This window comes from Vicugna pacos, chromosome 11, assembly GCF_048564905.1.
Source record: "Vicugna pacos chromosome 11, VicPac4, whole genome shotgun sequence".
Lineage (NCBI taxonomy): Eukaryota > Metazoa > Chordata > Mammalia > Artiodactyla > Camelidae > Vicugna > Vicugna pacos.
Genome location: NC_132997.1, coordinates 33,446,738 through 33,565,684, shown reverse-complemented (window position 1 = coordinate 33,565,684; position 118,947 = coordinate 33,446,738). Strand labels below are relative to the sequence as shown.

General features: G+C 36.1%; 2 protein-coding genes across 7 annotated transcripts; one reads left to right on the top strand and one right to left on the bottom strand.

Moving 5' to 3' along the window:
• Positions 1–21,486: 21,486 nt before the first annotated feature.
• On the bottom strand, positions 21,487–51,599 carry ZNF25 (zinc finger protein 25). 6 transcript variants are annotated; one of them, XM_072971082.1, is made up of 7 exons: positions 51,370–51,471; positions 49,424–49,529; positions 49,196–49,311; positions 27,384–27,510; positions 26,988–27,083; positions 25,220–25,283; positions 21,487–24,726 (listed from the first exon to the last, which is right to left on the bottom strand). In XM_072971082.1, exons 3-7 carry the CDS (start codon positions 49,208–49,210, stop codon positions 23,676–23,678), a joined length of 1,353 nt encoding a protein of 450 aa, XP_072827183.1. In that variant the 5' UTR covers positions 49,211–49,311; positions 49,424–49,529; positions 51,370–51,471; the 3' UTR covers positions 21,487–23,675. The 6 variants fall into 6 exon arrangements, with proteins under 6 accessions (XP_072827183.1, XP_072827180.1, XP_072827182.1 ...); XM_072971079.1 differs by lacking the exon at positions 49,424–49,529 and having other exon boundaries at positions 51,370–51,505; XM_072971081.1 differs by lacking the exon at positions 49,424–49,529 and having other exon boundaries at positions 50,813–51,492.
• Positions 51,073–118,566, top strand: LOC102543860 (uncharacterized). Its single transcript, XM_072971073.1, has 7 exons — positions 51,073–51,174; positions 56,424–56,509; positions 78,901–78,981; positions 80,106–80,241; positions 96,405–96,549; positions 96,825–96,920; positions 116,173–118,566. The coding sequence occupies exons 4-7, from the start codon at positions 80,227–80,229 to the stop codon at positions 118,263–118,265; spliced, it is 2,349 nt and encodes a 782-aa protein (XP_072827174.1). The 5' UTR covers positions 51,073–51,174; positions 56,424–56,509; positions 78,901–78,981; positions 80,106–80,226; the 3' UTR covers positions 118,266–118,566.
• The last annotated feature ends 381 nt before the right edge of the window (positions 118,567–118,947 follow it).

The window sequence follows — 118,947 nt, the reverse complement described above, 5'->3', positions numbered from 1 at the left end:
TTCTACTGAATCTTTGCAAATCCCATAGTTCCAAAGAACTTTTTCCCCATGTTTTCTAAATGTTTTAAATATATGTTTAGATGTATGATCTATTTTGAGTACATTTTTGTATATGGTGTATGTTAAGAGTCAAGATTTGTATTATTCAATTTGAATATTCAACCGTTTCAACTCCGTTTGTTGAAAAGACTACCATTTCCCCATTGAATTACCTTGGCACCTTTGAAAGAATGGATTATTTGTATTTGTGTGTGTGTGTGTGTGTGTGGTAGGGAGTCTGCCTATGGACCCTTTATTCTTTCCACTGACCTATATATCTTCTTTACATTGTTTGTATTCCCTTATCTTTATAGTAAATTTTTAATGAAATTGTATAAATTCTCCACCTTTGTTCTGTTTCAGAATTGTTTTGGCTATTCTAAGTTCTTTGAATTTTCACATACATTTTAGGATGGACTTGTCAGTTTCTGAAAAGAAACAAAGACTGCTTTAATATTGTTTTAGAGTTTTATTGACTCTGTAAGTCAGGTTGGGGGAAATTGGCATCTCAATAATATTGACTCTCTTAATCCATGAATGTGATACATCTCTCCATTCAGTTGCTCTCTGTTGGTGAAGAGGGAAGTCTTAACCTGTGGAGGCAAGGAGGTTTCCTGGACCAGGTGTTTGGGTTTGCTAAGTCTCTCAGTGGGGGAGCGGAGCGCTTCCCCAGGCTGCCTGGGGTTTCAGGCTTGCCTGCAATTGTCAAAAAGACTCCCTTTTAATCTGGGGAGAGGAATGAGCCTACCAGGACCACCTTCTGTTGCTAGGTGGAGGGCTGGGAAACACTTGAGTCTGGATGGCATTTTTCCGTTGAGTGGAGGGACGTAAGATGACATGCTGCAGTGTTACTCCTCCAGTCCTGGGCTCACAAACCAGTCTGCTGCCACTTTAACACTTTACAGTTCACGCATGTTATTTCAGACAAAGAGTTTTGCAGGGAGGAGCAGGGAGAAATGGCTGTTCACCATATTGTCTAGACCAATAGTTTGCTTTTGTTTTTTATTTATCTCATCTATTCTTTTGCCCTCTTTTCGTGACACCTTTTGGAATGTGTATTTTCCATACTCTATTTTATTAGCACTATTTTGGTTTATTAACTGTACCTTTTTTTAAAATTATCATGTAGGTGTTTCTTTTAAATTTATAGTAGTATTCTTTAATTTGTTAAGTCTATTTTCAAGTAAGAGTAGGCCGTTTAACATGTAAAGTACACAAGAGAATACTTAAATTTCTCCTCTCCTGTTCACTGTTTTTGTCATGCATTCCATTTCTTTGTTATCAGTCTGACAAATATACTCTTGTGCTTGAGAAGTATTTTATATTTGTCTCCTTATTTACCATTTTTTCTTATTTCCCATTTTTGGTGTTCTTTATTACTTTGTATGTATACAGATTTTCATCTCAGATCATTTTCTTTTTGCCTAGGAGAACTTCATTTAACATTTCTTGTAATGCAGTACTAACGGCAATGAATTTCCACAGTGTTTTTTGTTCGTTTATTTGTTTGGAGGGAAGTTATTTTGCCTTTTTGTGAAGGCTATTTTAGCTGGATGTAGAATGGTATGGTGGTAGTTTGTTTTCTTCCAAGACTGGAGATATGTCATTTCGTTGTCTTTTGGCTCGGATAGTTTGTGATAAGAGGTCTGAGCAAATTTTTATCTTTGTTCCTCTGTACATGTTGTGTATTTTTTTCTTAGGCTCCTTTAAACTTCTTTTGCTCATAACTTTTTCAGGAAATTGATTATAATGTGCCTTGGTGTGGTTTTCTTTCTTTGCATTTATCATGCTTAGATTTCTTTGAACATCTTGGCTTGTAGTTTTCATTAATATTGGAATTCATTTGCCTATTATTTAAAAAATATTTTCCTGTTTCTCTTTTCTCTTCTTCTAAGACTTTAGTTACACACATTTTAGAGTAGTAAGTATTGTGTCATAGACACTGAGCCTTCATTTTATTTTATTTTTAAAGTCTTTTCTGTTCCTGTATACCCCACAGTTATTTCCCATTATTAATATTTTATATTAATGTAGTACATTTGTTACAATTAGTCAGTATTGACACATCATTGTTAACTGAGTTGATATTTTAATATGTAGCCCTCATACATTGCTGATGGGAAAGTAAAATGGTGCAGGTGCTGTGGAAAAGTTTGGCAGTTCCTAGCAATTCCACCCCTAGTTATAAGCAAATGTTATGTGTAATACATATGTTCATCACAACATTATTCATAGTAGTCAAAACATAGAAACAACCCAAATGTCCATGAACTGATGGATGGATAAACAAAATATGGTAACCATACAATGGAATATTATTCAGCCATTAAAAAGGATGACGTATTCTTACATGCAACAACAAGGGTAAACTTTGAAGGTGAAAGAAACTGGACACAAAAGGCCTTTATGTAGCTTCATTCCAAATGCCATCCATCACCTTAGGCAGCATCAGTCTGTAAGTATTTTTGACAGATGTCCCCCCAGGAAGCAGCTTTAGCACTGGACCAGTTTTGAATTAGCTGAAATAAATAAGGCTTTTGAGGTCTGCTTTCAGACAGGTTAGACAAATAAACTGTAATTTATTTGTGAATGAGGTCTCTTGTGATTCTTCTAATATTGGAAATGTGAGCTGTCATTTTGACATTGTTCCTGAGTTGGAGAATGGGGACTGGGATGAGGGCAAGTTAGAATGTCCTAAAGTTTCACTGTTCTTACCCAAATCAGCCATTTTCCTTGAATTCACCCTCACTGAGTCACTTGCAAGGCTTTGATTAAATTCCAGATTTCATAAAGTTGATTCTGACAGTTCTTGCCCGTATTTTTGTTGCTCATAGAGAATATTATGAGTAGTTGCATGCCAGCAGTCTAGGTAAATGGGGAAATCAATGGACACACACAATAACCAAAACTGACTCAAGAAGAAATAGAGAATCTGAATAAATCTATAACTACTAAGGAGATTGAGTCAGTAATTAAAAGCCTCCCAACAAAGAAAACCCCAAGATCAGATGGCTTCACTGGTGAAGTCTACCAGTTTAGATGAAAAAAAAAAAAGACTATTTGAAAAAAAAAAGAACTGTGAAAATAGTAAGTTTTGGGGACAATGTAGAGAAATTGGAATGCTGGTGCATTGCTGATTGGAATGTAAAATAATGCAGCTGTTTTGGAAACCAATACTACATTTCCTCAAAAAATTAAATGATTAGTACCATAGTGTTCATCTATTTCATTTCTAGGTATACCCAAGAGAACTGAAAGCAGGGACTCAGACACTTGCACATCACTGATCATAGCAACAGCATTGACAACAGCCAAATGGATACAACCCATTGACAGATAAACATAAACAAAATGGGGTATATACATACAACAGGATATTCAGACTTCAAGGAACAACATTCTGACACATGCTACAGTATGGATAAATGTTGAAAACATTAAGCTAAGTGAAATAAACCAGACACAAAAGGGCAGATATTGTATGATACTACGTATATAAAAGTACCTAAAATAGGCAAATTCATAGACAGAAAATAGAATAAAAGTTCCCAGAAGATGGAGGCATGAGGGAATTAGGAGTTAAAGGGTTTATGTTTGGGGATGATGAAAAGTTCTGAAAATTAATATTTGTGATGGTTGCACAACACTGTGATTGTACTTAAAGCCACTGACTTGTACAGTTAAAAATGGTTAAAATGGTAAATTTTATGATATGTGTGTTTTACTATAATTTAAAAAAAAATCCAGTCAGAACAACACAGAGAAAATAGACTGGATAGAGTGATGCCAAGGCCTGTGGGACAAAAACAAAAGATTTATCATTTGTATAATTGGAGTCCCATATGAAGAGGAATATAGACTTGAAAAAATATTTGAAGAAGTAATTGAAAATTTCTCAAATCTGGCAGAAAACGGAAATTACAAATTCATTAAGTAGTAAACCATAAAAGGATAAGTGAATAGAAATCCATGGAAAGGCACATCCTTACCAACCTTATAAAAACTAATGAGGAAAAAAAAGCTATCAAAAGAAGGTAGAGAAAAACTATTATCTATAGAAAGTACCAATGCAAATGACAAGAGATTTTTCACCTGAAACTTTGGAGGCTAAAAGTATGTGGCAAAAAAAAAAATTGTTCAAGTGATTAAAGTACATAATTGTCAACTGCAAATTCTATATCTATTGAAAAGATGCTTTTGGAATGACGGAGAAATATTTTCTCTGATAAAGGAAAACAATTTGTTGCAAGGTGACCTACCTTCAAACAATGGCTAAAGGAGGTTATTCAAGGAAATGATAACAGAAGGACATTCAGAAAGAAACATGGAAATGGGTAAAAGTTTGAATAAGTATAACAGACTATCCTCATATGTTTCTTAAATCATGTTTCATATTCAAAGCAAAAAAGACATCTAATGTGGTGCTCAATATAGAGAGTGAAAATTCTGAGGACAATTATATTTCAAAAGTGGAGCCTGCAAAGAACATACACAGTACAGTTGTCCATTAGTGTCAAAGGGATTGGTTCCAGGAACCCTCACAGATACCACACTCTGGATGCTCAAATCCCTTATATAAAATAGCCTAATGCAATGAATATTGGTTGAATCTGCTGATACAAAACCTATGGATACAGAGGGTCTGCCATAATTCTCTACACTTCATTTGAAGTAATGAAACTGCTACCCACAGATACATATGAGCAAACACTAAGAAAATGGTACAAAAAATATACTCAGTGTTAATTTTGCAAATGTTAGCTCTCAAGATCTATTCTGAGGTGCATCCTTTAGAGTTATTCTGAGAGATATTAAATACCTTAGAGGTATTAAACACTGTTGTCCCCAGTGGCACTTAATTAATAATACTTCCCCTCCTTTGCTGTCAGATTCTCTCCATTCCCTCTGTTTTCCCAAGATGAGCTCCAAAATAAACTGCCTGCAGCTAATTCCTTGCCTCAGCCTCTGATTCTGTGGGAACCCAAAGTAGTACTGTTGGTGCCAAAAGTGACCCTAGAAGTAAGAATTTCAGTTTTGGAATCTAGAACTAGATCATTTATTAATCAGAGAGCAATGAAGGCCACATTGCTCATGGTAAGTGGTATGAGGATGATCCTTGTTACACTGTAGTATCACATTTAAAGCAATTCTCGTATGTAGTCTATTGGGATGAGGAAGGGTAGACTTGCCTTCTGCAAGCTCTATCTCTTGAACGGGATGGGACGATGGTATGTTTATGAGCTGTGGAGTTGCTGGCCTTTCTGCCTTAGAAGCCTTGAAGATAGGTTCAAGTTAGCTAACTATAAACACAGAACACACAGTGAAGGATAGTAGGCCTCTGTAAAAGCATTCAAAAGATCTTTTATCCTGAGATTACCAAGTCCGGTAAATCATGCACAATTTTTAACTGCGGAATAAGCAGTATTGCAAAGATAATTACAACAGTACAGGATTTACAGACTTCTTGTGCAAAATTCAGGAGTCTCATAAAGGAATGGAAAATTGAGACCTAGAGTGGGAAATTTGCAGCAATACACTTGAGTCTTTTGAATCCAGAGCCTCTGTTAAACCCTTCGGGCTAGCAGAAGCTGTTTCTCTTTGAGAGACTGGGACACTCTGCCACTTCCTAGAGACTGTGCAAATACCTAACATGAGGCAAGTGCCTTTCAGGATGACGATTGGTCTTCTCAAAATCTAACCTACATCTCCTCATTGCCTCTGTTAGCATTTAATGTAGTTACTGATATGATGGATTTAGTCCTACGTTTTGTTTCTACTTGACCCCTCTTTCCCCCTGATTTCTTGCCTTTTTCCTGTTGAATTTGAATATTTTAAAATTCCATTTTAATTTCTCTATTAGCTTTTTAGCTCTATCTCTTTGCATTATGTATATAATAGTTCCTTTGGCAATGATAACATACATCTTCAACTTTTCACCATCTATTTAGAGTTAATGACATACCATTTCACGTAAAATGTAGAAATCTTGCAAGCATAGAAGTCCATCTCCACCTCCCTGGCATTGTTCTTTTTGCTATAGTTGTCACATGTACATTATAAACTCTAGACAGGAGGTGATTTTTGATGTCTGGTTCTTATGAACTGAATGCTTGTGCCCTGCGGGGAGCCGCTGGTGACGGAGGGCTGCCGAGCACAAAACTTGGGCGTAAAACCCCAAAGTGCAGGGCGCCAGGCTCTGAGATTGAGGCTGCCGAGCACAAAGGTTGGGCCTAAACTCCCACAGTGCGGGGCGCCCGGCTCAAAGGTCAATTGAGTCAGAACAATCTCTGTCCCGCCACACCTTTTACTAAAGAATGCACCAGGTGCGCCTATGCCTGAGGGAATACCCTTGAGCTACTAAGTCACAAAGGACCTTCAGAGGGAGAGATACAATCGGCACACAAATCAGTAATCTTTTTAGAGAACAATCACCTGAGCTAAATATACACGAGTCACGATGTTAGCCTAGAGGAACAATGTTTTAGCTTATCATCTTGGTTCCAGGAACTCTTAATCCTTTACAAGAACTGTAAACAATAATGATGTCTGTAACAATATACAAGTTAATGGTTTTAGTACACGCCTTAAAACAATACCTTTGCCTCCAGGCAGGAATGTATGAGCTAATCGGTTAAAATCATATAAATTGACTGCAAGAAATAAACTCGTCGTCCACTCTTGACCTAGCGTCTTGCGGGCTAGAGTGAGACCCTCTCAACCCCAACTTTTCTTGTCTTGCTGTCTCTTTGTTACGTCTTTCCTTTTCTCAGTCCTGCAGCACAGGTTTCTGGACCTGATCGATTGTCGGCTGGCTCCGACAGTGCCCCCCTACCCCAAATTCATTTGTTGAAACCCTACCCTAAATATGATGGTAATAGCATATGGAGTCTTTGGGAATTAATTAGGATTAGACGAGGTCATGAGGGTGGAGCCCCCTTGGATGGGATTAGTACCCTTTTTAGAGTCACCAGAGAGCTTCCTTCCTTTTCTCTGCTCTCTGCTGCAAGAGGATACAATGACAAGTCAGCAGTTTGTAACCCAGAAGAGGGCTCTCACCAGAACTCCGTGCTGGCACCCTGATCTCAAATTTCCAGCTTCCAGAACAGTGGAGAGACAAATTTCTGTTATGTGTAAGCTACCCAGTATATGATACCCCATATACAGTACTTTTTTGTGCCAACCTGAAATGACTAAGACAATAGTCCAAAATGAAACAGGCTTAGAAGATGAGCTTGAAGGCTCATCTTCACAACAACAAAAAAGCTGAAAAAACTGAAAAATTAACAACTCTTTTTAGATCAAAGTATAGAAGTCACAGGATAGGCACCCAGGAGGAGACGCCCACAGCTGGAGCCAGTGCTGACAGGAACACTCCTGTAATTGAATTGTTGAAGGCTCACTGTAGGATAAGCTGAGAGTTAAATATTCCAAAGGGGGCCCAATTTTTGATGAGTTTTTTCCTCCAGGAACCTGACCAGATTCTCATTGTGATGATTATAGAAAAATCCCCTTGCTTCTGGCAGGGAGAAGGGAAAAGTAACCATTGTGAAATATGCTCTTAACAAGGGCATGCTCTTTCCTCCTGTACCAGGCCTGACGTCAAGAGAAACTGTTACACCAGAGCCTAACTACTGGGAGAGGGAAAATACTTCAGACTTCTGGAGCCTTCCCATTTCACCTAAGGTGGGGCGGGGACAAAAACTGAGACACACTTGTTAAGGTGACTCCACAGGGACACAGGCTCACTAAAAGACTGAGACTGAATGATGGAAAGCTACAGAATGCTTCCTTCCTCTCATACCTTATCACTGTACCAGTTGGCCTCCTGTGTGATAATGAGACGTTATAGCTAAAAGAACTACAAGCATTAGACCTTTTTAAAAAGGCATCTCTGAGAAAACACAAGGACAACAGAGAGGGGAGACAAAACAAGAACACTAAAGAAAATTTTAGCCTCTGATGCACAACTACAATAAACAGTAAATACAGCCTCCCTTCCTAGCCACATAAAATCAAACCTCACACTAAAGGTTTGTTACATCAGTTCTGTTCACCCAATATATCATTTCTGGCTTTTAATTAAAAAACAATGCAAAGCATGCTAAAAAGAAAGAAAGAAAAAAGGCTCAAAAGGCAAAGTGTGCATCAGAACCTGACTCAGATATGGAAGAGTTTTTGGAATTATCAGATCAGGAATTTAAAATAATTACAATGAATATACTAAAAGCTCTGCTGGAAAAAAAGTGGACAGCATGTTAAGAACAGATGGTTAGTGTAAACAGAGGAATGAAAACTATAGGGAAATGCTAGAAATCAAAAACATTCAAATAGGAATGAAGACAGTAGACTAAACACAGCTGAGGAAAGAATCTGTGAGTCTGAAGATTTTCATAGGAAGTTGCCAAGCTGAAAATTAGAAAAAAGAATGAAAAGGAAAAAGGAAAAATATATCCAAGAACTATGGAACAATTACAAAATGTGTAACACACTTTAATGGGACTATCAGGAGAATGAAAGAAAGGAGCAGAAGAAATATTTCAAGTAATACTGGCTGAGAATTTTTTTCAAAATTAATGACAAACAAAGCCACAGATCCAGGGAGCTCAGAGAAAACAAAAAAGAAATACCAAAAAAAAAAAAAATCTACATATAGGTACCTCATATACAAACTACAGAAAAATCAAAGATAAAGAGAAAATCCTGAACAAAGTCAGAGGAAAAATATACCTTACCTATAGAGGAGTAAAGATAAAAATTACATTGCTTCTCTTCAAAAACCATGCAAGTAAGAGGAGAGTGGAGCGAACTATTTAAAAGTTTGGGGAATAAAACTCATCAATCTAGATTTCTGTATACAGTGAAATTGCCCTTCAAAAGTGAAGGAAAAATACTTTTTCAAGTAAACAAAATCAAAGGAGTTTGTCACCCATAAACCTTGCAAAGCATGTTAATAGGATTCCTCAGAAAGAAGGAAAATGTTTTAAGTCAGAAAGTTGGATCTATATAAGCAAAGGAAAATTGTTTTAGAAAGAATAAAGGCCAAACAACATCTTTCACGTTTTTTATTCTTAATTGATCTAACAGATAACAGTTTGTTCAACTTAATACTAGCACAGGTATTCTTGGTGATTATAGCTTGTTTCTAAATGAAACAAATGGCTGCAGTGTCAGGTAACATTTTGCCTATGTTTTCTTCTAAAAAGTTTATTCTTATGTTTAAGTCTTTAAGCCATTTTGATTTTATCGTTGTGTATTTTGTGAGGGAGTGTTCTAACTTCATTGACTTACATGCTGCTGTCCAGTTTTCCCAACACCATTCGCTGAAGAGACTGTTTTTACTCCATTGTATGTTCTTGCCTCCTTTGTCAAAGATTAATTTGTTGTAGTTCTAGGATTATTTGTTCTAGTTCTGTGAAAAATGTCATGGGTACTTTGATAGGGATTGCATTAAATCTGTAGATTGCTTTGGGTAATATGACCATTTAAACTGTATTAATTCTTCTAATCCAAGAATGTGAGATATCTTTCTATTTCTTTAAGTCATCTTTAATTTCTGTTGGTCAATGTTTTGTAGTTTTCTGCATATAAGTCTTTCACCTCCTTGATCAGTTTTATTCCTAAGTATTTAATTTTCTTGAATAGTTTTAAAAGGGATTGTTGACATATTTCACAGAACTAGAACAAATCAGATTAAAATTTATATGGAATCACAAAAGACCCAGAATTGTCAAAGCATTACGGAAGAAAAGAATGAGGCTGGAGGAACAACTCTCCCAGACTTCAGACAATACTTCAGAGCTACAGTAATTAAAACAGCATGGTATTGGTACAAAAACAGACATATGGATCCATGGAACAGAATAGAGGGTCCAGAAATGAACCCACAAACTTTTGGTCAATTAATCTTTGACAGAGGAGGCAAGAACACACAACGGAGTAAAGACACACTCTTCAGCAGATGGTACTGGGAAAACTGGACAGCAGCATCAGTGGAGAGTCTTATGAAGACTAGATGATACATGGAGTCCTGTTACAGATCATTTTCACAGTTAGTTCAGTGGATTCACAGATCCACTTTATTACTCATTTCCCCAATTCCTGTATGTATTCTTGAGATGAATATGGTTGGAAGAACTCTCATATTGGTACTATATCCTGGGAATAAGAGTCATTATGGTAAGAAGAGTCAAGTAGAAGCCTCTGGGGCTGTTCCCTGGCCAAGATTGGTAGAACTCTTGAAAACGTAACAGATTCAGGATTAGTAGTCCTCATTATATTATAATTCATTTTACTGTTTGACCTCTGCAAAAAAAAATAAATTGTAGCAGATGATGGTGTACTGCCATAAACTTAACCAAAATTACCCATTTTAAGAAATTCTCTGGGTGTCATATCTCTACTAGAATAAACATAGTCTCTAGTTTGTAAATCTGGAAAATATGTCTTTTAAGCCTCATTAGTAAAAGAATCACAAAGAGCATTCTGACTGTACATGGGGTGAGTAACAGTACACCTTTACTGTCTTGCTCCAGAGCTATAGATACATACTCTGTCACAGTATAGTCTGCTGGAATCTTGATCATCCTTACATTCTGTAGACTAATAAGCTAGTCCACCATCTTTATGTCATCACGCTAATCAGAACTGGTGAGCAGGAAGAAGGAAATAGTTCAGATGCCTCAGTTAGACACATACACGTCAAAGGATGAGATACAAATCTTATGAAATTTTCGACCCTTGCCACATCACTAAATTCTTTTTAGAAGGCTAATGATCTGGGCAAGGTCAGACATAACTTTAAATGAAAACATTATTGGATTTCTTAACCACCTACAAGGTACAGCAGTTGGTGGACTTCCTGAGAATTAAGAAGCAAAATGTATTGCACTTGGGAAAACTGTTCTGACACATTTATTCTGATAGTTTTGAGTAGAGCTCGCAAGGTAGATGGACCCTGTGGCAGGTAGAGAGTGCAGTGTAAGCTCTCCTGACACTCAGGCCACATAACCTGGCAGATTAAACAGTCCTGGAGTTGTCTATGGTAGGTAACCATACTTTGTTGATTTCTTTGTTAACTGGAGGATTGGAGCTTATATCCCTAGGACTTTGTGGAAAGATACCTTCTGTGTCAGAAGACTTCTTGATATTTAAATACCAGTTCCCAGAGGGCTGCTAGGCCCTAGATGAGATGGAGCATCTTACCAGTAGATAGCAAATAATTGTTAGACTGGAGCTGTCCATTTAGAAGCTGAGTGTTGTCACATTGATTGTCATCCACTGTATGAAATAATTGTACACTCAAGATCAGGCCTGAGCATGGTACATTTCCAAACTAGATGGCTCATACCTTCACGTCACCTACCACTGTATTTTTCTTCAATTTATACCTGTGGCCCCATGGAGGGTTCCCTAAAGCTGGTCCTAGTCATGGATGGGTTGACATATAGGCCCACTTAAGGATAGCCTTAAAGAACAGTACTGGTGAAAAATCATTCCAGTGCACAGAGTTTCTATATTCCTACTTGGTTGTCAGCTTTGTATGGAAGAAGTAATCTGAAGTAATTCATGGACTCTGGGGCCGTAGCAGATGTCTTGCCGTGTTTATCAGATGCCCAAAAGAGCAAGACTGGAAGATCAAAGAGAAGAGTGTTTGAGGAAATGGCATATTGAAAGACTTATGGGTATGAACATAAAGTGTGTGAAAGTTCATTCCTCTAATTGATACTTGCAAGAGCATCTTTCACAGCCAGGCACTGAATAACCAGATAAGCAAGACAACTCATCTAGTGGATGTCAGCCTGGCTCTGTCCTTGGCCACTCTGGTGCTTCTGAAATGGGTCATGAATAGGGTTGTCAGTGGTAATAGGATGCAGGCTGTAGATGGGCCCAGAAATATGGCTCCCTCTTATAAAGGATAGGCTAACTATTGCCACTGCTGAATGTCTGATCTGACAGCAACTTATACAGTCACTGAGTCCTCAGTGTAATACCATGCTTCGGCCTCTCAGGAATGAAATTCTGGGTCATCACACCAAGCAAGCAAGCTGGAACAGTTGATATATTGAACAAGGTTGATCAGAATGTAAGATAGTTTGTATAAGGAAGAGAAAATATATAAATGAAGGCCATGGGTCTAGAATTGCGTCCATGGGAACTGTAGCTTGTTTCACTAACACTAATTATTATGAGTGGTGCAGTTGGCCATCAGTAAGAGTTGGTGACAGAGAGGAACTAACATGGAGCATGAGCAGATTTTAGACATGCAAAGCTTGGATTGCAACAGATCCAATTTTTGCCTCATGTCATAGCCCATCAGCCCACATTTCTTCAGCTTCAGATGTGGAGAACAGTTCCCATGCATGTTGTCTCTGTCACTCCAGGTTTTCACTGCAACTTTATGAATTCCTGCCTGGAGTTTTTTCCGGGGCCATGGAAGCTCATTCAATAGATGTGCAGGGACAGCCCAGAAGCGTGTGATAATGTTGCAATGCAGTGCTCTGCCATTAAGGGATAGGAGTTAGTGGACAAATTCCCAGATTCCTTTCCTTTTGAAGTACAGTTCTGAGATTCATCCTGCATTGCTCCTTGGAGGGCCCCCTATAGGACTGCATTCCAGTTGTCCACACTGGAAAATAATATGTCAGCCTTTTTGGATTGCAGTCCTTCCACTTCTCACTTTCCCTACTTCCTCTTCTTTATTTGAAATGAAAAGGGGCCAATCCTACTTCCATCTCTTGGTTCTTAGATCCATTCTGGCTACTAGGCACAAAGCACAATGTAACAGCCATGGGACAAACGTATATGGGGTAAAGGAGAGCACTCAAATTTTATAGGATATCACTTCCAGCTGGTGACCGTCTTAGTGGGGGCTGCTCTAACAAATTACCATGGACTTGGTGGCTTAAACAACAATTTATTTCTCACAGTTCTGGAGGCTGGGAAGTCTAAGATCAAGATGCTGGCGGATCTGGTGTGTGGCATCTGTCCCAGCTCTTGGTTTGTCTTCTCATTGTATTTTCACATGGTGGACAGCAAAAAGAGAGAGTAAGGTCTCTTGTGTCTCTTCTATCATGAGCCCTCCACCCTCAGTGCATAATTACCTCCCAAAGATCCCATCTCCAAATATCATAACACTGGGGATTAGGGTTTCAACATGTAAATTTGGGATGGATACTTTTTGTCCATAGCAGTGACTTAGCTAAGGTTCGAAGAGATCATTCCAATCTGTTATGAAACCATCTTCCAAGTGATATAGTCATATGCCCATTGATGTACCTCCTTCACCTTGAAATGTGTTCATTGGTTTAAGAAAATGTAAGTGGGGTCCCAGGTCAGTGTATCAGATGTTTTGTGAGCCAGTTCTTCAATAGGGGTACTGGTAGAGGAACTGGTAGAGGAAGAAGAAGTTGATGCCTCAAATACTTATCAGCCCGAAGTGAAATGAACTGCTGTTCCTTCCAGGATGGAAGGGGTCCAATGTAACCAATTTGCTACCAATTGACTAGCTAATTGGACTCCTTGAAGTATGGTACTATGCTGAGAACCCAGGATGGGTTTCTGCTGTTAGCTAGGTCAGACATTTGGCAGCAGTAGTCACTAAATCAGCTTTGGAAGAGGGAGTGCATGTTGTTGGGCCCACGTACAGCCTCCACTTCTGCCACCATTACTATTCCTTTAACAGGCTCATTGTGCAAACTCTGGGGAGGCTGAGGGCACAGGTTTGCTGATACTTATTGGATGAATCATTCTATTGAGCTAGTTGTTTAGTGTCTCTTTTCAGGTGGCAGTAGACACAAAACACAATGAGCCATGTACCTGTGTCCACTCCTATAGGTCACCCAGATCACCTTGTCTCTAATTTTCTAATCTCACTTTTCCTGGACTCCTAGTCAGCAAGGTATTTGCTCCCACTAAGGAATTCATGTGTATTCATACTTTAGACCATGTTTCCTGTAACTAAAGTTGATGACAAGGTTTAGTGCTCAAAGATATGCACACTGAAAGGATGTCCCCTCACCACAGGCAGGCACATACCTCAGGGGGATCGTGGTGCATCAAACAGTTCATTTTTAAACTTTCACTATCATTTTGAGCTAATACGGTCATAAGCTAGGCCTAGTTTTTATCCTCCTCTGTCAGCTGGCCACAGGAAACTTCCACAAGGCCATGTGAGCGAGGGGAGAGGCAACAGTGGTAGGTAACACACAGGTCTGGGCCACCTCTGTGTGTAATTCGCTTGTGCTCTGTGGAAATTTTACACTTCTATCATACAATAAATTGCTGCCCCATCTACAAGGCTTCTTATAAGGCTGGATATATCTGATGGCATCTTTATTTGCATAGTTACTTGCCTTGATCAGACACTGTCTATAGGAGGGCCAGGGGCATTCCAAGAGCTCCTTTGCAAATAGGGAAGTGCTCTTTACTGCAAAATGTTTTGTCTAGCCACAGAAAGCCTAGGGGTTTTCACTGTGACTCTCCTATTGTGGCTCCCAGAGTTTGCACACAGTAGTCTTTATTTAGCAAAAGACATGGGCTCTGTCATATATGGCCTGAATGGTAGGGCAGCATATGCCATAGTCTGGTCCTTTCTGAAGAATCATCGCCTGCTCTAGGGCTTATTGCCTCAAATAGGCAATAAGTTGGTTGGAGCAGTGCTATATTCTGAATGTGTCCCCGTCAAATTCACATGTGATGGTATTGGGAGGTGGAGATCTTGGGGGGTGATCAGGTCGAGGGTGGAGCAAAAAGAGACCCCAGAGAGTTCCCTTGCCCCTTCCACTATGTGAGGACACAGGAGAAAGATGGCAGTCGAGGAGGAAGCAGACCCTTCCCAGGTGTATAATCTGTTCTGCCTTGATTGTGGGTTTCCCAGCCTCCAGAACTGTAAGCAATAGATTTCTGTTGTTTATAAGCTGCCCTGTCTTTGGTATTCTGTCTCAGCAGCCTTAATGGACTAGGCCAGGCAGTACGGTCAAGTGCTACGTGTCAGCTCTAAAATCCAAAGAGGCTTACCTCTCCCCTGTATTTCTTTCTCAGAGTAGGGGCTGCACGTATAGTGATTTGTTCCTTGCCTTGGAGGAGATGTCTCATCACACCCCAGAACACCGTATCTCTACAAGCTTCACAGATGTGGTAGGTCCTTGCCTATATTTTGCATCTATGCCCCACTCTCTTTTGCTCATATTTCTTACCATACTATCTAAGGTTTTTGCCATTTGCTATAGCTAATCTAATGTTATCAAGAGTCTGGATCATGATGTCTCTAGAATTGCATGATAATTAAGGGGATGAAGAAATATATTGTGATGAAGAAAAGGAAAATTAAGATAGCCATGGTGCAAGACAACAAATGTATACTGCTGACCACCCCAAGTGAGGACAGTCTTGGTCCTTTTCAATTAAATAAGTCAAGTGGTATCCTCCCTGGCTACTAACTGTCTCACGATGTTCTATAAGCCACTGTCACAGATCCCTGTGGATTGAGGCCTCCTACTTACCATTGTGGCCCAGTGTCCTTTATAGTATTTATATTCACTTTGCTTTTGACTGTTAGTGCTGCCATGTGGCTTCTGCTGTTTCAAAATTCCATCATCTCCATTGACATTCGTGAGACTAGTTTCATAGCAGCATCTCCTACCATTAATCTTGGTCTACAAAGGACAGTCACCATTAAGCTCATTGGTACCAATGCCCCCCTCACTAGTTCATTCCTTACCATCTGGACCCCAAAAAATGGCTTTTGAGAGTACCAATCCTATGACCCAGCAATCCCATACCTCTTTGTAACTAATGCAGATTTGATTTTAAAACTGTGAAGTAATACTTATTAATATGCTGTGAAACTCTTTCAGTGGATTTGGGTAAAATGTTTTCATATATAAGATTGGAATAGAATATAAAATGGAGTGCACTTTAAGTAGTGGGGGAATTCTTTCCAGAAAAATTTTTAGGATATATGTTTTTTCGATTGTATGTGTATGTACCATATTTTTTCTTGTCTTTAATACTTTTATTGAACATTTATCAACATTGCTCATTCCCTGTACCCCTTCAGTTTTTTCTCAAGTGTAACATCAGTGAGAACCTCCTTGACCACACACTATATGAACACCTCCTCCACCCACCCCCATCAATTCTCTAGCTTTCTTTCCTAGGTTTTCCTCCTAGAACTTATCACAATCCACCATATAACAAGTACCTTACATTTTTACCCCTATCATGTGTTCCCCAACTAGAATAAAACCTCCATGAGGGCATGGAGTTTTCTTTTGTTCACTGCTATAAACTCTATGCCAGGAATAGTGCCTAATACCTTGTAAGTGCTAAAAAGTTGTTGAATATATTACATATACCTTTATGTTTTTATTGTCATTGAAGAAAAGTACTCTGCTTAAGAGTGGACTGAAGTTAAAAAAAATAGAAAAAAACTTATCTAGAGAAACAATCTGTCTAAGACTTATAGAAGTGTTCATATCAATAAGAAGAAGGGTAAAATAGAACAGAATTGATAAGAAAACATTAAATGTATCATGGATAGAAATGGTATTTTTAAATGAAACACAAATTTTTCAGCTGGTATAAATATATTATTCATTTACTGATAGATATGTAAATATTATATAAGTATATATAATTACATTATTGAATATAGCATATAGTCACATGTGATATATTCCCACATGTATCCAAAAGTTCACCTCTTCATTCTTCAGCTATTTGCTGGAATGTCATTTTTCAGTGAGACCTTCCCTGACCACCCTTTTAAAATTGAATGCCCTCTTTATAATACCCTACTGTCTTTTAAAACATAGCGCTGGCCACCTCATCTACTGTATATTTTACTTTTTGGTGTTTCTTAGAGTCTGTTCTCCCCTCAGCCCCTGCCCACCACTACAATACAATCATCAATAGGGTAGAGATGTTTTTATTCACTACTACTTCCTCAGTGCCTCAAATAGTTTCTGATGAATGGTAGGTACTCAATAAAAATGTTCAAATTAATTAATTTAAGTGTTTGTGGATGTGCTGGGTCATGAAGCATAATAAATATTTCTTATGGTGAGTTAAGAGTTTTGAAAAGAATGTTTAAAACACTCTATAAGGAAATTCTTACTCATTTGCAAAAGACATGAGCAAAAATTATATTTCACTATATTAGTGATATATATCATCTTACTATATTTCACATAGTGAAATTATATTTCATGATTTACAATAATGAAAATTTGAAAACTAAATGTTCAACTGAAAATATTGTAGTTTTATAAGGTAGAGTATTATACAATGGTAAAATAATCAACTTAAGCTACACAGATCAGCATGGATAAATCTCAAAACTACAGAATTGAAGAAACATAGCAAGTTTTAGAAGAGCATACATGTTACCAAAACTGATATAAAAATTGCAAAGCAAAACATATATATACTATTTATAGATACAAACATATAGAGTAAAAGTATAAATAAATAGAGAAGACTGATAAAAGACCAGATTTAGAATAGTTGTTGAGGCTGGAAAGAGCTATAGGTCGGGGAATGATTTTGCAAAGACACGCTTGGGCTGAGGTTTTTATAAATTTTTCCTTGTTAACGGGGAGGTCGTCGTGTTATTCTCTATTCTTTTCTGCTTGTATGAAATATTGTATTTTTAAAGTCACCAGTCTTTCTATATCCTAAAAGGGTCTGTAGCTTAGAACCTTGCACCTCCCCTGGACCTAGTGCCTCTTGGGAATTGGACTCGTGGCACTGAGGATAGCAGTCATGGAGCTTTCTAGAAATGGTGGTTCTCTAGCTTCATGTGCCCAGACATTTTGCTCCTAGAAGAGGCAGGGTTGGCCTGAGGTACTAGGATCATCCACCACTTCTGGCTGCTCTCATTCTCTGTTCTGGGGAAATTTTGGCCTATCTTAAGCTCCCCCAAGGAGAATTCTAGGATGAAACAAACAGACGAGCACTCTCTGAAAAGCTGAGGCCAGTCTTGTGACAAACATGTGAGATGGGAAGGTAACAACCTTGCAAGGACCGCCCCCACAGTGTGACAAGAGGCTGAGGGGAAGGGGCAGAATCTCAGGCCACAGGGATGATGAGATAAAGGCACAAGCTGTTGCTGATGATGTTGGAACCTCTGAATTTTTGTCTATGATTCGGGAGTAAATATTCTGTCAAAGAACTGCTTTCACAGAATTTTTTTTTAGCTATTTAGCTTCCTGCATATAAATTTACTCATTCAGAAAGCTGTGCTAAGATATAGGATTTATAGGTGAGGACAAATGGGAAATCACAGATACAGTGGGAACAATGAATCTTATTTTTCTATTTTTTAGGTAAACCGAGTAGTTAGCAGCTAAGAGAGATCAGTCTGGAAAGTCTGTCTCTAGGCAAGCTAGGCAGGACATCCAAGAATATGAGTTAGTTTTGATGGAAACTCTGAAAAAACTTGAGAGTTTAACAACTGAGTACACGCAACAGGTTGTCTCTGTATAATACACGTGAGTGAGTGTCCTTTGATTAGAAATTCCATTAGACTAGATGTATATCATTTCCCTCATTAGAATTTCTCAATTTTCCTCATTTTGGTCAAACCAGTTTTCACCATGAAGCCTTTAGTCTCTTTAACACAGAATCATCATTCAATGTCGGCTGATGTTACTGGCTGTGTAACATTTAAGCACCTGGAAACTGGAGATGTGTTCTCTTTTCTGTGCAATATTCAACATCCGTTTTCTTTCTTAGTATTGCTCTAGCAAGTGAATTTTAGTTTGCAAGACCTGTACAATTTAAGCTGTTTTGTTATTTGTTCCAAGGTCAGAAATAATGGATCCCACATTCTGGTAGTTTTAGCCATGGTTTTATTCTTGTAGCATTCATTTATAATTAAGAATACAAATATAGGAAATTGTCCTTTTTGGTGTGATCTGAAGTCTGACATTGATTAGTGTCTCTTTCAACATACTGAATCTCTTCATTATATAAGTAGAGATGTTTCTGGTAACTTCACTTTTAGAAATGCAGTTTTCACCTCTTGGGCATATGACTGTGTACATGACATTAGATATCTGATAATCTCAATTTGGAATCTCACACGTGAGGGGAAAATTCAAACCAAGTCTCAGATGGTTCAGTTAACAATTTTATGAGAACTTACAGGGATTTTAAGGTATAATCTCATGGTCTTTATCATTAGGAACAGTTGTAGAACTTTAGGCTAGGAAATATTAAACCTTTTTCAAAGCATAGTATATTAATAATTTTTTTAAATTTTTAGTATGTTTTATGATGTTTTGATCTTAAAAAGCTTGCTGGCCAGGGAGAGACTGCCTATCCCACTGCTAGCCAATTCTTAGAGATAGCAAAGGGCTAGAGACAGTCTTGGAGCATGTCTTTCAAATGCAAACCAACCAGTTCCAGCCCCAAGCACCTCCTTAACTAACTCTCGCACCAACCTAATATTTCCCTTGCCCTACATCAGCTGAGGCCTTGCACCTCTCAGCTACACACACCTTTACAGCCCAGAGCTATAATGAAAGAGGGTCCCAAGCCACATATAAACTTTACAGGTAAGGCAAGATCTGGTCACCTGTTGAATCTCTTGGGTAAAATCTTTATTGTTAAAAAAATAAATACATGGATCATCTTCCCCTGCCGTTGGGGTTTATTCTTTGCTATATTAAGTTTCAAGTTCTGGATATAGTTAGGGTGACACCATGCAGTATGAGACAGTCTAATTTAGCCAAGATTGCTTATCTGTCATGGGGACAGATTGTTGTTTTTGGATAAGTCTTTTTCAGAAATCAGATTAAACAATTGTCATTTTAGTATTATTGGTGGCAAAACTTCTAAGGGCTACTTATGCTGCACAACTATTAATGTGAAGGAGGCTAACCACTCAACACCTGAAGCAAAAAGCTTGGTTTATGCTTTTGTTTCCGTTATCTGTTACTGTGTAACAAAACACCTAAAACTTAACAGCTTAAAACAACAATTTATTGTTTCCTTGTAGATAGAGTGGGTAGTTTTTCTGCTCCACTTGGCCTTAGCTTGGAGCCTCTCATTCAGCTAGCATTTAGCTAACGGGACTAGGCTGGAAGGTCTAAAACACCTTCACTCACATGTCTTGACATTGTGGGGTTTCACCCCCCATAGTTTGAGTCTTTTCACAGCTTGATGATCTCAGACTAGTTGAACTTTTTTTTGTATGATGATTTGCTTCAAGAAGGAAAATGGAAGCTGTCACACTTCCTAAAGGGTAGGAAGGCCTGGAACTTCTGCCGGGCCAGTCCAGATACCAGAGGATGGGAAAATGAATCTGCATCTTATGAATAGCATGTGGGAAGGAATGGATATTGTCCATCTTTGACCATCAGATTAACCAAAGGAGGCCCATAGTTGTAAATCAAAGTAAGTAAGAAATGATACAAGGTTTTGGGAAATGGCATATTCAGGGATTGGTGGACTTTGCAAAGCAGGAGTGTTGAGGGACTGACTGCCTGTCTTTCAGGTTGTAAAAGTGTAGTCACTGGAGTGAGGCTGTAGCTAACTGACTGACTTGCTGACTTTCCAGAGCACGGTCAGAGAGAAAGCTGCTGTTCATTGACTTTCAGAAATAGGGAGCTGTCGCAGATTGGCTGATCTTCATAAGCATGTGTACTGATGAGACATTTCCTCCAATTAATTGGTATCAATTCTGATCAACTGTCTCTGATCCAGCAGGTTTGATGGTTACTAATTCATGGTTTGAGGCTATGGCCAAGAAACAGTATCCAGGCTCTCCTGAATTTGGAGACTAGGAACACTTTATTCTTATCAGAGGATTATTTTTTTAAAAGTATTTTCATTAGTACAGGCTTTACCCTTAATAGCAGATTTGCTACAGCTATTGAACTGTCCCCAGAAAGTACTAATTTTTATTTTTGATTGAGAAGTCCAATGTATTTGCTTTCACAACACACTGAAATAAAGATCTATAAAGGGATTAAGTTTCCTCTTAAACCTCCATCAAGATAGTATGCTCACGTCAGAACTGAATAGAACACTGGTATCAATATTTACTGTGGCATATTCAGAAGTTATATAAATATAAAGTATATTTAAGATATATGCAATCACTAAATATCGTAATAGGTGCTCATTAGTTTTAAATATCAGACAAATCAGAAGAAGGCATGACTAGAAAGTTGAACAGCATGAAAGTCATCTTCATTGGGAAGGGGAAATGAGACGGCATGATTATATGAAGTGTGGGCAATAAAATAATTTTACTAGTAATGTAGTAATACTAGTAATAGTAATGTAGCTGGTGGAGGTGAGTACTGTAAGTTTTGTCATTGCATTGCACTAATTAAGTATGATGTAAAGATGTTTTTTATCTTGAGATAGTGAGAAAATTACAAAATGATACAGGAAAAATTGGCCACTGACTTGGAAGAAAATATAGGACTACTGTGGTTAGTGATCAATTAACAATTTAATTTAGACAATGTTTACTTCATACATTTACTGCTATATTTCATCAGGAAATTTGCTTTGATATGACAGAAGGTAAAACACATTTCTTTGGAAAAAAATTCTAATGCTTAGGCTTGTATCCTATAAATATAATGCATATAATAAATATATTGCAAAAATACACCCACCCACAAATTGCTATATGCATCATTTCTAAACAAATACCATATATAAAAGTATCTTGACATTGGTTGTGATGTTTTCAGTTCTGAGAAAAACTTGTAAAGCCCCAGAGAGTAACTAAGTTACGCTCTGTGGGCCATACGGTCTTCTCTGAGGGCTACTGAGCTCTGCTATTGTAATGTGACAGGCAAAACAGAAATAAATGGCCTTTTTTTTGGTGTTCTAATAAAACTTGTATTTATGGATAAATTTGAAAAATCATAGAATTTTCACATGTCACAAGATACAGTTTAAGTTTTTTTTAACCATTTAGAAATTTAAAACCATTCTTAGCTTGCAGTGGGCCAGATCTGAATCACTTGTGGGAAAACGTACAACCAAACCAAACCAAGGCACCACAGCAATAAAGTGGGGGAATGAATGTTGGCAGCCAACCTTTTATTTTTTGCAGCATAATTCAAGAAGTACAAATGAAAATAATGATACTATCTAACAGATAGCTCTTCTTGTGTCTCAGACACTATTCTAAGTGCTTTAAAAGAGTTAACTCATTTACACCTCAAAGCAATCCTAACATATTATTACTATCACTTTTCGTTTATAGAAAAGGAAACTGAGGCACAGAGAGGTAAGTGGAATGCCTCATGCTATAAACTGAGCCTATGCAGAAGGAGTCCAGAGTCCACACTCCTAACTTCCATGTCATGTTGCTTCTACGAAGAAGAAAAAAGTAGTGAAGAACATTTAGGACTCTCATATAAAATACAAATGCAGGTAACACTGCACCTTGCTAAAACATTGACATTGAGACAGATATTTCTTTACATAGCATTATTTTTTCTTAATTGTGTAGTGTTTTCAGCGGTTTTAAAAAAACTCAGGTCTATCCTATAAATAAATGTATCCCTAATGTAAAATTTAGCTGACCATGAGACAGCTGAAAATGTTAAAAAAACATCTTTAGCTTTTTCTGAAGGATTAGTTCAGTAATGTCTACATCCATTTAAAAATGTCAGGAAATAGAAGAAAAAGATACATCATAATTTTAAAAGAATATAACACTTAAATACATATTATATTAACAACAGGAGTCACTGCTGAGACTAACGAGAGATATCTTCATATACACAAAAGTTACTGAACTAAGGTTACATACTACCCTAGGTACGATTATGGATGGGTTCACATGTACAGCAAACACCCACAATTTGTGTCCTGTGGCACACTGACATTCACACAGAAGTCCTGCATATTAAAGGACTCTTCATGTGTGTTTAGTGATGTCACCTAGTTATTCAATTTTTTTGTACTTTTTAAAAAGCTTTATATATTTAGACATTTGCAGGTTTCTTTAAAAGAAAAACCACCACCTTGGAATCACATCTCTGCAACATGACTTCTACTATAAATGTTTCCCTCAGTACAGATTCTCTTAGAATGTTTGTTAAAAAGCTTTCACATATTTAAAATAGCTAGAAAGATTCTGTACTTTGTATCAGCGATCTAACATTCACCAAAACATTTCTTGATAAAGCCTTCCATGTATGTTGCAATCTTTGTGATTATCCCCTCTGAGGGTTCTAGTATGAGTCCATCTGACATAAAAAGATTTCTGAATGCTCATGATACTGACAGGAATTTATCACTCCTGTGAGCTATTGGATGTTTAAATGATGGACACCCTGATAGGAAATTTCCTGACATACATTTTACTTACAGGATTTCTCTTTTGTGTGATTTCTGTGTTGTACAATAAAGTATGACTTCTGAAAGAAAGGTTTCCCTCATGTTTTGCTATTTGTAGTGTTTCTGCCATCTGTGTTGTCTGATGTTTAGTAAAGTCTGATGTATAGGTAACATTTCCTAACATTTATAGAATTTCCCTCTGTGAAGAAACATTGTGGCTGAAATTTTCCTGTATTGACATTCCATAAGATGCCTTATGTGAATTATCTGATTATTCTCAGGAACGAATTCAGACAGAATTTCCCAATTCATACTATTCATTAGCTTTCCCCTTCTGTGTGTGTCTTCTGATGTGCAGTGAGTTTTGATTTCTGGATAAAAGTTTTCCTGCACTCCTGACATTCGTAGGGTTTCTCTCCTGTGTGTTTTCTCTGATGTATGATAAAATGTGACTTCTGAGAGAAGGATTTCCCACAGTCCTTACATTCGTAGGGTTTCTCTCCTGTGTGAGTCCTCTGATGTAATCTGAGGACTGAATTCACAGAGAAAGATTTCCCACATTCGCTACATTCATAGGGCTTCTCCCCTGTGTGCTTCCTCTGATGTTTAGTGAGGTCTGATTTATAGTAGAAGTTTTTTCCACATTTGCTACATTCAAAGGGTTTCTCCCCTGTGTGAGTTCGGTGATGTACTGTTAGGGCTGACTTCTGATAGAAGCATTTCCCACATTCCTTACATTCATAGGGTTTTTCTCCCGTGTGGGTTCTCTGATGAGTTTTGAGGTGAGAATTTCTAGAGAAGAATTTCCCACACTCCTTACATTTATAGGGTTTCTCCCCTGTATGTGTTCTCTGATGTACTGTGAGGTGTGACTTCTGGGAAAAGGATTTCCTACATTCCTTACATTCATAGGGTTTCTCCCCTGTGTGTGTTTTCTGATGCACCATGAGGTATGCCTTAACATAGAAGAACTTCCCACATTCAGTACATTCATAGGGTTTCTCTCCTGTGTGTGTTTTCTGATGTTCCATGAGGTGTGGCTTCTGGTAGAAGGACTTCTCGCACTGATTACATTCATACGGTTTCTCCCCTGCATGGGTTCTCAGATGTCTACTGAGAGATGACAGGTGGTAGAAAGTTTTCTTACATTCTTTACACTCATAGGTTTTCTCTCTGGTTTGAGTTTTCTGTTGCCTCGTGAGGTCTCCATTCCTAGGGGCAGATTTGCCACATTCGCTGGGTTTGTCCTTTGAGTGAGTGTGCTGATGTACTATGAGAGCAGACTTCTGGCAGAAGGACTTTTCACATTCATTACATTTATAGGCTTTCTCTGTGGTATCAGTTTTCTGATGTTTTGTGAGTTCTCCATTCCTAGAGAGAAATTGCCATATTCATTAATGTATAAAGATTTTCTTTTTGGTCTGCTGTATTTTTCAAGTAACTCTGAGAACTGATTTCTAGAGACTTTCTCCCCCGGTGTTCATTAGATTCACAGGGTTTCTCCACTGTGACTATTCTATGTCGACATACATTCTGGTTTAACATTTGGTAGAAGGAACTTCACTTGCATTATATTCACAAGATCTCTCAACTGCCTCAGCTGTTCCCCTCTGTGTGATAAAGCCTCCCTCATTGTGTAAATCAGAAGAATCAAAAATTGTTTCAAAGTTTGATCCTGGTCCTGAATTATGAATAAAGTCTCCATTATGAGAAAGGGTAAACACGTGGATTATGTTCTTTGGAATATGTTTCAGTGTCAGTTTTCTCGTATTTAGTGTTAACTAGTACTCCCCAACTTGTGGTACCCCCATCAGGACCCTTTCTTATAAAGCTTCTAATCTCAAAATTGAATTCTTGAACTTGCCTTGTATTTTCAGCTTGGCTTTCCTGATTTCTTGGTCCTTGATCATGAATATTCCATAGGTCTTCTACAAAAGAATCACAATTTAATACCGTATACATTTTAACACATTATTATGGTCATAGGGTGGATTCTTAGGCTTCAGGCCAATATCCTCAAAGGAAGGAATTCTCAAATGCAAACTTCCTCTATCACATTGGTTGAGAAAAAAAACAAAACACACACTAATAACTGCTATAGCAGAGGGGAAGGGACCTGCTTATAAACCGAAGTACCTACCTCTGAGACTACAAATATGACTTTGAAAACTTGGAGGAGAAAGTTAAGAAAAACAAACAAACAAAGAACAGGGAGCAGAGAACAAAAGATATTCAAAGTGCTGCTGAACAGGAATGTGGGGCTCACAGAGAATGCTGTGACTCCATTAAGGACAATGAACAGTAAAGAGGGTAATAAGAAAAATCAGTAGACAACTGTGTTCACTGGAAATACCACAGGAAAGATTAAACTGGATGAAGGAGCCAAAGCAAAGGTTTTTACCCACTCAAACCTAGTCTACTGTGTCAGGATACCTAGTCGTCAGTAGACAACAAACTACTTCATTCCCTCCTCACCCATTCCACAACAATCCAGACGTCAACACTAACGTGCCTTTCCCAGAACATCCACTTCCTCATGCTTAGAGGGCTAGTCCTGCAGCTTGGGCTCTCACTCTCCAACTAGCTGTCTTAATTTTCGCTGGTTCAGAAGACCCAGAAACACATACGTCCAAAAGGAAAGACTTTAAAAAAGCAGAGTGCAAGCCGTTCTTACAAGAGAATGAATTCCCACTTGTTGCACCAGAGATTTTCAATGCTGACCACCAAATACTGCATCTCCAAAATGGTGTTACCTATGGCTCAACACTAGTCTTATTCTGCTTAAATATCTTAGCTCCCACATCTTTGCTTCGATTTACTACTTGATCTTTAAAGAGTAACTATTCAACATCATTCTAGAAACTTTACCCACCTTCATATTTATTCATCTTTAAATGCTTGAAAGAAAGTGAAAGATTATGAGCAGAGAATTTGGGTTAGAATTTCATGGCATTTGTGCGGAAAACATATGTGCAAGGTTAACCTGGATACTCATGATAAAAGACCTTATGTAGGAAAGACACTTAAGAGAGCAGATGAGATGAAGATTAGCACATGTTTGGAGGCCACAAGGCAGAATAAGATGCAGTAGGCAATAAAGGGCCAGACTAGTTCTTGACAGAAAATTAAGTGTATTTTGCATTAACTTTGAAATAATATAACTGATGAAAGGCATAATGATTTGTAATCTGATTTCAGAGTTTAAAGACAGAACAGGAAATTAAAACTGGTGCTGAAAAAAACTAAGGCATTTTGTTGTTAACAAAAGGAGGAAAATACATTTGAAAAAATTTGTAAGGCAGATATATAAACACTTTAAGATTATAGTTGCACATTTCAATGGCAAGGAGTAACTGGGAATTCTAGACAGAAGACAAAATGAAAATTTAAGTTGAGGGTAGTACACAGAAAGAGAAGTAAATTTATTTTAAAAATGTCATACAAAAGAGGGAATTTAGATGAAGAGAATGAAACTTCGGGGTGTGATTTTTGCTGCCTACATATGCAAATCAAAGGTCCACAATCATTTCCAAAAATACAGGGCATTTGAAAAAGAGATTCCTGAAAAACATATTTCAAAAGGCAGAGGCACCAACCCTCTCAAATAACGTGGGCTATTATTTCTCACTTACCAGGGTAGTTCCGATGTGGAAATTCTACTTCTAATATCCATGGCTCTTTTCCTTGCTTCAACTTGAAGACTGCATTTGGCCTATTCACACGATAACCTATTAACAGAGAAGATAAAGCAAATACTATAAATTGCTTGGAATACAGCAACTCTGAAGGATACGGAAGTGCTGCTTTCGGAGCAGAACAATGAAGTTCTCACGTAAGCTTGGCAAATTTAGATTCTATCAGTGGGGTAGGTGGGGACACCAGTATTTTTCTGGTACCCAAAATGGATTCATCAACTTTGACCCCTAAAACAAAGCCAATATTCAACCCTGCAGGGGTCTTACAAGTTCCAGCAACTGGAAGAGGAAGTGCAAACGGCTGGGAGTGACAGGCGGGGGAGAGCTCCTCACCCACTGAGATGAGGTGGCGGTAGTTCTCCTGCATCACTTCCCTGTACAGGGTCCTCTGAGCAGCATCCAGCAGCTGCCATTCCTCCCGGGTGAATTCCACAGTAATATCCTTGAATGTCACTGGCCCCTGAAACAACATGTTTCTGTTCAAACTGAAGTGATCAGAACAGAGTACCATCAAAAAGACATGTGTAAATTAGCTCTTCATGTGCCAACTATAGGGTTTACTCTATACACTCTAACTCTGTACCCTGTTTTATACACACATAAAGTATTTCTTCAGTATGTATTTACTGAAATACCACTCCATGCCTGGGAGCAACTATTTCTGGAAATGACCTGAAGAGTAGCAGAAAAGATTCCCCACACTAAATACATAAAGAAGGAACTACAATGAGACAGGTAGGAGGGGCAGACACAGTACAGTCAAGACCCATACCCCAAGTAGGTGACCCACAAATGGTAAGATAGTCAAAAGTAGAGGTTCTTCCCAAGGAGTGAGGGGTCTGAGCCCCACATTGGGCTCCCCTGCCTGGGGGTCCTGCACTGGGAAGATGAACCCCCAGAGTATCTGGCCTTGAAGGCCAGTGGGCCTTGCTAACTAGAGAGCCAGAGGGCTGCAGGAAATAGATACTCCACTCTTAAAGGGCGCATGCAAAATCTCACATGCTCCAAGTCACACTGCAGAGGAGGCAGTGATTTGAAAGACTGGCTCAGACCCACTTGCTGATCTTGAAGCACCTCCTGGAGAGGCAGAGGCAGCTGGGACTCCCTCTGGACATAGACACTGGCAGCAGCCATTCTGGGGAGCTCTTTCTACCATGAGGTACTAGTAAGCACCACTTTGGAGTCCTCCTTGTAGCCCATTAGTGCTGGAGGCTTACCTGCCCACCAGTGGGCCAATACCCAGGACACCCCAGGCCATGCAGCCAGCCACCCCGGGTCCCAGTCCAGGCATTCCACCGGCTGTGCAGCCAGCCACAGAGGGACCCAGTCCCTTCCAACAGTGGGCCAGCAGCCTCTGCACGAGGTAGGGCCTGGCTTCCAACAGGGCTGGGGCCAGCCCTGCCTGCAAGTGTCCCCACAACAGTCAGCCCTGAAACAACAGAAGGGCTCGTGCAGCCCATATAGGGGGATCTCCTGGAGCACACAGCTCTGGTGGCCAGAGAGGGGTGTGCTGCCTGGGCCTCATATGACATCTCCTACATAAGATTACTTCTCTATGATTGGGAAATGTAACCAACCTACCTAATGCATAAAAATAAAAACAGAATTAGGCAGAATGAGGATACAGAGGAATGTGTTCCAAATGAAAGAATAAGACAAACCTCAGAGAAAGCTTAGAGAAGTGGAGACAGGCATTCTACCTGATAAAGAGTTAAAAGTCCTAAAGATGCTCACTGAACTCAAGAGAAGAAGGGATGAACAGTGAGAATTTTAACAAAGTATTAGACACACAGAGCTGAAGGATACAATAAGTGAAACAAACAAAAGAGACACTAGAAGGAATCAACAGTAGATTAATGGATCAGTGAACTGGAAGACAGAGTAGTAGAAATCATGCAAGCTGAACAGAAAAAAGAAAAAAGAATTTTAAGACTGAAAATAATTTAAGAAACTTCTGGGACAACATCAAGCATTCACATTATAGGGGTCCCAGAAGGAGAAGAGAGAGAGAGAGGATAGCAGATAATTTATCTGAAGAAACAATAGCTAAAAACTTCCCTAACCTGGGAAAAGAAACATATATCCAGGTCTAGGAAACACAGAGTCCCAAATAAGAGGAACTCAGAAGAGGTCCATACCAAGACACATTATAATTAAAATGGAAAAATTAAAGATACAGAACCTTAAAAGCAGCAAGAGAAAAGCAACTAGTTATGAACAAGGGAATTCCTGTAAGACCAGCAGCTGACTTTTCAGCAGAAATTTTGCAGGACAGAGGGAGTGGCATAAATATTCCAAGTGATGAAAGACAAAAACCTACAAATAAGAATACTCTACCCAGAAAAGCTATCATTCAGATTTGAAGGAGAAATAATGAGCTTTAAAGACAAGCAAAAGCTAAACAAGTTTATCACCACAAAACCAGCCTTACAAGAAATGTTAAAGGGATTTCTCTAAGCAGAGAAGACCGTAACTAGAAATAAGAAAATAAGAAAGAGAAAATATCTTATTGGTAAAGGCAAACATACACTAAAGGTAGTGGATAAACCACTTATAAACCTAACAGGAAGTTTACAAGACAAAAGTAGTAAAATCATCTATATCCCCGATAAGTAGTTAGGGGATACACAAAACAAAAAGATTTAAAATACATAGTCAGAAACATAAAATGTGGACGGGGGAGTAAAAATGCAGGCTTGTTAGAATGTGTTTGAACTTGAGAGATCATCAACTTAAAATAATCATACACACACATGTTCTTGTATATAAACCTCATGGTAACACAAACCAAATAGCTATAATAGATCCATTTTAAAAAAAGAAATCCAAACATAACACTGGAGACAGTCATCAAATCACAAGGGAAGAGAATTAAGAAAAAGAAAGTATACAAAAGAATTACAAAATAATAAGAAAACAATTAATAAAGTGGCAATAATTATATACCTATCAATAATCATGTTAAATGTGAATGGACTAAATGCTCCAATCAAAAAATACAGGGTGGCTGAAAGCCTACAATGGACTCAAGATCTCAACACACACACAGACTGAAAGTGAGGGGATAGAAAAAAGTATTCCATGCAAATGGAAGTAAAAAGAAAGCTGGGTAGCAATACTTACATCACACAAAATAGACTTTAAAACAAAGACTGTAACAATAGACAAAAGAGCACATTACATAATGATAAAGGGATCAATCCAAGGGGATATAACAATGGTAAGTATGTATGCACCCAACATAGGAGCACCTAAATACATAAAGCAAATATTAACAAGCATAAAGGGAGAAGTTGACAGTAACAGTAATAGGAGAGGACTTAAACCCCCTACTTATATTAATGGACAGATCATCCAGACAAGAAATCAATAAGGAAACACTGGCCTTAAAAGATACACTGCAGCAGCCTGACTTAATAAATATATAGCACATTCCATGTGAAAGCAATACACATTATTTACAAGCATACATGCAACATTCTTCAGGACAGATCACATGTGAGGCCACAAAGATGTCTCAATAGTTTTGAGAAGATTGAAATCTTATTAAGCATCTTTTCTTACCACAGAAGTATAAGACTAGAAATCAACTATAAGAAAAAACTGCAAAAAAACACAAATGCCTGGAAGCTAAACAACATGCTATTAAACAACCAATGGCTCACTGACGACATCAAATAGAAAGTTAAAAAAAATACCTGGAGACAAAGGAAAGTGGAAACACAACATGCTAAAATCAATGGGACATAGCAAAAGCAGTTCTAAGAAGGAAATTTATAGTGATACAGGGCTACCTCAAGACACAAGAAAAATCTCAATTTAACCTTACACCTAAAGTGACTATAAAAAACTCTGAAGTTAGTGAAGGGAAGAAATAATAAAGATCAGAGAAGAAACAAATGAAAGAGAGACTTAAAAGACAATAGAAAAGATCAATGAAACTAACAGGTGGTTTATAAATCAACCATACTTCAATAGCAAAAAAAGAAAAAAAGGAAAATGCTAGAATTAAAACACTAAAAGTATAATTTAAGAAAAACAACTAAGAACTGGTTATTTGAAAAGATAACCAAAATTGATAAACCTTTAGCCAGACTCATCAGGAAAAAAAGAGAACCCAAATCAATAAAATTAGAAATGAAGAGAAGTTACAATTGACATCACAAAAATACAAAAGATTTTAAGAGATTACTACAAATAATTATATGCTAATAAAATGAATGACATGGAAGAAATGGATAAATTCCTGGAAACAATCTCCTGAAACTGTATTAGGAAGAAATAGAAAATCTGAACAGACCAATTACCAGTGATGAAATTTGAATTGGTAATTTTAAAAAGCTTCCAACAAACAAAACTCCAGGACCAGATGGCTTCACAGGTAAACTCTACAAAGACATTTAGAGAAGAGTTAACACGTATCCCTCTTGAACTACTGCAAAAAACTGAAGAGGAAGGAATGTTTCTGAACTCATCCTACAAGGCCAGCATCACTCTGATATCAAAACCAGACACCACAGAAAGAAAGAAAGAAAGAAAGAAAGAAAGAAAGAAAGAAAGAAAGAAAGAAAGAAAGAAAGAAAGGAAGGAAGGAAGGAAGGAAGGAAGGAAGGAAGGAAAAGAAAAGAAAAGAAAAGAAAAGAAAAGAAAAGAAGGAAGGAAGGAAGAGAAAGAGAGAGAGAAAGAGAGAGAGAGAGAAAGAGAGAAAGGAAGGAAAGGAAGGAAAGGAAGGAAGGAAAGGAAGGAAAGGAAAGAAGGAAGGAAGGAAAGAAAGAAGGAAAGAAAGAAAATCACAAGCCAATATTACCGATGAATAGAGATGAAAAAATCCTCAACAAAATAGCAAACTGAATTCAACAATACATTAAAAAATTATACACCCCTTGTATGTATCTTTTTGAGTTAATTCTTATTTTGTGGTTGGCTTTATTCCTTTGATAATTATGTAAGTTTAAAAAGCTAAAGCTCTAAATGTTCCTAGAAACAATGAATAGTACATATATGTAAATTAAAAATATATGTGCAGGAAAAAAAACTGATCTATCAAGCCATGAAAGACATGGAAGAAACTTAAAAGATATATTACTAAATGAAAGAACCTAGTCTGAAAAGGCTACAAACTATACGATTCCAACCAAATGACATTCTGGAAAAGGCACAGCTACAGAAACAAGAAAAAGATTGTGGTTTCCAGGGTTTGGGGAGAGGGAGGGAGGGAGGGAGGAATGAACAGATGGATCACAAGGGATTTTTAGGACAATGAAATTATTCTGTATGATACTATAGTGGTGGCTACATGTTGTTATGCGTTTGTCAAAACTCACAGAATGTATAACATCAAGAGTGAACCCTAATGTAAACTAACGACTTTGGTTGATAATAATGTGCCCATGTTGGTTCATCAATTGTACCAAACATGCCACACTGATGAAGGATGTTGAGGGTAGGGGAGTATCTATGTGTAGGTGGGGAGAGCTATGTTCGAACTCTTTGTATTTTCTGCTCAATTCTGTTGTGAACCTGAAACTGCTCCAAAAGAATAAAGTCTATTAGAAAAAAAGACATATGAATAAACCATCAATTTTAGTTAATAATAATATATCAATATCAGTTAATTGTGAAAAATGTACCATACTAATGTAAGATAATAATAGGGAAAACTGGACATGGGGTATTTGGGAATTCTTTGTACTATCTTTGCAACTTTTCTGTTATTCTAAAACTATTCTAAAATAAAATTTATTTTTTAAAAAGCCATTCAAGTAGAGATTTAGAACTATAAAGCAATTTGTTAAATTGTTCTTTGCATAATATTAAATGACTTCACACAGTGAAAAACAAATTATACACCCTAATCAAGTGAGATTTATCACAGGGATGCAAGGATGGTTCAATATCTGCAAATCAATCAATGTGATATGCCACATTAACAAACTGAAGAATAAAAATCATATGATCATTTCAATAGATTAAAAAATTCAACATCCTTTTTACAATTTTTATATCTTTTCTTCCTTCCTTCCTTTCTTTCTCTTTCCTTTTTTCTTTCTTTTAAATGAAGTCCAGTCAGTTACACTGTGTCAGTCTCTGGTGTACAGCACAATACCCTAGTCATGCATATACATGTATATATTTGTTTACATATTTTAAAATTTTTTATTTTTTATTGAAGTGTAGTTGAATTACAATGTTACTTTCAGGTGTACAACAAAGCAAATATATATATATACATATATATACACCACAAAAAGAACATATAATCTTTAGAATAGTCAGAAGAATAGGACTTTAAAATAACCTTTGTAAATTAAAGCACAGTTGACAAAACTGTCTTAAGATAGTTTTAGTATAGCCAATCTAGTTACTGTGTTAAGTTTCAAATTGCAGCTAGTTGATAGAAAAATAACTTTAAATAATGGAATTGAATTCTATGGAAATTCTCTAAGGGGCAGCAGTATAAAATTCTCAGCTATATGTGCCTACAGATATTTGTCACCTTCCCAAAATTTCACAAAATACATTCATGTATGTATACATACATACATACATACATACATATATTTTCAGATTCTTTTCCATTATAGCTTATTACAAGAAACTGAATATAGTTCCCTGTGCTATACAGTAGGTCCTTGTTGTTTATCTTATAAATAATAGTGTATATCTGTTAATTCCAAACTTCTAATTTATCCTTCTCTCTTCTTCCACTTTGGTAACCATAGTTTTTCTATGTTGACGAGTCTACTTCTGGTTTGTAAATAAAATTTATGTCTTTTTTAGATTCTACATATAAGTGATATCATATGATATTTGTCTTTCTGTCTTACTTCACTAAATATGATAATCTTTAGGTCCACCCATGTTGCTACAAATGACATTATTTCATTATTTTTATGGCTGAGTAATATTCCAACACACACACACACACACACACACACACACACACACACACACACACACACACATTCCCCACATTGTCTTTATCCAGCCATCTGTAAATGGACATTTAGGCTATTTCCATGTCTTGGCTATTGTAAATAGTGCTGCTATTAACACTGGGGTGCATGTGTCTTTTCAAATTATAGTTTTCTCCAGATATATGCCCAGGAGTGGGATTGCTGGTAAGTCTATTTTCAGTTTTTAAAGGAATCTCCATATTATCCTCCATAATCACTGCACCAATTCCCACCAACAGTGTAGGAGGGTTCCTTTTTCTCCACAATTTCTCCAGCATTTATTTGTAGACTTTTTAATGTCAGGCATTCTGACTGGTCGTGAGGTGATACCTCATGGTAGTTTTGATTTGCATTTCTTTAATTAGCAGTATTGAGCATCTTTTCATGTGCCTGTTGGTCATCTGGATGTCATTTGTAAATATTTTTTCCCATACTGTAGGTTGTCTTTTCAATTTGTTTACCTTTGCTATGCAAAAGCTTTAAGTTTAATTAGGTCCCATTTGTTTATTTTTGCTTTTATTTCCATTACTCTAGGAGCTGGTTCAAAAAAAATATTGCTGTGATTTATATCAAAGAGTGTTCTGCCTATGTTTTCCTCTAGGAGTTTTATAGTATCCAGTCTTACATTTAGATCTTTAATGCATTTTCAGTTTATTTTTGTATCTGGTGTTAGAGAATGTTCTAATTTCATTCTTTTACATGTAGCTAGCTGTCCAGTTTTCCCAGCACCACTTATTGAAGAGATTATCTGTTCTTTACTGTATATTCTTGCCTCCTTTGTTGTAGACTAATTGACCATAAGTGCATAGACTTCTTTCTGGAATTTCTATCCTGTTCCATTGGTCTGTGTGCCTATTTTTTGTGCTGGTACCATACTGTTTTGATTACTGATGCTTTGTAGTATAGTCTGAAGTCAGGAAGTGAGATTCCCCAGCTCTGTTCTTCTTTCTCAAGACTATTTTGGCTCTTTGTGGGTTTTTTGTGTTTCCATACAAATTTTAAATTTTTTGTTCCAGTTCTGTAAAAAAAAGTCATTGATAATTTGATAGGGATTGCATTAAATCTGTATATTGTCTTGGGTAGTATAGCTATTTTAACAACATTGATTCTTACAATCCAAGAACATGGTGTATATTTCCCTCTTTGTATGTCATCTTCAATTTATTTCATCAGTGTCTCATTGTTTTTGGAGTACAGGTCCTTTGCCTCCTTAGATAGGTTTATTCCTAGGTGTTTTATTCTTTTTGATGGGATGGTACATGAGATTATTTCCTTAATTTCTTTTTCTGGTATTTTGTTGATAAGTGTTTAGATATGCAAATGAGTTTTGTATATTTATTTTGCATCCTGCAACTTTACCAAACTCAGTGATGAACTCTAGTAGTTTTTTGGTTGCATCTTTAGGATTTTCTATGTATAGTATTGTGTCATTTGAACATAGTGACGTTTTAATTCTTCTTTTCCAATTTGGATTCCTTTTATTTCTTTTTCTTCTCTGATTGCTGTGGCTAGGACTTTCAAAACTATGCTGAATAAAAGTGGTGAGGGTGGCCATCCTTTCTGACAACATTCATTTCTGACTAAAACTCCAGCAGAGTGGGTATAGAGGGAACACACCTCAACATAATAAAGGCCATATACAGCAAGTCCACAGCTAACACACTCAATAGTGAAAAACTGAAAGCAATTCCTATAAAATCAGGACCAGACAAAGATATGAACTCTTGCTGTTTTTATTCAACATAGAACTAGTGGCCCTAGCCATAGCAATCAGATAAGAAAAAGAAAGGAAGAGAATTCAAATAAAAAAAAGAAAGTAAAATTGTCCCTGTTGCAGATGACATGATACTATACACAGAAAATTATAAAGACACCACCAAAAAACTTTAAGAACTAATAAATGAATTCAGTAAAGTTATAGAATATAAAATTAATGTACAGAAATCTGTTGTGTTTCTATACACTAACAATGAACTATCAGAAAGAGAAATTTCATTTACTATTGCATCAAAAGGAGTAAAAGGCCTAGGAATAAATCTAACCAAGAAGGTAAAACACTTGCACTCAGAAAAACTAAGACACTGATGAAAGAAACTAAAGATAGCACATAAAAAAATGAAACAGTATTCTATACTCATAAATTGGAAGAATTAATATTGTGTAAGTGACAATACTACCCAAGGCAATGTACAGATTAAATGCAATCTCTATCAAAATACCAAGGGCACATTTTATAGAACTAAAACAAATCATTCTAAAATCTGCATGGAAACACAAAAGACCCCAAACAGACAAAACAATCTTGAGGAAGAACAACAAAGCTGGAGGTATCATGCTCCCTAATGTCAACCCATACTACAGGGCTATTGTAATCAAAATGTATGACACTGGCACAAAAACAGATACATGGAGCAATGGAACAGAAAAGAGCTCAGAAATAAACCTACACTTAAATCGTTAACTAATCTATGACAAAAGAGTCAAGAATATACAATGAGGAAAAGACAACCTCTTCAATAAATGGTGTTGGGAAAACTGGACAGCTACATGCAACAGAATCAAACTGGACTACTTTCTCATACTATACAAAAATAAACTCAAAAATGGATTAAATACCTAAGTGTAAGTCTTAAAACCATAAAACTCCTGGATGAAAACATAGGCAGTATACTCTTTATCATCCATCTTAGCAGTTTTTTTTGGATTTGTTTCCTCAGGTTAAGTGTAACAAAAGCACAAATAAACAAATGAGACTACATCAAACTGAAAAGGTTTTGCACAGCAACGGAAAGTATCAACAAAATGAAAAGGCAGCCTACTGAATGGAGGAGATAACTGCAAACAATATATTCCCAAATAGGTTAATATCTAAAATACACAAAGAACTCATACAACTCTATATCAAATAAACAAACCCAATTTTAAAAATGGGCAGAGAACATGAATAAACAAAGACCTATAGGTGGCCAACAGACAAATGAAACGATGCTCAACATCATTAATCATCAGGGAAATGCAAATCAGAACCATAATGAGGTCACCTCGCACCTGTCATAACAATTATCATCAAAGAGACAACAAAGAACAAGTGTTTGCCAGGATATGGAGAAAAGGGAACTGTTGTGCACTGCTGGTAAACTGAGGTAGCCACTAGAAAAAAAGTATGGAGGTTCCTCAAAATATTAAAAATAGAACTGCCATATGATCTAGGAATTTCACTTCTGGGTAGTTACCCAAAGAAAACAAAAACACTAATTTGAAAACATACATACACTTCAATGCTCATTGCATCATTATTTACAATGGCAAAGATATGGAAGCAACCTGAGTGTTCATGGAGAGATGAACAGATAAAGGAGACAAAGATATAGATATAGACACACATATATATACACACACACAATGGAATCATAGTCTTAAAAAAAGAATGAAATCTTGCCATCTGCAACAACATGGATGGATAGAGTAGTAGCTTAGTGAAATAAGAGAAAGACAAACACTACATAATTTCACTTATATGAGGAATCTAAAAAACAAAGCAAACTTACAAAATGAAGACAAATTCATAGATACAGAGAACGAATGGTTATTTGCCAGAGGGAGGCTGTCTCAGTGGGTGTGGTGGGCAAAATAGGTGAGGGAGATTAAGAGAGACAAACCTCCAGTTAAATAATAAGTAAGTCATGGGATGTAATATACAGCATAAGGAATATGGTCAGTAATACTGTAATAAACTTGTATGGGGTCACAAGGTACTAGACTTATTGTGGTGATCATAATGATTTGCAATGTCAAATCATTATGTAGTACACCTAAAAGTAACAATATTGCACATCAACTATATTTCAATCAGAAAAAAGGTAGCCATAGATGGGGATAGTTATTTGCATTCTTTATTATCAAGTTAGATTTTATTAGGGATCAAACTGACTAATGTAAACTTTAGGAATAAAGAAAATAGAATGGGCAAAGGCATAGATGTATGAAAAAAATGACAATTTAGGAAACTACATATAAGACAGTATGAGAATAGGGTATAGGACCAAGAGTAATTAGAAGGTGATAGTCAAGTCAGGTTACAGAACATGAAGTAAGTCTTAATTTGTCTTTTAAATATATTTTGTATACTCACTAAATTGATATCTGCTTATTAATTTATCATACATTTACATATATTAGCCTATTAAAAACTGACAAGTTTTCATTAATTTTTGTATTTATGTGAAAGAAAAATATGAATAGATATTCTTCTATTTCATACTATTTGGACTTCTCTTATACATCTTTGGAATGTTCATCCCTTTACTTTGTAGATGCAAATAAAAATAATGAGGAGCCACTGAAGAGAGAGATATAAGCAGTTTAGATTAGAAAACTACAATAGAAGAGGCAAATAGCACATCAGAAAGATGTTAGAAAATTAGAATACATATATGAGTGACTTACATTAAAGTGGCAGCAGTGTGGGACAGAAGCATAATAACCTGGTAATTAATTGGAAATTCATCGATAACTACTGGGAGAAAGTGGGAGGCTAACCCCCCAGTGTCTGTATGGTTTGGTAATGGCTATAGCCATAATGCTAATTATTTTCATTCTTTCACTTTTATTGACAGAACTATTTAAGGCTATAAAATTTCCTCCAATCACTGCTTTATTTATATTTCATAGAATCTGAAATGTAGTTTTTTCATTTGAAGAACATCTTGGCTGCATATAAATTCTTGCTTCACACTTTCTTGAGAAAAAATACTCGGTTCTACTACCCTTGTTTTATGTATTTATATGTTGCTTACAAGGATTACATCATCTTAATGTTCTCCCCTTGCCAAGTAATTTAGATATTTTTCCAAGACCCAGAGGACTTTTTCTTTTTTTAACTTTTAAATAAGTCTAGTGATTTTATTAGAACCTCTCTTGGTGTTTCCCACTCTAGGTCAATTCTCTTTGGCACACAGAGCCTTTTCAATATGTAAATTCAGTTTTTCTTTTCTTTATGAGAAGTTTCCTTGGATTATAGTTTTAAGTATTAGTTATCTTCCACTACTTAGTTTTTGTTATTTAGGGATTCTACTTTTTCTTACTCTCTTCCTCATCCTTGTCCAATCTTATTTTCCCCCCACCACCATGGTCTCTTTCCATTCCTCTCCTGTATGCCATTTATTGTACTTTGGCTCATCTTTCTTCCCCCTTAGGTACACTGTAATTTAACCTTTTTATCTGAGATGTTCTCTGCTCTACTATTTCTTTCCTGAGTTAACTCATCTACTAACATTCACTTTTTCCCAATTTCTATCATACATCTTCAATCTCTGGTTTTTAAAGTTCCTTCCTATCTGAAATTACTTAATACTGAAGAGTTGTGTGTTCCTCTACTTTGTGTTTATATGGGGAAAGAATATACCAACTAAAACCCTGTTAATTCACATTTTGTGCTTTCTTCTTATGTTAGTATTATATGGATTTGAGTAGCTTTTTTTGTTCATGAATCAAATGTAGATAAACGTTGATAGAGGGAAGAAATGAAAGGGTTACTCTAGTTCTTAACTCAAAAGCTCTCTCTTCTGTTGGTATAATATTTTCACAGCCTTTAAGAAACTAGCACATTGGGAATGGTTTGTAGATTCTGTGATACTGTATTCTTTTTTTTTAGGTCACCAGATTTCAGTTATTTATTTTCTTACTTGCCTTTACTCCCAAGCAAGCAAGGGATTCCTTCTTTTCCTCTGAGTTATTGCCTTTTCCAAGCTGCCACCGGTGTTCCTGCATACACTTTAAGTCCCTTCTTTTCTACTTCCAGTGCTAGTGCTTGGGTCCCACGGGTTTCAAACCTCTTCCACATCTTTCTCCAGTCAGAGTAAGAGCCTCTGCTTCTGGCAGTATGCCTACTTGATCTTACATTCCTTTAGAGCTATGACATCACCATCTCTTTTCTTCCATCAATCCCCTCCTGACTTACTGCTCTGGAATGAGCTCACAAGCTGTTTCTGCTATTCTGACAATGATCTCCCAACTTACACATAAATTAGTCTCCTGTCTCCTAGCTACTCAGTAGGAGCAGGTTGTGGTGTATGGAGATATTTGTTACCAACTAACATTATTCTCTGGCAACTAGGAAATCAGTAAAACAAGATGGGAAAACAAGAAAACAGTTAAGTTGGGCAAAAGGAGGCAATCAGGTGAATTTATTCATTCTGTGTCTGACACGATTGTGGAACATATAGCTGGAACTGTCCATTCTGGAAGGTATGCATGTAAGTAAATTTCCGTAAATAATATTTTCACATATATTAAAAAATAGGGTTCTAGAAGAGTCCCCCCCAAAGGATATGCAGAAGCAGCAATATTTGAGATGGTAGCAACAGAAACTAGGCCAAGACCACAAAGCCTGATAAAACTTAGTTAAATGTAACAGTAGACCAGGAGAATGTTTAGAAAACCAAAGAAAGAAGAGTGTCACAAATAAAGGCCAGTTCTAGCTCAAAATTCAAATGTAAAAAGTCCAAGTAGAGTAACTATATAAAAGCACAGCAAAGGAGTGAAAGCTGTAATTACTAAACAAGACAACTTGAGACATTTTTGGAAGATAAAGAACTCATAAGGTGAGATAAGAGAAGTCATCTTTTGGATACACATCCTAACAGAGACCTCAGGAAAGCTTCTCTCTGCTCAGAGTTGAAGGGCTACAATTTGACAAGGACAGCAGAGAGACAGGTTTGGCTAGGAAACTGAAATTAAAGTCAAGCTTATATGATTCCTCACTTAAAAAAAAAAAAAGCAAAGATCATCCAGCATAAAGCAAAAGCTGATGAGAAGAGCTCACCACATAAAGAAGAGGAACTAATAAAGGCCACTGAATATGGGCACAAGACAGCAAAAGAGAAAAACACAAAACTGTATTACACAGAGAGATGATTTATTCTTTTGTAATATATATGGGTTTAAAAAAAATAACACTTCTGATGAAGTAATTACAATTACTATTTTCTTACCATATAGCAATATCACATAAGCAATTAACAGGATATGAATAAAACTGGCATGTGACTTCTTGTATATAGAACCAAACACTAAAAGACAAAGAAGGAATACACGTATACTTTTAATGGAAAAAGTTTTGAACCTAAAATTCCATGTCCTGCCAAATTTTAATTCAAGGATTAAGAAAAGAAGTTTTTATTAACATAAGGATTTCAAAAGCATACAAATGATGCACCTATTCTGCACAGCCCTAGAACACACTTCAAAGAAACCAATAAGGAAAAGAACATGGCAAACTAGAAATAATAGCTAACAGATAAAAGAAACTAATGAGAACTTATTTCTGGAATAGCCATAACAGGAAACTATGGAAGTTAAAATGCATTGTTTACAGACACAATGAAAAGGAAAGACTATTCTATATACTAAACAACCACACTGTCCTTCCAAGATACTAAAAAATATGGTAACAAAGTGCTCACATCTTTTCATGGGATACTCATTCAGATACTCATTGAAAGACCATATTTTGGCCAGATGACAAATCTCAAGCTCAAAATAATTGAAATTATTCAAATAAATTCTCTGACTATAGCCAATTTAAATTGAAAATCAGTAACAGAAAGTTACCTGAAAAAGTTACTTGGAAACAACAGCTGAGCATTTGGTTTATGTTATTGGAAAATACCAATGATAAATGTTGGTTCTCACAGATCAAGAAAATTGAAAAAGCTATATCTAGAATGACCAAGAAAACAGAAACTAAAGGTTAACAATGTCAAAAGTGAAAAGGAGGGCAGTTATTACATACCTCATAAACATTAAAAGGATAATAAGGGCACACTCTGAACAATTCTATGCATATAAATTTTATATCTTATGATGAAAGATGAAATGGACCAATTTCTTGAAAGAAACAAACTACCAAAACTCACTCAGGAGAAATACCTAAGCTGAATAGTCCCATATATATTAAATAAACTGGATTTGTAGTTAAAAACCTTTGAACATGAGTGATGTCATAAGAAATGGTGAAGTGGAGAGCTTCAAGAATTGGTCCCTCCAATGAGGCAACCATTAAGGTGGAAAAAACTGACAGAAATCAACGTTTTTCAGAACTCTAGAATCTAAGAAAAAGGTGTGTCTATTTAACATGCCCACATCACTTTGTTTTTGAGCACTTCCTTACTCTCTGATACTACGGAATGCTCTGTGCTTATCTTGTATACCCTTGCCTTAGACCTACAATCAATCAATCACTCCATGGAATTCTGGTTCCTGTTACTGTAGAATGATATTTTAAAACCAAGATCTGTGTGCTAGGTTTGCTACCGAGGTGTCACTGCTTACAGGCCCTCTCAGCAGACAGTAAATATATGTTTGTATATTAACTCATGCACATACACATATCTATAATTATTTCTGTATCTATCATATACACGATACGTTAATACGTATTAAGATAACATATATACATTTGCTTTTCAATAAATGGCACTGTAAAAAATGGGCATCTGTATACAAAAATGAACCTCAGCCAATAAGTTATACTTTATACAAAAATAAACTCAAAATGAATTATAGACCTAAGTATAAAATGTAAAACTACAAAATTTTTTAGAAGATAGGAAAAGTCTTTGTGACTCTGAGATAAGCAAAAACTTTTTAGAGATGACACCAAAAGACACTAAGAAGAAAAATTTGCTTGGAGTTCATCAAATTTTTGTGAAAGACACTTTTTGGTGAGTAAAAAGAATAGCCACAGATAGTGAGGAAAATATTTGAAAATCACAAATCTAACAAAGCACTTGTATCCAGAACATATAAAGAACTCTCAAAAGCATTAAGAAAACAACCAAATTTAAAAATGAACAGAAAATCTGAATAGACACTCACAAAAGAAGATATATGGATAGCAAATAAGCACACCAAAAGATATTTTCAACATCATTAGTCATTAGAAAAATGCAAATTAAAGCAATAATGGCATACCACTGCACACCTATCAGAATGACTTAAAAAAAAAACCCGTGAAATACCAAGTGCTGATAAGAATGGGAAGCAAATGGAACTCTGATACAATGCAGTAAGAATACAGACTACTCAGGAAAAGTTTGGCATTTTCTTATAAAGTTAATTATATATTTACCATGTGACCCAGTAATCACATGCCTAGGTATTTACCCAAGAGAAATGAAAATCTGTGTATACCCAAATATCTGAATGCAAATGTTTGTAACAGCTCTTTTCATAATTGCCAAAAAACCAGAAACCCAAATATTCTGAACTGATGTACAGATAAATAAATGAGCTAGACACATATAACTGAATACTATTTAGCAATAAAAAAGAACTAACTATTGATACATGCAACAGCATGATCAAATCTCAAATGCACCATGCTAAATGAAAGTAGGTAGTCTCAAAAAACCACATACTATATGATTCAATTTATATGACACTGGGGAAAGGCAGAACATTAGGGATGAAGAATAAATTGGTGATTTCTAGGAATTAGTGATGGGGAAACTACACAGAGGGAACCAAGGAAATTTTGAGGTGATTAAACTGTCCCATATCTTGGCTGTGGTGATGATTACATGTCTTATGCATGTGTCAAAAGTCACTGAAATGTACATCCAAAAAGAGTGAATTCTGCTGTAAGTTAAAAAGCAAATAAAATTAAAAATAGAGCACAAACCACTTCACACCCATTAGGTGGCTACGCTCAAAACACACACACACACACACACACAACGAAAAAGAGAAAATCTCAAATATTGGCAAGGATGTGAAGAAACCAGAACCCTTGAGCATTGTCAGTGGGAATGTTAAATGGTGCAGCCACTATGAAATACAGTATAGCAGTTCCTCAAAAAAAATTAAACACAGAATTACCATATGATCCAGAAATTCCACTCCCAGTTATGTATCCAAAAGAATTCAAAGCAAGGACTCAAACAAATATTTGTAAGCCAATGTTCATGATAACAGCTACAAAGTCCAAGCAACCCAGGTGTCCATCAAGAAAGGACTGCATAAAGAAAACGTAGTACATCCACACAATGGAATATTATTCAGCCTCTAAAAGGAAGGAAACCCTGTCATGTGCTACAACATGGATGAACCTTGAAGACACTGTTCTGAATGAAATAAGCCAGGATGAACACTGTATGATTCTACTTATATGAGGTACCTAGAGTAGTCAAATTCACAGAGACAGAAAGTAGAATGGTTTTTCCCAAGGTGTGGGATGAGGGATATTGGGAAGTTAAGTGTTTAATGTGTGGAGTTTCAGTCTGGGATGTTGAAGAGTTATGGAGATAGGTGGCGGTGATGACTGCACAACAATGTGAATGTACTTAATGTCACAGAACTACACACTTAAAATGGCTTACGATGGTAAATTTTTATGTATATTTTACTACAATTAAAAAGTAAATAAGTCAAACTTCAATTTACAAAAAGAAAAATAAAAGCAAAAACAAAATCCCCCTAACACACGAAAAATAGATGTACATAAACATTAAATATTAAACTAAGCACCAGAATTTAAGGGATTAAGATCTAAGAAAAAAGTGAAATTAACTGGAATGAGTCCTACATATCTGCTTAGAATTTTCAGGGAATTTTCAAATTTCATAGCCAGGGCAAAACTATAGAGCAGAAAGCAGTTCAGAGGTAGCATCTCTAGAGTAAGGATAAACAACAAGTTTTGAATAGAATGTAGAGAAGCAAAAGGGAAGTTGATCTCATCTTAATAACGAGAACAAGCCCCTAAACTAGAAAGTTATGTTTTCTAAAAGCAGAGATCCGAGAATCCAAAGGTGAACAAAGGAAAAAATTCAGAAGAGACAAATATTTCAAAAGAGAAAAGAGAATCACAAGTTACAGAAACCAGTCCGACTTTCAACGACTTCTCATGTTTGCCTGTGGGCTTGTGTGATGTATTAGAATTCCTAAGTGCCCCAGTCACAAAGCAAGTCAACAACTTGCCTTTTGATACTACCTGGTGACTGACTGGTGGTTTCATATTCAAGACTCCCCCAAACAGAAGCTTAGTTTCTGTAGGACTTCTTTTATGTTCCATTAAATCTCAAAAGTGGTAAGTTTATTTTAAGTTGGGGAAGCAGTTTCTAGAACCAAACAGAAGGCTGCATAATTTACATAGCTGCTCTGAAATATGAACACGCAACCATTTTTTTTGCCATAGGCCTTTACTAAGTGTGTGGCAACAACCCTCTGAAGGCTGGGAGCAGAGCACCAGGGCGGGGAGAGATGTGTCAGGCGGTGAAATCGCTACAGGGCAGGAACCCCTCAGTTGCCCCAAAAGAAACGCTGGTTGCAAGCTACAAGCACATCAGTGGAGCTTTGGTGGTGTTCATAACTGAAGCCCTGCTGAAGGCAAAGCCTTGACCCTGCTCTCAAATCATCTGAAGCCAGTGGTGAACTGTATCTAGTAACTAAAGCTTGGGGCCAGCTCAACGACATACTGACTGACTTAGCAAACAGAGGAAGGGATGTGCCTTTTTCTGCAGGTATTATGTACTTCAATCTCTACTGTACTTTTATACATAATGTCTAACACACAATAAAGAATTATGAGACATGCAAAGAAGTAGAAAATTTTGATTCATACTAAAGAATGAAGCCTACTGAAGCAGATCCACAGATAACCTAGATGTTGATTAGCAGATAAGGACTTTAAAGTAATTACAATAAAACTTTTAAATGACCTAGTAATAAAAAATTGGAGAATATAAATGAAATGATGGGGAATCTTAGCAGAGAAAGAAAAACAAAAAGAGAAAAACAAGAATTTTTAGAATTGAAAGATACAATGTCAGAAGTGGATTCTGTGGGCTTATGAATGAAGAGAACTAACAGAACAAAAGAAGGAAGCCATGAACTTGGAAAAAGTCATCTCAATAGAAATATCCAAATTAAAAGACCAAACACAAAAAAACCCCAAACTAAATACAGAATCTGAACATTTGGGACAATATATATGTAGTTCAACATAATTGGGATTTTAGAAAGAAAAAAAGAGAGAACAAAGCAAAGAAAATATCTAAAGAATGTCCAAGAATTTTCCAAAATGATAAAAGGCCCATAAAACTCTATTATCCTTCAAAAGGGATAAATGCAAAATAAACTCTACCTACACACATCACAGTCTATTGAAAACTAAACATAAAATGAAAATCTTAAGCACAAACAGAGGAAAAAGACACATTATATTTAGGTGGCTAACAGTAAGATGAAGACTAGCTTCTCAACAGGAACAACAGAAAGCAGAAGACAAAGATATCCTAAAACTACAGAAACAAAGAAAATTCTTGACATAAAGTTCTGTATCTGGCAAAATATCCTTCAAAAACCAAGGTGAAATAAAGACATTTTAAGAAAGGCAGGCCAAGTTAATTTGTCACCATCAGTGCTAAGCGACATGAAATGGTAAAAGTGAGTTGCTTAGGCTGCAGGGAATAGGTATCAGAGAGCATCCCAGACGAGCAGGAAGGAATAAACAGTGCCAAAGCAGATAAGTACATAAACATAGAAGACCATCTTATCTGTACGCAAGCGCGCACACGCGCGCACACACACATTTCTTTTAAAAGATTAATATTGTTTAAAGTAGAAATAACAAATATTTGGGGTTAAAAATATATGTACAAGTGAGATATAAGACAAGGACCACAGGGTGGGAAGGGTGTAAATACAATTATACGTATGAAAGTTTATTACATTATTCACGAATAAATATAGTATTATTTGAAGACACCGTCATGTTACTGGTGCATGTTGTAATCTCTAAACTAAGCAGTAAACAAAATAAAGCAAAAAAAAAAAGTCAATAAAGGAGGTACAATGTAATACTCAAAACACTTGAATTCTTAACCCAAAGGAAGTACAATAAATCTCATTAGGATAAAAAGAAATACACATATAAACATATTAGAATAAAAGATATCTTAAAAAGCAGCTAGCTCAAAACAGATTTATTTCAAAGGTCTGATAAACCAACAGATGAATTTTCAACAGCATCAGTAGTAGAAGACAGTGAATGCTTTTCAATGTTTTAAAAGGAAAGAACTGTCAACCAAGATTTCTATGCACAGTGAAAAATTTCATGAATATTTCGTATAAAGAAAACTAAGAATTTTCCGCCAGCAGACCCTCACTAAAGCAAACAAGCAGAATAAAAACATTAACTGTAAAGAATGTTTTCAAACAGAAGAAATTTATGCCAGTAGAACTAAAGAGATTCGGGAAGGAATAAAAAAAAGAGATCTTCTTCTAATCAGGCCAAATGCCTAAGAACAAACCAAAAATCCAATTATCTGCATAAAATAAACTTTTCCAAGAGTTGGTAGTGATGACTACACTCAAAATTGCTTCAGAAAACAAAAAGGCTCATTAGTCATTTCTGCTGTCCCCGACTGGCCATTCAGAGACCAGTTACAGAGCATAAGGTAAGGAAAACATGCGGCACCCCTGAATGAATCCCGGATCAGGAAATTCCCACATAAAACATACAAATGTGTTCAAGACTGACTGAAGCAAAACTGTAAAATAGGTTAAAGTAGGAGAAAGCTCAAAAAATTTAACTTTATTTCTCCCTCTTTCTAGAGTCTCTCTCCACCATCATGTCCAAAGGTTATGACACTTAATTAGAAACAGATAATGTCCGCACTGAAAATTTATGGTATAGTAGTAATACTTCAAAAGGTGGCTGTGAGGATTATGTTAGACAGCCTATGTCAAGTGCTTAACAAAGGGCTGGGCATTTAATTACTTGCCAAATACACTGTTTCATTTTGAAAAATTAAGTTTAAAAAGCAAAGAAATGGTTACCACAGAATATAGGGTTCCTTTTCTCTGGGAGATGGTGGGATGAGATTAAGGAAGGGCACCTGGGCTTCAAAGGTACAAGTAATTTCTATTGCTTAACCCAGATAGAGGATACACTGGGGTTTACATATCAATGCTCCCTAAATTATACATATACATTATATACATTCCTTTGCTTGCATAAAGTATCATTTTTAAAATTTTTAACGAATCAATACATAAAATCTCTCTAGTTTCAGTGTCCTAAATACTGTTTCTGGAACATGCCTCAGGATGTATGTGTTTGCCATTCCTTTTATGTAGAATGCTCTTTCTCCAGGTATCTACTTGGCTGTCTCTAATCTACTAGACATTCCTCAAATACTACCTTTTAGAGTGGCATTCCGTAACCGACTTATTCCCTGTTCCTTACTTCTACCGCTCTGTCCTCTTAAACAGTTTGAGTTTGCCTCTGAGCACATAAATCAGAAACGTTACTCAAATGTTGACATATTTTATTTAATATTGAAAAAATCGTATTTGTTAATAACCTCTCCAATTTTATCAGAAAAGTCTTTAAGTATTAGATTTTGTCAACTTCACAGTGGTAGACATTCTCATTTTCACTTGAAAGCTGAACTTTTAACACCAGCAACAAATAGTTATTTTCCTTGAGACGACAGGCTCACTTCACTCATTTTTGAGAAAATGTTTGAATACTCTCTGAATAACCATAGTTTGTCCGCCAGTTGCTCTTTCGAGTAAAAATGGTATTCCATGAAAAAAGTGGCTAGGTGCGCTCACAAATCAAACAATTGCACACATGCTTTTCCTCAAGGCAACCAACCATCATACTTCAGTACACAGCAGAAGTGCTTTCTCTGAATTTCCCATTTCATCACACTGAATATTAAAAAGATGTGTACTCAGGGGTCAAGATTTAATAAAATTAATAACTTTTACTGTTTCATCAAGGATATCCTTAAGTAAAGATGGCAATTTTTTACTATGAGTACATTGCAGAGGAAAACAGTGTCACTGGTGTCACTGTCCTGATTCATGCAAAACAGGCGGCAATCTGTTGCTTTTACACCATCAGTGCAAATGTCATCAGTGTGAAAGGCAATCTGCATCTTGGTATTATGTTTTGACGTCACAGACCCATTGAATGGGTCTTGGGGTTCCCAGGGGTTTGCAGACCATACCTTGGAAATGCTGTAGTATTCAAACAGTATTTTCCCTAAGGGTGATTTTTAACTATTTCCACTTCTCTAATTTAATATATGGGCTCTCTTCCATAAAAGTTTCTAAACACACACACACACACACATGCACACACAGTGAAAAAAAAGTAAGAGCTAAAAAAAGACTCACCCGGAATTTGTTCATTTTCTCCTGCTATTGGGAAAGTATAGAAACTATGAAGCCAGAACAGGGAAAGACGGAGGACAGAAGTCATAAGAGACCTTATCTTGCAGCTCAGGAATCACCTGGGAGAAATTTACATACAACATTTTAGTAAAAGATAAACCTCTGGGAAAATGTCCCTTTGAGTCTTGAGAAGGAATAGGAAGGACCGTGATAAGATAAGGGAGTACCCACCTGTCCACTGGTGACTCTGATATAATCTTGATGAAACTGGGACATTTTTGAGTGAACATAAGCATTTCTTTCCTATTGGCTGTTTTGAAAATTATGTGTTCATTTACTAAATACCACAAAAAAGTTGAAAACTTAAATGGCAAATAATATATACCCAAAGTGTGGAACTCTATGCTGGCAAGTGATGTTGAAGAGAAATATCTATTGATATGGAAAAGTTTTCAAGTTACATGTTATAACGATTTATTCTATTATTATAAACCCCACAAGCTTATGAAGTCTTCAGAGCTGTCAAAAATAAGATGTTTCTTCTCCCTAAATTTCAGTTTTTTCAAAATCACTTCTCCAAGAACCTTGTTTTGACTAAAATATGGTATAGTGGACCAGGAGACCAATTCTATGCTAAGCCCTGCTACTAACAAACTTGGTGACTGTCTTAGTTTCAACGCTATTATCTTTAACATGAAAAGGAATTAGGGAATTTCGAACAATCATGTACAATTCTGATTCTATAGGGCTTCAATTCAGCACCACAAATCCAACAGTACCCTGGAATTCACTGTCCTCTCCTAGGGCAAAATTTAATTAGGCTTTGATGAATTCTGACTTGGCCATCTAATCTGTTGACAATGACACAAATCTAACTTCTAAAATAGCTATTCAGCACCATTATCCCAAAACAGGCACTTCATGTACAGAGCAAAAGGTAACTAGATGCCATAATGCCTAGGTCCTTCTCATACACAGAAGAAACCACTTCCAGTGCTGCCCTGATGCTTACAAAATGCCCACTTAATTTGCCGAGATACACCAGCCAATAAGGCATTATGTATGACATCACTTTCATAACATGGAGCACAGATGAAACAGCAGTTTTCTGTTTTAAAAGAGTCTGTCCCGTTTCTTCTCTCTAGAAACTAGTCTCTGGCCTGAATAAGATGCTCAGCTTCTCCAGGAAAACTTAAAATTCAGCGTTTCAACTATGGTTTAAATTTACATGTTTAACAATCGTCTGAGAATAGAAAAGGTTAGAGAACACAGGAAGGGCTTTAATTAACCTTTTACCCAGGAGTTCTGAGGAAGCCTCAAGAATATTTGGAAATAGAATACTACATGGTAAGATTAGGTCCACTCCATTCCGGTGGTGTTCAAGAGACAATACTGCACTAAATACAACTGAAGACTGTGGATTTTAGGGTGGGAAACAGCATGAACTATAGAGCAAAACAAGTGAGAGTTGAATCCCACCTGCTAATTCAAGGCAAGCTAATTTCTCTTTGAACCTTTAGTATTCGTATTTATTAAAATGGAGGTGGTTAATACCGATTCAAGGGATGGTTACGATGATTAAGATGATTAAATGAGCCAATAATGAAAAGAACAGCATACCTTGTAATGATAAAAGCAGCTCACCTTTATTGAGTCCTTAACATGCTTTGTATAAACACTACCCTATTCAATACAAAAAGCGACCCTAACGGTTATTATAATTATACAGATGAGTATCCGAGTCGTACCGAGGTTAACCGGCCCATTTACTGGCGGGCGCTGGAGCAGAGCCCAGGTCCCCCAGGCTTGACAACGCCACGTCTCCCGCAGCCCGCGCCGCCGCCACGCCAGCCCGGACGTGACGGGCTTGGCACCCACGTCACAAGCGGCCGTCCCCTCCGCGCGGCCGTCCCCGCTATGCCCGGCGCCCCGGGCCTCCTGGAGCCGCCCCTCGCGCGCAGGGCGAGAAACGCGGCTTCTTGGTAAGGATCCCGACTGCGGACGACCAGCCTCCCCGCCGGGCCGCCTGCCTGGCTCCCTCCCTAGTCCTCCTCCGCGGCCAGGCCGGCGCTCATAGAGGGGCGGCGGCTTCCAGGTTCTCCGATTCGGCGCAGCCGCGGAGACCCGGCATCCCCCCCGCCCCCAGCCTCGCGCCCGCGGCGAGGCCTGCGACACACCTGCAGGGGCTCAGCCTCGGCTCCCGGCCCGCGCAGGTTCCGGGCCCCGCCCTCTGCGGCGCTGCGCAGACCTGGAGGCTCCTGATCCTCTCCCCCCCTGCGGTGTGAGAGGGCGAAAATGGCGGCGGCGGCCGCGGGAAGGAGCTGGGACTGCTCATGCGCGGCAGGCGCCCGTCGCCCCGCGCGCGGGAGCTCCGCTTCCCGGGAGCCTGCGCTGCGGCAGCCCGGCGGCTGACGTCGTGAAGTTCGGCCTCGTCCGGCGGTCTGAGTGTTTGCTGCTGGCCGGGTCCTTTCGTTGCTCACAGTGGTAGCTGACTAGAACTGGCAATCCTCAGTCTGGGGACTTGAAAACAGAAAACTATCTTGAGTTGGTGCGATGAACAGCGATAGTAATTTAAAGAAAGCGCTTGGAACCAAGTACAGTAGTGCAAAGAATAAGGCCCTGTAACAGCTGACTTTATCTTTGGAATACAAGCTTGCAAAATTATGCAGCTGATACACGAAACATGCAAGGAAGAGAAAACATATAAACTGAAACGGAAGAGGAATCCCACTCATATCACCTTACAAAAGAAAAAGAAAGCTTAATGTTAGGTGCGCACTCGCATGAGATTTTTACTCAAATATTATGCTAATGGTATAAAATATTTTGACTGTTCACTAAGGAATAATACTGAATGTATGCTGATTTCCTGGTCAGCAATTTTATGACATCAGTTTACTCTTGTGCCAACTATTGAGTTTTCACTCAAAGTAATAAAAAAATACTAAATTTTTATAATAGAACTATAGTCAGGCTCCTTATTACAATTCATCCCCGAGGTTTGATAAATGTGCTGTGTTTTATTTAATTGATTTCAAAGTTGTTTTAGTAAGCTGTTACATTCTGTGAAGCCTGCAGCTTGAAGCTGGTAAGAGAGATGAGGGTTCTATAGAATGCCTCATTTAAGTCATGACTATACAGTGGAGAAAAATGCCTGGTTGAGATTCAACCAACAATCTCAAGTAGAATCCAGGATCCTAGCGTCTGTTACAATTTATGTCGGAGTTGAGACGCACAATTCAATTTTAGGCACACAGATAGGTCTGGGCCAAAACCCATGACCCGAACACATGACCCAGAGAAGGACCCTCGTTCCACACTCCTGTCCCTGAACACCAATTACACTCAATTCAGTACTATTTCAAGCTTTGGTCAGTTAAATCTGTGGCAGAGGCGGAGGCTCAGGCTGGACCCAGCAAGTGCGGCATAAAACAGCAGAGCTCAAAGCACATGCTTCCCATCAGGCAACAAAACCAGTTAGCTAGACAAAAACAAGAGAAGAAAGACCTCAAGGTCATGGTGGTCATTCTCTAGATTATTCTGCTCCCAGGATGGAAGTGGCCCCACAGAGGACAGATTAAAACCACTCAACCCCAAATTTGGTTTGGATGTCAAGACACACATGCACCAAGAGAATGTAAAAAGATTTTTTACTCACATCATGGGACTTTCTGGGCAGAGCAGGGTAGCACCCAAGCTGATCCAGAACTTACCTGAGTGATTTGAAAAAGTGTGGGAAGGAGTGGCCTGGTATGTATTGCAGTTAGGGGCTAGGGTTGAGAAAGAGAGCATGCATATGGCTTTTCTTATCAGTTTGCCTGGATGTGGGGCAGAAGAGGAAGGTAAAAGTTGGTTTGAAGACTACCATAGTCAAAATTTAACAATGGTGTCAGACTCTTTATTACAGTGTGGATATACCACCTTTTGTTTATCCAATCCTCAGCTGATGGACATTTGGATTTTTTCCTTTTTCTTTTTTTGGCCACAATGAATAATCCTGCTATGAAATATTGTATATAACTTGTTAAAAGAAAATAGAGACCAGGCTTGAAAATCCCCTGAGCAGACAAAACCAGTTAGGCCACATAAGTAAATCTTAACATAGGTTATTTCTTGTAATGCCTCTGATCATCATAAACAAACTTAAGTCATATTCCTAAAATGGTGTAAAATAATCACTTTTAACTAATATCCTGTTGTCTGGGAAACCCCATTGTAATAATTGTTATAAAGGCATGTAAGGACATGCCTCCGTGCTTCTTGTCACTGTCAGTTTGAAGCCTCCCAGTTCACGGTCTGTTCTTTTGAATATACAAGAAACTTAAAATTTTAGCTTGCTCTGAAACTCTTTGTGTGGATGTATATATGTTTTCCTTTCACTTGGGTAGATACCTGGGGGTGGCACTGCTGAGTCATTTGGTAAATCTATGTTTAACATTTTGAGAAAAATGACAAACTTTTCCAGTGAATATGAACCATTTTACATTCCCTAAAAGTGGTTTTCCCATTTTTATTAATTTTCATTGTATTGTCTTGGCACTTCTGTTGAAAATCAATTGAGCATAAGTAGGACGGCTTGGTTTTTTTCTGGACTTTTAGTTCTATTGCATTGATCTAGATGTCTTCTATTATGCCAGGGCCACACTGTCATGATTGCCATAGCTTTGTTGTAAATATTGGGATTCCCTTGAAATTCGTTTTCAAATTTGCATGGGTATTCTGGGTACGTTGCACTTTCATGTCAATTTCAGAATTGGCTTATAAATTTCCACAAAAAAAAAGGCAGGTGAGATTTTGATAGGATTGCGTTAAATCTGTAGATAATTTGGAGAGTAATATCATCTTAATAATATTGAATCTTCTCATTTATGAATGTGAGCTGTCTTTCCATCTAGTTTTATTTAATTCTTAAAATAATGTTTTCTAAATTTCAGTGTACAAAGTCTTGCATTTCTTTTGTTAAATCTATTCCTAAGTATTTTTTTAATGCTTTTGTGAATGGAATTGTTTTTCAGATTGTTCAGTACTAGTGTATATAGAGAAATATATTTTTTACATATTGACCTTGTGTCCTGCAACCTTGCTCCACTAGTTTAGGTAGTTTTAAACGGATTTCTTAGGATTTTCTATGAATAAGATCACATCACCCACAGATAAAAGTAGTGTTATTTCTCCTTCTCTAATCTGGATGCCTTTTACCTCTCCCTCTTAGCTAATTGCCTTAGCTGATGCTCAGTGTTGAACAATGTTGAACACATTGCTGAACAGTACAATACATTATTGAGATGCTGAGGGAAAGTGGTGAGATTGGATGTTTTGTCTTAATCCTGATCTAAGGTGGAATGGGCTTAATTTTTCACCATTAAATATGGCTCAGATCTTCTACTTCTTCTCAAGTCATTTTCAGTAATTTGTGCCTTTCTAGGACTGTGCATTTCTTCTGATTTATCTAATGTGTTGGTATATAGTTGTTCATATATTCCTTCATAATAATTTTAATTTCTATAATATCGATAGTGATGTCTTCTTTTTGATTCCTGCTCTTGATAATTTGTTTTCCCTCTCTTTTTTTTATGGTCACTGTGGATAAAAATTTATTAGTTCTGTTGATAGTTTCAAAGAATCACTTTAATTTTATTTCCTCTTTATTCTATTTCATTTGTTTCTGCTTTTCATTATTTACTTCCTTCTTCTTGCTTTGGGTGTAATTTGTTCTTCTTTTTCCATCTTTCTAAGGTGAGTGGTTAGGTTGTTGATTTAAGATTATTCTTTTTTAAAAATAGATGTTTACATATATTTACCTCTAAGCACATACTTGTGAATTTCTCAGATTTCTTCTGTTACTGATTTCTAATTCCTTTGTGGTCGGAGAACATTTTTTCTGTGATTTAAATCCTGTAAAATTTATTGAGACTTGTTTTATGGCCTAGTATATTGTCTGTCCTGGAGAATGTTCCCTGTATGCTTGAAAAGTGTGTATTCTGCTGTTGGGAGTATGGTTCTAAAGATGTCTTAGGTCTAGCTAATGTACAGTGTTTAGGTTTTCTATATGACAATTTTCTGCCTAGCTATCCTATCGAATATTGAGACTTGGGTGTTGAAGTATCCAACTCTTACTGTTGAATTATCTCTTTCTCCCTTCAATTCTATCAATTAGCTTCATGTGTTATGAGACGTTTTTGGTCAAGTGTATGTATTTAAAACATTGTTATATCTGTCTGTTGGACTGATCATTAAAATGTTCTCTGTAAGAAACAGTTACACCTTTGTGTTAAAGTCTATTTTATCTGTTATTAGTATAATCACTCTAGCTTTCTTATGATTGCACTTGCACGTTGCGTATTTTCCCATCCTTTTCGGTTCAACCTATTTGTACTTCTGAATCTAAATTTTGTCTCTTGTAGACAGCATAAAGTTTAGGCTTCTTTTTAATCCCATATGACAATTTGCCCATTGCTTGTAATGTTTAATCCATTTCACATTTAATGCTATTGTTGATTTGGTTAGATTTATGCCTGGCATTTTGCTGTTTCCTGCTCCCACCCATATATATCATGCTTTTTTGTTGTTGTTCTCTTGTTTCTCCTTTACTGCCTTCTTTGGTATTAACTGGATATTTTTTACTATACCATTTTATTTTAAAGAGTTTTTAAATAAATTATGGTAGACTAGTTTCTAGACTTACAGAATTATTGTGACTATAATGGAGAGATTCTTGTATAGTCTGCATTAATTTCCTTTATTTTTAACATCTTACATTAGTGTGGTACATTTGTCCAAATTAACAAACCAACATTGATACATTATTATTAACTAAAGTCTCTAGTTTTTCCAATTTCCTCAGTTTTTCTGTAATCTTTTTCTGTTCTATGACCCTTTCTAGGACACTGTGTTACATTAAGTAGTTATGTCTGCTTAGGCTCCTCTTATCTGTGATCATATTAAAAACTCATCACTTCCTAATTAATTTCCTTAAGTTTACCCATATCTGTGCTCTTGAGGCTATTTCTTTTTCTACTTTATCAGTGTGTTGGAAATATTATATAATGATGTACTATTGAACATCTCTTCCCAACTCTGTTCGAATGGTATCATGTTAGTAATTTGAAATTGATCATGACAGGATTATTTATGCCTTGGATATTGGCAACTACAACTCAGGGCTTTTTTTTTTTGAGAGCCTATCATTAAATATTTTATTCTATTGATGCTACATTCCTTCTCTTTTTAGGAACCAACAGGAAGACATTGGCTACCAGGAAGGCACTGGCTACCAGGAAGTCATTTTACCCACTAGTATGCAGAATTTATACTAAGGTAAATCCAGGAGCTATGGAGGAGGCCAGATCTTTTATAACTCATTTCTTTTTCCTTGTGTCTCAGTTACATCTTCACAGGTCTCTATACTTTTTAAAGAAAATAGAAAATGAACAAATCCCATGTGAGTTTCTTTTTAAATTTCCTGTTTTCTTTTGCATTGAATTTTACAAGATTTATAAGATATAACCATTAAAATGTAAATATAGAAACAGATAAATGTCAACTTTGGGGGAAATATGGAGTAGCAGATTAGTAGTAAGGCAAAAGTCGGTGACTCTCAAGTCCTTAATGTTTAAGGTACCGATGCTAAGTTGTACATTTGTTTCTGATAGCGATAGCAGACATTGTTATGGAAAGTGCTTTGAAAATAAGAATAAACCAAACTGATTCTTCATGGGATGTAAAGACTTTCCTGACATAGACGTCTAGAACAGCTTTCTTGCTTATTAGTTATCAAAATGTTGATGTTGTGAACAATGTTCTAATAACAACCTTGAAATAAATGAAGGCTGTTGCCTCTAATGGAAGAGGATGTGGTAGAAACAGAGGGCATATTGCCAGAGCGTAAGTGGTATAAATTATCAAGAGACCATAATACCAGGTCTTAAATGGAGAGCTGCACCATGGTCCAGCTTAAATCCGTGATAAAACCTAGTATTTTGAGGACAGCAGCATGTAAATCAAAGAAGCTAGAACATTCCCTTACACCATACACAAAAATAAACTCAAAATGGATCAAAGACTTAAACATAAGACAAGATACAATAAACTTCCTAGAAGAAAATATAGGCAAAACATTATCTCACATACATCTCAAAAATGTTCTCCTAGGGCAGTCTACCCAAGCAATAGAATTAAAAGCAACAATAAACAAATGGGACCTAATTAAACCTACAAACTTCTGCACAGCAAAGGAAACCATAAGTAAAACAAAAAGACAGCCTACAGAATGGGAGAAAATTTGTGCAAATGAAACCGACAAAGGCTTGATCTCCAGAATATACAGCAGCTCATAAGACATAATAGGAAAAAAACAAACAACCCAATCCAAAAATGGGCCAAAGACCTAAACAAGCAATTTTCCAAGGAAGAAATACAAATGATCAATAGACACATGAATAAATGCTCAATATCACCAATTATCAGAGAAATGCAAATCAAAACTGCAATGAGGTATCACCTCACACCAACCATCATTCAAAAGTCCACAAATGACAAATACTGGAAAGGCTGTGAAGAAAAGGGAACCCTCCTACACTGCTGGTGGGAATGTAGTTTGATGCAGCCACTGTGGAAAACAGAATGGAGATTCCTCAAAAGACTAGGAATAGACTTAGCATATGACCCAGGAATCCCGCTCCTAGGCATATATCTAGAAGGAGCCCTACCTCAAAATGACACCTGCACCCCAATGTTCACAGCAGCACTATTTACAATAGCCAAGACATGGAAACAGCCTAAATGTCCATCAACAGATGACTGGATAAAGAAGAGGTGGTATATTTATACAATTGAATACTATTCAGCCATAAAAACCGACAACATAACGCTATTTGCAGCAACATGGATGTTCCTGGAGAATGTCATTCTAAGTGAAGTAAGCCAGAAATAGAAAAGAAAATACCATATGAGATCACTCATATGTGGAATCTAAACAAAACAAAACAAAACAAAACATAAATACGAAACAGAAACAGATTCATAGACATAGAATACAAACTTGTGGTTGCCAAGAGGGTGGAAGAGTGGGAAGGGACAGACTGGGATTTCAAAATTTGTAGATACTAACAGGGATATGCAGAATAGATAAACAAGATTATACTGTATAGCACAGGGAAGTATACAAGATCTTGTGGTAGCTCACAGTGAAAAAACATGTGACAAGGAATGTATGTATGTTCATCTATAACTGAAAAATTGTGGTTAATCAGAATCTCCTTTCAAATATTAAACTACTTGCTGTTTAGTATAATGACCTCACAGCTGTATATTTCCAACTCTTCCCTCCTGTCCTTTGTGCTTCTATTGCCTCATACATTTTACTTTAACATATGCTCTATGCACACGGTATAGTGCTACTCTATTTGCTTTAGACAGTCAGTAATCCTTTAGAGGATCTCAGTCTAGGGCCCATAGGTGAAATTCAGCTCACTACCTGCTTTTGTAAATCAAGTTTATCGGGAACACAACCACACAATTTTTTAATGTATTGTCAGTGTGTACTTTCACACTATAATGGTAGAGTTGAGTAATTGCTATATGTAATGTATGACCCACAAAGCCCAAAATATTTACTGTCTAGCTCTTTAAAGAAAAAATTTTCTGACCTTTGCTTTAGAGAAAGGAAGGATTAATTTAATTTTTCCCTTATTTATTACATTTCTATCACTTTTCTTTGTGTGTGTGTGTGTAGATTCAATTTTCACTCTGACATTGTATTCCTTTAACATTTCTTGTGCTAGTGAAGAATTCCTTAAATTTTTGTTTTTTTGCAGAAGTAGTTTTTCAATTATTATTGAAGATATTTTTGATAAATATAGAATTCCTGATTGACAGGTATTTTCTTTCAGCACTTTACGTATATCACTTCATTGTGTTCTAGTTTTCATGGCTTCTGGCAAAAATTCTGCTTTAATTGTAATCTTTATTCCTCTTTTGTAATATTTCTTTGTTTACTGGCTACCTTTAAGATGTTCTCTCTTCTTTTTAAGGGAATCTAATATGTTGTGCCTAACCGCACCTAACTGCTGCTTGGTATTTTTGACTTTCTTGGATCTTTGGTTTGTTTCCTATAATTAATTGGGGTAAATTTTGAAATAATGCCATTTGCAGCAACATGGATGGGCCTAGAGATTATCATATTAAGTAAAGTAAGTGAGACAGAGAAAGACAAATATCATGATATCACTTATATGTGGAATCTTAAAAAAATGATACAAATGAACTTATTTATACACCAGAAATATACTCACTGACTTAGAAAACAAACTATGGTTACCAGAGGGAAGAGGGGTGGAGGGGAGGGGTAAATTAGGAGTTTGGGATTAACATATACACACTACTATATATAAAATAGATAAACAGCAAGAACTTACTGTATAGCACAGGAAACCACATTCAATATCTTGTAATGTATGGTGAAGAAGAATATGTATGTTCCTATGTGACTGAAGTATTGTGCTGTACACCAGAAATTGACACAACATTGTAAACTGACTGTACTTCAATAAAAATATATAAAATAAATAAATAAAATTTAAAAAGAATATGTATCTACATGTATAACTGAATCAGTTTGCTGTACACCTGAAACTAATATAACATTGTAAATCAACCATACTTCAATTTTTTAAAAATTGGGATAAATTTTAAGCCACTGTTTCTTATATTATTTCCCCCTAGAAATTGGCCTGACTTTCCTTCCAGTCCAGGGGTTTGAATTAATCTAGTTAGGACTTGGCAGGATTTGAGATGTGTTGTTTGTGTTAGTACCTTCAGTGCAGTATAGGCTTCAAATTTCTGTTAAGATACCTTGTGTTTTAGGATAGGGGTTAGTTTACCAAAGTTATGTCTGTCCTCTGAGTTTTTAGGATTTCTCTTTGTTTTGTGCCTCAGAGAGTCTCTTTGCAGGCTTTTTATTTACCTCCAGTCCCTCTGTCAGCAGTGTTCTATTGGAACGTGTAATTCTAAGCTCATTAGCTTGGTGGTGGAAAGTGGGCACTGTATTCTCTCTTGTTCCAATACAGCCTCGGTCTTGGGGATGCTCTGTGTCCCTGGGTCTCCAAGATGTGGCTTGCTTGGTTTTCTTGCTCCTTCCCTGCTGTAGTTGTAGGCTCAGTGCACAATCCTTCCTTTTACCCAGGAACAGAGTAAATGACCAGTGGCTTTGTGGCAAAAAAGCCTGTGAGAAGGTGCAAGGTCCTTTAATGTCTGTGACCCCCAGGGGTTTCACACTATTGTGCCTGCCCACACTCAGTCTTTGTCAATTAATATGCCACTGATTCTGGTTGAATTTTCTTACCTGTGGTCCAACTGGTGTAGGCAAGAACATACATGTCCCCTTGCCCTGCAGATACTATCTCTTCCGAGGTTTGGGACACTTGGATGCCTTGTGACCTTGGCTTTCCCATAAGTTAGAAAAAAAGTTGTGAATCTGAAGTTACTAGGCCCATTGTCATTGTATGAATGACAGTTATTCTTTTTCTTTCTATATCCTAGGGCAGAAGCTGAAGTCAATCCATGAATTTTCAGTGCCTCCAATATTTTGTTTGTGTCATGTTGCCTCATAATTATAAAGAACATATATCCATCTCATTTAAGGCCTTAAAGCTTTTCCTCGCCAATTAATCATAAACTGTTGATACAGAATAGTTAACTTTTCTTTTCTTTACTGACCCCAGTATACTTTTCACATTTTCTAACATTCCAGTAACACCTTATTTTTGGAGTTTTTGAGTGCATTGTGTTTGTGTAGTACTTAACCTGCTGGAGAACAAGAAGAATGTTTTACTCTTCTTACTATTCCCAACAGCCAGGACATTTCAAGGCACAGGGCATTAATAAATTAAAAGCAGGAATTTAAAAATTATTTTTCTTTTATAAAATCTATTATGAAATAATGTACATAGTAGACATATTATAACATATAAACTCTCCACAGTGAACCTGGTAAGAATTAGTTTCCATATATCTTTTCTGTGCCGCTACAATTCTGATCATTTTAGGCTGACCAGAAACGTATTGTTACAGGGGTCAGTGTCATTCAGGTATGTGTCTGTGGGCTTCATCTGGGAGGAGTGGCTGCACCTGAACCCTGCTCAGAGTGTTACTAAGTCCAAACTTGTTTTCCTCACCACGTGATAGGCCAATAAATTGGGAGACAAGGTGTTGGGGCAAGGAATAGCGACTTTATTCAGAAAGTTGGCAGACCAAGAAGATGGCAGACTAATGTCTTGGAGAACCATCTTACCCAAGTCAGAATTCAGGCTCCTTTTATACTAAAAAGTGGAGGGGGTGTGGTTGGTTGCTGCAAACTTCTTGGTGTCAGAATTCTTTGTTCTTGGAATCCTTTGTTCTTGCAGCTGTCCACGTGGGTGGTCATGGTGCCCCTGTAAAACCTCTAACAAAACAAATGTTATTTTCTGTTCTGCAATTTGTTATCTTTATATAAGTGCAAAAGTGTTAATATCCTTAAAGTTCAGTCTTGAAGATAGGCTGTCCTGTATATTTCAGGCTAAAGGCAGAATTCTTGTACAAAAGGTGCAGAACCAGCAAGACTAAGCCTAGAAAGCAGGGCACAGGGTTAAAGTCAAAGGAACAGATCTAATATGGAGTCAAATTTCTTCTTTCTGTTACAAGAAGATGATGTGCAGGGACGTGATACTGGAGAACACTACAACCTTGTCTCAGTGGAAGCAAAGTTTCCATATCAAAACATGAATAGAATGCATTTTATTTCTTAGATAACAAAACTTGTGGTCTTTTGTGGTTAATGTTGAGGCTTTTGATTCAGGAATCTGAGATTGCTAATTTTTTTTAAACACCAGGAAGAATATTTGAATTCTTGCATCCCGTGAAAGATTTAAATGAGCCCATCAAGGTGCAGCTCCAGAAACTCTACCTTATTCCTCCTTTAGAGTTGCTGTAGCACATACAGCCCGGCCCCTATTCTGTCATTTTTCCTTTTACAGGGTATTTCATTACCAACCCAGAGGTGATTTTCAAACTAGAGCAAGGAGATGATCCATGGATATTAGAGGAAAAACTTCTATCCCAGAGCTACCCAGGTGAGTTAGTGAATACTAGGCAAGAGGAAGCCTTGGGAAATTGTATTCTAGGTGGTCAGTTTAGAAGTTGAACATGTAAATGTTTACTAAGAATCTCTTCTTAGTGGCACCTACTTTGGAAGTGTAGAAAGGATATATATGTGATAAAATTGGACGAGGAAAGGGTAATGTCTGAGAAGGAATGTAAGCTGATTTTCTGATCATTAAAAGCTCGGGGTCCAAAGATACCATTTATGCGGACAGGTCAAGTAATACAGACATTTGTATGTTTAATAGCACAAAGATAAAAACTAAGAAAGGTAATAAAATCTACTAAAATTTAGTTTGTGAGAAGGGAGGAAACGCTAATTTCACTGTTGCATGTAGTAGAGTATTACTTGATACTATCTACATAAATAGGTAATTTATTCATAGGATCACAAATCCAGACTTGTAAGATTAAGTACTATAACAAGATTATAGCCTCCCTAATTTTATAAGGTTATATTTTTGTCTGTAGCTAAAAGCGATGAAAAAACACCTTTTAATGTGCCTAAAGAGCACGTGCAAACAAGCGGGAAGATATCATGCTCACAGAAAACTCTCAAAAATCCCACAAAAGTAGAAATATGACATTCCCTAATCATAGTCTGATAAAATCAGAAATTGGTAACGAAATTGTCAAGCCCACAAGACAAGTTCTTTCTTTTATTTTCTCTTTTGTATTCTTGAATATTTTTTCTTTTTAAACTTCTAATATTTCTCATATTCTCACTTTCTACTGATATCAGTAAGAACCATATTCCCTCATACTTTTATTTTCTCCAGTTCCTAATTGTAGTTAGTGAGGTGTGTTAGTGGTGGTGATGGAAGAGGTGGTGGTGATGGAAGAGGTGGTGGTGCTTTTTTTTTTTGTTTCACCTAGAACATCGTTTTCTTTCAGTAGCCTGACAAGATAAATTTATGTTTCCCCTATTATTTATTTCATGAAATTTAATTACTTGCCTGCCATTGACTATCACTTTATGGTCTGATTTGGCTTCCTTAATTTTGTTTTTCTGTTGCCTGTACTGTCGCTAAACATTTTATCCCCTCTCCTCAAATGCCACTTAGGTGTAGCACATATTTTTTTCTTTTCTTTTTCTTTTCTTTTCTTTTCTTTTCTTTTCTTTTCTTTTCTTTTCTTTTCTTTTAAGTATAGTCAGTTTACAATGTTGTGTCAATTGCTGATGTACAGCATAATGTTTCAGTCAAACATATACATACATATATTCATTTTGGATATTTTTCTATGTCACACCTTTCTTCATTATTTTCTTTCCTTGGCTAGATACTAAATGAATTAATAAAGAAAAGTGCTCAGTATATAATAAAAGATGATTTTTACTGTTACTATATTGCATATCCTTAAAGTGTAGGTTAAGTTTGTCATCTTACAAGAAACAGTTCTTGAATGTTTGAGCCCCTAGCATCTCTTTCTCTTGACACTCAGCGTGTGCTGGGTCTTTTACACAAAACTAAACAAAAGTCATAGAATCTGTTATCTAATAGTATCAAGCTTTTTTCATATCTGGTTTATGATCTAGGAAAGAAAATGGCTACTCTGGTACTCTTTCTTACTTAAGTATATAACCTGAAATAGACTTTTGGTAAACCCATGTTGACTGGAACCAGGTAGAGGAAGAACTTCATATTCTGAAAACACTTTGAGGGGACTCTTTCTGAATACATGCTCAGGTTATGAGCCTATAATTCTGATGCATCAGACATAAAATGGCACAGTGTCTAAACATTTGTGTTTAGAAAAAGCTTTCCAGTTAATGCTGATACACAGAGCTTATTGAAGTCTATTGATTTAAAAATCACTCAACTTCAGAAGAAATAGGAGAGTTAATAACATCTGCTATGAGCATTGGGTATTGTTAGAGCAAAGCAAACTATGGCTGGAAACCTGCCACATGTTTTTATGAATAAATTTTTTTTTGCAGCACAACCAAGCTCATTTATCTACACATGGTTTCTGGCTGATTTCATGCTTAATAGCAGAGTTCAATATTGTGACAGGTAGTATGGACTGCAAAGCCTGAAATATGTACTATTTTGCCCTTTAAGGAAAAGTTTGCCATCCTTTGGTTATAAGAATGAGAATAAAATTGCACGAAGCACTTTAAATTTGGCACTTAATTAAGAATAACTTGTCATCTTCTCTCAAATCCACGAAACTGTAGTTTATTACTGGACCATTATTTGATGAACATCTAAGGAAAAACTATTCTGCCCACTATACTGTGACCTGCTGATCACAGGTCTGTGATCAACTATGAGATGCATCCTGACTTTAGAATGTTAAGTATATGTACCTTACAGTAGATGAAATACAGTATGTTAGAAAGTAGTGCTCAGGTTGTGTTAAAACAACAGGTCTAGATAGGCACTACTTTTACACTTAGAGTAAATATAAATTTGAGTGTTTATAAAGCAGGTAGATTTGAAAAGGCATTCTTGGAGATTTGGAGTAATAGTATTATGTCATTTTTTTCTAGATATTAAGTAGAGCCAAGGCTAGAACACAGGCTGAGTGTGAGAACACACTTTCAACTTGCTGTGGAGGAAAAGCAATTCAATGAGACAAAGAACTTACTAGACTGGGGCAGAGGATATTAATTGTGGGGTTGTAGAATGGTAGGTTGAAAATCTGATGTGCATTTAGTTGACGTAAATTTGCTAGAATGATGACTTGTAACAGTTTTCTATGTGGTGCTTGGCTCAGGTCAGTGGTTTCTCAGCTTGGGACAGATTTTGTTGTGGTGGATAACAAATATGCACAGGACTTTTTAAATGGTAAATAAACATAGTTGTTGCCCATTTTCTGGGATTGGACTGAAAAATACAGTCCTTAAATTCTAACAGTAAGTAGGAGCCTAAAATGTTAAAATGTGAGATATGAAATATAAAGCAAAATGAAGTATTTTTGTGTGAAACAGGCAAAGTTTTAAGGAAAAGTAAGTAAACATAAATGTGACTATTATGATATGATAGTTCACCTGTTGAACAACTATGACAGAGCAACATTAAGGTGTCACAGCCAAAACAGAGCAATACATCAGATCTAGATTGCCATGGGGCCCCTTAGTCTGTCATTGTTTTGTACTTTTGTATGTTCCTGTGAATCACAGCTAGAAGAGGGGATTAGAGTTCCAGCTAATAACTCTTCCCTGAAACATGAAGCAGTTGGTGCATTCAGGAATTTACTTTGCCATTATGTGTAGAATGAGAATAAGGGAAGTTCAAATGAAAGCATGAAAACTTGTCACGATGTTATTAAAACAATGTAGGTTTGAACGTATTAGATTTACTCTGTAGTCTGTCTCTTCAGTTTCTCATATTTCTCCCATTAACACCTTTACCTACTGGTTTTCATTGTCATCCCAGTTACTCTTCATTAGCTCAGCTGGACCCACCCCAGTCACTGTGATTTTCTTCCTACCTGAATCTACCACTCCTGTAAAATCTTCCATTCTCTGTTCACTGTTTCTTGAGTTTATATATTCATCTGTATCCATTTTGAAAGTTTTAGTTGTAAAATGCTGGATGATTACATGTCGGCTTATTTTTTAATTTTGCTCTCTCTATTCCACATTTGTTTTCACAAACAAACTAAGTGAGAAAAAGGCACTTTGATCTTGAGAGACTGCTGAAGCCAAAAGTTAAATATATAATAGGACACTAGAATCTTTTTTAAAGTTTTTGTTTGTTTTGGGGGGGGGAGGGGCAGAGGTTTATTTAAGCCTATATTTACTAATAAAATTACCTAATTTATCTATTTATTTATTTATTTAATGGAGGTACTGGGGATAGAACCCAGGACTTCATGCATGCTAGGCACATACTCTAACACTGAGCTATAGCCTCCCCTCAGGACACTTGTATCTTAGTCCAATTCTATTAGGAATATGTTCAAATTTTTATATGTTTAATATTTTTATTTCTAGAAGACTGCAAAGCTCATAACCTAACAGAGAGAATCCAGGAAAACCAAGACAAATATTTTCCACAAGTTGCTTTCAACAACACAACACAGACCTCAAAGAAAGTTAATCCTTTAGGAAAATTATCTAATATGAGCACAAACTTTATTCCTTTAAGAAAAATGCCCTACAAGTATGATTTAGGTGGAATATACTTGAAAAATATTGCAATATCAATTGATAGTAATAGAAACTCTTTAAGAAGGAACCCTGATATATTAAATGTACATAAGAAATTACTTGATATTAAGCAGGAGAAAGCTCATACTCGAGAGAATTCTTATGAAAATAATCAAAATAAAAAAACCATTGGATATAATAATGGTATTATTCAGCACCTAAATATTCTAACTTCAGAGAAGACTTTTGAATATGATAATGGTGGAAAAGCCAGGAAAAAGACCATAATAATTCCGCATAGGCAAATTCACACAGGAGAGAAACTCTGTGAATATAATGGACTTGAGGAAACCTGTGAGAAACCCTCAGTTTTGAAATGTCATGGAATCTAAATGGAAATGAAACAATATGAAAGCAATCAAATTGAAAATAATTTCAGCAGAATGTCGCACTTCACTCAACTTCAGGGAAATCAGAAAAGAGAGAGGCTATTCAAATATAACGAATGTGGGAAAAATTCAATCACACGTCAAAACTCACAGTGCATCAGAGAACACATACAGGTGAGAAACTCCATGAATGTGCTGAGTGTGGGAAATCCTTCCAGCAGAAGTCGACCCACATGGTCCATCAGAATTCATACAGGAGAGAAACCCTATGAATGTGATTTATGTGAGAAGACCTTCAGTCACAAATCAGCCCTCACAGAGCATCAGAAAACACAGATTGGAGAAAAAGCCCACGGAAGCAGTGAATGTGGGAAAACTTTCTGCCAGAAGTCAGCCCTCATTCAACATCAGAGAGTTTACCCATTTTTTGAACTGGGTTGTTTGGTTGTTTCTTATTAAGTCATATGAGCTGCTTTTATATTCTGGAGATCAAGCCTTTGTCGGTTCATTTGCAAAAATTTTCTCCCATTCCATAGGTTGTCTTTTTGTTTTACTTATGGTTTCCTTTGCTGTGCAGGAGCTTGTAAGTTTCATTAGGTCCCATTTGTTTATTGTTGCTTTTATTTCTATTGCTTGGGTAGACTGCCCTAGGAGAACATTTTTGAGATGTATGTGAGATAATGCTGTGGAGAAAGGGGAACCCTCCTACACTGCTGGTGGGAATGCAGTTTGGTGCAGCCACTGTGGAAAACAGTATGGAGAATCCTCAAAGGATTAGGAATAGACTTACTGTATGACCCAGGAATCCTGCTCCTGGGCATATATCCAAAAGGAACCCTACTTCAAAATGACACCTCAACCGCAATGTTCAAAGCAGCACTATTTACAATAGCCAAGACATGGAGACAGCCTAAATGTCCATCAACAGATGACTAGATAAAGAAGATGTGGTATATTTATACAATGGAATACTACTCAGTCATAAAAACGGACAACATCCTAGACTTCAGACGATACTATAGAGCTACAGTCATCAAGACAGCATGGTATTGGTACAAAAACAGACATATAGACCAATGGAACAGAATAGAGAGCCCAGAAATGAACCCACAAACTTTTGGTCAACTAATCTTCGACAAAGGAGGCAAGAATATATAATGGAATAGAGACAATCTCTTCAGCAAATGGTGTTGGGAAAACTGGACAGCAGCATGTAAAACAATGAAGCTAGAACACTCCCTTACACCATATACAAAAATCAACTCAAAATGGATCAAAGACTTAAACATAAGACAAGATACAATAAACCTCCTGGAGGAAAACATAGGCAAAACATTATCTGACATACATCTCAAAAATTTTCTCCTAGAAGAAATAAAAGCAAGAATAAACAAATGGGACCTATTGAAACTTATAAGCTTCTGCACATCAAAGGAAACCATAAGTAAAACAAAAAGACAACCTACAGAATGGGAGAAAATTTGTGCAAATGAAACCGACAAAGACTTGATCTCCAGAATATATAAGCAACTCATACAACTCAATAAGAAAAAAATAAGCAACCCAATCCAAAAATGGGCAGAAGATCTAAACAAGCAATTCTCCAAGGAAGACATACAAATGATCAAAAGGCACATGAAAAAATGCTCAATATCACTAATTATCAGAGAAATGCAAATCAAAACTGCAATGAGGTATCACCTCACACCAGTCAGAATGGCCATCATTCAAAAATCCACAAATGACAAATGCTGGAGAGGTGTGGAAAAAGGGGAACACTCCTACACTGCCAGTGGAAATGCAGTTTGGTGCAGCCACTATGGAACACAGTGTGGAGATTCCTCAAAAGACTAGGAATAGACTTACTGTATGACCCAGGAATCCCACTCCTGGGCTTATATCCAGAAGGAACCCTACTTCAGGATGACACCTGCACCCCAGTGTTCATAGCAGCACTATTTACAATAGCCAAAACATGGAAACAGCCTAAATGTCCATCAACAGATGACTGGATAAAGAAGTAGTGGTATATTTATACAATGGAATACTACTCAGCCATAAAAACCAACAGCATAACGCCATTTGCAGCAACATGGATGCTCCTGGAGAATGTCATTCTAAGTGAAGTAAGCCAGAAAGAGAAAGAAAAATACCATATGAGATCGCTCATATGTGGAATCTAAAAAAATAAACATACAAACAAAGCATAAATACAAAACAGAAATAGACTCATAGACATAGAATACAAACTTGTGGTTACCAAGGGGCAGGGGGTGGGAAGGGATAGACTGGGATTTCAAAATTGTAGAATAGATTAACAAGATTATACTGTATAGTACAGGGAAATATATACAAGATCTTATGGTAGCCCATGGAGAAAAAAATGTGACAATGAATATATATATGTTCACATATAACTGAAAAACTGTGCTCTACACTGGAATTTGATACAACATTATAAAATGATTATAAATCAATAAAAAATGTTAAAAAGAAAAAAACATCAGAGAGTTTACACAGGAGAGAAACCCTTTCAGTGTAATGAATATGGTAAAACTTTCCATTAGAAGTCAGTATTGATATATATCAGACAACTCACACAGGAGAGAAACCATTTCAGTGTAATGAATGTGGGAAACTTTTCATAGGAGTCAACTTTGACTAAACATCAGAGAACTCACACAGGGGAAAAAACACTATGAATGTAATGAATGTGAGAAGAATTTCTGTCAAAAATCTACCCTCAATAATCGTTTGAGAACTCACAGGGGAGAAACCTTATAAATGAGATGAGTGTGGAAAAACTTTCTGCCAGAAATCCACCCTTACTAATCATCTGGGAATTCACATAGGGTAGAAACCCTATGTGGCAGAAACTGGCTATGTTTTTCCCAGTCCTCACAACTAGTCCAGATTTTCTAGCCTTTCTTCTAACCAGTGAGGTTATGTGATCAAGCTCTGACTCAAAATGTGAGTATATTTGGTTTGTATTTTTCCAAGCTTGTAAAGGACCTTATTTGAACTCTTTCCTGCTTCCCACTTCTTTCCCTATCAAAGAGCAATGGAGATTATCCTCAGGACAGGTTGGGAGCTAGTCATTGGAGATGAGAGATTCACAAGTTGGAAGAAACCAAGATCTCTGCATGACTTCCCGAGCAGAGCCCTCCCTTTTCTACCTGCATCCTAAAGTCTTTTCATGAACAAGAAACAAACTTGTGTTGAGCAATTACATGTTTAGGTCTGTGTGTTGCCATAGCATATCTTAGCCATCCCTTATCTCATATGTGAATCTAATGGAGTTGTGAGAAACATTGTATGTCAGAGAGTTCAGTAAGGGAGAAACCCTTGTCAATATCCTGCATTTTATTAAACCTTCATCAGCAAGTGAAAAATTTTATAAGTCAGATATTTACAATGGAAAAACCCCAAAATGAAATGAATGTAGGACAATTTTCAAAGACTCAACATCTTATTGAACATCAGATAACTGAGTGTAGAATAAAACTTTATAATCTTGAAAAACATTTCAAAATTTATGTTATCAGAGAATATGTATCGGAAATTGTCAGTTTAAGAAATGTTGGGGGAAATCTTTATCCAGAAATAATCTAATTCTAGAAGCAAAGTTTTGAATGCAGTACTGAATATATTATTAGTAATATAACAGTATGTTTACCTAATCATGGTCACCATGGAATATGTAGCTTTGAAAAAGACACAAATGGGTTGAATCATCAGAGTAGCAGCTTTAAATGTATATGTGAATAACCTCTGAGCTTTGTCAATCTTATATATATTATACTCTTTAACAGCTATTTCATGTATGTTTGATTTTTGTTTTAGACCCTAAAATAAGAATAGTGGAATGCTGTACCCTTGCCTGAATAACTTTTGTGAGATATACCAGGGTTGCCTACACTAAATATTGTTGTTTCATCATATATTTACACCACAACAGAGCAGGCATCCCGCAGAGCTGAAGACCTCTGAAAGGGGACCCTATTCCACTGATGTGGTTATCTCTGGGCCCAGAAGAGGTGCTTCATGGAATTGGGATCCGTATTAGCTACGGAGAGAGGACTGGCTGACTGACACTGGTGTCGCTCACGAGGCATGAGGAGGCTGATTTGCAAGTGTTAAGAAAAACTAAACTGGATTTAACTGGGCTCTGAGAAGGCACTGTATACCTTGGTGAAGAAGCATTGCTGGGGTGGCGCTGGCAGATGGGAAGTTCACAGGAAACAAACAGGAAGGAGCACGTGCTTTTTCCCTCCTCCAGCCTTGCAGTTGCTCAAGCATATACTATTAACAAAACATGACAGGGAACAGCTGGTAAAGCAGAAACATGGTTACAATGGGAAAAAGTAGCTTTCAAAGTTGGCTGACCCAATCTAATCAAGCGGTTAAAGTTAACATAAATAGTGTTGAAACAAATTGAGTTTGTGTACCATGTAATAGAATGCAGTGAGAGGAACACAGCCAAAAATGCATAACCTGAATCTATGCAGGAGAAAACACCAAGCAAACCCAAACTGAGAAGCACTGTTCAAAATAAATGGCTCATAATCTTCAAAGGTCTCAAGATCATGCAAGTCAAGAAAAGAAACCTGAGAAAGTGTTTGTAGGAGACTAAAGAGAAGTGAAGTCACAATATGTGAACCTGGATTGAATTATTTTGCTCTACAGGCAATTATTCAGCAAGTGGGTGTAACTCAAATGGGTGTGAGGATTAGGTGGTAGGCATCAGTGTTAAGTTCCTGGTTTTGATGGTTGAAATGTGATTATGAAGAGTATTCTTACTACTAAAGTATTTGGGAGTGAAGAGGGCATCATTGTGGCAACCTAATTTCAATGGTTCAGGATAAAAAGGTTATTTGTACTATTCTTACAAATTATCTCTTAGTTTAAACCCATTTCCAAAGAATAGTTTGTACTTAACAAATAAATCATATAGTTTTTACTGCTTTAATTTAGCTAATAATGTTAAGCTATAAATGAAAACGCAGACTTGGTTGAAAATTAAGCTGGTTCTAAGAACCTTTCCTAGAGGAAGCCTATGCATTCAGAGCTCAGAGGAATTTGAGCTGATAGCTATGTACTTATAACTGAGGCCTCTCATGTAGTCTTCTCCACACATGAGTCTCTTGAGTCATGTTCCTTGAAACAGTAAAGGAAGTTGGAGGTGATTAGCAGCCATGATTGGTGTGCATGTTTACTCCTGATCTGTTGGTCTCTGGGCCCTGGAATTTTGTTCCTGGGCTGGCATCAGCCACAACATTGAGAGGAAGAGGACCTGTGGATGTCCTGCAGGGAGGAAGGAGTGGCTGAGTTTTCTTAAGCAACTTTCCTTCTTGATACCCTCTGAATAATGACTGGAGACATTTTATCGAACATTTGCTAAGTGTCCGGAACTGTGCTAGAAATGGTCGAATTTAACATTTACTGAAGCCAGGGAAGTGGGAATGTAGTGGCCGTAGTAATGATGATGAAAATGTGGATCAGGGAGAAGAAATTACTGTCTCAGTAGGAGATGGATGTAGGAGCTAAGTTTAGGAACCTCCCGCCATCCTTAATGGGACTAGAAACTGTGAACCTCCATTGTCTAATTTAATGTCTTAGTCCATTTGGGTCGCAATAACAAAATGCCATAGACTGGGCAGCTTCTAAATAATGGGTGGCTATTTCTTACACTTCTAGAGATGGAGAAGGCCAAGATCAAGGTGTGGGCAGAGTCTGAGTCTGTTGAAGGCCTGCTCTTTGTCTTCTCCCTGTGTCCTCACATGGCAGACATGGGGAGGGATCTCTTTTATAAGGGTGCTAATATCACTTGTGAGGGCTCCAGTCTTATGACCTAGTGACCCACCAAAGGCCCCACCTCCAAATACTATTATATTGGGATTACGTTTCTGAGTACGATTTTTTTGGGGGGGCACATTCAGTCTATAGCATTATTTCTTAGTTTGTATTATTAATTATATTTTACAGATAATATTGGAATATATTCTTTTTAAAAATTACAAGGCTTCCCTTCTTTTCCCTTCCCTTCCTAACACAGCGGCATTGGCAGCAGTCCTACCACAGGTTAGTGAGGGGCTCCTCACATGGGAACAGAATCGTGTGACTGTTCATGTCACAGGACACAGGGCACTGTGGTGTGGGAGTTAAGGAGGCTGTAGATAGAGGAGGTTGTTGGCTTGGTTAGGAGACTGATTACATTGAGGGAAAGGTGAATGTATCAAAAATGTGAGCCAAGCTTCTCACTGTTGAAAGCAAGTATTTACAAACATGGAAAGGCAGAAGACTAAACAGGACCATCAGGTATTGAGTTGCAGTTGGAAGTATTGGTATCAATTGATGATTTTAAAATACATGTATAACTGATATAGGTGTATATATGTTATATATGTACACAAATAAACATATATATACACACATATGTATGTATTATGTGTGTGTACGAATGTTCTCTGTACATATGTTTCCGAGCTCTTTCTGCTGAGAGGGCTTAGCATCCAGATTTTTGTATCTATATACCATCTTTCACTTAAAAGGAAGCCGAACTTAGTAAGTTGTTCATTCCAGACCTGGACCTGGGAAGGCAGCTGAGCCTCAACTATCATCTTGCGATGGAAAGCAAAGCATTCTCAAGGCATAAGGGAGACAAAGCAAAAGTATACAGGAGCCATTTTGAAGGTGCTCTTATTGGCCAAATCTGGAACAATTTGAGCATAAAAATGAATATTAATAATGTAATATAATCTATTGTATAAAATAGGAAACTGCGAATCCATATTGATATAAAGATAAATAAATGAGGAGAAGGAAAACCTCTTCCTTACTAGATAAATGAGGAATGATGGGAATAAGAAACCACTGTTTGATAACATTATAGTAATGATTAATTTGGGTAAGATTGTTAATAAACACTAAGATTGGTAAGTGGATGATGGGGTTATTGGCATAATCTCAGAAATTTATCTCCAACAAATACCAATTACAAAAGGAATAATGGTGGTATTGTGGTGGGAAAACCTGGCAGACACCAAAATGACAAGATGATCAACCTAATATCACCACTGTCAACATGGTGTGCCCCCTAATGTGATACACCAATATATCTTTTCTGTGGTTACTACCAAGAAAGCATGACCTAGGTCAGATAATGAAGAAACACAGTACGGACCCAGACTGAGGGTCATCCTACAGAACGTAAGACTTGTACTTTTTCAAGCTATCAAAAACATGAAAAACAAAATATGAGGAACTGTTCCAGAATGGAGGAGACAGAAAAACTATGGACAATTAAATGTAATGTGGGTTTCTGGATGGATTCCTGGACCAGAAAGGGAAAAGAGACATTGCTAGAACAATTGTTGAGATCTGAATGGGATTTGTGGATTGGACAGTAGTGTCCTGTCAAGGCTGATTTCCTGACTTATTTGTTTAGATGGTGGCTTTGTGAAAGAATGTCCTTGTTTTAGGAGAATCACACTAGGGTACTTAAGAATTGTAATGTATGATATCTACAGATTGATTTCAAATGGTTCAGAAAAAGAATAATGATAATAGGAGGATAACAAGATGAGTGCATGGATAGAGACAGATAGATAGATAAGGAAACAAATGCAGTGAAATGTTAACAGTTGGGAAATCTAGGTAAGGAGAATATAGGAATTTTTTGCACTGTTTTGCAACTTTCATAAAGTTTGAAATTCTTACAAAATAAATCATTGAATATTTACAGTTTCATTGAACTACCACTTCTACATTGGTAGCCTTCCCTGAAAAAACCATTTCTATTCAGAGTATAACCTTCTATGTCTTCTCTTACCATATATTTAAAATGCACGTATATGTATATAAGGAGAATACATAATAGAGTACTGTCTTATGTAAGATAATTGTAGTTATGCAATTTTTAACATCATAAACTTTGATGAAGTCTGATATTTATTATCACAAATGTTGAAATAAAACAATTTCTGAATTATTAGTTGCCTGGAATAACATTTAAAAACTGACATCCCAAATGAAATGTAAACTATGCTTCTAATTGCCATGTGGTAATGATACTTTAGCTACTAAGCTGAAATAAACTCTATAATTTGTTAGTATCCTGTCAATGAACTCCAATCTTATGTAAGTGCATAGGAGGTTTTTATGGCTGAGATGGTGATGTGAGCTTCTTTTAAATTACAAGTTGAAATTAAAAATATTTTAAATCTTTAAAAGCCATCCAAATGAAGGAAATAGAAAATCACCACTAGGCAAACAGCACAGCAATGTTTGCTGCAGACACTATCCATTAATAGATGTTAGTATTAGAAGACTTTAAATTTGAGGAGAAATGACATATTTGCATTGCCTCAAAGTGTCTCCTCCAAGATATTAATTAATTACAATGGGAAAAGTAGTAACTTTACAGCAGAGGGTCCTGACAGACACCACTTTAACAGAGCGGTTGATGTCTCCAGTAATAACACATAGCAGTATCATGAATCCCTTGATATGATGCTCTGAGAAATGCACATGTCTTCTGTGATATTCTTGCCTCAAACATACAACATCATCCTAATCATGAGAAAACATCAGACAAACACAAATTGATGGACATTCTACAGAATAACTGACAAGTACTCATGAAAAGTGTCAAGGTAGTAAAAAATAAGGAAAGACTGAGGAACTGCCCCTCCAATTAAGTGACACTTCCTGCACAGACTGCTGGTCCACCCTTCCAGCCCCAGCTCATCTTCTCTTCTGAACTTAGGACCAAACCTTCCACAGCCATAGTCTATGATGGTTTCATTTAGTGGTGACACCATCCAGGTTTTGTTTACTCTATTTGAGATGAATAATAAATTCCAATCACGGAAATGTAAGATATGCATGTTCTTTTCTGGAATTCTCTCTCTGCCCTGAATCTCTAGAGAGGGAGAACTCAGGTAAGAGGGTGTGATCTTCCAGGTGGGATTCCTGTTTATTGTGCTGGGCCTTGGGTCTAGGTCTGAGAGAAAAATTCACTTGAGTGGAGCCTTCATCTTGGATGCCAAGTCTGACTCTCTAAGAACACACGGTTCCTTAGAAACTCAGACTGTATTTTGTATAAACTCAAATGCCACTGAGGACACAGCCAGGTGGGACAATGCAGTACTTCCTGGAAACGTCGATTATGGTGGGCTGCAAGGCCTCTGAAGAGACAGAACAAGGTATCCATTCATTAAATTCAAATCCCATCCCCATCCCAGAACTTCCTGGGGAGCTTGGAAGTGCTAAGTGAACAGAGAGCTGAAAAGAGTACAATGGAGGTGGGAAGGAGATATGAGTATCCTTTAAAAAGCTGGGGTTCTGAACATTGAGTACCATTCCCTTTAATTTTTTGGTTGGTCCTCTCCCAGGCCTTGGGTATTTCCCTCCTTCAGATGGGTTAAACTATACATTTGTCTTGGTATATCAGGGTTTCCCTTCACTTTTATGGTTACACTTTCTCCACTCTTCTTACTCCCTCTTGTGGAATGATGCTTAAGTTTTTATGTCTCTGGCTTTTACCACTCACCAAGCTGGCTAATGGAAACCTCTCTTTTGTTTTCCAGAAGATGGCACTATAGGTCAAGTTTGTGGTTTCTTCCTTGCACAAAGACACTAGTCTGTTTTTCTGGTAGCATTCTGTTTTCTAGACTTGCTCTTGCCACTGGGCTTGGGAGTGTGCACAAGGAGCTGGCCGCAGAAATACGGGAGGTGTGTTTTAGCACTTGGTTCGTTGGTGGTGACTGTGGACCCCATGGGGAATTCCACATTGAGGTACACCCACAAGCCCATGGATGGGCTTCCCACTGAAATCCTGAGCGCAGTCACCGAAACTACATCCCTTTGGATATTTTTATCTGGCTCTTTCATGATATCCTTCCTTCTCCTACATGGATTTCCTACTGGGATTTTATTTGAGATTGCCATGAATTTGTACATCAGCATACAGACAATAGACATTTTTATAATATTGAGACTTCCTGTCCAGGAATTTGTTATATCCTTCCATTTATCTGTATCTTCTTATTTTCCTTCATTATATTTTGTTGGTTTCTGTGTAAAGATGTTCATATTTTTAGACTATTATTAGCTGTACCTTTAAATAATCCAATTTTCTGAAATTAGTTGTATTGAACCTGTATCCAATTTCTAAACTTTTATTTTGGATACTTTTATTTGGACTTTCTGTCTTTCTTATGATTGTTTTGCTTTATTACTCTAAGAACTTTAGAAAAATGTTAAATAAAATTGGACTTAGCAGGCATCTTTATCTTGGTCCTAGTTTTAAGTTGGATACTTTCTATATTTCATCTTTAAATGTGACATTTGCTGTAGGTATTTGTAAAAATACTTTTTAGAAAAGGCACACCTATAGGCATGAAGAATACATAGTGGATGCCAGAGGTTAAGAGTCATGAGATATTTTGACTTCAAAAGGGTAGTATAAAGGAATTTTTTTAGGCAGTGATGAAACAGTTCCGTAGTTTGACTGCAGTGGTGGTTACAAAGATCTATGCACTTGTCAAAACTCATAAAACTGTACCAAATAAAGTGAACTTTTGTGTATATATAAATTTTAAATTAAAAAGTTAAATCTCAATAAATATGTTACCTGTTTTTAGTTAAACATTTGCATTTCTTTCAATTCTCATAATTTACCTTTTCATACATGTATTATTCATTTGCATTTTCTTTTTTATTCTGTTGCTGCTCAGTTCTGTAGCCCATTTTAGTTTTTCCTTCTGTTGATTTAAAGATCTTATTAATTAATACATTTTTTCTTTCAAACAGTAAAAATATAATTTCCTGGTTTATTTGCTTTTAACTCTTTTAAAATCTAGAACTGAGTCGTTTGTTATTTTCTATAATAAAATACATCATATTAAACTTTTGGTTTTCTTTTTTTAGTGTCAAAACTTCCCATCTCAATTTGTTTATTTTCTTTTACTGACTTAGTGGTTTACTTTAAACATTTGAAATCTTGAATCCATCTGAATTGTATTACATGTGACCTATAGATGCAAACTTTATTCCAAATTGTTGGGAATGACCTGATGTTTGGAGTACTCCACTTTTTCCGTCATTGTTTTGAAATTCTACATTTATTATCCTACATTTAAAAAATATTCTTCATCACGGCTGCTGTGTTACCATGAAACAGATGCCAAACTATTTTGAATGACAGAGAAATTATTATTCATAGTGATATTTCTTAGGCATTTTTCTCCTTTTTGAAATGCTTTCTGGTTGTTCATTTAGACTCATTTTTATTTATTTTTATTTTTAATTATTTATTTTACATAATAGTTATTTAATTATTAAAGAACTACTTAGTTGTTACTTATTTTCCAGGTGAAGTTGAGAATGCTTTTGTAAAGTATACAGTATATTACAAATCGAAGAGAAAAAACTACATACAAAAATTCTTAATGGAATTTTGTCAAAGAACACTGAAACTTTCTATCCATGAAAGGGCATATCTCCCTTTATTCAAGTAATTTTAATGTAACAAATGAAAATGTTTATATAAATGAAGATGTTATTTTTTCAATTGTCTAATTAATGATTTATCTACAATTTTCATTTATTGCTTTCATGATTTTAATGAACTAGCTTTCTTGTCCGTCCCCCCGCCCCCCACCGCTTTTTATTCCTGAGAGAATCGTTAATATTGTCAGATATTATTCTTTTATTGTGTTAATGGGACCTATTTCCAAGTAGTTGAAAAAAGTGAAATTGACATGCAGGTTCCCTCTCCTAGACAGCTCTGTGTCTAAATTTGCATACTGGCTGCACAGAGAACTCAGCCGTAATTCAACACCTTTGGGGAGCCCCCGAAGGGCTCTCGCTGTTTAGGGAACTATCCCAGGCCCCCCAAACTTCCCACATGCAGTAAGGCTGCACTCCCAGCCAATCCCGAACCGCTAGTCGCGGAGACGCAAGGGAAACATAATTCTGACGTTCAGCACTGACAGTCTGGCCCTGCGCGTGGGCCATCTGCGCATGCCTAGTGCCGCCTTCTGTCTCTGTGTACTTCCGCCTTTTACTTGTGTTTCCCTCAGGCCCTGAGTGGGAAGCGGTTCCGGGGCTGCCGAGTCAATGAGCTCTTCTGGGGCCAGTGTCACACCACGAGGGAGCGGCGGGTGAGCCTGGGAGGGTTGGAGGAGGGCCGATGGGGGCCCGCGCTGCTTGGGGGCGGGGGTGGGGCGGAAGGGAGAAGGTCGGTACCCCGTGGTGGGGAGGAGCTCTGCGGGCCCCCGGGACGCGGAGAGGGGGCGTCTCCGTCAGGGAAAGGGGCCGAAGTCCCCACGTGACTGGCCCCTCAGCTGAGCCGGCGCCGCCGTCTGGTCTGGGAGGTCCCCTTTGAGGCCGCAGGAGGAGGGCATAATGCGCATGCGTGACGGGTGGACCGAGGCAGTGGCGAGGGGGCGGTGCAGTGGGGATGACCTGTGCGCGGGAGTGACGGGTGGTTGTGGGGCGGGTGGTCTGGGAAGAAGAGGCTCCAGCCGGGGTTGATTCAGTTACCTCAGCCCGCTGGACAGACATCATTCCTTTGATTCTCCATTTATCGTTGTTGGATTCCGAACTGCTCTCCACCCATGTCCATCACTTCATCTTGATACACGTTGTTACTCTGTCCTACTTGCCCTAGCAGTCAGGAAGGATCTTCAAGAATTACCTGTTTTGACTCATTTGATAGAATTTGTTTTCTTTATTTTTGTTTCTGAAGATTAGTGCCTTGTTCATGATCAATTTGTTAGTGTCGAAGACTGAAAGTCAGATCTGCTTCCAAGCCAGAGTTTACTTTTTCATACAACTAGAAGCAAGTTTCTTATAAAAGTTCCTTTTGAGAAATGACAACAAAGATAAATTAAAACATGCATCTTTCCTGAAAGCAGTGCTTTTTATAATTTTCTGTGGAGTCACTAATCAAAGGTTTAGTAACAGTAGTAGGGATATTGATAAACAGCTTAGTCCTGAGTATTTTTTAGAATAGGTTTGGTGAAGTGTTAATGTTCCTTCATTATATAGTTACTTGTTTTAACCAACTTTATCACTTAAAAGTTTTTTGTGAACACCAAGGGAGATTTTAAACTGTTTAAAAAAATTCTTTGGAAGCAAATTTTGGCTCTGAAAAATTTTATGCCCAAGAGCTACATGGTTATATTAGTCATATTATATACGTGGTCTTTCACCAGCTATCTCCCTGTCTCTTCTGAAGGTCAAACAGACTTTTACAGTTTTCCTTATCTACTGGTGTGTTTAGCTTTATAGGGAAGGAGAATTCAGGAGCTTCCAGGCAGGCCAGATCTTTCATGACCCCACTCCTTGTCTTCTAAACCAGCATATCTTCAGTGTTGTCTACATTTTTCCAAGAACAGAAGAAAATGAATAAATCCCAGGTAAGTCTGTTCATTCATTCCTTTATTTAACAATGGACTTTGTGAGATTTGTAAGAGTCCAAATGTTAAAATGGGAAATTAGTAAAAGATAAAAATTGAACTTCATAGAAAATATAAAGTAACAGATCAATAGCAAGGTTGAATTGGCTTATAGATATATACTGATCATTATGTAGAGTTTGTAAGTTGACCTGCACATATCATTACATAATATAGGGTTTCTAAGTAGACCTATAAATATGTTTCTGATGTTTTTGATAACCATGATGGAAAGGGAGACACTATATTTTGGATACAGATTCCTTTCAAGACAGAAGGACTTAACTGGAAGATATCCTTTTTGGTCTTAACATAGGGAAACATAGGGAGTGATTTTTCAGAGACAGCCCTGAAATGAATCCCTCAAACCATTCCTTCCTGTGAGTAAAAGGGTCCAGGAGATGGTTCAAACAGGCAATTTTATGATGGTCTTATTTAATTCTGGTATAAAACCTAGTATGTTTAGAGGGGTAAATGGCCGGCATGCCTATTACAAAACTATTTTATCTTAGCCAAACTGTGCTTACTAATCCTGTTTCAAAGTTAAATTCTCTGGTAAATGTTTCTTAGCTTCTCAGTCATATTTCATCCTATAGCATTCTGTTTTGGTTCTTCCTCTCCACTCTTCAGAATCTATCCAGGTAAAGGTCACCAATGACTTAATTGTTGCCTTCCTTGAACAGCTGTTACATTATTGTACTGATTACTCTCTCCTGTAAAGCCTCCTTTGTCTACTTCTGATATCATTCTTCTGATGGCTTTTTCTCAGTGTTTTCCTCATTGGTCCCCAGAGTTTAGTTCCTAGTTTAGTTCCAAGTTCTCCTAGTCTTATCATTTTATCCTTGTATGTACACTAAAAAAAAAATGTAGATAGCTGAACAATATTGTTCATTGTTTTGAATGTTTTTTTAAAAATATGTAAATTCTAATGTATATATGATACACATTTCCCCCCAATGCATCAGTTATTTGAGATTATCCATATGTAGTTTATTCCTTTTAATGCTGTGTATTCCCATCCTAAATATATATTTTATTGGTAGACACTTAGGTAATTTCCATTTTTCAGTAGGATAAACAGTGCTGCTGTGAATATCCTTGTCATTCTGTCTGTACAAGTACAAGTGTATCTTCAGACTCTAGAGCAGTGCTTTTCCAAGTGAGGTTCTTTGACCAGAAGCAGTAGCATCACGTGGAAACTTGTTTGAAATGCAGATTCTCATGCCCTATCTCAAACCTACTACTGAAAGAGAAAATCAGGGGTGAGGCTCAGCAATCTGTGTGTGCTGATACCCACTAAATTTAAGAATCACTGCTCTGCAGTTCTATGAATAATATTTTTGAGTTATACGGTATGAGGAGTTCTGATTTTTCTAGGTCCATTGTTGTTCATTAGAAGACTACTTTTCATCCCTGCTCTCCAGATACAAAAATTATTTCTAGAGTAATGGATGAAGAACTTTAATTTTGTGACTCATTATTGAGATTTTGCAACTTTCATAAATTTACGCCTTTTGAGGTGTTTTTCTTCTGAGTTTTGCAGGCATTCCTTATGTATTTTAAATGGGAATCTTTTTTTTTATAAATTGTTACTAATTATCTTTTCTCATTTATACATCTGTCTTTTAATGGTATATTTCCTGAAACATTATATTGTGATACAACCCTTTTGTGCCTTCTATTTTTCATTCTTGTTTTCCTTACCCCAGGGACCTAATGAATTTTTTTGTATTTTGTCTCAAAATACCAAACTTAAAAAAAAATTTTTTTAGTACCTTAATCCAGTCTATAATGTGATCAAAGGATCTAATTTTATTTTGTCCATCTGTAAAAAAAATAAGGAGCACGATAAAAGGGTAACGCTTCCTGACAAAGGACTAACAGAATAGGTGGGAGTAAGGAAAGCCCGCCATGCTCCATTTTATGCATGCTGCTGGCTTGGACTGGGTAGATTTTGTCATGTTCACCAAGTATCCATTAAGTCTTATTGCATTAAAAATGAGTTTAATTTTGCCAAATGCCTTCTTAACATTCTTTGGGAGATATTTCCACATTTCTTAATAACAAATTTTTGTGTTCTGAAACAAGCCCCACTTGTTAATGATTTGCATAATTCTTTTTTTTTTAGTGCTTTCAAACTTTTTTTTAACATTTTTTATTGATTTTAATCATTTTACAATGTTGTGTCAAATTCCAGTGTTCAGCACAATTTTTCAGTCATTCATGGACATATACACACTCATTGTCACATTTTTTTCTCTGTGAGTTATCATAACATTTTGTGTATATTTCCCTGTGCTATACAGTGTAATCATGTTTATCTATTCTACAATTTTGAAATCCCAGTCTATCCCTTCCCACCCTCCACCCCCCTGGCAACCACAAGTCTGGATTTTCTGTCTATGAGTCTATTTCTGTCCTGTATTTATGCTTTGTTTTTGTTTTTGTTTTTTAGATTCCACATATGAGCGATCTCATATGGTATTTTTCTTTCTCTTTCTGGCTTATTTCACTTAGAATGACATTCTCCAGGAGCCATAAAAACCAACAACATGATGCCATTTGCAGCAACATGGATGCTCCTGCATAATTCTTTTGTCAGTATTTTTTTCCATAAACTTATCCATAGTATTATCATTTAAAAATGTTTTATCTGTTGCTTTTTATTTCTAACCGTTTTTCATTTGTGCCCTTCTTTGGACTGATTTTTATCACAGATGTGTATTTATCAGTCTTTCAAGGAACCAACTTTTGTTTTCATTGATATTCCCTACAATTTTCATTAACATCTACTTTTACCTTTACTCCTTCCTTCAAATATTTTTGTTTATAGGCTGTTTTTTTTTCTCCAACTTTTTTGTTGAAATTGAGTTTATTTTAAAGCTTTGATGTATATGCATTTAAGGATATAACTTCCCTCTGTGTACCACTTTGGCTGCAGAATCCAAGTATCAATATGTAGTGCTTTTTTTTTTCTATGCAGGCTTCAGTTTCTATTCTGATGTCTTCTTGGATCAACAAATTTAAATGTATTTTAACTTTTTATAAATCATTTCTAATGAGTAGTAGATTTATAGAAAAGTCCACTAATCTTAGGTATAGAACTCAATTAATTATTGCAAATCCGGTGCTGATGTAACTAACACATAAGTTAAAACGAACATTACTAGCCCTCCTGAAGTTTCCCTTGTGCCCCTCTCACTATCCCTATTACCTCCCTGCTGATTCGTTTACATATAATCTGTGGCTTTAGTGGTGGAATTGATTAGTGAAGTGACAGAGACCACTGGGCCCTCAAAGCCTAAGATATTTCCTCTCTGGCTCTTTACATAAAAAAGTTGGCCAATTCCTAGGTTAATTTAGTAAGTTTGTTAGTGTTTGTGTTATTTGTGTCCTGTTTAAAATTGATTTTCCTACTCCAAGGTCATAAAATCTCCTTTGTAATTTTAAAAATATTTATTATTTTGGCTTTCACATTTATGCCTACTTTAATGGAACTGATGTTCATTTTTGTATGTGGTAGACATCAGGTTACTTTTTTCCCATATAATTTATCTAGAATCATTTTTGAAAAATGATTTAACCCACTGTTTTCTGTGTGATGTATGTCATCATAATGTATATATCTGTGTCTTGGTTTTTTTTGGACTCTAGTCTGTTCCTTTGCTTTGTCTCAGTACCACATTTGATTAAAGGTCTTTACGTTTAGTACTGTACATCCTTCTACATTTTTTCTTCTTCAGCAGGATCCTGGCTCTTATTGAAACTTCTCATTCGCATATATGTTGTTAGGATTCACAAAATAACCTGCTGGGACTTTCTTTGGAGTTGAAGCGAATCTATAAATAAATTTGGGAAAAACTGGGTCAAGATGGCGGAATGGTAGGACCACGAGCTCACCTCTCCTTATGACTACCTCAAATCCACGACTGCATGCTAAACAACCATCGAAAAAAAAGACTGGAACCTAGCAAAAAAAGATCTTCTGTGACTGGAAACATAAAGAAGAACCACGGCAAGATGGTAGGAGGGTCGTGCTTGCGATATAATTGGGCCCCATACCCCCCAGGTGGGTGACCCACAAGCTGAAGATTTGCTAAGTTGCAGAGGCCCTCCCACGGGAGTGAGAGCCCTAAGCCCTACATCAGGCTTCCCAACTCAGGTTCCAGCATTGGGAAGAGAAAGAGACCCCAGGACATCTGGTTTTGAAGGCCAGTGGGGCTTGGTGATGGGAGCCCCACGGGACTGGTGGAAAAGGAGACTCCATTCATCTGGGAAGCTTACATGGAAACTTGTGTGCGCCAGGTCCAAGGTCAGAGGCAGTGATTTCTTAAGAACCTGGTCCAGGCCTGCCTGCTAGATTTGGAGGGTCTTCTCAGGATGTGTGGGACGGCTGCAGCTTGCCCAGGGAACATAAAAGCTGGTGGAGGACATTTTGGGAGTGTTCATCTACAAGAGCTTTCCTGGAGGCTGACGTCTTGATGGGATCATTAGCACCAAGACATAGCCCCACCCAACAGCCTGTAAGGAAGCTGCAAACAGGCCAAACAACATACAGGGTGGGAACCCATCAGCAGACTTCCTAAGCCATGAAGGCCTCTAGGCACAGCTGTACCCACCAGAGGTCCAGGACAAAGCTTCACCCAGCAGTGGGCAGACACTGGCTCCTCCTGCCAGGAAACCTACATAAGCCTCTAGTTCAGCCTCATCCACCAGGGGCAGATACTAGAAATAAGAAAACAATAATCCCAAAGCCTGTGGAAGGAATCCACAAACATATAGAAAGATAGATGATATGAGGCAGCAAAGGAATATCTCCCAGACCAAGGCACAAGCTAAAATCCCAGAAGAAGAAATAAGTGAAGAGGAGATAAGCAATTTATCTGAGAAAGAGTTTAATGATGGTGAAGATGTTCAGAGAACTCAAGAGGAGTATAGATACACAGAGCGAAGTTTTTAGCAAAGAGTTGGAAAATATAAAGAATACCCAAACAGAGTTGAAGAACAAAATCACTGAAATGAATAACACACTAGAAGGAACCAATAGTAGACTAAATAAGACAGAACAGATCAGTGAGCTAGAAGACAGATTAGTGGAAATCACTACTTCAGAACAACAGAAAAAAGAATAAAAAGGAATGAGGATAGTTTAAGAGAACTGTGGGACAACATGAAGCACTCTAATATTCAAATTATAGGTGTCCCAGAAAGAGAAGAGAGATAGAAAGACCTGAGAAAATTTTTGGAGAGATGATCACTGAAAACTTCCCCAACTTGCGAAAGGAAACAGTCACCCAAGTCCAGGAAGCGCAGAGAGTACCACACAGGATCAACCCAAAGAGGAACACACCAAGGCAAATAGTCATCAAATTGACAACAATTAAGGGTAGGGAGAAAATATTAAAATTAACAAGAGAAAAGCAACAAATAACATACAAGGGAACTCCCATAAGGTTATCAGCTGATTTTTCAGCAGAAACTCTACAGGCCAGAAGGGAGTGGCACGATATATTTAGTGATGAGAGGGGGAAACTTACAACCAAGAATACTCTATCCAGCAAGGCTCTTGTTCAGACTTGATGGAGAAATCAAAAGCTTCACAGATAAACAAAAGCTAAAAGATCTCAGCACCACCAAACCAGCTTTACAACAAATGTTAAACGACCTTCTCTAGTCATCAAACTATAAGAAAAGAGAACAAAAAGAAGAAAGAGGAAAAAAAAAAAAAAGACCTACAAAAGATTGCTTTGGCTGTTCGGGGTCTTTTGTGGTTCCTTATAAATTTTGGAATTGTTTGTTCTAGTTCTGTGAGGAATGTCGTGAGTATTTTGACGGGGGTTGTGTTGGATCTGTGGATTGCTTTGGGTAGTGTGGCCGTTTTGATAGTGTTGATCCTTCCAGTCCAAGAGTACAAGAAATCTCTCCATTTATTTGTGTCATTTTGGCTTTCAGAGTATAGGTAACCTCCTTGGTTAAGTTTATTTGTAGGTATTTTGTTGTTTTTAATGCAATGGAAATGTTTATGCCAGTTATAAAATCCTGGGTTTTGAAGTGAAAAAAATAGTGAAGGAAAGGCCGCAAATGGCAAAGTATCCTTTTTTCTTACAGGTGAGTTGTATTCCATTACATATATGTATGCTATATCCTCATTATCTGTTCAACTACTGATGTGCACTTAGGATGCTTCCATATCTTGGCAATTATAAATAATGTTGCTGTTAATAGCAAGATGTATGTATCTTTTTGAATTAATTTTTATAAAGCTAAACAAACCAAATTACCTTCCCCCTAAAAATACTAAATAAATTTAAAAAAAAAAAGAAAAGAAATCTTGTTCGTTAGGACATATTCAAGCTGCTGCACAAATCTTGGAGTGCCTTCCTGTTATACACAGGCGGGAAAATCTTATTTAGACAGCAGTTTGTTGAGTTATCTGTTACTTTCAAGCAGACTCAATCCTAACATAATAAATGTTGAACATCTGTAATATATCAAGACAGGTAAGGGGCTGATTATGGGGTGACAAATTAGAAGAGCAATAGGTAATGGGAACTGGAAAAATGACAGACACAGAAACTGTCTAAAAGCTCTTGGGGAGATGATGAAAGTATATCTATCTCCCACCTGGTGACTTTAATCCATTCCAGAAAATTCCGCCTCTAAGGGAAAAGCTGATAAATGGAAAAACATGTATTTCCATTAACTTTAGTAGGAAAAAAATAGGTGTTCAACTCCAACCCAAGACACCTAAGTATTTTAACAGAAAAAATATAACAGTGGAATAATGCAAACAAAAATCATATAAGCAATAAATAAATAATTTTAAATTAACAATATGGCTCCTACATGAAAAGGTATAAGGACTAATGTACTGACCAAGAAGATAAGATTTAATACTAGGTGGGAGGTGGCAGAGGAAAGATGAAAATCATTCTTTAAAGGTTGTATTGTATTTCTGCACTTTTTCTTTACCAGTTTTTAAAAATGAAAGTTTCTGTTGAACCAACATAAAAATAAAGGTATGACACATACAAAACACCTTGAGGGAAAATTAGACTAAACATCAGAACATTTTGAAACACGTGGGGAAAGTGTACATGCACAAGACAGAAGAGACAGATTCAGAAGAAAACATGGAATCTCCAAACTGCAAAATTCAAATTTGTTCTACATCATAAATTTTAACTAGAAAAGTAGAATAAATTGGGAGACTGTCTTCATCTGAAACTGTAATGTCAAAATATCACTTTATATTGTGTACTTAATTGCTGTGTATTAAAAGGCACTGAACAATTATAAAAAAATTGGGGAAAATTGCTTATTTTTTAATACTGAATTTCTAATCCGCGAGTGTGGTTTGTTTCCTACATTTATGTATTTATTAATTTTAAAATTAATTGTCGAGTTCTTGCATATCTATTAATGTGCTTGTATGTAGTTACTCATTTAGTATTTAATATTGATTTACTTCCATGTATTTTTGTGTTTTTGTTAATATATACATATCCATAATTGCATTTTTATTACTTGTTGCTGATGTTATTTTTTATATATTGACCTTGTGTCTAACAATTTTTCTATAGTTATTTATTACATCAAATAATACATCTATACATTATTTGGATTTTCTACATGTACAAATAGAGGGGAATGGGAATGATGACACACCTATTTATTTTTTTCAGTTATTGTTGGGTATATAATTAGGAGGGGAACTACTACATACAGCTTTAGTAGGAATTCCCAAATGTTTTTCCAAAGTGTTTATATTTACTTATACTCCCACTGGTAAGATAGGAAGGTTCCAGTTGCTTTATATTCTTGCCAGTGTCTCCATTTGGTGTTTTCTGACTTTTCATTTTAGACATCTAAGTATGTATAATGGTTTGTTATAGTGATTACCATGTGAGAATAGCCTAGAGTGTAGATGTGAGATGGGGCATGAGGGAACTTCTGGATTTAAGGTTTGTTTTTTGATCTGGATGCTGGTTATCTGGGTGTGTTCACTGTGTGAAAATTCATTGAGCTATCTGTACACTTAGGTACACTTGTGCATTGTTTTTGTCTATATGTTACACTTCAATCAAAATGACAAAAATCACAAAGAAAGAGGTGACAATGACAAATTACATTATCTGAGGAAATCTCAAAGGTATCATTAAGATAAAACAAGGAGTCAGTACAATTACTTGTTTTACACATAGGGATCAGATTTCTTCTCCATGTTTCATTTAATTTTCTTATATTTTACACTGTTTCAAACTTAAAGAAATTGACCTCAATTTTTTTAACTTTATTGAAAATAATCAACAAATATAGTTGTACATATTTTAAGTGTGCAATGTGATAATATGACACACATACATTGTAGAATGATTACCAAGATCAAGGTGATTGACACATCCATCATCTCACATGGTTAACTGTTTTGTTTTCTTTTTTTGGTTGGTGAGAATGCTTAAGATCTGTTCTCAGCAACTTTCAAGTTTACAGTGCTGTATAATTATAGTCAGCATACTGCACATTAGATCCTCCAAACTTATTCTTATTATAACTGAAAATTTATGTCTTTCGACTTAACATCATTCCACTTCCCTGCTTCCCCAGCCCTTGGCAACCCCCTAGCAACTCCCATTTCATTCTGTATGATTGAAATTGGCTTTTATTGATTTTATTGTTGTTATTTTTAGATTCCACATATAAGTGGTACCATATACTATTTGTCTTTCATTGTCTGACTTTCTTCACTTAGTATAATGCTCTCAAGGTCCATCCACATTGTTGCCAAAGGCAGGATTTCCTTTTTATGGCTGAATAGTATTCCATTGTATGTATCCATTACATTTTCTTTAGTCATTCATCTGTTGTTGGACCTCTTAGGCTATTTCCATGTCTTGGCTATTGTAAGTAATGCTGCAGTGAGTATGAGGGTGCAGATTTCTTTTAGGGATAGTGATTTTGCTTCTTTTGGGTGTATACCCAGAAGTGGAATTGCTAGATTGTATAGTAGTTCTATTTTAAGTTTTTTGAGGAGCCTCCATAGTGTTTTCCATAGTGGCTGCACCAATTTACATTCCTACCAACAATGCACAAGTCTTCCCTTTTCTCTACATCCTTGCCAGCATTTATCTCTTGTCTTTTTAAAGATAATAGCTGTTTTCACAGGCGTAAGGTGGTATCTTTGACTTGCATTTGATAGCTAGTGATTTTGAGCACCTTCTCATATACCTGCTGGCCATTTGCATTTCTTTAGGAAAATGTTTATTGAGGTCCTTTGTCCATTCTTAAATTGCATTACTTGCTTTTTTGCTTTTAAGTGGTATGAGTTCTTTATATATTTTGGATACTAACCATTGTCAAGAACATGTTTTGTGAATATTTTCTTACATTCTATAGGTTGCCTATTCAATTTATTGATTGTTTCCTTTGCTGTGCCAAAGCTCTTAAGTTTGATGCAGTTCTACTTGTTTATTTTAGCTTTTGCAGCCTCTGCTCTTGATGTCTTATCCAAGAAATCATTGCCAAGAACCGTGTCAAGGAGCTTCTTCCATATGTTTTCTTCTAGGGATTTTATGATGTCAGGTCTTATGTTTAAGTCTTTGATCCATTTCAAGTTAATTATTGTGAGTGGTGCAAGATCAGGGTCCAGTTTTAGCCTTTTGTATGTGGATATTCAGTTTTCCCAGCACCAGTTACTGAAGACACTGTCCTTTTCCCTTTGTGTGTTACTGGCACCCTTTCAAAAATCCATTGACAACCACATAAGTGTGGGTCTGTGTCTAACTCTCTGTTCCACTTGACCACAACTATTTTTATCATAGATAAGTCTCCCTTTCATTGCAGCTAGTATTCACTGTAACATAACTTAATTGGCCCTTTATTCGTTTATTCAGTAACCATCTGTTAATATTTATTATGTGCCCTATTGTGTACCAGAAGTTGAGGACTCTAAGAAGAATGAGATATATATAGCTCCTTATAAGGAGAAACTCTTAAAATTATATAAGTTGAAACAGACTTAATTTAGATATTATTACATGTCTTACAATAGAGATATAAATAAAATCCTGTTTTGTTTTTCTTAGGATTTTTTTCTGGTCAAAAAAGAAGAAAAAGTGGGATTTTTAAGCTTAAGATAACTGTTTTTTACATTGGGTGATTTAACCTGTTTTCATTTATTGTTTGATTTTAATCCCTCCATCCCACAGTGTGTTTATTTGCAATACTTTTTCTTCTTGGTTGTTCATTAGTGCTTTATTGGTTTATTTTGTTTAGTTTAGTTTTTTTTTTGACACCGAGTTAGTCAGCTTACAATGCAATGTTCTGTCTTAACATAGAATCCCTAAATTTATTTTTTGCTCATGTCCATGAACTTATGAGTAAGCTGTGGCTCTGTTACATGTACTCTTCATGCTGGGGTCAAGGATGAAGGAAATGTCTCTGAGAACTTCTACTGGGAGTGACACATTTCACTTGTACCACATTTCATTGACCAGAGCAAGTCATATGGCCCAGCTTAATGCAAGACGGCAGGAATTATAATCCTCCTGTAAGGACAGACTAGTGAGAAGGGGCCTAACTGAGAGTTGAAGCAATATTTTGTCACTGATACAATTTACCAAATGACTTTTGATAAATGCTTTTAAAATTTACTCCTTCTAGTAGCTCAGTGTCCTGTTTTTATTCTGATACTAACTAATTATCATTTAATTTTAAGTGCAGGTTCAAGCTTATAATTTTCTACCAAAATATAAAAGGATTTTTATTATTACTGTAACTACCCTAACTTCACATTTACTTCAGTCATTTTCCGCTATCCTGTATTTTGTGAAAGTCATTTGCAGTGTTTTGTTTTCCTTAATGAAGAATATTTTTAATCTTTTTTTTAACAGTTTCATTAAAAATCAGAGCTACTATATGCGAAATTACTTGTATTGTGTGTATCTTTTTTAACGGTGAGTTCTTAACTGTGAGCCTGGATACTACATTAACTAAATTTTCCAAATTAGCTAAAGCAGCCCTACAACAGCTTTCTGTTGTAGGCATTGTTAATATATAATCTAATTAGAGTTTATATATATCCAGGATGTATACAGAACAGTTCATTTGAAGAATATGCGGCTTGATGGTTGACAAAATTGAGATCTCTTGAGTCTGAGTCTAGTGGAAGTTGCCTGTTCTGAATGAAGTAGAATCTGCCAAGTTGGTACTTGAAATGTGAGAACTCCTTGCTGGATAGGCTATTGGAAGTTTTCTCCATTAGTCATTAGGGGCCTACTACTTTTGAAAATGGCACAAAAAGATTTTTGCATTCTGTTGCTTATTTCATCATCTTTCTCCGCCTTACCTCTTCATAAACTTATCTTACTTCTCATCAGTGTACTGTCCCTCTTTCGTAGTTAAGGAACCTCGGCCTTGGTACTCACAATATAGCTGTAGCAACAGATATAAAGATTTTATTTACATGTTCTTTATTAGCAATTTGAGAAAATGTCACAATTTCAAACCTTTCCTTTCAGAAGCTATAAATTATCTAATCGCAAACTCCTACAGCTGCAGGCTGTCAATTTACTGGCAGCTAGTTCTTGCTACTTTTATAAATTTATTCACTAGTTCACATGTGCCATTTTCCTCCTTTTTCTGGATTCTGGTTTTTTAAATTTTGTTTTTTTGCTATATCATAATACAGTGAAGTATGTTAGGTGCATTCATTGTAGGTGTATTGCTCCCTTTTAAAATTTTTAATGCATATGTGCATCCTGGAAGATGCCAACTAGGTCAAGATATTTAATATGTCCACCACCCCTTTATGGTTCCTTTATGACTTTTCCAGTCTTTCCCTTCCCCTATGTGACACTTTTCTATCATTTTTCATTAATCTTGCCTGTTATTGAAACTCTATGTGTAGAATTAGTGTGTACACCTTTATATGAGGCTTTTTCCATTCAATATATACGTTAGATTTACTAGTAGTTTATTCCATGTGTTGCTGCATAGTATTCCACTACATAAAGTTACTATAATTTACTTATCTGCTCTCCTTTTGATAAGCATTTTTTTCTTTTTGGATCTAGAAGCTTTTTAGTTGTACAGTTGTATATTTGTTTAGTTTTTACTCTAGATACTACAATTTGCATTTGTGATGTTGTTTATATAATAAATGTATATTTTGGTTTTCCTCCAGGGTTCCTGGCACTTAGCTCCTAGAACTCTAATACTATCCTAAGTGATAAGTGCATAGGGGCATCTGTTGTAATATTTAGCTTTTATTCCCAGTTCCTGAAGTACCTCCAGAGCAATTAAGATGGAATTGTTGTTTTTTTGTTATTTATAACAGGCCCCTTTCGACCACACCTGAGTTTATGCTAATGAGGTGACTTTGGGACTGCCTTAACAGTGAGGCACCTGGTATCAGGAGAACCAACCATGTGACTTAGCCCCACCTCCCAACCCCCAAGGAGGGGTGAGGGGCTGGAGGCTGAATTCCTCACCGATGGCCTAGGGATTTAATCAGTCATGCCTGTATAATGAAACCTTTATAATCCCTGAACTTACAGGATCCAGAGAGCCTCCAGGTTGTTGACACATTAGAGGTACTGGGAGGGTAGTGAGCTCAGAGAGGGCATGAAAATTCTGTACCCCTTTCCCCATCCTTGCCCTGTATGTCGTGTTCCTGAGTTGTATCCTTTCATAAGAAACCATTAACCTAGTAAGTATTTCCCTAAATTCTATGAGCCCCTATATCAAATTATTGACCCCAAAGAGGAGGAGGATGTGGGAACCCTGATTTCTGTCCAACAGCCAGATGCACAGGTGACAATCTGGACTTGCAATTGGTGTCTGATCAGAGTGGGAGTGGTGTTATGGGACTTAAGCCTGGGATCTGACGCTGTAGTGTCAGAATTGAGTTAATTGCTTGGTGTGGGAAGAACTCCCACAAATTTGTGACCAGAATACAGTGTGAGTAGAGTAAAATAGAAGAATTGAGTTTTTCCTCTATAGAATTCTTAAGTTTGTCTGTTTTAAATTAGTGCTTTACCACTTTACAGATAATATAAGAATCTTAAAACTATTTAATTACCCTTTTGCTGTTGTTTTGATATATTTTACTTTTGTGTGTGTCACCGGTTCCAAAATGTGTTACTTGCTGCTCTAAATTCCATTTTCAGCTTTCTTCCTTCCTGCAGTTTTGTGCTTCCATCAGGTGTCATTTTGTAACTATAGTATTTTTTTGTCTGTACTGTTGATAATTTTTCGACCTTTATTTGGAAAATATATTCATTTCAGAAGAATATTTTTGCTGATTTGGAAATTTCTGGTGGCATTTTTCCTAGCTCTTTAAAATGACTTTCCATTTTGATTTTCTCATTTATGCAAATTGCCTATTGAAATTTTTATGCAGTGCCTTCTCACCTTCATAGTTTCTATTGAAGTGTTGGCTGTCAGTTTTGTTATCAAGATGGCCTGCCTTTTCCCCTCTGATTAATTTATAAAATTTCTGTATTAGGGATGGGACTTCTTTGTCAGACATATGTATTCCAAATGTTTTCTCCCTATCTGTGTGTTGCATTTTTATTCTCTTTGTCTTTTGATAAGGATAGGTTCTTAATATTATAGTATTATTAATATAATTTGTGTGCTGGTTAAGAAATCTTTGCCTATCTTGAGGTCATAAAGGTATGACCACTATGGCATTTTCTAAAATTTTTATTATTTTATTTTTCAAATTTAGATCTATATATCATCTAAAGCAGGTTTCTGTTTACACTGAAGATAATAATAAATGCTTATTATAATTAAACTAGCACCATTTATTAAAGTGATTATCCTTCTGTTACCCTTGTCATAAATTGAGTGACATATACGTATGGGTCTGTTTTGGGACTTTTCTTCCATTCTGTTGATAGATCTGAAAATCCTTATGCTTGTATCACACTTAATTGTGGTATATTGGTAATTATACTTGATATATGGTATTTCTTCTGGCTTACTTATTTTCTTCAGGATTGTTTTGTCTTTTCTTACCCTTTGCATTTTCACATATTTTAGATTTAGCTTCTCTGGGATTTTGTTTGTTATTGCTATGAATTTGTATGTCATGATGGAGAGAATTGATACTGTTATAATATTGAGCTTGCCTATCCCGGAATTTGTTGTATCCCTCCATTTATTCGGGTCTTCTTATTTTTCCTTCATTATGTTTTGTAGTTTTCTTTGTAAGAGATTTTCATATTTTTCATTCTATCATTAGTTGTACCTTTAAAAATTTTAATTTTCTGAAATTTGTTATATTGAACTTGTATCCAGTTTCTAAAACTTTTGTTTTGGATACTTTTGTTTGGATTTTCTGTGTATATGATTGCTTTGCTATATTACTCTAAGAACTTTGGAAAAATGTTGGATGGAATTGGAGATAGCAGGCTTATCTTTATCCTAGTTTTAAGTTGAACACTTTCCATATTTCACTATTAAGTGTGAAATTTGCTGGAGGTATTTCTAAAAATCCTTTATCACACTGGGGAAATTCCTTTCTATTTCCAGTTTGCCAGGAGTTTTTATTTTAATCATGCTTTTCTGTTATCTTCTGAGTTGGTCATGTCATCATCTCTTAGTTTTTAAAACTATTCTTTCCTATATTTATATTGCCACCTTTCAGAAAAGTCATTGATAATATTCATGACTTAATTTTTCTCTGTAAGCTAGTTAAGAAGTGTTTTTTTCTCAGCTTTCATTCTTGGTTATTTTCACTCTCAGTGTTCTGAAAGCCTTCTGATTCATTTTCAATGACTTCAAACACTGCTGAACTATTAATGTCTACTAAATCCTTATTTTCACACTAGACCTCAGTGTTATGCTTCAAATTTATTATAGTTAAGACATATCTTGCTAAAATACAGTGCCAGATCTATTTTCTCCTCATGTTCCTGGCTAACTTTGCAACTCTGGTATATGTATATTCATACATATACCCTATGGAAACACATCCTTTTGGCCAGTGAATTGGTGACCACATTCTGTTGCTGTCTGTTTCCTTTTATCAGTGCCCTGTTTGCATCCCAGTTTCTACCTGAGGAGTTTATGTAAGTGGTGTTGTTTGGTCTTTTAACTTTCCCTTCTTTTTGAAGGAAGAGAATTGGTTCTGAAATAAAAACCTGGTCACATAATTTCAGTATATCCTCAGATCTCTTCTTTGGCTCCTCTTTCTCTGCAACAGTGATTCCTAAAATAGAAGCATGCACTCTGATGATACCAAAAATAATTGAGTATCTTCTCTTATATATGTTCTACAGACATGCCAATATGATAGTTCTAAAATCTTTCCTGTCTCATTTTCTGCACATCCTCATTATTGTCTCTGAATTGAAGGATTAGAACCTAGACTATGTATTGTAGTGAAATAAAATATTAGGCTGTTTTCCTATATTTTTGAAATCTAAGGATAAAACTAAGATTCATAATAAATTTATTGTTTATTTCTATAATTTATAAATATAAACTTCTTTAGTGCTCAAAAATATTCTCTAAGGTGGAAAGTGATCACACAGTTTGCAGACTGTTGGTCTAAAGTTACTCCGTAATCTATTCCTTGAATATCTCCATGGTCCTTTTCCTTATCACAGCTCCGGGCTATAGTTTCAACTCCTCTTGTGCTGTTTGACTTTTGCTCATTTCCCGAGGATGTTAGGAGGGCCCCTGCCTTTGCTTATAAGATGGCCCTGGTTCACGAAGAACAGACTCTTTATCTAACAACTGTTCTTCCTCAGGGAAGCTCAAAATAGAACTAATTTTGCTCCTCATTTACGTTAATCTATTGTGTAAGTACCTTAACCATAGCACTTGTAACATATTATTGCATGTTTTCTTACCAGATTATATGCTGCTTGAATACAAGACAATTTTTATTAATCTTAGTATTTCTAAGAACTAGAATACTTCCCGGTACATTGAGAGGACTTCATAATTAACAATTACTGCAATGGCAGAATATTTCTACTCTGATTTCTCATCTTCCTCCAGAGTATAAAGCAAAACAAACATTCTGCAAACCAATCTGGTAATCTGTAGACAGTAATCATGGTAAGGATTTGTTTCCATACATGTCACCTTAATTCTGATTATTTCAGATTGAACAGAAATTCCAGGGATCAGTATCATTTAAGGATGTGACTGTGGGCTTCACCCAGGAGGAGTGGCAGCACCTGGACCCAACTCAGAGGTCCCTGTATAGAGATGTGATGCTGGAGAACTACAGTAATCTTGTCTCAGTGGGTAAGGTCTGTTTATTATGTAATTCCAAATGGCATTTAAATTTCTTTTAATTAAGCATATAGACACTCAGTAGAGTATAATGATATTTAAGATAAGAATTCAGGAATCAATGTTTATTGGTCACTTTTGGGCACCATGAAGATACTTATGTTTACTTCTCCAATGAAATGTTCAACAGCATCCTTAATTGAGCAGCTCCAGAAGCTCCCTCTTTTTTCAGAGGCCCTGAAGTCTAGGCCACTTGGTCCAAGTCCTGAATTATTTTGCTTTAACAGGGTATTGTATTACCAAACCAGAGGTGATCTTCAGGCTGGAGCAAGGAAAGGAACCGTGGATAATGGAGGAGGAATTCCCAAGCCACAGCTTCCCAGGTGAGTTAATGTGTACTGAACAAGTGAACATCACAAAATTTATTATTTTCCTGTTTAATCCAAGTTTGACAGCTTTGAAATGTTTTTGAAGAATATCACTTTAGAGGTCCTAATCCTTAGAGATGATTTAAAATACTAATTTTTGAACCAAACCTCCAGATTGTACTTTTACAAAAATGTTCTCCTTTTGATTCACTTTTTGAATATTTATCATTCTTGGATTTGTCAGTGGTCCAGTTTTTGCCCACTTGATCTTTACAGTTATTTTTCTAGGTTACTCTGTGATTCTGAAAGCAATTTCAGTTGCCTACCTTACTACTCTCTATTGCTCTGCATTCCTGCTATGATTAGCCAGTCTTTCATAAACTCACTTTTTGACTCAAGTAATTTTTGAGTACATGCTGTACTCTAAGAGCTGAGGGTATAGTAGTGAAAAAAATCGTGTGTCTTAATGAGTTTATAGAAGTAGTGCTCATGGCCAAAGGTACATGAAAAGATGCTCAAGCTCAGTAATTACCAGGGAAATGCAAGTCTGAACCACAATCATGTCACACCAGTTACAATGGCCAGCATCAAGAAGACAAGAGCTATGTGTATTGTCAAGGATGTGGAGGAAAAGGAACTCTTGTACACTGTTGGTGGGAATGTAAGTTGGTTTAGCCATGATGGAAAACAGTATGGAGGTTCCTCAAAAAATTAGAAATAGAGCAATCATATGATCCAGTAGTTCTACTTTTGGACATAAACCGCCCCCCAAATTAAAACAGTATATTAAAGAGATACATGCACTCTGTGTTCATTGCATCATTATTTATAACAGCCAAGATACAGAAATAACTTTAACTGCCCATCAACAGATGAATGGATAAAAAAGACGTGGTGTATATATACATGTATACAATGGAATATTCAGCCATGAAAAAGGAGGACATCTTGCCATTTGCAACAACATGGATGGACCCTGAGCACATTATGCAAAGTGAGATAAGTCAGAGAAAGACAAGTACTGTATGGTATCACTTATTTACAGAGTCTAAAAAAGCCAAACTCTTAAAAACGGAAAGTAACATGGTGATTACCAGAGGATGAAGTTGAGGAAATAAGACATGCTATTTAAGGGTACCAACTTGTAATGAGTTGTAAATAAGCTTTAGAGATCTAATGGGCAGTATAGTGAATATAGGCAATGATATTATGATCATCAAATTTGCTAAGAGACTAGAACTTAATTATTCTAACTACTAAAAAGAAATGATAATTATGTAATGACAATGGTGCTAATTATCACTACACTGGCAATCATAGCATAATTTATAAATGTGTCAAGTTAACATGTTTTACACCTTAAATTTACAAACTTGTATGTCAAGTGTATTTTAATAAAAATGAGTAGTGTTTTGATTTACATTTCCATGATGATGAGTAATGTTGAACACCTTTTCGTGAGCCTATTGACCATCTGTGTATCTTCTTTGGAAAAATATCTATTCAGATTCTCTGCCCATTTTTAAATCAAGTTTTGTATTTTTTTGCTATTGAGTTGTGTGAGTTTTTTCTTACATATATTTTAGATACTAACCCTTTATCAGTATATGGTTGTAAATATTTTCTCCTATTCAGTAGGTTCCTTTTTCATTTTGTTGATGGTTTCCTTTGCTGTACTGAAACTAAAAAGTTTGATGTAGTCTCAAGTGTTTATTTTGCTTTTGTTGTCTTTGCTTTTGGTTTCAAATCCAAAAAAATCATTGTCAAGACCACTGTCAAGGAGCTTACTGCCTATATTTTCTTATAGGAGTTTTATGGTTTCTGGTTTTATATTCCCATCTTGAATCCATTTTGAGTTAGCTTTTGTATATGGTGTAAGACAGCGGTCTGGTTTCATTCTTTTGCATGTGACTTCTCAGTTTTTTAAACATCATTTATTGAAGAAACTGTCCTTTCCCCATTGTATATTCTTGGATTCTTTGTCTTAAATTAGTTGACTGTGTATGCATGGGTTTATTTATGGGCTCACTGTTCTGTTCCATTGATCTATGTGTCTGTTTTTATGCCAGCACCATACTCTTTTGGTTACTATAGCTTTGTAATAAAGTTTGAAATCAGGAAATATGATACTTCAAGCTTTTGTTCTTCTTTCTCAAAGTTGCTTTGGCTAGTTGGAGTTTTTTGTAGTTCTATACTAATTTTAGGATTACTTATTCTATTTCTGTGAAAAATGCCATTGGAATTTTGAGAAATTGCTTTGAATCTGTAGATTGAATTGTGTCATATTAGCAGTATTAATTCTCTTGATCCATGAGCATTGAATAACTTTCCATTTATGTCTTCTTCAATTTCTTTCATCAGTGTTTTATAGTTTTTAATAAGCAGGACTTTTACCTCCTTGGTTAAATTTATTTTTAGGTATTTTATTCTTTTTGATACAGTTTTAAATGGGGTTGTTTTCTTTCTCTGATAGTTTGTTATTAATGTATAGAAATTAAACAGATTTTTCTATGTTGATTTTGTATCCTCCAACTTTACGGAGTTTGTTTATAGTTCTAACAGTCTTTCGATGGAGTCTAGGGTTTGCTCTGTGTAATACTATGTTATCTGTAAATAGGACGGTTTACTTCTTCCTTTTTTGATTTGGATGCCTTTGATTACATTTTCTTGCCTAAATCCTCTGGCTAGGACTTCCAGTGTGATGTTGAATGAAAGTATCAAGAATGAGTGTTCTTTGTCTTTTTCCTGATGTTACAGAAAAAAACTTTCAGCTTTTCACCATTGAGTCTGATTTTAGTAGTGGGCTTGTCATATATGGCCTTTCTTATATTGGGGTGTTTTCCCTCTACTCACTTTGTTGAGGGTTTTTTTTTTTAATCATGAATGAGTGTTGAATTTTGCTAAATGCTTTTGCTTCCTCTGTTGAGATGATCATTGATTTTTATCCTTTATTTGTTAATGTGATGGATCACATTGATTGATTTCCAGATACTGAATCACCCTTTCATTCCTGGAATAAATCCTACTTCATCATGGTGTGTGCTCCTTCTATGTATTGTTAAATTTGATTTGCTGATATTTTGTTGAGGATTTTTGTATCTACATCAGGGATGTTGGGCTTGTAATTTTCTTTTCTCCTGGCATCATTGTCAGGTTTTGGTGATAGTAATGCTGGCCTTTTAAAATAAATCTGGATATGTCCCTTCCTATTAATTTTTTGGAAGAGTTTGAGAAGAATTGGTAATAATTCTTCTTTAAATGTTTGTTAGAACTTACCAGTGAAGCTATGTGGTCCTAGGCTTTTGTTTGATTACTGATTCAAAGTTCTTACTAGTAATTGACCTGTTAAGATTTTTAATTTCTTCCTGATTCAGTGTTGGATGTTTCTAGGAATTTTCTATTTCTTCTAGTTGTGAACTTTATTGTGATAGATTTGTTCATAGTAGTCTCTTATCCTATGTATTTCTGTGGTGTCTGTTGTAACGTCTTCTTTTTCATTTTTGGTTTTATTTGAGTCCTCTATTTTCCTCCACGACTCTAGCTAAAGGTTTCTCAATTTTGTTTATCTTTTCAAAGAACCAGCTCTTAGTTTCATTGGTCTTTTTTGCTGTATTTTTAGTCCCTATTTCATTTATATCTGCTCTAGTTTTTTTGTTATTTCCTTTTCTACTAATTTGGGCTTTGTTTCTTCCTCTTCTTCTGGTTTCTTTAGTTATAAAGTTAGTTTGTTTATTTGAAAGTTTTCTTGTTTCTTTCTTAATGTGAGCATTTTATCACTATTAATTTCCCTCTGAGAACTGCTTTTGCTGCATCCCATGTGTTTGGTATATTATAGCTACATTTTTTTTCTGCAAGTTCTTTTTGATTCATTCATTGGTTGTTCACTAGCATGTTGTTTAGTCTTCATGTATATGTGAATTTTGCAGTTTTCTTCTTGTAATTTGTTTGTTTTATATTATTGTGGTTGGAAAAGATGCTTCTTGAATTTATTAAGACTTACTTTGCAGTCTAGCACATGATCTATCTTGGAGAATGTTCCTTGTGAAAAGAATATGTGTTCTGTTGCTTTTGGGTGGAATATTTTGTGTTTATCTATTAAATTAATCTGATCTGATGTGTCGATTAAGACCAGTGTTTCCATATTGATTTTCTGTCTGGATTATCCATCAACTAAAGTCTGGTGTTATTGTGCCCTGCTATTATTGCTATAAGCTTCTCCCTTTAAGTCTGTTAATTTGCTTTATATATTTAGGTGCTGTGATATTGAGTGCATAAATGTTTACAAATGTTATATCCTCTTTTGGTTTGAACCCTGTATCATTATGTAATGACTTTCTTTATCTCTTACTATAGTCTTTGCTTAGAGTCTATTTTGTCTGAGATAAGTTCCCCAGCTTTCTTTTGGTTTTCATTTGCATGGAATATCTTTTTGCATCCCTTCACTTTGTCTGTGTTTATCCTTAACATCTCAAGTTCATCTCTAGGCAGCCGATGGATGGATCTTTTTTTTTTAATCCTTTTATCCATTCTGTGTCTTTTGACTAGAGAATTTAGTCCACTCGTATTTAAATTATTGATTAATATGTACTTATTGCCATTTTGTTAATTGTTTTCTGACTATTTGTTATTTATCTGTTTTGTTTTTCTTCTCTCTTGTTTTGTGACTTGAAAGTTTTCTATTATGCTTTGATTTTTTTTTCTTTATTTTTTGTGTATCTAGCATAGGTTTTTACTTTGTGATTACATGGAAACTTACTTCTAGTACCTTATAACAGTTTAAGTTGACAACAAATTTGAATGCATTCTGAATCTGTACATTTTTATTCTCCCTCCCCACATTTTATGTTTTATATCTTTTTCCTTGTGTATCTCTTAACTAATTATTGTAATTGTTATTTTTGCTACTTTTGTCTTTTAACCTTCATACTATATTTATAAGTTATTAACCTTCCATCTTTACAGCATTAGATTATTCTGGATTTTATTATATATTTACTTATACCAGTGAGATTTATACTTATGTATGTTTTTCTGTTACTAATTGTGTTCTTTCATTTCAGCTTAGAGAAGTCCCTTTAAAATTCCTGTAAGGCTGATCTAGTGATGATGAACTCCTTTAGCTTTTGCTTGTCTGGAAAACTCTTTCTTCTTCAGTTCTGAATGACAGCTTTGCTCAGTAGAATATTCCTGATTAGCAGTTTTTTATTTTGTTTTTCTCTCAGCACTTTGAATTTATCATACCACTCTCTTCTGACTTGCAAAGTTTCTGCTAAAAAACATGCTGTCATCTTATGAGGGTTCCCTTATATGTATCATAATTTTCTGTTGCTACTTTTAAGATTCCCATGTCTTTAACTTTTGACACTTTAATTGTTATAGGTCTTGTGTGAGTCTGTTTGAATTTGTCTTCTTGTTAAATCTCTGTGCTTCTGGGAAATGGATGTCTGTTTCCTTCCCAGGTTAAGAAAGTTCAAGCATTATTTCTTTAAATAAGTTTTCTGCCTTTTTCTCTCTCTCTTCTTTCTCTGGGACTCCTGTATTACAAATGTAGGTCCGCTCAGTGTTTTCCCATGAGTCTCTTAAGCTATGGCACTTTTTTTCATTCTTTTTTCTTTTTGTTGCTCTGATTGGATGAGTTCCACTGCCCTATCTTCAAATCCACTGACCTTTTCTTTTTGCTTCATCCAGTCAGCTGTTGGACTATTCTAGTGTATTTTTTCAGTTCCGTTATTGTAGTCTTCAGCTCTGTGATTTCTGTTTGGTGCTTTCTTCTATTTTCTGTCTCTTCATTGAAGTTCTCACTGTATTCATTCATTCTTCTCCAAATTTTGGTGAGCATCTTTATGACTTTTTTAAAAAAAATTTTTATTAGGTAATCACTTATCTACATTTCATCAAAGACTGAGGTTTTTTATCTTGCTTTTTTGTTTGTAATACATTCCTCTTTTTTTTTAAATTTTCCTTGAGTCTCTGTGATGTTTTCTTTACATTAGATAGAATAGCTACCTTTCCCACTCTTGAAGAAGTTGCCTCATGTAAGAGACATGCTTTACCTTTTAGCCCTGCCTTAGCGCTTGGATGTCTCTCAAAACTTTACTATCTAAACAACCTAATTTATTTTTAGTGGCTCCCAGTATTTGAGGTTGTTCCAAGACCTGTCAATGTCCCAGAGCAGAAGATCTCAGTCAGGATATAGATTAATGCTGACTGGAAGCCAGACTCTCAGACAGTATCTTTCAAAGCATGCAAATATATAATTCTGTGGGACCACAAGTATAAGTCCTGCTAACCACCAGAGTCAGGAGACCTTAGAGGTGTCTCTTGTGGTATCAGTGGCAGCAATCAGGGTGCCAGACGTGTGTACTAGTTCCTTTCTAGAGGATACCGTGAGTTGCAACGAGGCAGAGAGAGAATGCAAAGAAGGCCCCCTCCAGGTGGAGCGAGTCGGAAGGAAAGCACAAAGTTGCAGTTCATTTACCATTTTCAAATGATAAACCCACCTTGCATTAATAGTGGACCAAATTCCACATTGTCATTGTATATAATCCTTTTAATATGGATAAAATTTGATGGTGTTGTGTTGCAGATTTGTGGGTTTTCAATATTCATAAGATATTGATCTTAATATTCTTAGATATTAATCTGCAGTTGTGTTGTCTCCTGTTTGATTTTGGAAGCAGGGTGATATTGGGCTCATAGAATGAGTTGGAAAGTATTCTTTTCTATCTTTTGGAGGAGTTTTTGAATAATTAGTGTTAATTCTTTTCTGAATGTTTGGTACAGTTCACCAGTGAAACCATCTCAATCTGAGCTTTGTAATGAAAAGTTTTAAAATGACAATTTCAGTGTTGTTGCTTCTACAGCTTTTTTCAAGATTTAAAATTCATTCTTAAATCAGTTTCTATAATTTTGTTATTCTAGGAATTTTTGCATTTCATTAAATTTATCTAATTTATTGGCATGTAATTGTTCATAACATTTCCTTGTTATTTTTGTTTTCATATAAAATAGTAGTTTTATAATGTTAGTATATTATATCCCTAGTGTATATATCATCTTTCATCTGTAATTTTAGTAATTTCAATCTTCTGTCTCTTATTTCAATGTAAGTCTAACTAGAGGTTTGTCAGTTTTGTTGATCTTTCAAATAATTATCTATTTTCTTTCTGTTCTCTGTTTCATTAATTTTTACTCTAATCTGATTTCCCTCCTTTTGCTTGTTTTGGATTTGTATTGCCTTTTTTCCCTATTGTTCTAAGGTAGAAGGTTAGCTTATTGATTTGATTGCTTGCTTGTTTGTTTTGGAGGGGTAGGTAATAAGGTTTATTTATTTATTTTTATTTGCAGGTATAAATTACCCTGTAAGTACTGCTTTATGTGTGCTTTATAATTTTGGTATATTTTGTCTTCATTTTTACTCATCTCAAAGTATTTCTCTTATTTCCCTTGTTTATTGCTTTTTGACTCTTTTTTTTTTATTTAGGGATGTATTATTTAGTTCACTCCTATTTGTGAATTTTCAAAATTCTTTTGTATTACTGATTTGTAATTTCCTTCCAACATGCTGAGAGAATGTTTTTACATTTATTCTGGGAAATGTTTCATGTGTTCTTAAAGAATGTGTATTCTGCAATTTTTGAGTGTTTTGTATTTGTATATGTTAGCTCTGGTTGCTTTATAGTATTATTCATGCCTTTTTTTTCTTGATTTTTCCTCATAGTCTGCCCAGTTGTTTTATCCATTACTAAACGTGGGGTATAAACGTCTCCAGTTATTGTTGATGTGTGTATTTTACCTTACAGTTCTGTCAGTATTTGCTTCATGCATTTTGAGACTGTTGTTCACAGCATATATTGCTTAGATTTATGTCTCTATCAATTAACTCTTTACATAATGTCCCTCCTTATCTCTAGTAATATTTTTATGTTGAAGTGTATTTTGTCTGATATTAGTATAGCAACCCCAGCCTTATGGATGTCGTGTACTTGTTATATCTTTATTTTTAAACTTTCAACCTATTTGTGGCTTTGAATATAAAGAGCCCTTGTAGACAGCATGAGTTTGGATTTTCACATTTTTTTTCAGTCTGGCAGTTGCTGCCTTTTTATTGGATTTTTAAGTACATTTCAAGTGCCTGTTATTATCCGTATAGTTGAATGTGCACCTGCCATTTTACTTTTTTGGTGTTTATCTATCTTGTGCCTTTTTGATCCTGTATTCCTTTTATTACTGCCTTCTTTTTCATTAAGTGAGTACATTTTAGTGTAGAATTTTAATTTCTTTATTGATCATTTTACTTAAAAAATTATTTTCCTAGTAGATGCTATAGGATTTAGTTAATAAATCTTAACTTTTCAGAACTGACTTACACTGTCTTACCACCAGTGAGATATAGAATTGTTATTCATGTATAGCTCTACATTTTCTTCTCTATTTTTATGGTATTACTTTTGTATCTAGTACATGTATATGTTTAAATTCCAATAATACATTGTCATAAGTATTGCTTTATGTAATTTAATGTGCCTAAAGGAACTGCTGTAAGAATGGATATCAAGTCTCTATTTATAGTTTCTTATATTTACTTGCTTACTTGCCATTTCTGCTTCATTTCATTTGTTCCTGTGGATTCAAGTTACCATCCAGGGTCATTTCCTTGCTACAGTATAGCTTTATTCCTGTCTCATTGTGCTTTATTATCAAATATAATAGACTTTTATATGTTACCAGCCCAACAATACAGTACAGTTACATACATATTGGTTTATTCATTGCCTTGGTAAAGTTGTTAGGAAGAGAAATATGCCTTTATACTGTTTTTTTTAAATTACATAGTAACTCTTACCTGCAGTCTTTCTGGATTTGAATTAGTGACTGAGATCATTGCTTTCAGTCTGAAGAATTTATTTCTTGTAAGGCTAGTCTACTGACAATGGATTCTTTCCAATTGTTTTTTGGTTTTGCTTTATTTTAGTTTAATCTGTGGATTTATTTATATCATCTTCAGTTTTGAATATTTCTGCTACTTTGGTTGGCAGATTTTTTTCCCCTAGCACATTGAATATGTCATCCAAGCTCCTGGACTCTGTTGTTTTGGATGAGAAGTGAGGTGTTAATCTTCTTGGAGTTCCCTGGTATGTTAATAGTTGTATTTCTCTTGATGCTTATGAGGTTTTGTCTTTTTTTTTAATTAGTTTTACTATGATGCATCTTGGTGTGGATCTTTGTATTTATCTCACTTGGAGTTTCTCTTGTTGAATTTGAAGATTAATGTTTTTCTTTAAATTTGCAACATTTTTGGTATCATTTTATTGACTGTTTTTTTCTGCTCCTTGCTCTTTTTCCTTCCCTCCTGTTACTCCCATTATGAATGTTAGTGCAATTAATGATGTCCTGCATTTATTTGAGGCTTTGTTCATTCTCCTCACCCTACCCCCATCACTTTCTCCCTCTGTTGTTTATATTGCATTTTGTCAATTAACTTATCTTCAAATTCACTAATTCTTCCTATAAACTTCAATCTACTGTTGAGTCCTTCCAATGAATTTCTGTTGTGGTCTATTAGTGATTTGTATGAGAAGTCTCATGAAGTGGAGCATGTGTATGAATAAACAGAATACACCAAAAGGCAGTGTCCTCACAAAGCTGTTGGTCTGGCTGCTTGGTGCAATCTGATGTCCTATAGTAGTTAGTGGGTGACTAAGACCCATGTCCTCTTTGGTGACAGCTGCAGCAAAACCAGCAGCAGCAGTGCAATGGTTGCAGATCCAACAGGGAATCCACACTGGGAGGCCAGCTTGCTTGTTTTCCCTTGAGCCTGTCCCTTTGGCACCTGTTTAAAATATTAACTTTCTAGGTTAAGTACTGGTACTACAACGTCTGGGACTCAGGCTGTAATTGTAGTTGACAAGGTATTACAAGATAAAAGCATACTCTTAGACAGTGCATTAAGGCATACCAGGAAGGTACTAGGATTCTTCAGGGTGTAGACTTTCTGGTCTTGAAAAATTCTGCCACGTTGCAAAGCTTGTATTGCAGTCTTAGAAATTAGATTTGATCAAAAAGAATATTATTTTCAGGTGTAATTTTGGATGAACCAACTATGAACAATGAAGTTAATTTTGAAATTACTTTCTTCTATTTGAATATGTATCATTGGATTACATAAACAGGCATTTTGAATTATATACAAAGCCATGAAGCCATTTTTGATTTCTTGTACAAATTACAGAAATGTCAGAGGAAACATTAAAATGGCATTGTATAAATTTGTATTTAAAATTAAATTCATGGACAACCTAGAAAAAATGGAAAAATTCCTAAAAATGTATACTTCCACAAGACTGAACCAGGAAGAAGTAGAAAATATAGGGAGAAGGTATAGCTTAGTGGTAGAGTGCATGCTTAGCATGTACAAGGTCCTTGGTTCAATCCCCAGTACCTCCATTAAAAATAAATTTTAAAAATCCAAATTACATCCCCCCAAAGTTAAAAAAAATCTGTTTAATAAAAAAAAGAAAATATAAACAGACCAAATACCATTAACGAAATTGAATCATGAAGTTTAAAAACTCCCAATAGGACTGGATGGCTTCACAAGTGAATTTTACCAAACATTTAGAGAAGATGTAACACCTATCCTTCTCAAAATATCCCAAAACATTATAGAGAAAAGAATGGTTCTGAATTAATTCTGAGGCCAGCAGCACTCTGATACCAAAAACAAGCAAAGATATTACAAAAGAAAGAAAATTATGCACCAATATCACTGAACAACATAGATTTAAAAAAGTCCTCATCAAAATATTAGCAAACTGTATTCAAAGCATGTTAAAAGGATCTTACCTCATGATAAAGTGGGGTTTATTCCAGAAATGCAAGGATGTTTCAGTATTTGCAAATCAATCAATGTGATATAGCACTTTAATAAATTGGACAATAAAAATAATATGATCATTTCAGCAGATGTAGAAAAGGTTTTACAACATTCTACATTCATTTACAATAGAACTCTCAACAAAGTGGGTATAGACTGAATATACCTTAACATATTAAAGACCATGAATGATGAGCCCATGGCTAACATATTCAATGGTGAAAATCTAAAAGTATTTCCTTTAAGATCAGGAACAAGACAAGGATGCCCACTCTCATCACTTCTATTCAGTATAATATTGAAAATCCTAACCACAGCAATCAGACAAGAAAAAGAAGGAAAAGGAAGACAAATTGGAAAGAAAGAAATAAAACCTGTCACTGAAGATGACATGATACTAAAGATAGAAAATTCTAAAGGTGCCACCAGAAAACTACTAGAGCTCATCAATGAATTTGGTGAAGTTGTAGGATACAAAATTAGTAGAAATCTGTTGCATTTTATACACTAACAGCAGACTATCAAAAAGAAGAATTAAGGAAATCATTGCACCAAAAGTGAATAAATACCTAGATGTAAATCTAACCAAGAGGTAAAAGACTTGTACTCAGGAAACTATAAGACACTGATGAAAGAAATAGAAGACCATGCAAACAGATGGAAAGATATACTGTGCTAACAGATTGGAAGAATTAATATTGTTAAAGTGACCGTACTGCCCAAAGTAATCTACAGATTCAGTGCAATCCTTATCACAATACCGGTGGCATTTGTCACAGGACTGGAACAGACAATTCTAAAATTTGTATGGAAATACAGAAGACCCCAAATAGGCAAAACAGTCTTGAAAAAAAGGAAAAAACCCCACAAAGCTGAAGGTATCATGCACCCTGATTTCAAACTGTACTCCTAAGCTACAGTAATTGAAACAGTATGGTACTGGCATTAAAAACAGAAACATACATCAGTGCAATAGAATAGAGAGCTCAAAAAGGAACCCACATTTATGGTCAATTAATCTGTGACAAAGTAAGCAAGAATATCTAGTGGGGAAGAGAGAGCCTCTTCAGTAAGTGGTGTTGAAAAAACTGGACAGCTATATTCAAAATTATCAGACTTGCTTGTGTTTTCACACCATGCACAAAAATACATTCAACCTGGATTAAAGACTTAAATGTAAGACCTACAAGTACAGAAGAAAATGTAAGCAGTACTCACTTTAACATTAGTCTTAATATTTTTTGGGGTAAGTCTCCTGAAGCAAGGGAAACAAAAGCAAAAATGAAAAAATGGGACTGCATCAAACTAAAAAGCTTTTGCACAGTGAAGAAAACCATTATCAAAAAGGCCACCTAATGAATGGGAGAAGAGATTTGAAAGCCATATATTCGACAGATAGTTAATGTCCAAAATATATAATGAACTAATACAAGTTGACATCAAAACCCAAACAACCCAATTAAAAATGGGCAAGCTACTGAACATACATTGTTCCAGAGAAGACATACAGATGGCCAAAAGGCATGTGAAAAGATGCTCAATATCATTAATCGTAAGGGAAATGCAAATCAAAAGTACAATGACATAGCCCCTCATATCTGTCAGAATGGCTATGACTAAAAACACAACAAATAGCAAATGTTGATGAGGATGTGGAGAAAGGAAATCCTTGTGCACTATTAGTGGGATTGTAAATTGGTGTAGCCATTGTGTAAAACAATATGGAAATAACTCAAAAAATTAAAAATAGAACTACCATATAATCCAGCAATTCTACTTCTGGATATTTATCCAGAGAAAATGAAAACACTAATTTGAATAGATACATGCACCGCTGTGTTCATAGCATTATAATTTATAATAGCCAAGATATGAAGGCAAGCTAAGTACCTATCAATAAATGAGTCGACAAAGAAGATATGGTATATATAGACAGATGCGCGCACACGCACACACACACACATATACACTACAGTAGAATATTAACTCAGCCATAAAACATGAAATCTTGCCATCTGCAACAACATGGGTGGACCTGGAGGGTATTATGCCTAGTGAAATAAGTCAGAGAGAAAAAAACAAATGCCATATGATTTCATTTATATTTGGAATTTTTAAAAAAGCGAATGAACAAATGAAATAGAAACAGTTATATAGATAGAAAAAGATGTATTTGCTAGACGGAAGGGAAATAGAAGAAAGAAATAAGTGAGGAGATTGAGATGCAAACTTCCAGTTGCAAAATAAATGAGTCACAGTTATGAAGTGTACACTGTGGGGAATATAGTCAATAACTATGTAATATCTTTGTATGGTGGTATAATGTAACTAGGCTTATCATCCTGATCAGTTTGAAATTTATAAAAATATTGAATCACTAGGTTGTGTACAGGAACTTAGTGTTGTAGGTCAATTATATTTCAAAACAAAGAAACTCGTAGGAAAAGGGATGAAATTTGTGGTTTCCTAAATTGGGGGTTGGGGGAGGAATAAGGATGAAGGCAGTCAAAAGGTACAAACTTCCAGTTATAAGGTAACTAAATACTCAGGATGTAATGTACTATATAATAAATATGATTAAAACTGCTGTATGTTATGTAAGTTGTCAAGATAACAAATAAATCCTGAGTTCTCATCTCAGGAAAAAAAAAACTTTTAATATATAAAATTAAATTCAGATTTACACGTAACTATTTTGAAGAGTTAGTTTTAGAAAAATGTTTCTCAAGAGCTTTGATCTCTGTGTAGTCTAAAGTCTATGTTTTGGAATAATATATCAGAAATTTGAAATGTCTGTTTTGCAGTTTGTAAGTTTATATTGTTAGTCCTCTATCACTGTAGTACCTATTAATAATGTTTTGTAAGTAATAGAATATTTTAAAAGAAAAGCATAATTTTAATACCTTTATACTGTGGTATAATTTTTTGGGTAAGCAGCCCCACATTTTGATTTTGCACTGTCCCCCATCAATTATGCAGTCATCCCTGCCCTGTATTTCAAAACTAAATAAAAACCTATATGATCATCTCAATATATACATAAAAAGCATTTGACAAAACCCAGAATTCATTCCTGATTAAAACTCTCAAATGAAGAATAGAAGGGACTTTCATTAATCTGATAAAGGGCATCTTATAGAAAACCGGTTAATATTGTGCTTAATATTTAAAAGTTGAATAGTTTTTTAACAGTTCAGGAACAAGTCAAGGATTCCACTCATAGTAATATAATGTAATGTAGCTAAAGTAATCAGGGAAGAAAAAGAAAAGGAGGCCACTGTGGAAAAGAAGGGAAGAAAAAGAAAAGGAGGCCACAGTGGAAAAGAAGTGAAACTGCATTTATTCACAGAAAGCATGATTATGTAGAAAATTCAATGGAATTCTCACACACAAAAAAAGCTAGAACTTTTATGTGAGTGTCAGTTGAAGGATAAAAATCAGTATACAAAAATCAGTTTTATTTTTATATACTACCAGTAATTGACTGGAAATTGCAAAATTAAAAAGTTTTATTTACAATAGCATGAAAAATATTTTCTTGCAGATGTGGCTGGCAAAAGATGTGAAAGACCTCACTGAAAATTATATACCATTGCAGAGAGAAATTGAATACCTAAATAAATGGAGAGAGCCTCGCATCCTGTTCATGTATACATGATAAATGTTGATGTATGAGAGTGCTCAATAGACTCAATATGTTTTTCTCCTTAAAAGTATCTGTAGACTCAGAACAATCTCAATATGGAAGCATACTTCCATAGAGTAATTGCCTAGCTGATTTCTAAACTTTATATAGAAGTGCAAAGAGCCAGAAAAACTAAAACAACTTTGAAAAATAAAAGCTAAGTTTTAGGGATAACAGTGCCTGATTTCAAGACTTATTATAATTATGGTAAATAAGACAGTGTGGTTTTAGCATTAGGAAAGACACATAGAGGAGTGGATCAGAGTAGAGAGCCCAGAAATAAATCCATTAGTGTATATTATTATGTCAGAGCTATATAGTTTAACTGTAATCATTTGATTCATCAGCTTTACCTCACTGAAGCTATTTTGTGATTGCTATGAACATTTCTAAATGGTTGCTCTCGATTTTTGTATTTATCGTGTCATCTACTTGTTACATTATGTTGACTGGCAGAAATTTGCAAGCCCCACTTTTCAGTAGCACTGCTTTAGGGACACTTCCAAATACTCAGCAGGGGTGTAGAGAAGAATGTCTGTCTCTATATTGTTTATAATAACAGAAAAACTAGAATCAACCAGACTATCCATCAAATAGGATCAATTAGTAAATTACAGTATATTACATAGCCGTATGCAACAGTGTGGATGAATTTTGGAAACGCAGAGTGAAAAAAACAAACAATATATCAGTAAAGTCTAAAATGTATGTGGACATTTTTTAAAGAAAACAATTTTGATTAAACCCACCTTCATGATAGGTATACCTCTAATTTTGGAGGATTTTTCAGTGAAAGGAGGGGAACTATGTAGCTGAAAAACACTCTTGATATTTTCAGAGATACTGCTTTTTTTGAATGGACTGTATTGTGGACAATATATAATCAGGGTATGGTTTTCTTGAGTGTGATTATGCCTTTAGTCTTAGGAGATATAATGCTGACATATTTGGAGTAATGGGTTATAATGTTTGTATTTAACTAAAATAGTTAATGGTCAAGAATTTATACAGAAAAGATAAAGCACATGTGGCAAGGGTTTAAAATTCTGTGAGTCTAGATGAAAGATTTAGAGGTGCTCATTTTACTGCTCAGGCAAGCTTGGTATTTTCTTCTTCTGTGGAAATTATTCTGTGTATATTTTGTCTCTACTAGAGTAAATTTTGATAAGTTGTATTTCCTAGGAAATTATTTACTTCTCTTTCAAATGTATTTGAATCAAGTTAAAAAAAAAGCCTAAGAACTTTTCATGCATCGTTTCCATGATTGCTTCTTATTTCTTATTTTGTGTAGTTGAGTTTCCTCCCTCTTGTTCTGTTGATAAGGTTAGCCAGCGATTTGTCTCTTTTGTGAATTTTTCCAAAGAACCAGCCTTTTGACTTACTTGTTCTATTTTTCTGTTTCTGTTTCATTAACTTCTAATCTAAGAAAACTGCAGAAATAAAAGAAGATGTTCGCATGTTCGAAGGGACCACCTGGAACCTGAGGAAACATACCTGGGAACAGTCCTAAGACATACCTTAATAAAATTACTAGATCTTTAAAATGAAGAAAAAGTTTTTATTTTTTTTATTTTCTTCTCTGTGCTGTCTACTTTCTTTTACATTACTATTATCGTTTTCTAGGTTTGTTTTTTTTTTTTTTTGAGTTAAGAATTCACTTGTTTTCATTCTTTTTTTTCCCTTGATGTAAACACCTAATGCTATGGAATTTCTTCTGACCAGTACACATATCCCAGACATCCTCATAAGTAATATTTTTTTTAGTTTTTTGTTCTGGAACTTCGTCAGGTCTGGTGTGTGTTTTCCCTCTCACCAAAGAGCAGTTTACTAGAGAGTTGTTTGTTTCTCAGGTCCGGATGGAAGCTCATTCTTGACCATTAATTGCTAGTTTTACTGCATTATTACCTATGTGTGTTATCTATATCAGTTTTTGTGAATGTTTCATGTACTCTTGAGATGGAAGTATATTCTCTATTACAAGTTTTGATATTATAAAATTTGATATGGATTCATAATACATGTTATTATATGTGTGTTTGATACCACTAACTTTTTACTTTGATTTGTCTTGAAATACTTTTCTTATTAGTGTGTTTCTATTTTTCCTTACTTCTCTGGGTTCTGGTCTATGAAGGTTGTTTGGTCTGTTATTTCTCCATTCGAATTTGTGAATTTTAGCATTGTAAGTGTTTCTTTGTCCTTCCTGGTGACAAGATTGCCCCTCTGTTTCCTTCTTGTTTCCTTTTGTCTGGAATGATACTGTTCACCCTTTGTTTTTAGCCCTTTTGTGCCATTTTTCTTAAGTGTGTTTTCCCTTTACAGCAGAGATTTTAGGCTTGTCCATGACTCAATTTGAAAATCAAAACCAAATTTAATTGGTGAGTTAAGCCTATTCATATTTACTGATATGATTTGTATGTTAGGTTTCAGTTTTGTCCTATTGTTACATTTAAGGGGTATCACATTTACTGAATTTTTCTATTTGGTCTTTGTTCTTTTTGGATGGAGGCAATTAGGAAATTCTGATGCTTTTGCTCTAGTATTACTTTTATATTAATATAATGGCCTTAGTTGCCCATTTCCTTTAACACTCTTATTTGGTTTTTTAGCTTATAGTTGACATCCTTTGACTCTGATTAGTTATGTGGCTGTTTCTGAGCTTATTCTTACTTCCTGTTTTTTCTCTCCTGTTTCCTGTAGCTTTTCTAGTTACATTATTCCTGCTTCACCAGAACATGTAGCATTTATATTTTATACTTCTATCCTTGTTCTTATCTTTGTTTTGATTTCCGATCTACAATTAAATGTATTTACTGCTCAGTTTTTCTGCCAGCTTTTCCTGTCAAGTCTTGGTTGCTTGAAGTTTGTCCTTTTCTGGAAGGTTTCGTGATTACAATATTACCTATTTTCATGAATATCTAAACTGGTTTACATTTTTCCATAGCCTTGCTCCTTAAAGGATAATAGACAATGGGTAAAAGTCCTTGACTCACTCAATTCCTTTTCTTGAAAATGTTGCTCCACTTAGCTTTGCTTTGTTTACTGGTGACAAAGTCTGTTGCCAAACCTATATTTTGTTTGTTTGTTGAGACTTGGTCTTTTTGTCCAACATCCTCATCCTTGCCTAGAGGCCTTTTTCTTCATTTTTAAGATCTGGTAGCTTTATTAAGGTATGAATTAAAGAGAACTGTTCCAGGTCAGTTTTTTCAGGTTCAGGGTGGTCATTTTGAACATGTAGATTAGGTCTTCTTTTATTTCTGGGCAGTTTTCCTAGATTATGTTTTTTAATTTTAGATTTATTCCATTTTCTTTTTTTTTCTCTTTAGAGACTACAATCATATATACATACAATTTTATTTTTAAATTTTTATTTATTACATTATTTTACAATCCACCTTCTTTTTCCAGAACTTACTTTTTGTTTCAATTTTTTCTTTTCTTTTCTTTCTTTTTTTTTTTTGTTTAGTCTTTTGTTGTTCCTTTGTTGCTTTAATGCCTGTTTTCATCACTGTTTATTAGAATTTCAGTCAAGTGTGTTTTCTTTTTGGGCTCTTTATTGGTCTGCTTGGACTGCTATAACAAAGCACCACAGACGGGATGGCTGTACAACAGAAATTTATTTTCTCAAAGTTCTAGAGACTGGATGTTCAAGATGAAGGTGCCAGCAGGGTTGATTTCTGGTGAGGCCTCTCTGCTCAGCTTGCAGACAGCACCTTTTCACTGTGTCCTCACATGGCCTTTTCTCTCTGTGCACATGGAGAGCAAGTGAGCTCTGGTGTCTCTTCCTCTTCTAATAAGGATGTCATTCCCATCGGATTTGTGCTCCACCCTTATGACATCATTTAACCTTAATTACTTCCTTAAAGGCTCTATCTCCAAATTCAGCCACATCAGGGGCTAGAGCTTCAACATACGCATTTGGGAAGGGACACAATTCAGTCTGTACCAGGCTCCTTGTAATTTAATTCCTATAATAAGATCACTCTGTTTTTACATGTTTGTTCCTCACTTTAATCAGCCCTTGCCTCCTTAGTTCCCACGTACTATGAGTCTACTCTTTCGAATTTCCCAGTAATCTGAGTTCTCATCCACCAGAACTGAGACATCATCTTAATATTTTCCCACTCATAGTGGGACTTTTTTCTTCTGGGAGTAATTTTATTTGTGTTTAACCATCTCTAAATTCTCTGTGTCTTCTTCTGCATGTGTTTACCACAGTCTCCAGCTGACTCTTTCTGCAGATGTGGCTCTCACTTACTTCTACATTTGAATATTTACTTGCTTCCTTAATGATGATTTGAAGTTAGTAGTATTTTGTATCTCGTAATTATTCTAAAGTCATGGGTTGTTGTCACTAATTTTATTTGCTCTCCTTATATTGATCCTATTAGTTTTTTGGAGGATACATGGACGTATACAGATTTTAATAGTTGCTGTTATTCATCAGACGTTGGAAACTAAATATATGTGTTTTAACAGTTTCCTCTCCCTTTTCCTGCTATATCAGGCTTTTTGTTTCTTGTTTTTTTTTTTTGTTTGCCTCAAAACCTAGAAATAGAAAAAATATGTACTTGCAGTTATTTTCATTTCTGGAGACTAGACAAGAAATCAAAGTCAGCTACAATGCAGAGCATTTGTATATAGGTCTCATTCCATAAGAAATGTGTTAATATTTATATGATGAGATTGATTTTTCTTGTTTCTAGAACCCTGGAAAACTGATCACATGAAAGAAAGAAGCCAAGAAGACCTGCCTAAGCATATGTGGCAAGTTGTATTCATCAATAACAAAATGCTGACTAAAGAACGAGGTCTTGTAATAGGAAAACCATTTAACTTGGACACAGATTCTTTTCCTTCCAGAAAAATACTCTGTCAGTGTGACTCATGTGAAATGAGCTTCAACTGTATTTCAGAACTGGTTGTCAATAAGAAAAACTATTTAGGAAAAAATACTGATGAATTTAACACCTGCGGAAAATTGCTACTTGATATTGAATGTGAGAAAACTCATACTAGAGAGAAAAGTGAATTTTTTAAAAATGGGAAAACTTTCAGTCATAATGAGGATCCTGTTCAGCTTGAGAAGATTCAAACTTTACAGCAAAATTTTGAATACAACGTATATCAAGAAACCTTTCTTGAAAAGGCGGTATTCAGTAAACACAAGCGAGAGATCACTGAAGGGAGTGACTGTGAATATAATGCTTATGGGAGAATGATCTGTGATGACTCATCCTTCTTGTTCCATCAGTTAATTCCCTCAAAGGAACATCACTATGAACTTAGTGACTGTGGGAAATCCTTATGTGTGAAGTCTACCCTTTTGAATCATCATGGGGCACATATGAAACACTATGAATGTAACAAAAGTGGGAATAATTTCAGGAGGCAGTTATACCTCTCACAACTTCAGAAAACTCATAAAGGAGAGAAACACTTTGAATGTAATGAATGTGGGAAAGCTTTTTGGGAGAAGTCACACCTCACTCGACATCAGAGGATACACACAGGAGAGAAACGCTTCCAGTGTAGTGAATGTGGAAAAACTTTCTGGGAGAAGTCAAACCTAACTAAGCATCAGCGATCACACACAGGGGAGAAACCCTATGAGTGCAATGAATGTGGGAAAGCCTTCAGCCACAAGTCAGCCCTCACATTACACCAGAGAACACATACAGGGGAGAAACCTTACCAGTGTAATGCTTGTGGGAAAACGTTTTACCAGAAGTCAGACCTCACTAAACATCAGCGAACACACACAGGACTGAAACCCTATGAATGTTATGAATGTGGGAAATCCTTCTGTATGAATTCACACCTTACAGTACATCAGAGAACTCATACAGGTGAGAAACCTTTTGAGTGCCCTGAGTGTGGGAAATCTTTCTGTCAGAAGTCACATCTTACACAGCATCAGAGAACTCACATAGGGGATAAACCCTATGAATGTAATGCATGCGGGAAAACGTTCTACCACAAGTCAGTGCTCACCAGGCATCAGATAATTCACACAGGGTTGAAACCTTATGAATGTTACGAATGTGGGAAAACCTTCTGCTTGAAGTCGGACCTCACAGTACATCAGAGAACTCACACAGGGGAGAAACCCTTTGAATGCCCTGAATGTGGGAAATTTTTCAGCCATAAGTCAACCCTGTCCCAACACTATAGAACACATACAGGGGAAAAACCCTATGAATGTCACGAATGTGGAAAAATCTTTTATAATAAGTCATACCTAACTAAACATAATAGAACACACACAGGGGAGAAACCCTATGAATGCAGCGAATGTGGGAAAACCTTCTGCCAGAAGTCACAGCTCACTCAGCACCAGAGAATTCACATAGGGGAGAAACCCTATGAATGTAGTGAATGTGGAAAGGCTTTCTGCCATAAGTCAGCTCTAATTGTACACCAGAGAACACATTCAGAAGACAAGCCCTATAAATGTAGTGAATGTGGAAAATCTTTTTGTGTGAAGTCAGGACTTATTTTGCATCAGCGAAAACACACAGGGGAAAAGCCCTATGAGTGCAGTGAATGTGGGAAAGCCTTCAGCCACAAGTCATCCCTCACGGTGCATCACAGGGCTCACACAGGAGAGAAATCTTGCCAGTGTAATGAATGTGGGAAGGTCTTTTACCGTAAATCAGATCTTGCTAAACACCAGAGATCACACACAGGGGAGAAGCCCTACGAATGTAACACTTGTGGGAAAACCTTCTCTCAGAAGTCAAACCTCATTGTACATCAGAGAACACACACAGAAGAAAAATCTTACGGTTTGAAGTGAACTTTAGAAGTGGTTGAGCCACAATTCAGCATCTACTGCACTTCAGAGAATTCACACTGTGGAGAATGCTCTGTTGACATCCTGAATGTTCAGTAACCTTCGTCTACAAACTGGCCTTATTTTACTCCAAAGTAATAATAAGGGACAAACCCATAGACTGCAACAAGCATAAGACACAGCCTTGTTAAGAAGTAACATTCCATTGAATGTCATACAACTAATTCTGGCAAAAAAACCTCACAGGTTTTTTGACTTTGTAAAAGCTTCAGCAAAAATACAAACTGTGTTATGTCAGAATTTATATTGGGGAGAAATATGTCCATTTGAGACTATAGCTTGAACATTTTCTTTAGAAGTAATGTAACATTAGAAGTTGTGTTTGGTTTTAATGTCATAGTTATCTTTAGGAAGAATAACTAATTGTAGTTTATAGTTGTATATTGTACATTGTAAAGCTTAAAAAACAAACAAAACCCCAGTAAAATGCAATAGACTCATAAGAAGTTGCAGTAATTGTACATGGAATTCTCCTGTACCAGGCTTCCTCTAATAATAATGTTACAGAACCCTAACATATTTTTAAGTACAAGAAATTGATGGTACTCCACTAGTCAGATACTTACTCAGATTTCACCAGTTTTTACATGTATTCTGTGTATTTCGTTGTGTATTTCTGTGAAAT

Coding starts and splice junctions, on each gene's coding strand:
- LOC102543860 (XM_072971073.1), top strand. Junction 96,550..96,824: donor CAGTAATCTTGTCTCAGTGG/GTAAGGTCTGTT, acceptor TTGCTTTAACAG/GGTATTGTATTACCAAACCA. Junction 96,921..116,172: donor CCCAAGCCACAGCTTCCCAG/GTGAGTTAATGT, acceptor TCTTGTTTCTAG/AACCCTGGAAAACTGATCAC.
- ZNF25 (XM_072971079.1), bottom strand. Junction 27,084..27,383: donor CCGCCACCTCATCTCAGTGG/GTGAGGAGCTCT, acceptor CTCTGTTAATAG/GTTATCGTGTGAATAGGCCA. Junction 25,284..26,987: donor TCCACATCGGAACTACCCTG/GTAAGTGAGAAA, acceptor ATTCTTTTGTAG/AAGACCTATGGAATATTCAT.